This window comes from Lathamus discolor, chromosome 3 (assembly GCF_037157495.1).
Source record: "Lathamus discolor isolate bLatDis1 chromosome 3, bLatDis1.hap1, whole genome shotgun sequence".
In the NCBI taxonomy this organism is placed as follows: Eukaryota; Metazoa; Chordata; class Aves; order Psittaciformes; family Psittacidae; genus Lathamus; species Lathamus discolor.
Window position 1 is genome coordinate 118,094,299 of NC_088886.1, and position 144,179 is coordinate 118,238,477.

The 144,179-nt window shown below is 39.7% G+C and overlaps 4 protein-coding genes across 14 annotated transcripts; 2 read left to right on the forward strand and 2 right to left on the reverse strand.

The window, feature by feature from the left end:
- The first annotated feature begins 678 nt into the window (after positions 1-678).
- MCM6 (minichromosome maintenance complex component 6) lies at positions 679-13,893 on the forward strand. Of its 2 annotated transcripts, XM_065671296.1 has the most exons (17): positions 685-853; positions 1,622-1,768; positions 2,335-2,445; positions 2,940-3,189; positions 3,889-4,054; positions 4,141-4,286; positions 5,097-5,247; positions 5,916-6,057; positions 6,991-7,132; positions 7,269-7,376; positions 7,710-7,865; positions 8,921-9,049; positions 10,123-10,284; positions 11,175-11,310; positions 11,559-11,726; positions 12,637-12,776; positions 13,401-13,893. In XM_065671296.1, the coding sequence occupies exons 1-17, from the start codon at positions 753-755 to the stop codon at positions 13,512-13,514; spliced, it is 2,469 nt and encodes an 822-aa protein (XP_065527368.1). In that variant the 5' UTR covers positions 685-752; the 3' UTR covers positions 13,515-13,893. The 2 variants fall into 2 exon arrangements, with proteins under 2 accessions (XP_065527369.1, XP_065527368.1); XM_065671297.1 differs by lacking the exons at positions 11,175-11,310; positions 11,559-11,726; positions 12,637-12,776; positions 13,401-13,893 and adding an exon at positions 10,900-11,157 and having other exon boundaries at positions 679-853.
- A 100-nt stretch (positions 13,894-13,993) lies between these two features.
- LCT (lactase) lies at positions 13,994-37,425 on the forward strand. The gene is made up of 17 exons (XM_065671301.1): positions 13,994-16,759; positions 18,647-18,726; positions 20,484-20,567; positions 21,516-21,618; positions 22,203-22,278; positions 23,823-24,510; positions 24,872-25,517; positions 26,676-28,235; positions 28,533-28,801; positions 29,253-29,543; positions 30,064-30,262; positions 30,955-31,157; positions 31,510-31,619; positions 33,790-33,924; positions 34,930-35,153; positions 36,032-36,268; positions 36,994-37,425. Exons 1-17 carry the CDS (start codon positions 16,096-16,098, stop codon positions 37,200-37,202), a joined length of 5,778 nt encoding a protein of 1,925 aa, XP_065527373.1. The 5' UTR covers positions 13,994-16,095; the 3' UTR covers positions 37,203-37,425.
- On the reverse strand, positions 28,179-52,658 carry UBXN4 (UBX domain protein 4). 3 transcript variants are annotated; one of them, XR_010610829.1, is made up of 15 exons: positions 52,484-52,653; positions 47,250-47,352; positions 46,379-46,407; positions 45,392-45,510; positions 44,621-44,789; positions 44,097-44,199; positions 42,364-42,418; positions 42,045-42,209; positions 41,163-41,290; positions 40,075-40,177; positions 39,591-39,722; positions 39,040-39,248; positions 38,261-38,414; positions 33,750-33,803; positions 28,179-33,634 (listed from the first exon to the last, which is right to left on the reverse strand). XR_010610829.1 is itself a non-coding variant. In XM_065671299.1 (14 exons), the coding sequence occupies exons 1-13, from the start codon at positions 52,563-52,565 to the stop codon at positions 38,276-38,278; spliced, it is 1,536 nt and encodes a 511-aa protein (XP_065527371.1). In that variant the 5' UTR covers positions 52,566-52,653; the 3' UTR covers positions 28,179-33,634; positions 38,261-38,275. The 3 variants fall into 3 exon arrangements, 2 of the variants coding, with proteins under 2 accessions (XP_065527371.1, XP_065527372.1); XM_065671299.1 differs by lacking the exon at positions 33,750-33,803; XM_065671300.1 differs by lacking the exons at positions 28,179-33,634; positions 33,750-33,803; positions 39,040-39,248 and having other exon boundaries at positions 37,789-38,414; positions 52,484-52,658.
- A 7,856-nt stretch (positions 52,659-60,514) lies between these two features.
- Positions 60,515-114,625, reverse strand: R3HDM1 (R3H domain containing 1). 8 transcript variants are annotated; one of them, XM_065671309.1, is made up of 26 exons: positions 114,537-114,625; positions 113,486-113,695; positions 103,010-103,099; positions 97,528-97,642; positions 96,311-96,389; positions 94,817-94,876; positions 94,596-94,736; positions 91,963-92,071; positions 91,772-91,867; positions 90,559-90,596; positions 90,426-90,476; positions 90,071-90,297; positions 87,118-87,372; positions 83,541-83,695; positions 81,960-82,061; positions 78,473-78,727; positions 77,876-77,996; positions 72,863-73,017; positions 72,169-72,317; positions 69,862-69,965; positions 69,082-69,249; positions 66,017-66,186; positions 65,407-65,557; positions 63,894-63,976; positions 63,009-63,093; positions 60,515-61,961 (listed from the first exon to the last, which is right to left on the reverse strand). In XM_065671309.1, the coding sequence occupies exons 2-26, from the start codon at positions 113,654-113,656 to the stop codon at positions 61,585-61,587; spliced, it is 3,507 nt and encodes a 1,168-aa protein (XP_065527381.1). In that variant the 5' UTR covers positions 113,657-113,695; positions 114,537-114,625; the 3' UTR covers positions 60,515-61,584. The 8 variants fall into 8 exon arrangements, with proteins under 8 accessions (XP_065527381.1, XP_065527374.1, XP_065527375.1 ...); XM_065671302.1 differs by lacking the exon at positions 87,118-87,372; XM_065671303.1 differs by lacking the exon at positions 87,118-87,372 and having other exon boundaries at positions 113,486-113,677; positions 114,537-114,608.
- Between the last annotated feature and the right edge of the window lie 29,554 nt (positions 114,626-144,179).

A 144,179-nucleotide genomic window follows, 5' to 3' on the forward strand; every position in this document is an offset into this window, starting at 1 on the left:
TACCCATGAGCCTGTTACAAACAAGGAGCCATGTGTCCAAACTCGAGCCTGACCCTCACCTGGCTTAATTTGCGCCATGATTACCTGAGGCTGGTCCTTTAAAAGCTGGAGGTTCAGCCTACCCAGCGGGTCTTTATCAGCAAGATGCTGCTTAAGGCACCTCCAGCACACAGCTTAGGGGCTTCATGGCTCTGAGCCTCCTCAAGAGGGTGCTGGCTGTGCCAGTAGCTGTTAACTCCCGTTATTGTAGCTGGCCTGCTTCTCCGGGAAACTAGCAGCCTGCTCAAGTTCACTGCAGCTAAAGACTACCCTGAGACCACCACAGCAGGCACCGACATGTTTATGAGACACATTCTTCTACCTGTGGAGGTTAAAGTCCTCCACAGCACCGACAAGCTTGCAGACAAAGCTAATCAACCCCTCCAGCACGCAGTGAAAGACAAAGACACGGCTGGCAGCAGAGTGCTGACGGGCTGGTGCCTAGGCCACCCGGTGCCTCCTGCCAGCATCTACCCGCTGAGCCCTTCCCCCGCGGGCAGCGATCCACCCCCAGCGCCGTCCCGGAACAACCCCAACCCCAGCACGCCCAGCGCCTTTGGCGCGAAAAGGCCCGTCAGGGAAGGAGGAGCTAGGCCGTCGGGGCGGGGCTCGGCGGGACGGCGGTCGCCGATTGGCCGGTACAGCGGCGCACGTGGGGCGCGCTGTGGCGCGAACCGCTGTGGGGCCGGGCCGGAGCCGGAGCAGCGGTCGGGATGGACTTGGCGGCGGGGAGCGCGGGTGCGGCGCAGCAGCAGCAGCTTCGCGATGAGGTGGCCGAGAAGTGCCAGAAGTTGTTCCAGGACTTCTTAGAGGAGTGAGTGGAGCGGCTGCGCCCGGCGGAGGGCGGGCAGGGCCGGGCCGGGCCGGCAGGAGGCGGTGGGCCGCTGCGGGCCGCTAGCGCCTCAGAGGGAGCCGCCATTTGGGTGAATCTTGTCAGGGCCTGCCCCCACAACCCGCCGTGTTTCAGCTGGGGAAGCTCTCCCGTCATCTGCCCCCCGCCCCGGCTGGGACACTCCCCTCTCGTGAGGTGTGTACCTTGCAAGAGGTATAGGAGAAGAGCACGGTGCTCCCTTGGCTGGCAAAGTCCTCCCCAGAGAGGTTTTGCGGGCACTTAGTTAGGTGCGTTTGGGCCCTTCCAAAGACGTTTTGTGGCAGCCAGGTTGAAAATCCCTCTCAGGGCTCAGTTGTTACACCTTAGTACGTCTGGCTTTCCACATTTTGCTTCCCGAGGGACCCGTCAGCAGCAAACAAGGGAACTGTTGGCATCACCTTGAGGAAACAAAACCCGGTTTGCTGGTGCGGAGTCGTTAAATCATAAGTTTCTGTGGGGCGAGCCTACTGTACGGAGTGCAGCCCGGTGCGCCTGTGCTGAGCGGTTGATAGAACAGATGCAGCAAGGGGGCGGAAGAAGTATTGTTGGAAAGGCGTTTGCAAGGGACTGTGGGATGCTGTCGTTCTCTTGCACACTCCTCAATGTGTGTGATCCTTTCCCTCGCCTTCTCTCCTGAATTCAGAAGTATCTGATTGCATGTGGTTGCTGCCTGATGTGTAACTGTGAAACGCTTTCCTGAATCACTTTCAGGTTCCAGAACAGTGATGGGGAGGTCAAATACTTGCGTGATGCTGAAGAACTGATTCGACCAGAGCGGAACACTTTAGTTGTAAGCTTTGTGGATTTGGAGCAGTTCAATCAGCAGCTTTCTACCACTATTCAGGAGGAATTTTACAGGTAAGGTGTACCTGAGAGCTTAGCAATGCTGTGGTCTCCTGACATCTTTTACATGTTATATAAAAAATGAAAGGTTTGTCTGCTTCTGTATCCTGTATGTGTATACACATTTAAGATTTTTTTTTTTTTTTTTCTCTTTACTGGATCAGAACTTATTTCTCAATGGATTCCTTTCTGGAAACCCTTAGCTAACTAGGCAACTGTGTTTATGCTGATAAAGAAGTAGGTGGTCAATACAGGAATAAGGAATAAAATCTAGAACTTCTCGCTCTGAAAATGCTTTGTGAGTCAGTGGCTTATTTTGAGGATCATCTACTTAATACAAGGATAACAGCGTCATAAAATGAGACTTTAAAATGTCAGTTTTCAGACAATAAAGCAAATGACATTATTATGCAGTAATTGCATACTTAGCGTATTTAGATTGGATTTTGTGTGTTCCTACAATAATAGGGCAATAACAGCCAGAACCTGGAAATGTATGATACAAGCTTTTGGTGTAGTCTAAAGCAAAGAAGACATTTTGATAACTTCTTTAAAATTGTAACTTCTTTTCTGTATTTCAGGGTTTACCCTTATCTCTGCCGAGCAGTAAAGACTTTTGCCAGAGACCATGGAAATGTTCCTGCAAACAAGGATTTTTATATTGCATTCCAAGATCTACCTACCAGGCTCAAGTAAGATGATTACTAATTCTGAAAACTTGTACATTTTTACTAGTGAAAAAGAAGTGTCAAAACATACTGGAACTGTTTTGGTAATATAGTGTGAAATGTACAGTTGACCAATTATGAAGAATTTTCCTGATCTTGTGCAGGTTATCTTTTGGAACATTTTTTTCATTTGTGAAACATACTCAGGTACTTGCATTTGTCATATTCCTCAAACAAATGTAACTCCTTGAATTTAAACAGTAATTTAGAGTATGTTGCTGTTAAGTACCAGTGAAGTAGCTTTTGCATTGGTTTGACCTTTAGTATTAATCCAAAAGTTTATGTAAAATCATAAAATGAGGATATATTCTAGTAACCTTGCTTCTTCTGTTTGTTAAAACTGCACTTTAGTCACAGACTGAATGAAACTAGGTTGCATGTTAGTACTTGGGTAGTACCCTGGACCTAAAAAATGTCAACTCAATAATTTAATCTTTTTGAATATCTGTTTTAAACAGAATCCGAGAACTAACTTCGGCAAAAATTGGCTCACTGATGCGTATCAGTGGACAGGTGGTGCGTACCCACCCAGTCCACCCCGAGCTTGTAAGTGGAACCTTCATGTGCCTCGACTGCCAGACAGTGGTTAAAGATGTGGAACAGCAGTTTAAATACACACAGCCAAACATCTGCAGAAACCCAGTCTGTGCCAATAGGAGGAGATTCCTGCTGGACACAAACAAATCAAGATTCGTTGATTTCCAGAAGGTACAGTGGTGAGGTTGGGGGGCGATGACAAACACAAATGATGTTTCTGTGGTAGTTGAAGAGTGTTGCTTGCACTGTTACACATTGAAGACTGTTAATTTTGGTTCTGTCAATGTCAAGAAAAGACTTCAAGAGAAAGCACTGGAATTTATGCAGATAGTTTCTTTCTATGGGAGGCTTATGTTTAAGCATGGGAAATTATGACTATTATCAAACTGGTTTTGTTGTATGATGTTTATTGTCTAAGTAAACCACTGAAAAACCACGTATTCGAGCCACTGCTAGTTTCATGTTGCAGGTAACATCGTGCCTAGTTGTTTCATAGGAAAAGATGTGTCTTTTAGTATCTGCAGTGTTTTACTCTTCCCAGTTGATTTGCTCTCCAAAATCCTCAGCACTTCACATCCTGCAATAATATTTTGTGTCAGTCACATTAACCGGACTCTTCAAGTTGCTTTTCCTAGCCCTCAGAATTACCATTGTGTCCACTGTGTAGCCTCTTAAGTTTCTCCAAGGCTCCTTAGATACTGATTAGTGAAGGGATTTTTTGTTGTTTGTCTTATTGTAGGAGAAATTTCATGATTGGTGTGGATGGCAGCAGTCAAAGGCTACTTACTGTCTTTGTTAGCAGCTTAGCTTTAGAAGCATTTTCAAATTTGGTGACATTTGCTAAGTGCTTGATATTCTTTCCCTCCTGAGGTTCGCATTCAGGAGACGCAGGCCGAGCTGCCACGTGGTAGCATTCCTCGCAGTGTGGAAGTGATCTTGCGTGCAGAAGCAGTGGAGTCTGCTCAGGCAGGTGACAAATGTGACTTCACAGGATCACTGATTGTTGTGCCTGATGTGTCCCAGCTCTCAACACCAGGTTTGTTGCTACTGCTCATGACCTTGATGAGATGTTCTTCCCACTCATTCTGGGAACTGCTGTTCTGACTCCCACTCTAATGGCAGGGGTGCGTGCAGAAACCAGCTCCCGAGTCAGTGGGACAGAGGGCTATGAAGCTGAAGGTGTCCGAGGACTTCGTGCCCTTGGAGTCAGAGAGCTGTCATATAAGCTAGTCTTTCTAGCTTGTTATGTTGCACCAACAAATCCACGGGTGAGTCTGGGCAAAAAAAAAAAAAAAAAGATTTTAAAGGTATTGATGATTTATGCTGTTATGGCTTTACCTCAAATTAGGGAGTGGGAATGGGTAAAGCTAAGTACTTATGTGTACCACCTTCCTGTGCATTTGACTGTCTTTATATACTGATTAAATTTATACAGCAGGGTTTTTTTTAATTCAAATCTTTTATTGTTTGTAGCATTTTTCAAAGATGTGATTATTTGCCAACGTTATCAATGTAACAGTTCTAAAGAGGTAACTGATTTATTTATTTCTGTTCAGTTTTCATCCATTTCTGAAGCATTTGGTTTTCCTCCAGGAAATCCTGGAGGTTTGTTTTATTTTGTCATAAGGAAAACAGTGATCCTTCTTGTTCCCTCTTGTTTATCACATAACATTTTGGAATGTTACTACAGCATAATATCGATTGTGGCTGGGTTAAAATATCATGGTATGATATTTTAATCTACAATTCTGCTAGCAGCTTCACCATTACATATGATAAAACCAGTGTCTGTTATTATGTAAAAGTTTCCTTTCTCATTCTAGAGGAATGAAGGCCTTGTAAATTCCAGTTATTGAAGAATGCTTACAAAGGCAAATTTTAGCCAGAGGAAGCAGTACTGGTTTACTTGCTCTTTACTCTGTGGACAAGCGTGTCTTTTTGGTTTTCAAAGTAACTGAAGTTGCATTCTTTTGATTTTGGCCCTTAGGAAATTGTCTATTTTTAAAGGTATAAGGCAATGAGCTCTCATTTGATAGTGACCACGTTCCTACTTTGTTTGTTTGTCTCCTTTTTTTTAGTTTGGTGGAAAAGAGATCCGAGATGAAGAGCAGACTGCAGAAAGCATTAAAAACCAAATGTCTGTGAAAGAGTGGGAAAAGGTGTTTGAGATGAGCCAAGATAAGAACCTTTACCATAATCTCTGCACCAGCCTCTTCCCCACTATCCATGGTAAGAGTCCATCTGTTGCTTCTTAGAGGAAAGATGTCTCTTGTAAAAGTACGAACTCTTTTTGCTGTCTGTGTACTGCTGTTTGAGAAAACTTGACAGCTGTATGCCAACTACTACAGACTCTCTCCTCCAGCACTGGTTTTGCTAGTAAACGAGAATCTATTTCCCAAGTACTTGCTATGCTTAATCATTAAGGCCTTCAAGATACTAGTCAGAACAGTTGGTTTTGCTATTAGGTGATCTACCAGACCCTACATAAAGTTGACTGTTGGGTGTGAGCTCTATTTTATATGGGCTTCTTTCAGAAGATTTAAGGGTTCCAAATAGTTGTCTGCTCTTGTACATCTATGTATGTGTTTGCAGTTCTTTTTGGCTCAGAGCTAGTTTGAGGACTTACACTGGTTATATCTGAAAAGTTTGATCAGCTGAATTTGGTTCATATTCTGAGCCTCTGTAGCAGCAAGGAATTCAGCTGCTTTCTGAGGCATTCTGCCCTGCAGCTAAACCAAACACATAAATGCAGTTTTAGAGGATGTTTAGCAAATAGGTAAATTCTGAGCAGATGTACCCAAATGCTGTAAAATTCTAGTGGGGTGAAGTTTCTTTTAAATAGGAAGAATGTGGTGTGTTCTTTTGGGTTTTTAATTGAGTTGTCTGTTCTGGGTCAGGTAATGATGAAGTGAAACGTGGGGTCCTGCTGATGCTTTTTGGAGGCGTTCCTAAGACCACTTCAGAAGGCACTTCATTGCGTGGGGACATCAATGTTTGTGTGATTGGTGATCCAAGTACAGCCAAGAGTCAGTTTCTGAAGTAAGCATCTCATTAAAACAAAGTATTTAAACATTGTCCAGAGTGACAAGAGCTATAAATGTGAACTGTGCTTTTTCCATGTTAAGGAAAGGGAAGTAAAACATTTAAGAATATTATCCAGGAATTGTTTGGATGTCGTTGAAGTATTTGAACAGGGCTGAAGCAAACTCAAGTTCCTGCGATAATCACAAAAAATGAAGTATTAATTTCTACATTTTTTTAAATGACATTGGATGTTAAAGTACAGAATTTATTTCACATATAAAATATTGGGCAAATGAAATAATTATTTCTGCCCCCTCCTGCATTTTTTAGCTTAGTTAAAGTGGGTAGGTTTCAGCACTTCGGACAAACAGACAATTGTTAGCTCTGAAAAATAATTATGAAATAAATATGGTTTATGCTACATCTTCTAATGCTTTTTAATTGGAAATTTTATTCCATTTGTTTTGCCATGCTGTTCATTAACCTCAGCTTCATGGAGAGCAATGCAGATGTCCTTGCAGCATGCACTGCAACTCAGAAATCTAGAGGCACCACAAAAGCTGCCTTAGGCTGCTTGTGGTCAGTCTCACAGCTTCTTTCTATGAAACCATTTATTCCTTTTTGCTGATTTTTTTTTTTTTTCCTGTGAGCTGTGTTAGCTTGTGAAGTCAGCAGAAAACTTGTGGAAAATGGTCTGGATATTTTTTCTGCTGGTGTAACCACAGGTGAATAACAGACTTGGGAGAGACTGCAGGTAGATAAGGGTTAGTTTCCAAGGTTTGCTCAAACATTATTAGAGGTGAGAAGGCCTACCTAAATATTAATTGCTTTCTGAAGGAAGGAGCAAGTCATGGCCTGAGAGATTGAAAACACCTCTGTATTACAGTTGTCTTGTTTCTGCAAGTTTTAATTGGACTTTAAGTTCCTCACTGTTATTCTTCTCCTTAGGCATGTAGACGAGTTCAGTCCTCGTGCTGTATACACCAGCGGAAAAGCCTCCAGTGCTGCTGGTCTGACAGCTGCTGTTGTGAAAGATGAAGAGTCTCATGAATTTGTCATTGAAGCTGGAGCACTGATGCTGGCAGATAACGTGAGTCCAGGAACTAGGGTTCCTGCATCCTGGAGTGGTTTTGATTAACAACAGAGTGCCAGATTGTCTTAAAGATGCTTTTTTTTCCCCAAAAAACGATTGAACTGGGGTGACATTATTTCTTATTGCACTGCAGGGGGTTTGTTGCATTGATGAATTTGACAAAATGGAACTGCGGGATCAAGTAGCCATTCATGAAGCGATGGAGCAGCAGACTATATCCATTACTAAAGCAGGAGTAAAGGTAGTTTGCACTATTCCTCTGATTGCCTAGTCTGTACTAACACTGGACTGTTTGTTACATGTGCTGATCTCGCATCATCTGTCAGATTCTCATGTCAGCTGCCTCACTGTGGCAGGAGAGAGATCACTTGCCTGCAAAGTTTTTGTGTCACATACCCCAGGAAAAAAAAAGATCAGAAATGTTACTGAAAGGGATGAAAAATGTAGTAGAGGACAGGAAAAAAACAAGAAAATCTTAAAGATATTATGCTGACCTATTCAAATTGCAATGAGCTGATTTAGCAAGTGGTCACAGACATTCTCTTCTCATTTTATTCATATTTTTCATTGCCAGGCTACTCTGAATGCCAGGACCTCCATTTTGGCTGCAGCAAACCCAGTTGGTGGGCACTATGACAGATCCAAGTCACTGAAACAGAATATAAACCTGTCAGCTCCCATCATGTCTCGCTTTGATCTTTTCTTTGTTCTTGTGGATGAATGTAACGAGGTAATTTTAAGAAACTGTCAGATAGTTTATGTCAGAAAGTATCTTTGGTGGTTTCTGGTCTACCCTCACACTCAAAGCAGATCATAGGGAACAGGTTGACCTGGTGAGTTCTGAGTATTTGCAAGGATGGGGATTCTGCAGTCTCTCTAGGCTCCTTCTGCAATGTTTGACAACTCTCATGCATTTAAAAAATAACTTTTATATCTAATCAGAATTTCTCATGGTTCAGTTTGTGTCAGTTGCCTCTTGTCAGTCTGTAATTCTAAGAACAGCCTGGCTTCATCACTGTACTCACTAGTGAGGCAGTTACATTCTTTTCAAGCTGAGCAGACACAGTTTTTTCAGCCTCTCCTCATACATCAAGTGCTTCTGCCCTCTGACCATCTTGGTGCCATCTGCAGTTTTAGGTGAAGCTGATCTAATGCAAGTATCTTGCTTCTGCTTTTATTCTCTGTGTGCAAAGTTAAAAGCTGGCAGTACAAATTTGAACATGCTCTGTTGAATACAAGGATACTGCCTTTTCATTTTGTAGTGATTTGACCTGCAAACTTAACACCATTAGTAATTTTTTAAAAATCACTGGTCGCTAATATTAAGGCTGCTACCACCCGTCTATGTGGCATTTGCCTTGGGAATGCATGAGATAGAGAGGTTAATGTTGGTTCAGCACTATTCTCTCCACTGTTTTGCTCAGAGTGATTATCTAGTTGAGAAGGGACTGATGGAAGAGACAGAGTAGGCTGAAAAGGAAGAAAGCAGTTCCCACGCTGCAGAGTGCTGCTTTCTGCCTGTTCTGTGGCTAAATTGTAACCCAGGAGAGTTCCAAGAGGTTATAAATCCTGAAACTGTATTTTGTCCCTTCTCTGCTATGTTTCCTTCAATTAAAAACCTCCCTGGCATTCTCCTGAATCTTCTGGCAGAGTGTCTGGCTTCTGGGAAGGCTGTCTCTGCCATGCGGATTGCAAGTGAGGGAGGGGAATGGGAAGGAAGAATATAGCTGCTGCTTCGACATTTGGCTGACGTGAAAGTGATCTGACAGAGCAATAATATGCCAGGTTACAGATTACGCCATTGCCAGGCGCATAGTGGATCTGCATTCCAGAGTAGAAGAATCTGTTGATCGTGTCTATTCGTTAGATGATATCAGAAGGTATCTGCTGTTTGCAAGACAGTTCAAACCAAAGGTAAGTCTATTTTCCTGTATAAATTGTTCTGTATGAGGGAGATCCAAAGGAACAGTAGCATGCTTTTTTTCTGGCAAATGCAAAGACACTTAGTGTAGTGTTCTCTCAAGAAAAGAGCTCTAAACTTAGCTATTATCTAGAAACATCACATAATTCTGGAGCTATGTACTTTGGGGATTATTTTTTTAACTCCAATAATCCAGCCAGCCTAGCTGAGACTGTTTCAATCAGTAGTCTTAACTCTGGTGGCAGTTCTTAACCTCTGTCTTGAACAATTGAGGGCTTGTGTAGTAGCTTTTGCGTACTTCAAGGGCATGGGTTATTCAACACAGCCGCTGCAGAGGTTTTTGTATTTCATTGATGTATTGCTTAATGTCTTTATTTTAAAAGGGTATTGTTCCTCAATATTTGTTTGCATTCGTTGTGGTAAAATACAGAATATGGGAAACTGTTCTAAGTACAAATTTCTGTGGTCTGTCCAAATAGCAGCTTGGAGGGACTGTGTTACATTCTTCAGAAGTTCTCCTAGTATAGTTCCTCTCAAATGGAAGGAGGGGACACCCTCCCTTACAGAGTTTTGAAAACTCCCATTTCATTCCCATGTGGTGGGGAGTTTGCTTTCCAGCTGGATCTGTATATGTGCAGATAGATTCAGGCTAGGAAGTGTGTACACAAAGCAGTAGTGAGAGTTAGTATATGGAGTGTATGCTTGTATGTACATTTGCATGCAGAACGAGAGGTAAAGAAACATAGAGCAATCTAGTAGAGACAGACATGAATTATGCCCAGAAGCAAGTCAGTGGAACAGAAAAATAGAAAATATCAAAAATCTGCTGTAAAATAACTAGTGTGTCAATGTACTTACTGTAGTATCATCGTTGCTGTAATAGTTATTACAATATAATTTTAACATAGTAAGATTGTCTTTATCTATAATACGTATAGCATAGAATATTTCAGAGGAAAGCAACAGCTAGTACAAAAACATGTGGGGACTGTCAATCTAATGCAAGAAGAATAAGCTTTAATACTTTTAACATGGCAAACTGTCATACTATCTGAATGTCACAAAGATATCTAAGGAGTCCGAGGACTTTATAGTGGAGCAGTATAAACGACTGCGGCAGCGTGATGGCTCTGGAGTGACAAAGTCATCCTGGAGAATCACAGTGCGACAACTGGAAAGCATGATTCGGCTGTCTGAAGCTATGGCCCGTATGCACTGCTGTGATGAGGTACCATGATGAAAGTTTGTTTTTGATGAAAGTTTGTATAAGTGTTTATATAAATGTGGGAGCTCTGGCTGTGCTGTTTGGCTGTGGTAATGTACTTATTCAAATCCTGTGGGTGAAGAGGAGAGCTTGGATCATGTTTTCACGTGTGATGTTGTCCCACTGTGAATTTGTATGCCAGAAATCCTGGTTTTAAGGTATGTCTTGTAAAACTGAGAACTTACATATTTTTGCATTACAGTTGTATCAGCAGTCTCAGCCCTGTTACCTGTCAAATCGTGGCAAACGGGGGCTATGTGACACATGCAGTGATAGAAACTTGCTCACTGGTTGTGTAAGAAAGACACCCGTTGGGTTCTTTTTTATTAGATTCAGCTTGTATAGAAATAGATGGCTTTTAGCTTATGGCTCAGCTAGAGATGATTTTTCCAGTTTCTGTTTTTACAGTTCGGAGGAGAGTCTCATTAATTACATCTTTTTTTTTTTCTTTTTTTCTTTTTTTTTTTCATGTTGCCTCTGTTTGGACCCATTTCTTTCATGTTTCTTGCTCCACTGATCTTCCTTCAAAATGTTCTTGGCTTACGTAAAATTTTTATCAACTCTACATGATTGCTGAAGCCTGAAAGATTCATCAGGTTTCTTATTCCCTCTATAACCTTGTATGAACTCAGAGGAGTTGTAGTAGGATATAATTTGACTTGTAGAGTCAGGACCCAGGACAGCTGCTTAGGATTAATCAGGTGAAATAGGTAAAAAAATCCTTTGTCAGAGGTGAGTTTCTGGAGCTGTTGCGGGGGGGGGAAACTTTAAACACTAGCTCTTAGCCACCATGCCTGTTTAATACATGGTTGGGGTTTGTTTTTTTTTTTTTTTTTTTTTCAAATCTTACCCAGGTTCACCCGAAGCATGTGAAGGAAGCTTACAGGCTTTTAAACAAGTCCATCATTAGAGTTGAGACTCCTGACATCAATTTGGACCAAGATGATGGACAGCAAATGGAGGATCAAGAGGAGCAAGATGGAGTCAATGGTAAACTACTTGTAGAGAACTTTTTCAAAGGGAAAGGTGTTTCCAGCCTTTTACCTTTTCTGAGTATGCTTCTTTTTGGTTTCTCACCTGTTTCTCATCTAAGGACTCTTGACTTCTAACTCCCTTATTTCTTCAGCGTCCTTGTGGGTCCACTCACCTGGTTAGTCAATGCAACACTTTTCAGTGGATCAGAGTATTAAACAGTTAAAGGGTGTTACAGATTTAAACCTGAGCATGTATCCAAACAGGTGAAGCAGAGGCTCCAGCTGGGGTCAGTGGTGTAGTGAATGGGATCAATGGCCATTCTGAGGATGTGAACAAGGATGTTGCACCCAAAGCTTCTCTTAGACTGGGCTTCACTGAGTATCAGCGAATTTCTAATCTCCTGGTGCTGCACCTTAGGAAAGCAGAGGAAGGTAAGTCTTTTTTTTATCAAAAAGATGGCAGACCCTGAGTTCAGGGAGCAACTGTTACTACGTCTCATGCTGCTGCATTTGGGATTTTCACTCCTGCTGAGACCAAACTTGTCAGATCAGGTGTGAACCTGTACACATGTGGCTAAACTACATCTGATGATACAGATAAAACTCCTAGCTCTGGTTCTTCAGTCTTTTATGGAAACCCAGGAAGTCAGGTAGCATGTCAACAGAGCAGATCCAGGAAAGGATTTGTAGCGTTTACTGGTTTAACCTAACTAGAAGAGTCAGCAGCAGTGAAAATTGTAGCAAGACCTTTAATGTGTGCCAGCAGCCACAGCCTAAAATATATAGTTAACCAAATAGCTGCAATGTGCCAAATGGCTGCTTCATTCTTGAGAAAATGAAATATTTCTCTTGCAATGAGGCTGTTGTGAAATGCAGCAGTTGTCTCATATTATATACCAATGCTACAAAATTTTGGAAGGGTATGGAGACTACAGTACATGTTCAAAATGCTGAGTACATGTAGAAGGATGACTTCTTCAGCATTGTGTGACAGTGATTTTATTTTGCCCTCACTTACAGCATACTTATATGAGACCTTACAACTGCTTTTTCTTGAAGCTGAAGGCTGATGTGGTAGCTAGGCTTCTCACTTGATTTGTAAGCTACTTGGATGCATAGACCTGAAAGCTTCAATTCTCGGTCTAAATGTCTCTAATTAAACCGTAATACAACAGCCTCCTGTACAAAACATGATGTTTTAAGAAACAGAAGAAAGTTTGAACATCTTAAAAAGCATGTTTCTCTTTTCAGTGTTGTAAATGTTAACATATAAATGCTTTTCTCTTACACTTTGAATGGTATCTTACTGATGCTATGTTTATGCAAATTATTTTCTTTGCAGAAGAGGATGATTCGTCATTAAAGAAGAGTGAACTTATTAATTGGTATCTAAAGGAAATTGAATCTGAAATAGAATCTGAAGAAGAGCTAATAAATAAAAAGAAGATCATTGAGAGAGTTATTCACCGACTTACACATTATGTATGTATAGAAATGTGTGGATAATGAAAAAGGGTTTTAACTTACGTGGCGCAATGATTCATTTTTAATAGAATACTTTCCTAATTTGAGAAATATGTTTTGTGCTTTTGTGTTATTGACCGATGCAGTATAAATACCTTATTTGTTTAATACCTGCTAAAATAGAGAAAATGCTGAAGTAAGTTAGAGATATGTAAAAGTAAAAATTGAAACCACCATATTATGTCCTTGTAGAAGTGGAAGTGATATTTTTCTGTATTTTTATGGTGTTAGCTGTACATTAGGATACAGCAATACAAAAATTCATTTTATTCAATGTATGACTAAATCATGGGGGCACTAGGGAAGTTTGGAGGACAAAGTATGAAACTATAAAGTACGTCTCACTTTTAAAGACACAAACCCACTTAGATTGAAGTGTTCCCGGAAAGCATACAATATGTAAGAGTTTTCCACTGAACATAATTGTTAAGATTAGGAACCTGTTAAAGAGGGAGTTCACAATTAAAAGGGCTAAATAATTTATCAGCAAGAGCTGCTACCAGAATAAAAGGGAGACGCCTTTCCAAAAGTACAAGCAAACCTTTCTGTTCTTGTTTGAATACAAATTCTTGTCTGTCACAGGACCACATTCTGATAGAACTGTCCCAGTCAGGACTGAGAGGATCCAAAGAAGAGGAGACTTTTGATGAAGATCCGTACCTGGTTGTCAATCCAAACTATCTGCTGGAAGACTGAGGGCTGAGAACTGGATTGTAGAGCTGCCTGGTTACTTGTTGGAAAATGCATTCTTTGCTTGCAAGGGTTGCTATACTATAGCTAACATCCTCAAGTCCTATGAATGCTTTACTGTGGAGTGTGCCAGTGTGCGGTTAGTAATACGTGATTGTTCACTGACACTGAGCGTACCTGGAAAGTTTTTAAAGAAATTACACATATATTAGTTTCATTACTAATTCTGGGTTTCAGTGCCATCATCCAGATGATGAGGAGAATCACAGAGATGCTTCTGTTTTAAGCAAGAGGAATTTTGCATTGCTCTTCTTTCGTATTTAGTAGAATTTCTACACTATTGTTTTTTACTCTTTTTCTTATTAATAAAAGATCATTAAATGTCTGGAGATGTCTGGGGGTGGATTTGTTGTCACATGTGGGATTGCTATTTTCTATGCTTATGCTTTGAGGCTGAAAAAATAGTGATGTAAATGTTTAATGTCTTAAGAAAGATTACATTTCTTGGGTGACAGATGCTAGTTTTTATGAAGATTTTTCCTTCCATTAATGGGTAATGAGAAACTCTGATTACTTCTCTTTCTTTTTAGATGGACTAAAGACGTGTATGCTCATGTTGCATATGTAAAATAGAAAATTGAAAATAGCCGAGCCCAAAGCAAAGCTTAGGGTCAGGAGGTCAGAAACCCTCATCTTGATGAATATCTGAACTTGTAAGTGAATTGAAAACTGCCATCATTTGTGAGGGAAATTTAAGACTGTATTGGTAAACTTGTTTGTGGATTTTTCCGTAAGAAATTTTTACACTAAATTTCTGTTGTTATCACTTATTTGCTGTGTGGTATGTGATTATTAAATAATCTATTAAGAATTAAAAATACCTGAATATTTGTCTTAGCCTGATACCAGAACCTAAGACATGTTTTCTAATAGCATGAAAGATACCAAAGCTATATATTTTAAGTATAGGTAGTGTGAAATAACTGTTTCTGAAGCAGGTCCAGAAGTGAAGCTGGTTCCTAAGGCACTTGTCTTTTTGCTGTTAGTCTCTCCCAGCTTTGGAGAAATAGGCTTTAGTCTAACTAAGCATATCATTAAGGATAACAGTTACATTTAAGGAATGGAAAGAATCATAAATATTTGTTACCACTAACTCTGGCTGCAGTAACTTCACTATTTCTTTTTTCATAAACTGTATCTTGGCAAATGCTATATTTTGTTAAAAATCGCAGCCCACCTGCAACAACAGTTTGATGTTGTTCTGTATTGCTCATTTACTTTCAAAACAAGGACAGGAAGATGTTTGTGCTTCTTTATGAACAGGAAGATGTTTGTGCTTCATTATGTATTTCTCCCTTCCCTCCCTGCACTCTTAGTTTGATAATAAAAATTCGTCACATGGGAGAAAGTATATTTCCTGTTTCTCTTTCCCCAGTTCTATGTATGTGCTTCATAGGCTAGAAGGGGTGTTTTCTTTCTGAGTTTACGCTACTTTACTGAACAAGCAGCAGGTGGTGCTGTAAAGTTCCTGTTCAAACTTGGTATTCCAACATGGGGTGGGGGGAGAGAGTAATTCGAGAGTTGTTCAGAACACTAAGCACAACGTTTCAGCAATGTTTTTCAGCTTTTCAAGAGTTCCTAAAAAAAGAAAAGTCCAGGAATCAACCACGGTCAGAGTACACAATTACAATCCCTGTGTAAGCTATAAGATCTGCTATTTGAGTAATAGCAAATGTTTAGAGATGTTTTCTACTATAACTTAAAGATACTATTGCTTGACAGAGCAAATAAGCTGCCTAGATGATTCCAGGTAAGTTGTAGATAAAAAGCCAGTTATTAAACTTGGAGATGGAACTGACTTTTCAATACAGTTATGTAGAATTTTGTGTTTAGTTGATCTAAACATGTTCTGTATTTCGGCAACATGTTCTCAGCTCTTCAGTTATGCTGTATTTGAATGTAGAAAAGTCGAGTTATCTCTTCCCCGCAGCAGTTCAGCTAAGTGATCTACCTCAGGTATATATCTACCCTGCTGAGAGTGCATAGGTTTTCAAGGCTGAAGGAAGGAGTACTTTGGAAAGCAGTAAAATCATGTTCAAATTCCTTGATGTCATTGGAACGCACATTGTGGCTGCTGCCTGAGTTCACGTAGTACCCATTTTTCCAAGTGGGAGAGCTACCAGATCTCAGATTTCCTTTATGCACCCAAGAATTAGAGCACAACCTGCCTCTTGCGATCCTGCATTCTTTGAGCTGTGATGAAAAGCATTCTCTATTTATTTTATCTTCCCCTAAAATGGAAGCAGTATCAGCACATGTCAATTGATGTCAAGTTTAAAGGGGAACCTGAACATTTCAGAAAATGGTTTCCACATGACCTCATTCCAACTCAGTGTCTGACAGTGTTTTTTGTATTCATCCATTTGTGCATCTTTTGATTAAAGGTCCTGATTTGTTACAGTTCGTTACCATATCTAGTGTCAGCTAATTCTAGGAACATTTATCAGTGAAATAGATAATTCCAGTTAAATATTACTTGTACTGTAATATAAGTAGTGTGGGATAAGTTTCTGAAGCAGTTGCAGAAATGGAGCTGATGTGTAAAACAGTCTACTTCTTTCTGTTAATCTCTCTCAGCCTTGCGATAGATAGGAAATTTGCTCAGGATTTTATCGCCATTGCAGGACCTCTACCCAGTGAGTTTGTAAATAGATTGTATTTGCAGGACCAAGTCCTATCCAAGAAAGAGCAGGGCCCTGCTGTGGCTGAAGCCCATGGTTACCTTTGCCAGCAAGATCTTGTGGCTTCTGAGCTGCTGCAGTACTTCTCCCACCTTCATGAGATCGGGGTGACGCACTACAAAGTCTTCCTTCCATGGGCACACATTCTTCCCGCGGGGGATGCCAGGAAGCCGGATGAAGCTCAAGTGCAATGCTACCAGAAGCTGCTTGAGACCCTGGTTGCCGCAGAGCTCAGGGGAGTGGTAGTTCTGCATCACCAGCATGTCCCTGGTGCTGTGGCTGCACAGGCCATGGGTTGGAAAGCCAATGCTTTTGCTGACCTTTTTGTGGAATATGCTGAGTTCAGCTTCCGTGTTTTTGGGGACCTGGTTGACGTGTGGCTCACCTTCAGTGACCTGCCAGATGTCCTTAAAAGCCTGCCTTATGATGACCCCCAGTACCGAGCCTGGGCCCTAGCTGCAGCTCATCAAAGAGCTTACACCATCTACCATGAGAAATATGCACCAGCAAGTAAGGAGAATGGGGAGAGGGATTGTTTCTATGTGACCTTTTCACAGACATTTTGTGATGAGATTAAATGGCAACTGCTACATCCAATCTTTGTGTGAATATGCTATCAGTGGTTTCAGAATTTCTTAGAAATCCTTGAAGAGTCCTTCAAATCCTTTATGTTGATAATTGGTTTATAATTTACTGATAACTGTATTTTACTGGAAATTATTGCCAAAGTAGTTAGGGACAATATATATGTGTATGCGTGCATATTTATAGTTAATCTTTTAAGCATCAGGGGAGTTTTAAATAGCCTCCAGTTAATTTGAGCAGCAGAAACCAGTACTTCAAACCCACACGTTATAATACTTCTATATGCTTTTTCTCAGTTTTTCACAGTTGTCCATGTGCTCTTAATTTAAAGACCAGCAGATGCACCTGATTAACTGTTCATATAACAACAAATGTGGAACTGAGACTTACGAAGAACCTTTGATCCCTGCCCACTCGTCTCATTTTTAAAACCTTATTTCAATGTCATTGAATACTGGGATTGCAATTGCTACCATTTCAGCTAGGAGAGGAAGATCATGCCATCAGTCAGCAGCTGTGCTATAATCTGTGTGATGAATGCAGGCTTTTTCGTTAACACATGATGTGTTCCCAAGGAATACAGCTTTGGAGGTCCAGATCTAGCTGAAGAGTCAAGGTCAAATTCAACTATCAGCCTTCCTCCCAAAATATGGAAATCTTTGCAAATTTATTGATAAAATCCAATCAAACAAAACTGGTCATGGTTTAAAATTACATTTCTCATTTAATCAAAGGGAAGTTATTTAACTATAAAAAGTTGATTTAAAAACTTAACATGAAACACAGTTTGCTTAAAATGTTGCTTAAAATGACAATTACCTCTATTTGTAACCTAAGTTACAAATTACTTTAAAATTACTCAGATCCAGCCTTACTCTATTTTTCGTGTGTGTGTGTGTAAGATGGCAAAGTCATAATAATCAATCTGTTTTGTAGATAAGAAAGTATTTTTGTGTATTTCTTCCTGACCCCCAGAGGAAAGACTAAAAAATTCCTAAATATACCTCAAACCATGAAGAATCAAGGCACAAGAAGTCTCCTGTGAGATAGCAATAGGGTGAGGAAATCTGCAATGTCCTTTGTTTGACTTTCCTCATTGCAGATACTGGGGTTTTAAAGTAATTAAATCTTTACTGTACCTGTGTTACACAGAGCAAGAGAATTTCACCTCTCCTGTGGATGCCTGGGATATTCCAACCTGCTGTCCTCTGAGGAGTGCCTCCTTCAGGGCTGGAGTTTTTCTGTCCCAGGCAGATAACTGGTAGAGCTGGCAGTCTCATAATTTAAAATAAAAATAAATTAATTCATTTATTTTTAGTTCTTGCATTTGTCAGGAATACTTTGCAGTACAGCTCACCCTACCTGGTGGTAGCCCTAAGAAGTTGTCCAGCTTTGCTCCCACAACATGTCCCCCCAGGTTCCTCGCATCCAGCACAATGGATATAAAAAATAACCACTGTAGAACCACCTCAAAGGCGTGAAAATAAAAGATACTCCTTATAATTATGCACAGAGTGGAAGAGCACCCACTGGAGAGCTGTATTCAGATCTACCTTCCTGCAGCCAGCAGTGCTCAGATGAGCAGTCATGATAAGATTTAGTGATAAGACTCCTTGAATTCTGCCTTTGAATTCCTACCTTCTTCAAATCTCCTTTAGAATTGTAGTGGGTATCTGAAATCAGCCACCTGTGGCACTGTCTGATGTTTCACATCTTTAAAAATTTCCAACTGATTTTAAAATAATTGAATGAACTGAAGTTTTTTATTTCCCCTTATCATCTTACTAAGGGACTGCCTCTTTCTTTTTCAAGATGGAAAGCTGTCCATTGCCTTAGGAATGGGTCATGCCTTGGATAGTGCTTCATCAGAATTGCTTTCAGTTTCTCTTCAGGTAATACCTCAATGAAATTATTTCCAGAATTGTATGAATTTGATTTGATTTGACTTGGTTTTTTTATGTATGGGATCAAGTGACCTGCGGCCAATTAGAATTTTAGCAAGTTAACCAACTGACCAATTTGTTAAATTTTACTTATTTGATTAGCTCACTGATTTTAAAAATTACTTCAGCATCTTTTCTTGGGTAGTAAGCACTGATTAAGATGTATGGAGACATATTTGCTCTCATCATTGGCAATTTTAGCAGTATCCATTCTTAAATGACAAGGTGTTTGCAAAAAGTGTAGCCATCGTAATTTTCTTTGCAAGTCTACTTAAAGCACCACCAAAGGAATAAATACTTTATTTTAAATAACTGCTATTTTAAAAATCTACTTTATTATGTTAAAACACAGACTGAGCTGTGCTAAAAGTGATCTAGCTGCATGGGGATGACATGAGGAGAACATAAGCTCTACAAAGATCATGACATCCTTTCTGTAAAGACCAAACTCATTGTTTGTAGTTGTCTTCACCTGGAGGATGTTGATGTAGGATAAAGTGAACAAATGACAGCGCAGGATTTTTTCTTTTATTCACAATCCTTCAAAATTTAGTAATATGGTAAGCAATGTTCTAGGCATGCCATCGCAAGGATACAAGCGAGGTGTGGTTTGTAGGGAGAGGAAAGGTATATTACATGGGCTGACTAAACTAGAAGAAAACCTTGGACTGAAAAATAAACTGAAACCTTATCAGGTTTTTATTTTCCAACTTCATCAGTTGGCACAATTCCCTTGAACTTAATAACTGCTAGTGGGATAATGCTTGTAGTTTGGAATGGTTAAACATTTCTGCAGTGGACTTTCCCCAAATGATTATTGATAAGGCCTATCTAAATCACATACTTGCAAAGGTTTCTCTGTCTGATTAATCATAGACACTCTTACTAATTAAAAAAACCCTAAAATATTAATATTAAATTCATAAAATATATAAATATATATATAATATATAAAATATAGAATTATACATGTAGATCCTTGCAGCGCAAGCATTTGGTTGGTGCATGTTACTGGAATACAGCAATCTTTCAGCTTACTAATCACTGAAATACTGCCCTGTGTGACATTTGTAGCTGCACAGCTGTGGATTTTGTCTACCCAATAAGGTGATGCTGTTTACGTTCATCTTCACACTGGGCAGAACTTTTACATGTATTTCCATGTGCAGACATTGAGACCCTAGTTCTTAAAACAGAAGAGTATGAATAACAGAGCAAGATATCCATTATCTATTAAATAAGTACATTGTGAGGATTGCTCCTGTTAATTACACCCTTTTGAAAAATGAAGTTCTTCTCTCTGGAATTTTGTTTGCAGTCCCCAAGCTCACATGTGTTACTTCCCCACAAAGTACAGCTGTGTGATGTTCACTTCTTGACAGGAGAGAGTGGGAGGCAGGTAATCGCAGATGTACTCCTTCCTTTCTTCTGCATCCTTACTTCCCGGCTGGGGAAACTGCAGGACATTGTTCTTGATCATTAAATTCATAAAATGCTCTCAAAATTTCACTTAGCTGTTTATATTTTACTTTGTTTAGAAAGAGAGCATGCATCTTGCCATACAGTATCCAGCTTGTACTCGTCATATTGTCCAGAGCTCCCCAATAACTTTATCAGACATTTCACAATTTTATATGCTTTTAATCTAATACCTGCAAAAAATACATTTTATTTTAGGATGATTCTTTTCCTTTTCTTGTTTCCAGGATTCAGTAGACTTTCTGTCTCTCAGCCTCCAGTATGGTTGTGGAAACAAAACAGATTTCTACAAGAAATTGAATGAATTCCAGGTAACATTATGCATGGTGTTAAATTATAGCAGCAGATGACCATAAATATAAGGGGGATTTCATGTTTCTTGATGCATGTCTAAACATTCCAATCTGCTGCAAGAGGTCAGACAGCAGCTACACTAGGGTACAGCTTCATAGTGTTCGCTTGCTTCTCTGTTGTTATTCTGACTTAAAAACGGGTGTTCAAGAGTGCTGGAAAGGATCATCTTGGTCAGTACTCATTATTGATACGTTAACAACTAGAATGGCATCATGGTTTTGTCCAGGTCTGAAAAACCTCTCTCACATCGTGTTTTACAAGCTGCTAATACCTATGTACTTAGACACTATTTTATGCTAGCGTTCTGCAGTAGTGCCACCAAGCTTCATACCTCCAACTCAGTAAAGGCAGTGCTAGAAATGTTCATGAAGATGAGTTTGTGAAAGGATTAGATCACAGCAACAATGTCAGTTATAGTCTAGTACCTAATATTAAACCTGTGGTAGTTTAATGGATGAGCTGCATTCTTAATCCTTAAGACCAGAGTCATCCAGCAACTGTTCAGCAGGATGAGCAGCTACCCATGTGACTCATTCTCTTTAGGGTCCCAGCATGCTGCGGTTACTCAACCTGGAGTGCGCAATTTATGGCAATAGATTCTTACTAAGTAAGCTTCCAGAAAAAGACGTTGTTCCTTGTGCCTTTTCAATGACAGGTCAGACACTGGGTTTTGGGGGTTTACGCTTTGATTTGCATTATGCATTTTTGAACCAGAGAAAAATAATAGGTGGTAGTTAATGCTTACTCTCTTGATTTATTAATTTAACTTCAAAGAACTTTATGACCAATTGTCAGTCTTCTAAGTATTTCCTATTCTGTGTTGAAAGCAACAAATACCAAGAGCATGCTTTTACTAGCTGGCTGATGCTTGTTTTCAGACATGTCTCTGACTTCTGATTTTGCAGAATGTCTGGAAGGACACGGACATCTTGGTTTTTAGTCTGAAGCTCCTTGATTGTGGTTCCGTGGAAGAGAATCCTTTCATACCAGTAGCTGCCATTGTCACAGGTGAGTGACGTATTTTGAGGAGGAGCAGAGCTTAGTTAAAAACATCTCCATGGCAAATTATAGGGGAAATTAAAAATTGTTCAGCCCAGAACACTGCTATTAGATGAAATAACTCTGGTTTCTTTCATTGCCTTCTTGGAAAATTAAGGGTGGGTGGTGGGTAGAGAGCCAGAAGCTGGAATTTTTCTTCCCCAAAGCTCTAAATCATTTTCATCAGTCTCAGAAGTTTATATTGGATATTAGGAAAAAATTCTTCCCTGAAAGGGTTGTCAAGCTGTCGGAATAGGCTGCCCAGGGAAGTGGTGGAGTCACCATCCCTGGAGGTATTTAGATGACATGTAGATCATGGTTTAGGGACAGGGTTTAGTGGTGGACTTTGCAGTGCTAGGTTAGCAGTGGGACTTGATCTATTTTTTACATGAAATTATAAATATCTAATAGAAATTCAACATGTTTGTTCTGAGAAAAATACTAGTTATGAAAAACATCTTGTTTCTAAAGGTGTAACTGTATGTGCAAGTAGTGTCGTGCAGCCTATGGCATCTGTATTGTGACTAAGTCTGTCTTTTTTTTTTTTTTTTCAGCTATTAATAAAGAAAAGACACGTACGATTGGGTATGATGTTACTGAATTCTTGAACTTCTCATCTCATGTTTTAAGGTACAACTGTTGTCCCTTAAATCAGATGGTCTCCTCTAGAAATGTGTGTGCAGGCAGACACAACACAGTTTTAGTGGTAAAGTCATAGAATCATAGAATAGTTAGGGTTGGAAAGGACCTTAAGATCATCAAGTTCCAACCCCCCTGCCATGGGCAGGGGCACCTCACACTAAACCATGTCACCCAAGGCTCTGTCCAGCCCAACCTTGAACACTGCGAGGGATGGAGAATTCACAGCCTCCCTGGGCAACCCATTCCAGTGCCTCACCACCCTTACAGTAAAGAACTTCCTCCTTGTATCCAATATAAACTTCCCCTGTTTAAGTTTTAACCCGTTACCCCTTGTCCTATCACTACAGTCCTCAATGAAGAGTCCCTCCCAGCATCCCTATAGGCCCCCTTCAGATGCTAGAAGGCTGCTATGAGGTCTCCATGCAGCCTTCTCTTCTCCAGGCTAAACAGCCCCAACTTTCTCAGCCTGTCTTCATACAGTCCCCTGATCATCCTCGTGGCCCTCCTCTGGACTTGTTCCAACAGTTCCATGTCCTTTTCATGTTGAGGACACCAGAACTGCACACAATACTCCAAGTGAGGTCTCATGAGAGCAGAGTAGAGGGGCAGGATCACCTCCTTCGACCTGCTGGTCACACTGCTTTTGATACAGCCCTGGGCTGCAAAGTGCACACTGAAGGCGGCTCATGTTCAGTTTCTCACCAACCAACACCCCCAAATCCTTCTCTGCAGAGCCGCTCTGAATCTCTTCTTTGCCCAGCCTGTAGCTGTGCCTGGGATTGCTCCGACCCAGGTGTAGGACCTTGCACTTGTCATGGTTAAACTTCATAAGGCTGACATCAGCCCACCTCACAAACATATTAAGGTTCCTCTGGGTGGCATTCCTTCCCTCCAGTGTATCAACCAAACCACGCAGCTTGGTGTCTGCCGTTGGTTCCTGAAAGGACTGGAAAGAAATGTCTTTCTGATGAGCCCAGTCTCTTGCTATTACAAGCAATGTAATCCTCTTCCACTCTCATCCTTTGCTACCCAAATTGCACCTTCAAGCCAATAGATAAGTACTTCTCCAAGCCTTCTGCACTTTTCAAGAGGAAAATAATTAAAATTAAGTAAATAAATAAATACAACAGAGGCCTTTCTAGAGGACAAGCCAGCTGGGCCTACAGAAATGTGGGAGGTGTCATTGTCCCGTGGAAACTTGTGAGAGCTGTTGTAGCTTGTTAAGTTGCTACATACTGCAAGGGTTTTGTTTGCATCTTTGCCCTAGCTATAGTGAATTATGAGAATTTACCTGCAAGGAAATGCATTGGCTGTATAGCCCTTGAGCTGCTCTGCAGTTAGCAATTTGCACTCCACCTTCATCTAGCTGTATGGCAGTAGGTTGGACTGACCAGATGACAAAGAGACTATACCCTAAGCAGCCCATATGAGCTGAATGGGAAGCAAGCAATTCTTTTATCCTCTGTGCTTGCAAGTTCTGTGGCACTAGTATCCACCCTGGAGGTTTTAACTTATTTTCATTTTGTTTGCAGCAAAACAAATGCTCTACAGGAGGTCCAAGATGCTGTTCTTGCCCCTCTCTCCTCCTATCAAACAGTTTGGGAAATGTTTGCTAAGCAGTCTGAATTGGAGAGGGATTCTTTTCTGCAAGATGTTTTCCCAAGGGGTTTCCTCTGGGGCACGTGCACAGGTGCCTTTAACATTGAAGGAGCTTGGGCAGAGGATGGGAAAGGAGAGAGCATCTGGGATCAGTTTGGGCACACAGGTCATGTCGACATGAACCAAACAGCAGACGTGGCATGTGACAGCTACTACAAAACCAGCTATGATGTTTATCTGCTTAGGGGTCTCCATCCCCAAATGTACAAGTTTTCTGTATCCTGGCCTAGAATTTTTCCTGATGGTACCAACAAGACCATCAACTCCAAAGGTGTTGATTATTACAGCGAATTAATTAACAGGTTGCTGGACTCTAACATTGAGCCCATGGTGACTCTCTTCCACTGGGACCTCCCACAAGCTCTTCAGGTTCTTGGTGGCTGGCAGAATGACAGTATTATAGATACTTTTGTAAATTATGCAGACTTCTGCTTCTCTACTTTTGGGGATCGGGTCAAGTTCTGGATTACTTTCCATGAGCCTTGGGTTATCAGCTATGCTGGCTATGGCACCGGTGAGCATCCTCCAGGAATCACTGACCCAGGAGTAGCATCTTTCAAGGTAGGAACACAGGAATAACTGGGATACTGCAGCTGCTATTGTTGTGTTGTTTTCCTCTAATGGTTCTGTACTTTAAGCCTAATGTGGCCTTTGAGACAACTATTTGCTTGTTGGATTTATGATGCTTGCAAAAATTTGATTAGTTATGCTAGATGGTGTTATTTTTTCTATTCGGAAAGCTGGTGTTGATGGATAGCCAGATTCTTCTGTTTATTCCAAATCCACTGCGCTCTCTGGCTATGGTTGTTTTGTTAATGTTTTTTCTTTTGAATGGAGATAACATTATGTGGCATTAATCCAAATGCTTAAGAGTTCTTGTGCAAAGCAGTGTGACACATATTCCTCTGTGTTCTTTCCCCAGGTGGCTCACACAATTCTCAAGGCTCATGCCAAGGTCTGGCACTTGTACAATGACAAATACCGTTCTCAGCAGCTGGGAAAGGTGGGGCTGGTGCTGAATTCAGATTGGGCTGAACCGAAGACTCCAACCAACTCTGAGGATGTGAGGGCATCTGAGAGGTACCTGCAGTTCATGCTAGGCTGGTTTGCTCACCCTGTATTTGTTAATGGTGATTACCCAGATATCCTGAAGTCTCAGATCCAGGAAGTAAACCAGCAGTGCTCCACAGCAGTTGCACAGCTACCTTTGTTTACAGAGGAGGAGAAGTCCTGGGTGAAAGGGACTGCAGATTTTTTTGGTCTTTCCCATTACACTTCCCACCTGGTCAGTGCTGTGACTAATGGGACCTGTACACCAGACTACAAGAACATCGGGAACTTCTCCTTGCATGTAGATCCTTCTTGGCCACAGACCGCCTCTTCTTGGATCCATGTGGTCCCTTGGGGATTAAGAAGGCTGCTGAAGTTTGTGTCCCAGGAATATACAGGGTCAAAGATCCCAATTTACATAGCAGGAAATGGTATGCCGACAAAAGACTCAGGGGATCTTATTAATGACACACTGCGAGTGGATTATTTCCACCGGTACATCAATGAGGCTCTAAAAGGTATGGAGAAATCTAATATACATACATCTTTTTAATGGCAGCTAGTTTATTCTATCCCTTCCATGGTGGTTAACTTTAAAATGTCACCATTGCGCAGTGATGTAAGGTCAGCTGCCTATTTTGTATGCAGTGTGACCTCATATACTTCAGCCTATCTGGTGTCCAGATATGGAACTCTGTTAGATATGGGAGTAGGTTTTTTGTATATGTGGGTTAATGTAGCCTGGACCCTATAATCAGTCCCTCTGTGAGAACAGCGTTTATACTTCAGCTTCCGTGAAGATGATTTGCCAGTGGGCAGGATCTCACCTGTAGAGATCTCATAGGTCAGGACTGTCTTTACTGATTAAGCAGATCTAACTGACAGCATCCTGGACTATTTCAGGTTAGATTTTGTTTTAGGGAGATATTTATATCATCTCAGTCATTTTGAGCAAGGTTCAAGGTATGCTTGTGTCATTGCAAACTGTGTATCAATTGATGTAAAAATAGTATTGTTGACTGAAGTTCTAGACAGGTATAGAGATTTGAGATTTCAAATAGAGATGTGACTGATTGATACTCTCTTGGCATACACAAACCAATACTGATGGGAAGAATTCATTAAATATGCTGTATCAGATAGGTTGGTGATCAGGATACAGCATTTGATCTTCTTGATCTAGTTCTTCACATGCTGATAGAAGTGTTAAAAGAGCTACAGAAAACACAATTTAGCATTGTTATGCATCAGAAGAAGTAAAGAAGATGGATTGCATACGGGAAGTGAACTTTTCTGGATTGAGAGCTATTCAGTGCTTTTTTTGTAGGCAGTGTGAGGCTGGACTTGCCTCTGCTGCTATTAGATAGGCTGTTCTGATGAAAGAAACTCTCCTGTGCTCAGGGAAGATAGACAAGCACTAAATACACATACTGTTTCAGTTTAGCTATAGTGTTAAATGTAAAAGTGTACCATATACCTAAATTAATAGAATGTGCTTGAAAACACAGGGGGAAAGGGGTATCAGTGGCACAAATTTGGTGGGGCTTTTTGCCTAAAAGACCATTTGCAGATGTTTGGTTTAACAGTTGCCCTCGGTTGCAGTGCTTATGTTGTGCTGTGCTGTGTTCAGAAGATGAATAAATGAATAACAATGTCTTTAACTGTTCCTGTGACAGCGGTAAAACTAGATGGAGTTGATGTTCGGTCATACATGGCTCGATCCCTCATTGATGGCTTTGAAGGCCCAGTGGGGTACAGCCTAAAATTTGGGCTGCATCATGTGAATTTTGAAGATAGCAACAGACCAAGGACTCCCAAGGCATCTGCTTATTTCTATTCCAGTATTATTGAAAAAAATCGTTTCCCACCCGAAGTCTTGGACAGATTTACTACACCGGCAGTGTCTGACCTTCCTGTGCCATCCAAGTTGCCAAATTTGCCAGCATCAGAAGTTCCCTCCAAGGCAAAAGTTGTCTGGCAGAAGTTTTCATCTCAAGCGAACTTTGAAAGGGACACATACTTTTATGGGACATTCCCAGAGGACTTTTCATGGGGTGTGTCTTCTTCTGCCTACCAGATAGAGGGAGGTTGGGATGCTGATGGCAAAGGACCCAGCATTTGGGATAATTTCACCCATATCCCAGGGAATATCAAGAATAACGACACTGGAGACGTAGCTTGTGATAGCTACAACAAGGTGGAAGAAGATATCTACCTGCTGAGAGCCTTAGGGGTAAAGAACTATCATTTCTCCCTGTCCTGGTCTCGAATTTTCCCCAGCGGAAGGAATAACTCAATAAATAGCCATGGAGTTGACTACTATAACCGTCTTATTGATGGACTGGTTGCAAACAACATCATGCCAATCGTCACTCTCTACCACTGGGACCTTCCGCAAGCTCTCCAGGACATTGGTGGCTGGGAGAACAGCACGCTGATTGACCTGTTTGATAGTTTCGCAGACTTCTGTTTCCAGACCTTTGGGGACAGGGTGAAGTTCTGGATTACTCTTAATGAACCCCAAGTCATTGCATGGGTCAGCTACGGCCTTGGGACATTTCCACCCAACATCAATGACCCTGGCAGTGCTCCCTACAGGGTTGCCCACATCTTACTGAAAGCTCATGCCAGGGTCTACCACACATACGATGACAAATACAGAGCAAGTCAGGGAGGGGTCATTACTTTGTGTCCCAACATTGAGTGGGTTGAGCCGAAGACACCAAGCGACCCTAGGGACATAGAAGCTGCAGACAGGCACCTGCAGTTCCTGGTGGGGTGGTTTACACACCCGATTTTCAAAAATGGGGACTACCCCGAGGTCATGAAGTGGAAAGTTGGGAACAGGAGTGAGCTCCAGAACCTGCCATCATCTCGCCTACCAGTTTTCACAGCAGAGGAGCGCGAATACATCAGGGGCACAGCAGATGTGTTCTGCTTCAACACCTACACCTCCAAAATTGTAACCCATGCAGTGACCCGGTTGAGGCCCTTCTCTTATGAGTATGACCAGGAAGTCTCAACAAGTGTTGACAGCTCCTGGCCTTCCTCTGCTATTTCTGACCAGCGGGCTGTGGCTTGGGGGCTGAGGAGGCTACTGAACTGGATCAAAGAAGAATATGAAAATCCCCCAATATATATAATTGAGAACGGGGTGGGGGTAAAGACCACATCAGATGTTGATGACAATACCAGGATATTTTACTACAAAACATACATTGATGAAACTTTAAAAGGTACCTGTGTTTGCTATTGTTCTGTTGGTGTTGTGTATGTAATCTCCTCTCTAGATTCCTCCTTACTTCATTCCTCTGAAGAGTAGTTTTAAAAAGTGGTTGATGTCAGCCTTCAAGTATTCTGAACATGAGATGTTTCTTTTTCTGATCTCCTTTGCATGTCTGTTAATGATCTTAGTTGATGAGTGCCAGCTTTATGAAGCTAGAAGATGGATATGCTTGCATGTGAATTCCATGTAGTTCGTTTAATGTATGATTATACCACTGATGCTTTTCCATTTGTTTCTGATCTTTCAGCTTACCATTTGGATAATGTGAATCTGAGAGGATATAATGCTTGGTCTTTTATGGATGACTTTGAATGGCTGAATGGTTATGATCCAAAATTCGGATTGCACCAGGTTGACTTTGACAATCCCAGCAGGCCAAGAACCCCAAAGCGCTCTGCTGTGTACTATGCAGAAATCATCCGCAATAATGGTATCCCAATGCCAAAAGAAGATGAGTTTTTATATGGAGAGTTTCCAAAGAACTTTTGGTGGAGTGTAGCAACTTCAGCGTATCAGGTTAGGAAACGGAGATGGAGTTTTAAACTGTCTGTGGACAGTTAATTCATTTTGTATGAGACACCTACAGCTTTTTGAACATTAAGTTTTACTGCAGTTGAGGGTTAATGTAGCAACTGCTGTAAAAGGGAGGAACTTGGAGATGTTTATAGGGCATAATTATACCACAGAAATTGAGACAGCAGCATGGACTTCAGAAGAGGCAGCCAACATGAAGCAGCAGGTGAACTGAAACAATGCCTGGTCTGTGACATTGTGCTTTGCTAATGCGTCTTGCCTTGAGGCCCAAGAGGTCTTACTAGTTTGATACAGCAAAACCATTGCTATTTTTAGTCTTGCTGATAAGTCAAAATACTGTGTAATGCTGCAAAGACTAGCAGGCTGAATTCTTTGCTGGGCCAAGACCTGTATTTGGAGTTTACTGACAATATTCCCCTATCTTCTACTACAGGTTGAGGGAGGGTGGAGAGAAGATGGGAAAGGACTAAGTATTTGGGATCAGTTTTCTCACACTCCCTTGAAAATCAGCAATGGTCACAATGGAGATGTAGCTTGTGACAGCTACCACAAAATTGAGGAGGATGTGGAAATGCTGAAAAGCCTCAAGGTGTCTCACTACCGCTTTTCAATCTCCTGGTCCCGCGTTCTCCCAGATGGGACCACCAGATACATCAATGAAATGGGACTGAACTACTATGAAAGGCTTATTGATGCTCTTCTGGCAGCTAACATCATGCCTCAGGTAACTGAAAATGGAACTTTCAAGTAACTAAAAGACGGCAAAACCCAAGTCTGATGCTTAGAGCACATGCATGTGTTTCCATCCATCCCTCAGATAATGCCTTAGCAAACCTGCGCCTTCATGGCCGTGCTCTAGACTGGTGCAATGGATGTACCAAGCCGCAGAGGTGTTCCATTGGATTGTATTTCATCAGAGACTTGGTGCAGGCACAGCTGTTCTTTACTGACACATTCTTGTGATCACAAGGTTGTGGTGGGTTTTGGTAAAGGCTTTTCTTCACCATCAGGCAGTCCTTAGAGTTCAAGTAATTTCCCCACATCCTCAAGAAACTGAAAAACTGGCAAGAACATATTTTATTTGAGTGCATGAGTGATCACTGGAAACTCAAACACCATTAGGAGCAGGTAGCTGCAGATCAAAGCGCAGTTTATTTATGTTCATATGAGGCTAGATTGCTGTGCTTATTTCAGAAAGTAAGAGTGACTGGTTGAGTCCTTTCTCTTGCTGTCTTTCCCTTCAGGTAACTATCTACCACTGGGACCTCCCACAGGCACTGCAGAACGTTGGTGGGTGGGAGAATGATACCATAGTTCAGAGGTTTAAGGAATATGCTGAGCTCCTTTTCCAGAGACTGGGAGATAAAGTGAAATTTTGGATAACCCTCAATGAACCCTACAACACTGCATATTTTGGTTATGGTGTTGGAACAGCTGCTCCAGGTAAGACCACTGGGCATAACCTCAGAGCCTTCACAGCACTGTAGGCACAGCTGTTTTATGCTGCCACAGAGTAGACATGAGGGACTTGCAAAGGCAGAGCAAGAAAGACGGTGTGGTAGGGGGATACATGGGTCTGCTGTGGTGTGGTGAAGAGGTCCTGCTTTCACTTTGCCTGTCACCTCCTAGACCCATCTTCCTTCCACTCCTCTAATCCAGTGCTCCTCTGAAACATCCAGATTACACTTGCTGCCTGGAGCAGACCCATTTTCAGACCAGCCCCAGGGACTGTGGAAAAGGGTTAGGGCTGGAAGAAAGTGAAGCTTGGCTGTAGGGTAGAAGGATGTGGAGGGACAGGAGCTGGCCTGAAAACACAGCTGTCCGCTCTCCATACTGGCAGCGTGTTGCCAGGGCTGGCAGCCTTGCATGGGCAGAGAGCTGAACCAGCCCATGTCCCACTGCAGGGGGAGGAAGGGGCAATGCGGTGTCCTGCACAACTGCAGCTGCATCTTCAGCTGTCTCTACTGGAACAGTGATTTCATCCCAGGGCTGGGCCCAAGGGCACCAGGGGCTGCACATTTACTTGTTTACTAGTGCGCAGTTCTGGCTGTCCTGGGCGTTGTGCTGACCTGAGAAGCAGCCAATGAGAGGGCCGGGAACTGCTGCTCCACCACCTTTGCTGCCTCTGTCTGCAGGCATTTCCATTCGACCAGGGCGAGCTCCCTACGTGGTGGGGCACAACTTAATAAAGGCCCATGCGGAAGTCTGGCACCTCTACAATGAGACCTACCGGGCAAAGCAAGGAGGTTTAATCTCTATCACCATCAACTCTGACTGGGCAGAACCAAGGAACCCACACAACCAGGAAGACATCAGTGCTGCCAAACGATTCTTGCAGGTACAGACACCTGGTCACAGCTCTTCCTGCTGTCCTGGGTTTGTTCATGGTGACACTCCATCTGTGGGTGCTGCAGATACCCAGAAACCAGGTTAGCCTCTTACTGGAAGAAAAGGGTGAGCCAAAGGCATCACTGCAACGTATCATCCTCTTCTAGTGGCCAGTAGAGTTGCAACAGAAATGAGACAAAATATGGTTGGAGTCACAAAGGCTTATTAAATTTACTGCCATTAAATGGGCATCCCTGGGTATCTCTATGTGTCTGTCCATTATAAGTTCTAAAGCAGCACATGAAAGAGAAACCCCTTGTTTTGATACATAATTTATTATTCTTCCTTGTTTCCTGGCTTAGTTTTTATTAGGTTGGTTTGCTCATCCCATTTTCAAAACTGGTGATTATAACGAAGTGATGAAAACAAGGATTCGGGAACGCAGCCTGGCTCAAGGTCTGAGCCAGTCCCGGTAAGAGCTCAGGCACACACCTGCTTCTGTTTCACCCGCTGTACTGAAACCTGCATTATTGGTAGATGGGCTGAATTTCAATGATTCTATTGCAGTATTACTAACTTACAACTAACTTATTGTATCCTCACAGAAAAACTAGTGTGCATTTTTCCTGTTCCTTGTCTTTACCTCCCTTGCAAACTAAATTTACTAATTGTCCTGGGTTCAGCAGTAGCAGTCATTTTTCTCCTTAGTAGCCGGTGCAGTGCTGTGTGTTTGACTTTCAGCCTGGGAACAGTGCTGATAACACCGATGTTTTTAGTTACTGCTCAAATGTTTGGTCTGACCAAGGACTTTCTGAGTCTCATGCTCTGCCAGGGATGAGGGGAAGCCAGGAGGAAGCAGAGACAGGACACCTGACCCAAACTAACCAAAGAGGTATTCCATACCACAGCACGTCATGCCCAGTATATAAACTGGGGGCAGTTACCCAGAAGCCCCAGATCACTGCTCAGGTCAGGCTGGGTATCAGTTGGCGGGTGGTGAGCGGTTGCATTCTCTTCCCTTGTTATTTCCCTTACCATTATTATCATTGGTGGCAGCAGCAGTGGTTTGTGTTATACCTTAGTTACTGGACTGTTCTTCTCTCAGCCTGTGGGAGTTACAGTCTTTCGATTCTCCTCCCCATCCCTCTGAGAGCAGGGGTAGGAAGAAGAGGGGAGTGAGTGAGCAGCTGTGTGGTTCTGAGTTACCGGCTGGGCTTAACCCATGACACTAACATAACCTATCCAATAAGTTGGCAGCTCAGAGTGATGTAGGAAATGCTCTGCATTAGACACAGTGCTTTACCTGATGACTGTGGTAAATGTGTTTTAACTTTTCTTAAAATTATGTACTGAATTTGAGCACTGAGAACTCATTGGTCCCTCTAAATTATGTTTCTTATTTTGCAATCCCATGAATTATTCTTAACTTTATTGTGGTAGTAGTGGCCCATCGTGAATGTTTTTTCTTTTCTCTCTCTTTCAAGGCACACACAATTAAAGTACTTTTTTCTCTTAACATCAATAGCAATTTAATGGGGTATATTAGATCTGGGCTATTCCTGATCACTCATTTGTGCAAATGGGAATGACCACTTGTTTTGAAATGAGGGAGATGGTGGAAGAGTCAGCATGTGCTCTGCAGCAAAGGCGGGTCTCTTCAAGATTTGAGTTACGCTTTTGTATATGCCTAAAACACTTGCATTCTTGGGCACTTTCTTAGACATGCTATTTCTTCTCTGGTGGTTGCTGCCATTAATAACAGAACAAAGTCACGTGCGTTGATTTATGAGGCAACGTGCGCAAGCATCTCAATCTTCCAGAAGAATTATGGTACCTTGCCTTTTGCTTGTGGTGCTGGTACCAGGGATACCAGCATTACATGAGGTGTGTTCAGTGTGGATCTCAGAAAGCTCACAAGTTTTGTTTCCTGTGCAGAAGCTAGAGTTTATGAGACACCACTGTATTAGCCTCTGCCACAACCTACCAAGTGCTACTACTGCCACACAGAGAAGAGCTCCTCTTGTAGCAGACGCCTGTTCCCCTGCTGCTGGGGAGCACATGTTAGCAGAGGTGCCTGGCTGTATCTTCAGTATACACAAGCAGCAGTACAATGTTTTGATGGGCTCATGACAGCTCCCCTGAGCAGGGACAGGACCCCCTGGATGTCACTGGCTGCTAGCAGACACTGTTTAATGCTTACTTCTGTCAGAGCTAGTTGTGCTTTTGCAGGATAGTGGGCTTGAGACTGGTCACTTGTGAACACTGCAGCTCTCGGTCTCCATAGGGGTTTGTGACAAACTCCATAGGTGAGCATGTGACAATCAAAATTATTATCACCATTTCCTCCCATTTCCACACTCCTTACTGGGCAAACACTGTTTCTTGTCTTATAAAGCAGGATATTGGTCAAACTTCTTGTGTGATCTTGAGCAGGACTTCTAGCCATCAGGTGTCTCTTTTCTGGTCAGGGAAAGGTCTGTTCTTCCTCTGAAAAACATCAGAGCAGGCAGCATGAACTGCATAGTCTAGCAAAAGCTGAGTTTATACAACAGCACTGGGAAGGGGTAGAAGCAAAAGAAGGGGAAATCCTGAGAAGACATACAGTTTGAGGGGTTTATGCGTTTCTCTGTTTTCTATTGCAGGCTTCCAGAATTTACTGAAAGTGAAAAGCAAAGAATTAAAGGCACATATGACTACTTTGGCCTGAATCATTATACTACAGTATTAACATACAACATGAACTATCCTGCTGGCGTTCTGTCGTATGACTCTGACAGGTAAGATAAGCATGTAAATTATTGGTCAAGTAAAATATGCACATCTGGAGCCTGGGCCAACTGATCAGTGTAAACTATTAGCACATAGTGCTGTGAGACAGGTATTTCAACCAATACTAATAAAAACATCCACGAACAGTACATGTGGTACTGTTATTTTCACAAAAGGCCAGCAACAGCCTGTTTTACAGACCTGATGATAAATATGAATGCTAAAAACAGGACAAAGAACATTAGAGGATCCACTAAAGGAAGGAATCTGCACTTGTGAGTCTCCCAGTGGTTTGGGATCCGTTGTCAACCATATTTATCATGTTTCCTGCCCCCAATCTACAGTTTGATTATCCTGGGTTATGGATACTGCTCCATTTGCTGTTAAACAGTCATTAGTTCACCACAGCAGATAAAAATATAAGTTCAAAGCCTAAACGGCTACGTCACTTCATAGTTAAATATACATAAGTCAAGGTATTTATTTAGGTAACAATTTCTTTTCCCAGCTTAAAACAGGAGCTCACTAGTTTTTCCTATGAGAATTGAGGTAATGCTGGGACAACATGGGCTGTTTTCTGAAACCTTTCCATAGAGAATAAATGAAATAATTATACCTTCTCTTTGCTGCTGAATCCCCACTCCTGTGGTTTAGCCCATAGTAGGACACTGGGCTCAGTTTTAAATTCCTGTACGTAGCTGTAAACAGCAATTTTGTGTGCTCAAAAACTGCATTATACACACTACAAAGATCTGGAGCTAACATCACATCCTCAGCCATAGCTGGTTTAAGCAGAATACCATTGTGAAGCAAAGTATCAAAAGTGTTGTCTAGAGGCCTGGGAGCTCCAGCACCACCATCACCTGCTGTCACAGCCTAACCAGCTTGCTACCGTGTCCGCTCTTGGTTCGGTGTTCTACAGAGCTCTGCTTCTCAGCCCGGCAGCAAAGAGGTGCCAGGCACAGTGGCAGGCACTTGGGACTGGTCCCTTGATCAGCGTGTCCTCTTTGCAGGGGTGTAGCTTCAGTAACAGACCGCAGCTGGCTGAACTCGGGTTCCTTCTGGCTAAAGGTGACACCCTTTGGTTTCCGAAAGCTCCTGAGATGGATAAAGGAAGAGTACAACAATCCTCCTATTTATGTGACTGAAAATGGGATCTCAGAAAGGGGAGCCTCAGACTTCAATGACACTTGGCGAACACATTACTATCGGAGCTACATTAACGAAGCACTGAAAGGTGAGAATGACTGTTTAAATCTGATCATCCAAATCTCTAGAGAGCAGCAGTGTCTTGCTGCAAGACTGATGTGTATAAAACAAGTTGTGAAGAGCTGAAACACCACTGCTATTACCCCTGCAAGTTGCACACTCACACGGGTTTACTCTTTATCTGCTTCTGAGAGCCTTTGGGTTTAGCAGCAACGGCCCATGGATAGCCAGGACACTGCAGGGAAAAGGTCTAAGGGAAGAACAAACCCTGGGTTCAGAAGGGTAACTGCAGCTTTGTTGCATAGCTGCATCTGGCAAGAGAAGATGCTACTATTACTTGAGGAATACCTATTTTGATTTCTAGCTTGACTAGTACTGTGTCTAGAAATTTCAACTTTTTTTAAACAAACAAACCCAAACTGTTTTCAGTTACAGCACTGTTCATACAACACTGGAGAGGGGCTTTTCTAACATACTGGGTGCTGCCAGCCAGATATTCAGAATGGGGTCATTTACTGTGGTTGAGCAGCAAGGCCCCACAAGCACTTAAAGCAATACTTGTACGCTGATGGCTTTTCTCCTTTGTTCCTAAGCTTTTGTTTATTGGACAAAAGCTTTGAGTTTTAGAGCAGGCAAAAGCAGTCTACAGCACTGGTAACTACCCTGGTTGCTTGTTAGGTCAGCTGCCAAGTTATGGCTATCTCAAATCAGCTGAGAAGCAACACAAGAGGTGGGAATGGGGCGACAGTGAAACCAATGATGCCAAAACAGTAATAACCCCACTGTGCTTGGCACCCTGGTGCTGTGTAGTGTCCTGAACCATCTTCATATCACTGCTGGTCTGGTGGTGACATCTCCAGTCACTTGGCTGCACAACCAATCTCTTCTTTCTGGTTCTGGTAACAGCCATTGTGCTTGATGGTGTTGACTTACGAGGCTACACCGCATGGACACTGATGGACAACTTCGAGTGGGCAGTGGGCTTTGATGAGAAATTTGGGTTCTACCACGTGAATTTCACAGACCCTGACTTGCCACGGCGCCCCAAGGCCTCTGCCAGGTACTACTCACAGATCATAAACTGCAATGGGTTTCCAGACCCAGCAGCTGGCCCACATCCTTGTCTGGAACTGGAGCCTGAAGGTAAGCGACACAGCAGAAATTGTGCTTTTTCTGTTTTGTATGTGCATCTGATTCCAATCCCAAAAGATTTCCATAATCTAAGGTCTTTACAAAACCACTTTTTTCTGCAGTATTCTTTCTAAGGGCTCTAGTGGTGCACTGACTGATCACGGGTTTTGTTGTGACTGAAGACATTCACATGGAATTATGGCGCTTTTGTATGCCAAACCAAACAAATGACTAAAATTTTGCGTGATAGCTCCTCAAGGCATGCAGCAAAACAAGTTACTCCATTCCACTTTCCTCTGATTAACAAATTGCCCAAGATGTTTTCCAAATCACACACATTCAGTATTCCCACACCATGTTTTCCAAGCAATTTTGAATATTTTATGTCAGTCAGTGTTTTGGGTAAGCCTTTGGAAATACTGTTTCGTCATTTACATTTTTCTGAACTAGAGGTGTGCACCAAACAACAAGCACTGTTAACATGGGCTTTTGGGGATAACCATGGCTGCTGAAGAACACTCACCTCTCCTGGAGTATTGACACCTGCACTCTTGGCCCCAGCTATGCCTTTACTCTGAGCTAGAACTGCGTCAGTCCCTGATCCACACTATTATGGCCATGGCCCCAGCACTGAGCCTGCCTGTAGAAGCAGGAAGTGGCCATGCACGTACACACATGCATGAAGGAGCTCACCCAGGCTGCGTACTAACACCTTCTCATTGTTTTCCCATGGACAGTGCCACCAACAGACATCACACCAGGACCAGCTGCCAGTGTGCGCTTCTTGGGATTAGAGTTAACGTCACAGAGAGCAGAAATAGCACTGTATGTGCTTTTTGCCCTTTTGGGAGTTGGAGCATTGGCCTTGGCTCTTTTTGCATATAGGTATGGGAAGTTATCTAAAAGATCCCGTAAAAGATCACATCTGGAACTTAGTAAACTGTAAAGCTGCCACTTACTAAAGTGCTTCGCTTTTTATTGAAAGCCTATAGCATGAGGGGAAGAAACCTAGTGATTGTACTGCAGCAACTGTGATTTGCCCTAGAGACAGCTCCCCATCATTTTGTTGTTTGCTTATCATCTTCAAAATACAAAAATAAAATGTAAGTGGCCCCAATACTGTGCCTTCATATTTGAACAGTGTGGGATAATTAGATTTCCTTTAACTAGGGATGTGAAGCTGCATAGAGCACCTGTAATATTTAGGTCTCTAACACAGAGATGCACAGCACATGGTACAGCAGAGAGAAGGTGATGACCATTCCTCCAAAATAGCAGCTACCAGGCCCTTGTTTTGCAGCCCTATGCAAATTTTCCATTTTACCAGAAAAAGACCCATCTTTTCTCTTCCTGTACCACCAAACCCCATTTCAGATCTGTCTGATGAGATTTTAATATGAACAACTCCCAGGTAAGGTCATTTCAACCAGAACAAGAGGAGTTCCATTCTATTTTCAATTTCAATGTACGATCCTAACTGCTTGCTTCCTTGTGACACAAGTACTTCTGAGGAACTTTGCAAGGGAAGACAGTTATGTTTTCTGGAAAATAGTTTATTGAGTGCTTGGGAATTAAAAACTACAAGGTTTTGCTTGCAGTTGCAGAAGCAAGAACAAGGTTAAATTAGTTATCTGATTTACTACCTATAGTGCTTTTGAAACCCTCATTTTAATCAGTCAGTACCATGACCTTTATATTAATATCTGGCCCTTAAATTTATGCAGCAGAATATTTATAGATTAAAAAGTGCCTTTCTATGGCAGTAGGATAACGATTATGAAAGCTGATGGAGATTCTCAGTCTTTCCGGCTTCTTGCTTCTAGGCCTCAGCTACATCCACTCAATTTTTCTGACTTAGGTGACTTTATTCTGTACTCCACTGCAGGAGTAAGAATGAAGGAACTCAGTCAGGGTAAAATTAGCCCCACTTGACCTGAAGCTTTAGTTGACTTAGATCAAATAAGGGGAGAGAGGAAAAATAACCCTAAACCAGACAGTGATTACCGCAGTTGCTCAAAACTACATCTGTTGTGTAGAATTTCCGTTCCAAGTATTGTTTTCATCTTCTCCATCATCTTGAGTCCTCAGTCTATATATTTTTCCTTCTTTTTTGAAGTCTTCCCCCCGCTTTTCCAATACTCGTTTCCTGACTGCTTGCCTAGAGTACAAATGACAATGAGGTTTGACAGTTTCATTGGTAGTAATTACACAAGAGAAGTAAATGCAATAAACAAAAATCATGCACCCTCCCTTCCCTGGAAAGTACCTGTCACTGAAGTGCTAGGTGGCTGCTTCACGTGAAACAGCCCAGCAAACCAAACTACCAAAGCAAACCCTGAACTGTCAAAATCAACCTTCATTTGCTCGAGTTTCTTTACAACCATACTATAACAATTCAACATCCAATTGTCATATTTTTATCTTCCAAACGCTATCAGCTGGAGACATTTGTCATTGCAGCTGAATTCCCTATTCATAAATGAACGCAAGGCAATGCTTTTTCTACTCTCTAATTGGAAATCGAAGCAAACAATATGGAGCTTGCTTAATTACACACATAAAAGCCAAGAAATCCTGGCTGGAGGTGCCATGCAGTTTACCAGACACCAGGTTATCCCTTTTAAGCAAGTGCAAGGGTGGTGACCAGAAACTATAAGGAGAGGGCAGCAGTTAAAAGACAGGTACAATTTAGTGAGACAGACACAGTTTAGTTCCCCACTGCACTATGGGAACGACTCCAGCAAGCAGTTTGAGAAATAGCCGCCTTTGACAGTTTTGATTACCTGCTTTGCTCAATGCTGCTGGATGCTGAAGGATTGGGATGGTCTGGCTGATGAGCTGATCTCACAGCAGACTGTGAAGGGGGTGGACTTGTAAACAGGAAGTTGCTAATAAATCTCCAAACCGCTATGAGGGGATAAAGTATTGTGCCCAAGAACTTCCAGAGATCACCGCCTGACGCCTGAACCACAGAAGTAGCAGGTCTTCCCGCCTGGTCACCAACACATAAAGCAATCTTGTCAGATATTAAAATCGTGTTCTTGTAGACAAGAGTATTTCATCCCTAACTTAAGACGCAGCACAGCAAACACAAGAGAACTCCTTTGGTTACACATTAGAAAAATATCTATGCCAGTGCTTATCTGCTTCAGAAAAAGTCCTCCTCCAATTTAGTTCTAACAAAAATTAAAAGTAATCTTGCAATCTGTCTTAGACACAGAAAACACCAAAATTCAAGCCAGATATTATCATGGCCAACCATAAGCAAATATACAGCTCAGTACTGCTGCTTGTAAGAAAATAAGAATCAAACAAACCAAAGGCCAACACCTACCGGCAGCAACACAACTGAAGCACTGGGTGCTAACTCTAGTTCCAGTAATGTCTTTCCGTAATCTTCTTTGGTAAACTCCCTTCTGGGAAACATTGTCGCCAGTGAAAAACTGCCATAAGCATTACCAACCGTCTGTGGAAACAAAGAAATCTTTATGACAGTTCACTTTCAAACAATTGCAGATCTGCCAGTTGAGTTACCTTACCAAGAGCTGTACATCAAACTTGTCTTCATATAGAACAGTATATCAAACTTGTCTTCATACAGAGCAATGACGGATTTTTCACATCCTGCCATCTTACTAACAATATGCTGCAGTGATACAAAGGCAGCTGGTGGCACTAGAGAAGGCTGCTACCAAAACCCCCTTCAAATAAATAAAAAAGGAAAGCAGCAGATGACAATTCCACCACAACCAACAACTAGCTGATGCTACACCAAGTTGTAACCAGCATGTAGCTGAGAAAACAAAGCACCAGTTTACCTGTGCAGCAAACTGCCTTGCTTCTTCTAGCCGTGCTTCAGATGGGAACTGGTTAGTAAAGGAAGATCCATCTGGAAGGCGGAACTGAATCCTGGCTATTGCACTGCAAAACACATATCGGAGACAGTCAGCAAATGAAGAGTTACAGACTGCAGCTCCAGAGGCTTTAGCTTGGTAGTACAGACGTGTGGAAGAGACAGACAGCCATCCTGCTTATGGCAGTACAGATGAGTTAAGTTTGGATCCACAGTTGATAACTACCTGTTTGTATCTCACAATTAATTTCCTCTGTTTTTTATCAGAGTCCAAGGCCCATCACCATCCAAACAAAGTATTTACAATCATCATACCAAAAAATGAGAAAGTTAACAAAATACAAGCCATCTTTTGTTCGTGCAGTCTGTATTACTTTTGATCCTTTATTTCAAGAGGTTCTACTGTGAGGGCACATATGTTTAGGCTGCCTTGGTAAGTAATTCTATACTCAACTTGCTATGGCCCATCATTATTGTTTAGGTTTCAACAAAACCCATGCTTGCTCTCTGTTCTGGGGCAGAACTAGACTCATAGTGGCTCCACAACTCTGCGTAAGGTCTCTTCTAATAGGTTAGAATATTTCTTAAATCAGCAGTGTTGGGCAAAGCAGGAGGCAGCTCTGACACAAACAGCTGTAAATCCAAGCCAAGCGTACACACAGCCATGGTTGGCACCATGCGCCCCAACGCACTTCTGACATTATCTCTTCTGTCTAGTCATCATCTACCACATTCCCATCACACCTAGTTTCCCACTGAGCCCCATTATACCTGGTAGTTACATCAAAGATCAGATAGAAAAACGTCTAACTAAAATTAACACACAAGGAAACTGGCTAGTGCGACATTATTAGGGTTGAAGGATGAAAAGAGAACAGAATATTCATGTAAACAGCTACAAATAAATATTATAAAAGAAAGTCAATTTTTTATGTCACTAGTTAAAACAGTGCAACATGGCATCCATAAGAGATTAGAACGTATATGAAATCTCTTTAAGTTTCTTTACTTCTTTTCCCCAAAACATACACTTCAGTCTCTACAGCAACTCACCTTCGCTCCTTTTGAGCTGCTTCTTTCCTGGCCTCTATTTCAGCTCGACTAGCCTGAAGAGCTGCTGCTTTTGCAGCTTCTGCTTCTTCCTTTGATTTTGCAAAGCGAGCTGCTCTCTCAGCACGATCCTGTGAAAGGACCAAACAAAAACCTTAACTTTTAGAAGAAACTGTTCAAGTTCGTTAAAACAGAGAGCTAGGAACTGTCATCAGCACCTAACTACACAGACATAAGCAGGCCATGCGGAGAAAAGACAGCAGTGCTGCAAAGAATCGTCCATTGCCAAACTGCACAATCTCGTGCCATTAGCCAAGATGACACTTGACATTAGCCAAGATGAGACTTTTCAGTGAGTCACTGTTCCTGGATTATCTTCCCATGCAAGTTCAACGGACAGTGCAGATAAAGGGAAACGTCATACGACGAGTTACATAATTACAATTCCAACTGTTCTAGGCCAAAACCTCATAAGAGGGATTTAATTTATTACATCCATATATACATATACACATATATACAAACTTAGAAAATAATCCTCCCCACCATTCTGAGATCAGTGTTCTGCTGCATGTTCCACCATTAAATATTTCCTGTGATTCTGTTCTAGAACCATGCTTAAACTGCAATTATCTCAAGTAATATAGACAGAAAAGTTGGTATGTTCATTCAGATGGACGAATATGAAAGCAGAAATTTCATTTTATACATGAGAAATGCTAAATAAGCCTCAAACACATAAATGGCTATGATACAAAGCCACAGGGCTCCAACCAGAAAAATGGACAGTTTCATCAAATGAGAAAATTTATCAGCTTAGTACACTGGTGGCTGTTGCGAGAGAGAGAAGCAGCAACAAGCTATCTTCCAAAATAAAAAATTTACCATTGCAATCTGTTGTCTTATACGCTCTCTCGCAGCCCTGTCTTCTGCCTTTTCTCTGTTCCTTTCCTCTAACATACGTTTTGTCAATTCTTCTTCCTGTCGCCTTTTGTACTCCAACATTTCTTTACCAGTTTTTCTCCGCTCAATTTCTTTCTTAATTTCTTTCTGAATAAACAACAGAGACATTAGAATTAGACCACAAAACTGCCTCAGACAAGAGTAAGATGAGACTGAACTACACTAGTTTAAAAAGGAATTAAGCATTTACTCAAACAAGGGTATAAGAAAAACAGCAAGTGGCTTTACACTTTCGTTTTACCTGTTCTTCTTCTTTCCTTTTCTCTTCTCGTCTTTCTTCAAGCTTTTTTGTTATTCTAGATTTAAAAATAAGTGAAAATTCTTAAAATTGCAGTATCTTATTAACATTTTAAAATGTTAATAAAGCATTTGCAGAGAACAACAGAAAACACAAAAATGAACATGGACTGTAACATGGTGCTAATACCTAGTGTAACAGTAAGGATTCATTCACATGCCAGTGTACCATCCATAAGAAGCTGAGTTGGTGATCACCAGATCACCACCTAGTTTCCAACTTTTAATAAATTCTAATGTATTCCTTCTGTCTTCCACTCTATGAAGGAAGAATCTTAAATATTCTTACTGTTGAACCAACTTGTAAAACATACAATAAGCAAATACTACTTATGATCTGTGGTAACAGAAACACTAAATGCTTCTCTCTTCTTAGCTATTTAAGCCATCTGGTTTCTTCTGCACATCACTTCCTAAAATGGAAAGCAAGTAATACATACTGTTGACACAGTTGCGCATGCATCTGTCTTATCTATCCAGAAAGGCCCCTTAGAATAAGGACTGACTTAAACTATAGCAATTTACAACATATTTTAAGTCTGGGGAAAGGTCAGGGATGACGAAACAAGACGATAAGTCAGCTAATCAGAGAAATTTTGTTTGTATGGTAGCTGGTGTGCTTTTTTAAAAAGAAAATGGTAATTACCAGAGAGCTTTGCCTCATTTTTCCCCTAAAAGAAATGCTGTAGATATATGCAAATATGGCATAATTTAAGATTAATGCAGATTTTAGAAAGGAACTTTGGCATTTATATTAATAGAGTCCATTTTCTTCTTAGTTGTAAGTAAAAAATTGTACTTATTGTCTAAATGTAAGAGTGACAGAGCACTGGAACAGGTTGCCCAGGGGGGTTGTGGAGTCTCCTACACTGGAGATATTCAAGGCCCGCCTGGACAAGTTCCTGTGTGATGTACTGTAGGTTACCCTGCTCTTGCAGGGGGGTTGGACTAGATGATCTTTTGAGGTCCCTTCCAACCCTTGGGATTCTGTGATTCTGTGAAATTAAGCGTGAAAAAGTTTTAAAATAAGGATTATTTATACTGCTAAACCAATTTAAGTATATGTTAATGGGTTTAGATAGGATATTACAAATAGTGTCAGTTTTACAGATGCTGAAAAACAAGTTTATACACAAGGTCTTTAAAAGTCTATTCAAAACCAATCAATTTAATGAACAAACTATGTACCAAACTGGATGTTTCTGGTCACTATACTTCAAAATACCAGAACTAGCATTGCTCATCTGACCTCATTACTGTTCACTGATCAAAAAAAGTCTCAGAATAGGATTCCTCTGGCTTTTTCAAAATCCCAGACTATAAGCAGTAATGAAATAGGCAAGAAAAAATAAATCAGATCTCTGTACATCTCTCTACAAAACATAGGTTAGCACTTTGTTATGCCTGTTTCAGGTGCTTTCAGTTCAACGTTCTCAGTCCTTCAAATACTTGCAGCAAGCGCATTGCCTGTATTGAAGTTATTTTAAAGGTGAACATTTATAGATTTCCGTATTACCTCTTTATTTCAGAGTATGTGAAAAATTAGAGTAATTTAAAAGGTGGTTTTGTATCAACCCTAGTATTGTCACAGACTTCTAAAGAAAACTAGAGCCACATAAATGTGGGATAACAGAATAAGCACCTTACAATACATCAGGAAGTCTGCAAAAGACTTACCTTTCTACTTTGAGTGCAAGATCATTCACAGGCTGAGCTTCACTCACTTGCTCATCTGAAGAATTAGTTGCTTCCTGGCTTGTTTGATCTGAATTTGCTCCATCTTCAAGCGATTTCCACGAAAGTGATGTGCAAGAACAAAAAGGGAAAAAAAATAATAAAAATTTCTTAATATAAAGTATTAAGCAACTTGGACATCTCAAGGAGATAAGAGGTTCTGCTATTCAGACTTTCCTACCCCCCACTAACAACTTGGTTTCGGGTTACTAACTTTTTCCACTGAATCCTTTCTCAAGAAAGTGTACACAGTTTTTGTTGTGTTATAAACCATGGCTTTCTCTCTCATTAAAACTGATCAGAATGACAAGTTACCCTTCCCTCTAGACTCGCAAGAAGCATTTTGGAATACCCATGTTTTTCCTTAACAATTCCACTCAATATATTCCCTTCATAGACTATAATAAAAGAACTTACAAAAAAGATTTCAAAAGCAAATTAGCTATAGTTTGGGTAAAAATACTAACCGTTACTAGCAGAAGGTCTCATTGTCTCAGATGTGACAGACTCAGGGGAGTCACAAAACTCTGCTGCTCTGGATTGCGTGTTTTCTGGAGCACCATCAGATTGAGAAGAGGGACAGGGAACAGAAGAATGACTTCCATTTTCCAAAGACTGCCCTTTTACTGTGTGCATCTAAGAAATTGGGGGGGGGGGAAAGCAACACTATGAAATTGTGAATGTTTTCCACCGATTCAAAGGCCAAGACTTAACTATTTTTAGAGTATCGGTCCTATTTAGAACTAAAATTATCACATATTGTTGAGTATGATGCAAGCATGCATTTAATATTTTTTCCTAATTTTAGTCTTACACTTGAAATCAAACTGGTAACATGATTTACATTTATATATATACATAATATATATACATATACATAGCATAACTTTATAAATCCACATTACAAAACAGTATTACAAAACCATGTGTGAACTGAAAGAGTAATCAGTACGTTGTTCCAGTTTAGAGTTCCTGACGTATTTCTTCAATGCTGTAGGTGTTACACAGATGACCTAAAACAATCTGTGAAACAAAACAACATAGCACTTCCACATGGTGCTTTCAAACCTCTTCAATTAGTGTACTGAATTTAAGTTTGCAGGTTTTGCTATTGGCAGGATATAGAACCAGTAATCTGTACTTCCCCAAAGCACATGTGAAGGGCCAGAGACATATATCTGGAGCCTGTGAGCACGCCCAACTCAGTCTGAAAGATGCAGTCTGTTAGCAAGTGTTACCTGTTTAACTTTATGGATTCTTGTGACAAGCTCTTCAACTGAAATGCTGCCAGCAATTACTTCCAAAGGGATTCCATTGTCTCCTATAAAAAAACTGGATGGAACGCACACTACAGGATCTGCACACCAACAGTTAAGGGCAACAAACGACAAAACTTTATAAAGTGACTTTAAAAGGAAAAGCAAAAGTCTGTCTTACAGAAGCATCTATCCTACTATTTTACCTCCACCTGGTCACCAGTTGTCAGTACCAAGGGAGGAAGAAAAAGGACACTAAGAAAAATGCTGGAAAACTTTACATAAACTGACTGGTATTTCTTCTTTTCTTTGTAATGGTTTAAGCCAAAATATTTTTCTCCAACACAAACATATCCCACAACTGCTTACGTTTTGACTTGGAAGATTCTGTTTTAGTGCAAGACATCTTATGTAGACAATAATTCTTTACATCATTAAGAAAATCCAGTTAAGGTACTGAATTCCCTTTCTCAGTATCAAACACGATTCCTGAGCTACATGCAGCAACCTGCTTAAGATAAGCAGACATTCACCTAACTTCATACCTGTGTATCTGATAGAACCCAGTCCGCTACCTGGTATCTGATAGAACCCAGTCCACTACCTGTTCTTTGTACTCTTTAATTCTGAACTCCAGCTAACAATTTATACATTGCTTGTTTTCTAATGCTGATTGGTAATACCAAAGGGTTAATGTGTTTACATAAAGCTTTGGATAATCTTCTATTTGGAGAATTACATAGGCTTAACATTAAAACCCCCCCAACTTGCTTACTTTCTCTAAGAACTGACAGGAAACTGAATGCATAGATGGTATTTTTAAGTACACAGCTTATTGCCTATTTTTGTGCTGTAAGAAGTGGTTTTAATATCATTGCTTGTAAATACTTGTCTCAAGAACAGTATTAACTTGTAAAGAGCAATTATCTATAATCATAATGTAGCATCTAAATTGATCTCAAAGGATACAAATTTGAGAAAACTGCAGGCATGCTTCACTGTTTAAAAGAAAAGATTCATTTATGAGGAGCAATCACTTCGCAACAACTTCAGATTAAGTCTTTCATCATAAAAATAACTGTCCTACTACCACACACAAAACTATTTAAATACTTGAGAGAACACTAAAACCAAATTTGCATTGCATCTTCTCATTAACACTTTGCATAAGTGTTCACATGGTGACAATTCCTGGTTATCACAGTTGACTACATAAGACAGCACTAAGAAGCAATTCAGGAAGAAGTATCTGGTCTATGTACTGCAAATAATACAGTAAGTCTAAGAAAATGTCTGTAGAGCATTTGGCAAATGTCAATGCACTTCCTGCACATGGACTGGAATGCTTAAATGTAACAAAAAATAGCTCAGTAATTTACTCAGGAACTTCAATGCTTCTCCATTCTATGTGTTACAGTAGAGACAAACATTTTCTCTAGGGCTTTACAGATTTTTCTCTTTCTGAATTCCTGAGTTTTAAAATCCATTATATAACTTGGGCAATCAAGAACCGCCTCAAGAGTACTCCCATTTTGATTCTAGCTTTTTTACATAACTTTTGTGTCTCTTCCTGTTGCAAAAAGACAACCTCAAGCATTCTCTTACTGGTACTGAAATACAGTCCAAAATATACAATGAATATTCTGCAGAACACAACAGTAAATTTTGAAATTTGGGATCTTCTTAGGTTCTTGGGGCTCCAGGAGTACTGAATTCACATATGCTCTGGAACCTTTTATTTAGACTACCTCCAAATAAGGCTGAGGACTTCAAAAGCCTCTTACTCCCATCATCATCAATGAAAGACTCTGCAAGAGACAAAACTAGGAGAGGATCAAACCTTTTGGTGTCAATCTTAATAGCAACAAAACCATCTGAGGCAGCTTCAGTCACCTTCTCGTCTTCCCACCTTGCAGCCATCTCAGTAGACTGTTCATCCTCACCTGCAAGATAGAGCACACATGTGAAGCTAAGGCCACCACAAATTACTGGTTTTGGTTCTAGCTTTGCTTCAACTGCTTAAATCATCTTTGAAAGACAATTATTTTCAAATCAGTTGGTTGGGGTTTTTTTATATAACCTGGAACCAATTCACTCCAGCTGACTGACCTCACTAATAGGCCCAAACCCTAAATTACCAAAAATCGTTCAAAGCCAGCACGTACGGAACTTTTGCAGTAATTCAACTACGTGGTGAGCTGGTCCAAGGGAGCAGAAGCAACTGGACCACACACACAGAACAGTGACAGAGGAACTGGAGATGATGGCAAGTCCAAAGATTGGCTTGACTGCATCGTCTCATTTCACAACTACCAAAGGACCTCATTTTCATGTTACAGCGAGTATGCTTATGCTTTAGCATTTTGCTTCAGATTACTCATGATCATAATATGCAAGGACATCCCATGGCACAGAGGGAACCACTGCTTCTCCCCAGCATTAAGCTTGACCTGCTAACATGCTAAAACTAATGGCTTACCTCTCATTATATATTTAATTACAGCTGCTAGTAGGTAAAACTGTATTTCTTGCTTCTTGTAAGTACATAATTCAGCACAAGATTTTACAGTTCAATAGTCTTTAAAAAACTCCCCAAAACAAGCAGCAAAACCAAACAAACAAATAACAAACCAAAACCATTTGAGGATTATTTGTAACTTGGCGTTCTATTCCAGTTCCTAACATGAACAGTAGCAGTACGAGGGTAGGAAAAGGAGTGAGGAGCACAGAGTATCAAGAATAACAGGAGAGGAGGTACTTAAGAAATGAAATGTGAAAAGATGCTCTGAGGCCACGGATTCAGGAGTGTTATTTTAATCAGATGAAACACATCAATCATATGTTTATCTTCCAAAGCACCAGTTCAGTAAGGGTGCAGGTTAGTGAATATTCTTATAATTAACCATCTTTCAACACTAAACTGGCCTGCAATCCTTACTTTATCTTCAATCTGTATTAATTCCTAGCAGCTTGGAATGAACTGTACTCTTGCAGAATTTGAGTCACAAGTATAGTAGTCCATTATTCAATAACAACAAACCATTTGTTTGTTTCATCCCAGTTGCCATTTCACACAGTATTTTTCTCTTATTATAAATCAGGAGTCACACATGCAGTCCCCTGGTAAAGCACTGCTGCCTTAAGGCCATGACTGGCCACAATGCTTCTCAGAGAGATGCGTATCAGAAATACACCAATTTTGCAAAAGTGCTTTACTATCATATGCATTGATTTTCCCTGGAAGTACTAGAGCAAGTAAGAAAGTATTGATCTCTACTACTACTATTCTAATAAGTAAGTAAGTATCTAGGATATTTTATGTAGGAACCTTTGCTCTGCCTTCAAGTGCAATACTTCCATCTGTGGTCAAAGGATGCAGCTGTTCCACCAAGAGTGGTTGGGCCTCCTCCACCATTTCCACATTGATCACAGACAGCTGCTTCACTACACATGTTTTCAAGAGGACATGTGCTCATCAGATTAGGCTACTAAAAATATCTAAATACCTGCCGAACACTAAATTCTCCATACAAACAACTGCTGCAGAAGAATGCTGGAAGACACAAACAGTTCAGAGACTGTTCACAGTACAGAGATGTTATCCATGATTGAAAATGCTGACAACTCACATTTTATAAAGCTCTGTGCCATGAAGCAGTTTAATATTGTGACTGCCCACAGAATACTTGCTTATTCTCATACACCTTTTTGTTTTGATAACCCTTTCTCATCTGGGAATTAAGGTTCATTTATTACAGTTTTGTAGTAGTAATTGTATCCCAAAATGACCACTGTCAGGTCACAGGAAAAGCAGCAAAGTCAACAGGTCAAGCTGAACAGAACCTGACAAAATTCGTAATTCTGCTAAACACTGAGTGATCACAACTGCCTCAGAATTCTAGTTCCCAAGAGTCTCAATTTCTTATGTTTCTCAAACAAAAGCATCACTTTAGCAGAAAGACCTGTACACAATTCACAGTCATACTCCTTATCTCTTAAATTTGGTAAGGTAAATTTAGATATCCCAGGAATTCAGCAGGATCTTTAATATACAATTGCATCACCAGAATTTGTCGTGAAGGTTTTAAAAACGGAGCCAAAAATGTTAGGATTATAGCTGCAAACAAAAATGTTAAATAAAAAACCTGGTTGAACAATATGCAATTGTAGTCACAAACACCACCTCACTGTTAAGATAAATAGACACATTATTCCTTGCTTGACTGGAAAATACTCTAGAATCAGAAAAATACCCCAGGTTTTAATTTCCTAATGTCTGTTTAGCCAAGTGTAGTGAAGAGGGACTGACAGAGGGCAGTAAAAACCACACATTATTCAATAATTTGTCAAGTCTGTATCTAATAGCTACCCTCCACTGTGGCCACCCTCAAATTACAGTTCATTTACATTTTCTGTTTCGCTATTTAATTATTGTCCCCATATACATTACTGGACAAAGTATACAAAACAAAAACACTGAGCACTTCCAAAAGCATGTTTTCCTGCTCAGAAAGCTGCCTTCAAATGCATGTCTCCAATGTCTGTGGGCAAGTGTGTAGTGCAGGGACTCAAAGTTACTAACAACTGTGCAGTGTTAAACACGGATCTACCCAAACAACAAACCCCATCACTGCTGGCATAAAAATAGACTCTTCTTTCAGCACTCAGCATCCTTCAGACACACCTGCTTCCACACAGTGAGAAAGTGTGTTCTCAGGCTTCCCAATTCCCTTTCCTGGCAGGCATACCAGAACTGCTTGGTGGCCGGCTCCATCACAGCCCAGCTGCCCTGACTCCACTGTTCCTGGGGCAGATCAGAATTTGTCAGAACTCTCCAACTCTCTCATTTTGGAGATATGGCCATTCAGAGTAACACTCTCCCTTTTCCAGAGCTCATAAGATCAAACAAAACAAAACTAATCCTTACAGCATACCACATCATCAGAACTAGGTTACATTCCTGCAACCATAAATTTACCTCTATGTATCTACATATCCCTACATCCACCTAGTCAACATCAACATCTAAAAGAAAAGGCCGGGTTTGTGTACAGTATTACTTTGATAAAAGATACTGGAAATAAAGTGCACTTCTCAACCCCTGAAACATACGTATCAAGTTCAAAATACTCATAGGTATTGAATTACTACTAAAAAAAATCTTTGTGGTGGGTTGACTCTGGCTGGATTCCCAGTGCTCACCAAAGCTGCTCTATCACTGCCCTCCTCAGCTGGACAGGGGGGAGAAGATACAACAAAAAGCTGTGGACCAGGGGAAGGACTTGGAGAGGTCACTCACCAGTTGTTGCCATGGGCAAAACAGACTTGGCTTGGGGAAATTATTTAATTTATTACCAATCCAATCAGAGCAGGATCATGAGAAATAAAAAACAAACCTTAAACCACCTTCCCCCCACCCCCTCCCTTCTTCCTGGGCTCAACTTCACTCCTGATTTTCTCCCCCTCCTCTCCCACAGTGGTGCAGAGAGACAGGGAATGGGGGTTGTGGTCAGTTCATCACACCTTGTCTCTGCCGCTCCGTCCTCCTCAGGGGAGGACTCTTCACACTCTTCCCCTGCTCCAGCATGGGGTCTCTCCCGCAGAAGACAGTCCTCCATGGACTTCTCCAACATGAGTCCTTCCCACAGGCTGCAGTTCTTCATGAACTGCTCTAGCACTGGGTACCTTCCATGGGGTGCATCCTTCAGGAATAGACTGCTCCAGCACAGGTACCCAAGGAAGTTTCTTGTTTACCACATAGCTTTCCATTTAATTTATGCAACATGCTATAATCATTTTATTACTGACTGAAGGCAGAGAGCTATCAGGTACACACTACAGATAAACACAATGAAGCGTGTTTATTAAGAAGGAAAATTCAAAAATCCAATGGTAAAAAGCTTTCACACCTCAGCACCCACCTGACATCATGATTCATGGGCTGTAAAGAGCCGTCTTAAAGCCTGCACATACTACCCCAGCCTATACACCATAACATGGCTTGAGACGATCTTGATTTCCAATGCTTACTATCCAGCAAAAAAATACATTTCTCCAAGTATAAAGAGAGCTGTGTCAACAAAGGAACTTAACTACACTTTACTTTCCCGTTCATATCCCCTTTGGGAGTGAACTTTTCCTTGAAGCCAAGTGAATCCCATGGTTCACTAATTCCTCAGGGAAAAACACCGGCCACACATTTAGAGTGGGTGGTTTTTTTTCATGAGGGGTCTGAAAAACTTCAAGCCACGAGCACTTAAAAGTAACAACTCAAGAAACAGCATACACAGGTACATAAAAACACAAGAAGAAAGTTAAAAAGCCTGTCTAATGTCCCTCCTTCCCTATCCTCATTTTTCCAAGCAGAAAGGCAACAGACACAAAGACAATGTGAGTTTCTACAGCTTTCAAATACCATTCATTTACAAAACAAGCACTATAGGTAATCCAAAAGAAAAAGGACACTGCACAAACAGCTGAGTAAGTTCCAGCAAGTAAGAGCTGAATGCAGGTTTATGCAAGGGTATAACAAAGGGAAATGCGGAACATGGGAGCGACTAATTCCACTGCCCCAGAGTGGTGTGTAAAGCCACACGCGCTACAAGGGCACGGCTGGAGAAGGCGCTGGGGCACCTCCACGGCGGGCCACGCACAGCCGGGCCGGGCCGGGCAGGAGGGCTCGTCCTGACACAGCAGAAATCGCAGCTCAGGGGGAGGCGGGGAAGCAACAGCTGGCGAAGGCGCTGCGGAGCCTCACGCAAGCTCCGCCCGGAGGCGAGCGGACATGCAGCGCCGGCTGACAGGGCCGCGGCCGGCTGACAGGGCCTTCCCCGCGGGGAAAGTTGAGGGACGCGATACAGGGCAGCGTACGGGACGGAACAGGGCTCGGCTCGGGCGGCACCGCAGCCGGGGCCGTCCCGGCCGCCCGCAGGGACGGCTCCGCAGCCCAGAGGCGAGCCTGAGCGGCGGTTGATCCCGATCCCGATCCCGATCCCCCCCGGACCCGACTGTGCCAATGCGGAAGCGTGCAGGAGCCGGCGCCCGGCACCACTGCCGGCCGCAGCCGGGCCATACCTGACACGAACACGACGAAAACCGAGCTCCGCTGCTTGGCGGCGGCGATGGCGGCCGGGATGGACCCTCCAAACCACATCATGGTGCCGCCGGCCACGGCCACCCCGAGTCGCCGCCAGGCGCATGCGCAGCCACCCCACCAACGGCTGGCTGCGCGCGTGCGCTGGCGGCCGCGACCCGGCGTCCCCGTCAGATTGGCGCCTGCGCGCTGCGCTCGCCCGCCCTGGAGCACGCCGTAGGTGCGGCAGGTTCGCCGCGGCTGGTCGCCATTTTGGCGAGTCTTCCCTCGCGCGGCCCCAGCGCCGAGGCGCTGCCGGCCCTGAGCCGTGTCCCTCCGCGAAATGGCGGAGGCGGGGTCGGGTCGGCTGCGGGGAGAACGGGGTCTGCACAGCGCAGTGCCTGTGAGGGGAGGGCTGCACAGTTAACCTGGCACCAGCGTCACCCTGGGAAGGTCAGCAGTGTGACAGTGGGGAAGAATGATGGGGAAGGTAACTGTGTGGCAGCAGTCCATGCTAGCTACGCCAAAAACTAGAGCGTGGTGTGCACAGGCCTTCGTGAGAGGCCAGGACTGATGCGAGGAATAGTAATGGACTAAGGAACGAGTTAAGAGTTTTCTTCAAACTATACATTGTCTTAACTTAGACTGGGGAACAGGTATGTTCTTCTCCTTGCCAGTTAACCTATAACCCAGAATAGAATAGGTAGCCGAACCACATTATTTAAAACAGAGACCTTTTTCCCTCAAGAAGATGAATGTCTGACAGGAATTTGTTTCAACTAGTTTCTATAAGACTTGAGGTTGCCAGCTGGGGAAACTGTGCCGAGGGTGAAAAGGGCACTGTGAGGAAGACCGCTTACTTCATCTTGAAGACCCCTGCCCACAGCCATCGGCGGGCAGTGTGCAAGCGCCAAAAGGGAGGAGTCCTACGATAATGAGTACCTAAACTAATTCTGGTATCCCTGCCGAACTCTCGGGAGCCTAATGAATATGTATGTTTGTGTATAACAAGTATCCACCTTGTTGAGCTCTCAGTGTGCCGGTTAGGAGCAGCGATCCCCCTCGCACTCTGTGTCTCAGTAAACATACCTGCTTCATAACTGTGAGTTAATGAAGTTCTGTCCCATAAAGCAGGACACCCTCCACGCTCCCTGGTGAGTCAGGCTGTGTGAGGGACTGTGACGAGGACAGTGCAGCGTTCACAGCACAACCTCAGCAGGGACACAGCCTGCAGAGGCACACAGCCTCTTTTAGAATCATGAGACAGCTTGTGCCTAGGCAGCAGTGAAGGCCAACAGCATCCTGGCCTGTATCAGCAACAGTGTGGCCAGGAGGGCCGGGGCAGTGATCATGCTCCTGTACTCAATATGACAAACACATACATGGATTTGCTTTCACAAACCATAGGTGTTGCTATGTGGATATAACTGAGTTCACAATAACAGGAACAAAGCTCTCTAAAGACACAAGGTTAGACAAGAAGTTGAAAATGGCCAGAACTCTTGAGCAAAATGGAGTCACATAGCAAAAGAATTTGTAAAGGTAAAAGAAAGGTGGGGGGGAATGGACTTGATATGGGGAAAGCTGATGCCTGTGCAAACATAGGGTTAAAGTACTTTTAGCTTAACTTAGGTAGAAGATAAAGAAGAGTGTTTGTGTTGCAAGTCTGTGGTGAGATAACAGGATTTAGTGGCCCCACTAAACACGAGTGAATTATTTCTTCCCGTCCTTCTACTTATCAGTGCCTCCCGAATATCTGCTAGCTTTGGATACTTCTTGTCTATATGTCCAGTTTTCCTTGCAATAAATTTCGTACAAAGGTCATACTGTTCTAAAACTATCAGAAAATTATAGAGATGGCTGGTGTCAGCTAGTTTTGTGATTCCTGGGGCATCCGGCTGTGCCAAAGGTGAAAAGTACACCGTGAGGAAGACTGCTTACTTTATCTTGAAGACCCCTGCCCACATGAGGAAGACTGCTTACTTCATCCTCAAGACCCCTGCCCACGACCACCGGAGAGCAGTGCGCAGGCGCCAAGAGGAGGAGACTTATGATAATAAGTTCCTGGAGCTAGTTACAATATTCCCCGCCTATACGCAGGAATTATGAATATGTATATGGCTAAGGCAATAGTGAAAGTATATAAACTTGTAATGAGGGCTAATCAGTGCGCCTCTGGCTACAGTCACATGCCCAGCGCTGTTGCTTTATTGACTTTGTCCCTCAATAAAACCTTGTTATCTCGATTAGAGAATGTGGAGATGGACGACACGGACTCTGGCGGGGTATAAGCCAAAGACCTTTATTGCTTCACTAACAGGATTTTTATCCTATCGTCCTACAAGCGTGTCGTCAGAAACGCCCTGAGAGGGTACTGCCTTGTGTTCACGTGCTTCTACTGCTATGCCGATTGGTTCAATGCTACTGTCCACGCTCTCCTTCAGTCACCAGCCAAGTTCCTTCCCTCCACCACAAGCCCCCTCCTCTCCTGCCCTCCTCCACTTCAAGGACAAAAGGCCAGCTCATCAAGGTTAAACCTGCTTTGGCCCTAGTACTGTCCCACAAGAGGAGTGAGCTCGAATTTCACACTCAGCACTAATGAGACTGCACCTTGAATCCTGTGTTCAGTTCTGGGCCCCTCTCTACATGGAGGACATTGAGGCGATGGAGTGGGTACAGAGAAGGGCGACAAAGGTGGTGAGGGGTCTGGAGAATAAGTACATTTCACAGTAATGAGGCCAGGACAATTTCTTTCAGGTGCTCTGATGATAACATTTTGGGAAGTATGCTGCACTGGAGCTTTTTCTGAAACAGATCTGTGACTGTGTATTCTGGGGAACTACTGAAGTAGATACTGTCAAACATCCGAAGGCCAAAAAATGCCCAGTTTCGACCTGGAAAGCTTTTCACTGTTGTATTTTGTGAGACCTGGAGATTAATTAGAACTAGGTCACTGGATAATGACAACTGAAAAACCTACAAAGGTATAGAAAAAGAGACAAATCAATGGTAACAATATACAGAAATTATTTTACCCCTTAAAATGCAGCATATAGAAAATGTGTCACAGTAACCCTCCTCACTGGGTAAGCTTTGCATACACATACCATGCTTCTGCATGTTTCTTAAAGAAGTAACCATCAGAACACTACAGCTTTTCTGCCAAGATGGTATTTTTTGTATGTTTTCTTTCTTTGTGGTACAAAACAGATTTAAGAACAGTGGATGTTACGAAATTAAACTATAAATCTTTTGTAGATGAACAAAGAATGCCTGTTCTGCATGTGCACATAGAGGAACTGCTTTTTTGTTGGTTGGTTGTTTGTCGGTTAGTTACCAAGTAATTTTGGAAAATCAAATGTAACAGATCATTTGGGGTAGAAGCAGTCCCTTTTGCAGCCAGCTTCTAGCGTGCCTTCCACCTCTATTGCAGCTGTGTCTGAAAAATCTCACTACAGTCAGCACGGTGTATTATCTTCAGTCCTTGGCCTAATTCATCTTCTCAGTTAACCGGGGCATGGGAACTGAACTAAGAATAAACCTTACTGTTAAGCATTATCCACAGCAGCACAGTTTATAATTTATACCAGTTTTAAAGGCATACAGCTATCAGCAACATACAGATTTCTCTAGATAGCTCTTTGCTTTACAGCACTAGTCTTATCTGACAGTCAAGTTTCTCTTCAGAAATGCACAGACAGTTCATTATAGTTGCATGCATCCCATAGAACGACCAGGCTCGTGTGCTTTACCAGCGAGACTGAAAAATGGAGAAAGCTGCAAACACAAACGTGTTTGTGCCCTGGACCAAATTTCACTGTTTAATCATCAATTCAGCAAGATCCATTTTCAACATGACAAATTTTGACAAACGGCAAACATCACGGAAACATCAAAGAGCTACAAACAGGATAAAAAACCCCTTAAGGGGCTGCCAAAGAGAGTCAGGAACCCTTATTAAGGGGCTGCCAGAGTCAGGTCTAAACTCCAGCCCTGTGAGCCTCAGCACACAAGGCAGACATTTAACTTAAGAGGAGGCTCATACACATTGTAATAAGAACATGATTGCCTACATTTTCAAGTCAGCCAAGAAGCAACTTAATTTACACTGGATCTTGCATCTGAAGTTTGCAGATGTGAATAGTGACGTTGGTTGCAGGTTCCAGAATAAGAGAACTTAAAGGGACTTAATTTTCAGAATGTTCTGGAAATAAGGCCATTTTAAAGGTTCTGGTCTACACCCAAGAAATAAGGCTTCCAAAATGAAGTCCTGTTGACATTGTGCACTTTATGTTTATACTTGCTGACATTACTGGCCCCAAATACCCAAACCCAAAACATTTTAAATGTGAATCAAAGAGTGGACATCAAAGAGTGGCAGCACATCAGCCTTTGTGAAGGCTGAGCTGTAGAAACATTGAAGGGAATTTAAGTCCTTTCTCAGCTGGAAATTCATAAAAATTCCAGCTATGATAATCTTTTATCACCTGTAGCTTTGAAGTGGTTTGACCAGTTTTCTCCAAAGCTTCATATAAACATTCTTTCCCTCAGGGCTAAATACAGGAAATTATAGCCTGCACCAATTTGCTAGGGAAAAAGTACCCTGGAGCTGAAATAGCTACTGATAAAAGAAGTTAGTTACTATTTTAATTAAGATTCCCTTTCAGACATCCAAACAATTTAGGACAAGATCAACTCAGAACAAGTCAGCTGTGAAGTTTTAAGGCACAAATGAGTGTTCTAGCATGATAATATATTTATTCCCCCTTGAGAAGGAAATGTCTTGCTTTACTAGGTAGGAAATGGGCATGGAGCTGCTTGAATAACCCAAGACAAAAAAGGTCTTACTGTGAAAGGCATGTTGCATATTGAAGAATCTTGCGTGATTTCATTAAGCTAAGCAATTCTTCTCATGCTTTGACAAAACTGCACTCACATCTACTTAGGGCTGTCCTGTTCCACCTGGATCCTGAATCATAATGGGTGTTCTGTAGAGGGCCAGGATGGTTGCAGATCAGAACACCCAAACACTAGTCTTCAGTACACTGCAGGGCTAGATTGATTTCTTCATAAGTGTTCCACTACTCTTCTTTGTGTGTCATCTTCTAAGTGTGTGTAAGTCATAGAAAAGTATTTCAGATTACAGCAGGTTAAATTTGCTCAGGGAGATGTTTTGGATAAGGTGCAAGATGCCCATTACCAAGGTTTCACTTCATCCAGTCGTACTGGACATGACATAGTTTGGCAGCCATGTGGAAGCTACAAATGGATTCTCTGGTGTGCCTCTGATCTACCTGAACCTGACCTCAGGTCTATGTAGTTTTGAGTGTTCCCAGAGTATGAAGCATAAATGTCTTTTCTTAATTTTGACTTACCATTTTCACTGTAGTATCACAAATAGCATTGAATGTTCACAGTGCAGGGGTGCATTTTACACAGTAATATAACTGTATTAATTAAAAATTGAAATCAAGAAATAGCAGCCCTTGGTGTAGGAGGTAATAGTTAAGATTTGTTCAGCTTTTCTGGTTATTCTTCCAGTGCTTTTTCCTCAGCTTTACAGGTTAGATATGTTCCCAACCAAATTAAACGTATCAGATCACTGCAGTTTCCCACTTAATTCCTCTTGCCACTATTCCCTTTAAAAACGGCTTTAATGTTCAACCACTAAAGCACTAAAGATTGATTGAGAACACTTACTTACACTGGTTTTACATATGTCTATTTCATGCCATAAAGCACTTTTATTTGCTTTCTAGAACATGATCCAAATCTATGGAACAAATCTTGTTGCAGGGTTTTTGTACAGTTCCTAAAGCTTGTGTGTTATACGGAACCAGAAGGGGCAGAAGTGTAAAAGCCAGGAAGGTACAAACAGCCTCGGTTAGGTGAGCTTACGCCATGTTTGCTTACTAAAGACAGTGTGAAATGGCACAAAATCAGGAATGAATAAGACTGTGAAGCAGAAGTATTTGGACTGTGTGCCCTCTGTAGACATCAGAGGCCCTTGACACTTACAAAGTCATCTCAGTTGTATCTGTGTGGCTTGTATCAGCATGTCCAGATTGAAAAAAAAAAAAAGTCACTGCTACCATTTAACATGAAAGGAAATGTACTCAGAAAGGGTGACTTGCCTGTAGTAATTGTAGGTATCAGATTCAGGATTAGACTACAACTGGCTTATTATGTTCTAATTCTTATTTGTAGCGCTGTTCACACTCATGTTTGCAACATACTCGATAAGAGTTCAGTATTTGTTGGGCCTTGCTCCTCATCAGCGGATCCCTCTCCTCTTTCTGTTTGGATTGCTTGTGTTCTCCATGCTTACCTCTCTCATTACACTTTCTTCTCTTTGGTTATTGCAGATGAAGTTTACCAAATGAAGCAAGTCAGGCAGCATCCTTAGGAAATGGTTTTATTTGATGTTGGATTTAGTTCTTAGGTTATTTCAAAAAAGTATATGGAAGCTCTCAGCTATTGTTTGCTCTTCTACATCTGTGAAAACTCCTGTCCCCGAACGTGTTAGCCACAGGAGGCAGCTACCTCTCTGGGCTGAGACACCTATCAGTACAGACCTTTAATCTGTTAACCGCTTTTACGGGGTTAGAACTGTAATCCTAAACTAGCACAGGAAAGCAGGAGGCAGTGATAGACCCTCTGTTAGCTACATTATCTTTCTGCTGTTCAGAGGAGGGAATACTGTAATCTGCATAAGATGGGTTCTTACCATCTTTGGGTCTGGGTGCAGTAAATGACAGCAGTCCAACCTGAGGAGGAAATATATCCCCTTATTCAAGTAGTATATTCAGTAAAGTAGTAGCATAAGAACTCAAATGCCGAGAAGCACCATCCTTTTACAAGAGTAGATAGCGATAAGGAGATTTTGTCTTTTAGTTAGGGGCTTGAATCTGAACAACTTCCCCTCTGTTTTAGGGGAGTGTGAGTTTACCTTTAGTCTTGTAAATACCTGCTGGTACAGCATTTTGCAGAATCAAGTCCAAAATACCTGTTTTATTATGCTACATTATTCCCAGACAGGTCAGTTTTCATCCAAGTACTTTGATTCATGAAATGATTTAAGAATTTAGCACACATAGGGCTGACTGTTCTTGCCACTTCGTGTTTGGTTGCTCAGGGACAAGATTTTTTATGTAAAAGATGAAAATTCATGCTGGTTTAGGCACCTACATTCTTTACTTTTCCTCTGTAAAATATGTTTTTAAACATATTTTTAAACATTTAAGCATAACATTTACCTTAAGTTTCAGCCTGGAGAAGAGAAGGCTGCGTGGGGACCTCATAGCAGCCTTCCAGTACCTGAAGGGAGCCTATAGGGATGCTGGGGACGGACTCTTCGTCAGGGACTGTAGTGACAGGACAAGGGGTAACGGGTTAAAACTTAAGCAGAGGAAGTTTAAATTGGATATAAGGAGGAAATTCTTTCCTGTTAGGGTGGTGGAACACCCAGTTAGGGACACTGGAATTGGTTGCCCAGGGAGGTTGTGAGTGCTCCATCCCTGGCGGTGTTCAAGGCCAGGTTGGATGAAGCCTTGTGTTGGATGGTTTAGTGTGAGGTGTCCCTGCCCATGGCAGGGGGGTTGGAACTAGATGATCTTGAGGTCCTTTCCAACCCTAACTATTCTATGATTCTATGATTCCAAGTTTCCACTTACAGGAGCTACAAACGCATCTTTTACAGAGCAACAGCCTTAAGAAGAGAAGTAGTTGCTCGTCTACACAGCAAATTTGTGCCTGTGCTAAAAGTAAAAAACCAGGAGCAGTCCCTTATGATGTCTTATCAGTTCCTCCCACTTTTTACTCATACAGGGAAACATCTAAAAATGATGATGGGCAGGATAACGTAAATGAATGCATCAAGAGAAGGAACAGCAGTAGTGGTTCTTTGAGAAGCTCTAGTATTTGTGTTGGTTTTAAATTGTTATCTCACATTTGAAGGGATACAGACCATTAACATGCGCTCATTCCCGTTTCAGAAGGCTCCTAGAAGTTTAAACAAGTGAACGGGAAAAGTCTGTGTTTGTAAACATTTATTTTCTTGAACTGGAAAAGGCTTGCATCAGCGTATTTTGTACAGCCTTGCAAATTACACAAATTGAAAAAAGTTTGTTTCATTTATGTGCAATGAATCTTTAATGTCCAGTGAGCATCTGCAAATGATGAAAACTTAAACCATTAAAAAGGTTTCCAGCACTTATCAAACACAGTTATCTTAGCATGAAAAGGAAGAGAAAGATATCCATACCGGTGGGAACACAAAGTGCAAACATTTTGTCACTTGTGAAGATACGTTTTAGTTTCTTCACACTTTTGCTAAAAAGAAGAAATATTAAAATGTGATTCAGTGAACATTCTTTTTAACCTATTCATATTCCCATTTAAATAATTATTAAACTTGCTGGATCAGCAGTGAATCCTTCGAGGGCACAACCTACTTGTAATTTCTTTTGACATTGCTTGAATGAATCTCAAAAGAAAATGACCATCTATGGAGTTAGTTGCTAAAATTATATATAGATCTTTTTTCTTGGGGCTGGGGGGTGGGGGTAGGAACCCCAAACAAAACCACAAGGGACAAAGAACAGGTTAACTTGAAGATTTGGGATAATTTGCTAGAAAAATGAGTGTAAGTCCTTGAAAATGGTTCTCTTTTCCCCTCCACCAATCCTCAGGTTCCTGCCTTGGAATGGACAGCTGTGTGCCAGTGTGAAAAGGGATTATAAAATACAAATCTGAATATGGATTTTTATGAATGTTTGCTGTACAATAGAACTTTGGATCTGATACAAGAATTCAAAAATATAAAACAAAACTACTATAAAAGTAGGGGGCATTTCAACAGCATTCCTTGTAGAAAGCTGCCTGTCTCCAAAATGATTCTTTGCTATTGTTTGGAATTAACTCTGTATTTTTTTTTTCTTCATCTTGCTGGATCAGTGGGTTATTTATTCTTTAATGGCTAATGTCATATGACAGAACATCCCAGGAGTCTCTATGAAGAGAACAGAAGCCCCATGACATCAAGCCAATCAATGGAGAGGAGGACATGGATGTAGTAAAGGCTGAGTGTCCACTGATGTAACTGCTACTGAGAACTAGCCCTTTCCAGAACATGAGAGTCGTAGTGCTTCTTGCTTGTTCTCAGCCTGAACTTACTCACTGAGGTACTACTTTGTTTCTTCAATGCATTCTGAGCAGCTGACATTGTAGGGAACGTAGCTAGAACCGTGTATGTGGAAGCCAAGTCACTAGATTTGGATGACTCCGCATTCACACTACTGTCTCCGCTGCCACAGTAACGACGATGGTGCTGCTGCTGCTGCTGCTGCGCTTGTAGACACTGCGAATCCCTTAGCCACCGAATCTTGGCACCAACTTTAAAAAGTTCTCCAAATAGTTTTTCCGCTTCCATGCGAGTTATGCCTTCTGGCAGTTCAGTAATTTCTAGAACTTTTCCCACAACTGAAACAGGAAAAACATTCAGTCTAAATTGGTCATTGTACTTAATGATACAACAAACACAATGGAAAATGAGTTATTTCATACTTGTATCTCCAGATGGCTGACACAAATACACAGACATTCCAGTTCTGGTATTCTGGAGAGCCTTTTGCTTTCACATTTAGCACTGCTTACAGTTACAAGCATACAAATAAAAGCTAAGAATACAAAGAGGGCCCTCAAAAGAAAGGGAGTGGAAAAATGATCACCTAGTTTTGCAGCAGGTTTGGAAATTCACTACAGCATCTCACTGGCTTTGCCTGTTACTGCTTCACACATCACCCACCATGCTAACAAACTAGTCTGTCTGCTCTCAAAAAATCCTCTCCCGTCAGTTGTTAGAAAATGCCGATTTATCCGTAACTTTCTGCAGTGTTGACAATAGGTAACACCTGCAACACAATTATTTCCAGTAAAGATACGAAGATAGATGAGGTCACATTTTATTTGGATGACATCTTTACCAACTCCAAGGAGCTAATCTGTAGATTTCCCAATACATCCTCCAAATCCATATGCTTATTTGTATTAGAAGAAAAGAAAGAAAAAAAGTGAGAAAATGAAAAAGAAGGAAAAAAAAGGAAAAGCAAAAATAAAGGAAAAAAAAAAGGCACAAACTATTTTGTGGTTTATGTTTGATTTCATATGTCAGGCAAGTGAAAGGAAGCAGGGCCATGTATATTTAATATAACTACTTAATGTAACAAAACAGAACTTACATCCAGTAAATGGACCAACTTGCTTTTTGTTTTAGTACTGTCCAGTCCTGATCTTCTCTGGTCTTTCTCCAGGCGTCATAACTACACTTTTCTCATTTAACCTCCCTCTTCCCCTCTCTCCAAATCAAGACTTCCTCTCCAGCCTTATGTTTCCAGTGTTTGCCATGTCCATGTCTGTGCAATTACTCTTCATTCTGTCCCTTTTCTCACCTGTGCTTTCCTTGTTACATTCCCAGCCCATCACCATAATCCATTTTTCTGGAGAACTGTGTCAATCAGAATTCTATACCTGGTTCTCCTGCACCAAGATCTGTTGAAGCAGCCTTCTTTGCTGGTTTCTTTCCCCTGTTTCCATGTCTGTTTCCAGGCTGACACTGGAAAGATTGACATAAATGATGTACTTTAATGACAAAGCACCAGGTTAGCTCAGTGAAAAACGGTGAAGAGGAATTTCTGAAAAATAACCTGTGCTACCGTGGTACAGGAAAGATTTTAATAACCGGTTTTAGGCTTGGAGTTTAGCAATCCTGCAGTGAGGTACATTCAGTCCTTGGCTTTAGAAGAAAGGAAGGAAATGGAGGAGGAAAAAAAATCACCATAAATCTTCTTGGAAGAATGCACCTTCCCCTCCTTCCCCACCCCAGTCCATCACACCTCCGGGCTGATCTTGGGTAGAACTGAGCAAGGTTGAGTTAGGGAGTCTGTGTCTGTCCCAAAAGTTAAGGAGATGGCAAAACTTTTTAGCTTTGCAAACACTATCATTTTAGGTTTTTCTTGTAAGAAACAAACACACTCTTTGCTTAGGAATACTTACGTACAGGTTTTGTTTTGTTTTGTTGCTACTCAGATGAAAGAAAATCCTTTTAGCAAACGTTCTCTCTCTGATTTGTGAAACTGCTGGCAAAGTGCAGTTATAATCCATCTAAATAATCCATAATCTACACTGTGCCTAAAGCTAAATTTCAGGAAAATGCTTCTCACTTTCTTTAATATACTACAAACAAGAAGAATGGGAAGTATCAACACGAAACAGAACCATTATTGGAAAACAAGCACTTTCCACTCAATTACTCTGCTAATGCAATAATGTATTCCCCATTCATTGTGGTTATAACGGCAGTCCTGATCCCCACCCCCAGCCTCAGTGTTGCCAGGAGATTGTTCTCTGTAATACCTGTTCACTTGTTACTTGTCCTCGTAATAAAGATGGCGGATTGTATTGCAGGGGTTGGCCAAGCAATGGGTATCGGGCATCTCCTTTGAGAGAAAGATAATTAGAAGGGTTTTTCTGTTGCATGCTATTTTCTTCCAAGTTCCTCTTACGACATAGTTCTTACACATAAGAGAAAGCAGAATAATTATGCACAAAATAGAGTATTTGGCTAGGCTAACAAAACAAGGTTTGGCGTGATTACGTGAATCTGAGTCAGTCACATACTGTTCAGAAGATGAAAAGGCACAAGCTTTCTAGCATGTACGGATTACACTGAAAAACACACTAAAAGTTTTTCTTCATTGTCTTATCTAAATCCTCTTATTTCAAAATGAGCTTAGTAAGGCTAAAGCTACTCTCAGTATACTAATGTAATCATTTTCATGGTTATATTAGAGCCAGGTACATCTTCACATTCCTATCTGCTCCAATGATTCACATGAACAATGGAATAGAAGCTTTTAGTAGTCACAGAAGATTCAGAAAGTTGAGAGGTATGCTTTACAACAGGCAGCCTGGAAGATTTACATCACTGGAATACAAAGCAACGACAAAGACTACAAAGCAGATAAGGACAGATGAATTAAGGTTTCCTTTGTGAATAAGCAATAAATACAGAACTTTCACTAAGTTTTGTTTTGAAGTAAATGTTTCTGTAAAAGCCCCATTAATTTTGAGCTTTGGAACCACACAAGGAAATATTTGCCCCTGACGAAGTTTTCTGCTTGCATAAGTTTTTTAAATGTTATCACCTATCATATCTCAATGAAAACTCCCCATTTTCTGGTTTTCTCTTAACATGGCAGCAGAGGACTGAAATTCTACAGGGAATTTTTTCTGTCTTTGGGTGGGTACTATCTGAAATACTAACTGAAGCAGCAGCAGTACTGACTAGAGGCTCTAGTCCATCATGCTGGTTATTCTACAGAGGAATGAAGAATTCTCGCTTATGCAGTGGCTTGATGCAATACAGCATCAACCAGTATGCAAGCCTGGCGGAACATTCAGTCTCTCAACATCACATTTCTGTATCACTCCCCTCAAAAGATACTATGTTCACCTAATGTATTAAGGTCAGTTAGTCAAACAATAGCTTTCTGATATTGTGTGTTGTTCTTGATTGATGGTTAAAACTTAAAGCCAAATTATATCAAAACTTTATTCATAATTTCATGCTGAAATTGGAATTTCACTTAAGAAAGCTAATGGGTTATAAAAGCTCTCATAACAAGATGATCAAAAGCTGTTGGAAATACAGGGAATGGTATCTGTGTAGAGAGAGGTGAAATTTTACATAATGCTTTAATGGATAATTCTGATGATCCTGCTCCAATACTATTAGTACCAAAGTGAGCTATGGTTTATCAGAAAATCCTCATATAACCTGTATTTGAAAACATTCAAGTAAAAACAAAACAAAACAAACCCAACAACAAAACAAACATACACACATTTTAATTAAGTAAAATTATACCTTGTCCAGGGACAAAAGGTCTAGAAAACTGGGGCACAATAGAAAGAGGTGTTAATGTGGGACGGATGTTCTTCATGTTTGACAGCTGAACTGGTGCTGGTGATTGGGCCGGTGAGGTGACAGGACTACCTAGTTGAGGACTATGCTGCAACTGGAATAAACAGCAAGTCAGTGTTTTAAACAATCTAAACACCTACAGCACTCAATGACTGCAGTCAGGTTAAAATCACTAATAGTTAAACTCTTAAGTATTGTCAGAGAAGATATTTATTCCCATAAAAGAACTTTCGAGAAAATATTCAAATGTTCAAACTTAGACAGGGGAAGTTTAGACTGGATATAAAGAAGAAATTCTTTACTGTGAGGGTGGTAAGGCACTGGAAGGGGTTGCCCAAGGAAGTTGTGAATGCTCCATCCCTGGCGGTGTTCAAGGCCAGGTTGGACAGAGCCTTGGGTGAGATGGTTTAGTGCAAGGTGTCCCTGCCCATGGCAGGGGGGTTGGAACTTGATGATCTTAAGGTCCTTTCCAACCCTAACTATTCTATGATTCTACGATTCTATAATATGCAAATTTTAAGTCATCCTGGAAAACAAAACAAAACCATCATACCTGTGCAGCACTGTCTAAAGTGCTAAGTTCTGTGGACTTCTGCCCCCTTTGATGATCACAGTAGTATTTATTCTGTTTCCATGGTGGAGGTGAATGGTTCCGAGGCTGAGGATTGTTAGGTATATTTAGCTGCATCATTACTACTCCTCCACCTGGTGGTGGTGCTACTGCTACAAAGACAAGAAATAAGTAGGATACAGTTAGTTCATACTTTTCAATTGTAATTTTGGCAGAACAGATGTGAATTTAAAAAAGCAAAATACCATGAAACCAATGAAACTCATTATTGAGACTGTTTTTTAAAGAATTTATTCTATTTAATAGTAATTGGAAGTATTTAACATTCACTGTAGCTGCTGCCAGAGCAATGACTTGAAGAACATGTGATATTAAGCATAAATATTCTCTATTTAAAAATAGAAGTCACCTAATTAGTTTTACATTATATATGGCAACACTGACTCAAACTGTTTTCTCTGATTGGATGGCACACATTGGAAAGACATGGCATCAATCTGTAGTCTGAGGCCAAACTTCCTTCAGTTACAAGTGTATATAGGAAAGTTTTTCTGAGCAAGAGACTGCAAACAGATCCCCACATCCTGTACCACTGTGAGTCTTGTGGCTACAGAAACACCAAAGTCATGGGAGAACACCTAAACAGGCAACGCTGTTCTGTAACATTTTACATGAGGGGTTGTGATGAGAGGCTGCCTGAGAGGAGCCATCTTCCCACTTTGACCTGGTGCTGTGTCAGGTAATTTATGTAACATCCTATTTACTTGTAAATGGTTGTTAGCAATTTCCTTCTCTGCTATACCCACTATTTACAGCATTTCTCGGAAACCACGATTAAACACATGCTTTAAATATAATTTAATCATCCACCTTTACAGAGGGAGTCTACACTGCTCTCCATTTACCACCAACATCGTAGCATCAGTTAAGGGCAGTCAGATACAGCTTATAAAATGCATTCACCTTGCTTTTTTTTTTTTTTATTTGATTTTGAATGGGCTGTTTTCACTACCTTGGGGCTCCACAAAAAGCAACAGACTCCTTCGAGAAGCAAACCAAACAGTGTAGAATAATGAACTCATTAAGAGTACATTAGCTTTGTAAATTGTATCCTGAAATATTTACTATCTTGATACTTAAGACTAGCAATGTTTTGACATCTGTACTTTCCTTTGAATGGCAAAAAGTTCTACCCATGTGTTCCAGACTGAAATGGAAGCATCAGATATCTGGCTAAGTTTAAGGGAAGGTGTAAATGGAAGAATCCCTGATCGAGCCACATTGCAAATATTTCTGTTTTGTTACATGGCAAAATAAAATATGACTCTGTTTATGGATGTCTTCTACATAATGAGAATAATATAGAACACAATAGCTTCCAAGTGGCAAAGCCACAAACATATGTAATCCCTGTATGTAAACCTGAGACATACCAAACATCTATATACACATACATTAAAAAAAAAACTGGTTTCATGTTAATATTTTATGCATGCATTTCTAATCATTATTAATTATACTGGTTTACATCTTACTGGTTTATACTCTCTCAGTATTTTATTCTGCAGCACTCTAGCATACTCTTTTGAATTATCTCTGAGAACTGCGCACCCAATAAAACCATGCTTTTCTTTCAAAACCACCTACAGCACCATTTATAAACAAGTACCACAATCTGAAAATGCTGTTTAAACTGCAACAGAAAGCTTTCTACATCCAGAAAAAAAAGTTCGTACTACTACTTCTAGTTCCACAGCATTTCAGTAAATTAAAATAAATGCAAATCTCTTCCTAAAGAAGCATCCCAACAAAATAAAGTGTCATAGAATCCCTAAGTCAGTTTGCAGACACTATCTCCTGTCAAAACCTAGAAGGGAAACACAGCAGAAACCTTTGAAAGGTTTCCCAGATTTACAGTCTGGCTTTCCCATACGAAACGAAACACAACTCTGCTGCATATCAGCATATGTCCTCATCTCAGTGGGTTTGATTTATCATCTCAGTATCGCTTACTGAAAAGCATGCTTTTCTTTGTTCTCTCAAAATTTGTTCTCCCTCTGTTTTAAAGGGCTTCCCTCTTCCCCAAACCTCTTTATATCAGAGTTTAGCAGGTATGAGCAAAGCCTTCGGCTTCCTAAACCCAGCACTTCCAGGATAGATTAGGAGCATAGAAGAACAAACTAGTGTGGGACCAATTTTAGGCACCCTGAAATGAGAGTCTTCCAGAATTAAATCCAAGCAAACTTGAAGCAAAATGGGAACAAAACCAAACCTGCCCATGAACTCTAATACACTGCTAATCCAGCTGTCTTGCCACTTAACTGCATGTTGTTTATTAATAAAGAGGGTCTAAAAATATCTTAAGATAAATGTTTGTTAGAAACACCACGTGTAGGTCACTGACCTGGGGTTGTTTAATCTGTTGCTTGCTTGCAAAATACTGAGGTAGCAGTATTTGAGATTACCCCTTTCAGGCAACGAAATCTCTAACATACCAAATTCCCTATTAGGAAAATACGGACTGTACCACTATGATCACAGGATTGTTCTGTAACCTCTTGTTTGGAAGCTAACCTGAGTGCTCTTAATTTCCTAACCCATCTATAAATTTTTACAGCTGGAAATTCAGAGGTTTTAAGTGTTTGGATATTAACACTTATAAACATTTCATGAATATGACAAAGCTCTGTGTCACCACTGTTTTCACATACCACTGAGGCTGCTATTTATACACCTTTAGAAATTACCCAAACATTTTGTAGATCTAAACATTCCAAACCCGATTTAAATGCTTCTAAGTGACACTTATCTGCTGAAGGCTACCTCCAGGCTGCCTTCATGAAGTTGGCTATTGTTTCAATTAAGTTCCACGCTATCATTTTAAAAGTTACAATAATAGCAATTCAGCTGAAGAATTATAAAAGAAGTATTTGCAGAGATGGTATTGAAGTTGCAGTTGTTCTAGCAGTTAGCCATGAAATCAATCTGATAACTTACAACAGATTTCCAGACAGAATGGCTTAGATTAAAATCCCAATATAATATACCTTTTATTGGCTGCATGATGGAAAGACCAGTGGGCGAACTTTTATATGATGAGGGTGGAGACACTATGCTGTAGTGCACAATGGGAGCAGCCTGTTGCGGCTTTGACTTTGATGAAGGTGGCAATAATGTAGGAGGTGATGGCTTCTGACTTGAATGGTTGCTATAAACTATGAAAGCAAAAGCAGTAAATAAGGCTACCATAAGAACAAAACCAAAATGCCCAACACAGCTTTGGGGTATTTAATTTAGCTTTTCAGCAGGTCAAAAAGCTACCTCTCCTCTATCCAAATGCAGAACACACAGTTTTCACCCTCTCCTCAGGAATTCTTAAGAAAATCGCTGCTCCTATCCCATTAAGTGAAATACAAAATGCTTCTTGAGTAGAAGAGCCTAGCATGCTGCTTCCAAAATGTACCTTGCTCATTCTATCAAATGTAAACCCAAATCTCAAAATTTCCAGACCCTTGTAGCTATTCAGGAAAACATGGAAGTCATTCTGCTGACTATGTATAGTTCCCCTGTCTGTCCCAACTCCCAAGCATTCAAGGTGTTTCGATGTACACTGCTGAATTCTAAGCAACTTGAGAGCTTTCAATGATAAACAAATTGAGATGTCAAGTCAACTGCTTCCAATATGACTTCAAAAATGGAACACAGGAGGAAACATGATACAGTTGTTAATTCTAAATCAAACCCTTAATAGCAAATACCAAGTCACCCAGCGTATTAATAGCTACACGTTTTCAAAGTCTTTCAACAAAAAACTTTATTCCCCCAACCTGCACACTGCTGTCCTTGAAGCTGCTGTGAGTTGCATGGTGATGATGTTCTAGGAAACTGTATCTGCTCTGATCCAGGAGGCTGCAAATATCCTACTGATGAACTGTAATAGTAATAATAAAAAAAGGAATAATAGGCATTTGTGCTACACATTTATTTAATAATGACTGCATTTGCTGTCTAGATTGAGATGTTAATTTTATAATCAGTAATATTCCCACCTACCGCCAAATCCACTCATTCTTCAGAAACCTGAATTTTCACATCTCTTCCTTGGCAAAAAGCCTATGCCAGCACACATTGAGAGGATCTACTAATTCACCTATTTTGATACACCATTTTTGTATCAGTATTGCTATATGGGTATAAAGACATGCAGAACAATAATAAAACAACAATTTGTTGTCTTGCCCAGTTAGCCAGAATTAGGTCTCAAGTTAAATGATCACCACAGAACCTGCTATGAGGATTCTGGATGGAGCTGGAGCCTGGTCCCATACAGCTGAGACAGCTTGTTCAGGACACCAAAGGAGCACACTTCTGCTTCAGTATAAAGTAACGCTGCTTAAAGAGATGATTGCCTTTCTGTGGCTTTTCCAAACAAGGCATGGGAGAGACCACCTTTCATTTGTAATATGTAGGAAAAGGATAATTTTCAAAGTTTGTATATGCCAGGTATTTTTTAGGGCGTTCACAGGAATTCACCAGGTAAGTAATAGATATGGGCAAGTTCTATCATACCACTAACTGATCATAACTGCCAGAGCCAGATTATGAGGTTGGTGGACCATAATCAGCATGGTGCCTATAGAATTTTGTACTGTAGATAAAGTAAACATTTAGAGGGAATGAGGAAAAAAAATATTACTTCAAATTGTGGAAAAGAGTTAGGTGTATTCCTGTTGGATTTAACATTTTAACCTACACTGTCACAAGAAGTTTGTTCCATCCTTTGTGCCACAGTTCAGTTACATAATATTAAAGACTCACATCCACTAAAGCAGGCAAAACTCAGTGAAAACTTAACCAAGGTTTGTATCTGCATGGGATATGTGCTCTCACACAGCTGCTCCTCTGTCTACTGATTACAGCTTTCAGTAGTGACCTGAAGGTGAGAGACTACCCAGTTCCTGCAGAACAGTACTCTGCCTTCCTTGCCAAAGTACTGCAACATAACCATTATGATAAAAGCAAGATGCTGTCATTAGTTGCTAGTCTGCTCTTAATTCCTAACAAATGTTTCCCTGTTCAAAATAGAGGGGCATTTAAATGATGCAAAAGATGATCAAGTACCAGAACTTACTTCAAAAAAAGTCTGGGATTATGCCTACCTATGACTTCATTGAACGTCAAGTATAACTACAGAAGAAAAGAATAAAAACCTTCAGACACAAAAGAATTCAGGTTTCAGTGGATGAAGCCATGCATTGATAACACAAATACTATTTATGTCTCTGCACTCACAGAAAGATGAAGCAAGCTTCATACTGTTGCTGCTTGTTTAAAAGCTGCAGGAAAGTTATTTTTAAACAATGCACATAATTAAAAAAAATAAAAATTTGTAGTAAGCATTAGCTATAATGAATTCCTGCCCATCTGTTCCCTCACAGGTACTCGGATTGTGCGGGGGACACAGCTGCATACACAGGGAGATCTGTACATGTAGACCAGGACACCAAGACAGGTAAAAAAAAGGGACAAAACAAAACCCCAGCAGTTACTTATCAAACAGAAGCTGAGCACACGAAAAAGTTCCTACACTTGTTTCATAGCCAGCTTTATGCCAGCAGTCCTCGCTAGCAACAGAGGAAGTACATTAAGTCCTGGAAGAAGGGAGGGGTGCGGGGGAGGTGTTTTAAGGTTAGGTTTTCTTTCTCAGTATCTTGCTCTGATTTGATTTCATAATAAATTAATTTCTCCAAGTCGAGTCTGGTTTGCCCATGGCAATAACTGGTGAGCGGTCTCTCCCTGTCCATATCTCAAACCACAGCCTTTTGTTTTATCTTCTCTCCCCCGTCCAGCTGAAGAGGGCAGTGATAGAGTGGCTTTGGTGGGCACTCAGCATCCAGCCAGTCAATCCTCCACAGGAAACAACTTTTCCTGACTAACATGCATGTCCCAATTAAGGCAGTACTGGTTATTTTAGTTAATTGCATAAGAGCAAAACTAAATAGGTAATAGAGTGTCCATAAGTCTGCCTTTACAATGCCTTTTAATACAGGGAATACTATAGTGTAATAACTGTTAGTTATTAGCAGGCAATTAAGCCTATTTTCTGAGAAATCAAATAGCCAAGTTAAACTCACCTTAAATTATTCTGTTGACCTGATGGAATGACACTATAGTAAACTGGCATTCCTGTTGTGGGCAATCCTTGACTTGACTGACTGGGAATTATAACAGGCTGTTGATATGTCTGCTGGGGCACTGCTTGGGAACCTTGAGGCACCGAAACCTACAATTGAGAACACATTAACATTTTCTTCTGCAGACAGTGCTTTTTGCTGCCTCCTGTCCACCACCTAGTTTATATAAGAATTAAACAAACGAAAAACCAAACCAAAGCCAGAAACTGAAACATCTGCTGGAGCTCTCTAAATCCAGACTAGCGATTACAGTAGTTGAAATGATAGTGCTTTATTAAAGACAAATAATGTTATCTTCTTTCCCCAGAAACTAAGTGTTGATTCTGAGGGACACCATCAACCAACAAAAGAGATCTTCGGTACAACAGAAAGCAGGGTGGTGGGGATGGAAATCATTCTTCGCCATCCTCCGAATCGCAATTAACACAGCACTTGGTTCTTAACAGGACTAGAACTTGCACACTCGCAAGAGATTTTCTTCTCACTTCAGTTGTGGCGTGTTCTGTTTGTTTGGTTCTGTCAGCTCTGACACCTACTTGCAGCTTTCTACCACTGACAAAGCAAAGCACTTGAAAAAAAAAAAAAAGAATTACTCAAACACACAGAAGAGTGATTAGAAAGTTAAATGACCCACCTGGTAAGATGGCACTGAAGGATATGGAACAATCACACCTTGAATTTGATTCCCAACGCTGTTGTGTTGGCCACTGACTAGATTTTGATTCTGAGACTGCTGAACTCCAACTAAACCCTGGTAGTTTTGCTGCTGGTTGGGCAGGATCTGGTAACCTGAAATTATACATTTAAATCTTACTATGAAATAATGATCGTATTTTATACACAGTTGCTTATGTGAAAAGCTATGTGTAGCTTTTTCCAATGGCTTTTTAAATCTGGCTTATCATGCATATAAAAAGAAGCCAACATTAACGGATTTACTCATTTGGATCCTGTATGAAACATTGTACATACTATCTGCAATGCTGCCTTCACATGCTTGCAATGTGTATTTACATTCTACGTGAGTTACATGCATTAACACCTAGATTTCATACGTGAAAGTTGAATGCATTTGAGAAAAGCATGCTAGGTAATACCAAAACCAACAAATTGTCTATTAGGATGAACAAGGATTAGGATGAACAAGGCCATTCTAGGAACTTTATAGTTTTGAAATTCTAGTAATGCTAAATTCTCCCAGTACATCAGGTGCCCTATGGGTAAGAGCATCTTGACTATGATTCAAAATAGAATTGCACTTCAACACAATTTGTGTAAGGCATGTGTGCAAATATTTTGTGGAAAGGCACTTCCTACTGAAATCCGTAATGCTGAAAACAACTGGCAATTTAGAAAAATCTTCCATGTAAAAGGCATGTTTGTGAAAGCCATTTTATATTCAGAGTTATCTTGGGGAAAAAAAGATTTTCATGTTTATTCTTCTACAGTGCCTCTACAACTATTTATTACTGTTTAAACTGCTATCCTTCAAAAATGGCCTAAAAAAAGTTAAAATCCCCCAAACTCCCCCAAAAACCGAACAAAAAAAAAAACAACCCCTCAAACCAAGCATGCTGGATGGGGCTTTGAGCAACCTGGTCTAGTGGAAGGTGTCCCCGCCCATGGCAGAGGGTTGGAACTGAATGATCTTTATGTTCCCTTCCAACCTAAGCCATTCTGAGTGCCCCCCCCCCGCCCCAAGCATATAGTAGACAATTGCTACCATGATCAAACACATGCAGAACACAAGTAAAATTCCTTCTGTCACATTCTGTTATACAGGTATGCACTACTTACCACATCAGCCAAAACCCATAACTACCAGTGTTTCTGAGACAAAGCCAGTTACTGCTCCAGAATAACAGAACTGGGCCTGTCAAGATGCACTGACAGCACTAAGAGTCTGTTTTTGAATTGGACACATTCACATTCTACTGACCTTGACATTCCCCGTGCTCCCTACCTGGGTGCGGATCTATAATACAGCAAATCTAACTGCAAAAACTCACTTGGATTTTTTCTTTTTTTAAAACTGTGTTTAAGATATGGTGTGTTCTATTTTGAAAATCAGTTAACACAAAACACATTTTTGTAAACAAACCCCAGCAGCATTCATTGATGGCATACATACAGGGTACAATGAACATTGTGAATTAACAGTCTCAGCTGGCTGTCTTTATAGAAATAGCAACAATGAAGACTTAAAAGACTGTTAATATAATCAAATATTGTTTCCGAATATGAAAGGGAAGAAGGTTCAATTTGTTAAAACCAAGAGAGATATTCATTAGAAACACACACCACACTATAAATATTTTCAGAGTACTAAAAAGAACAGTGCATGCTTCAACTGGGAATACTAATTAGAATTTCTAAGAACTCTTCAGTTTGAACTACGCACAAAAATCCACGTCATCTGTAATAAAAAGCTTTGCTACAAACTGATCTATGGCCCCTAAAATGCAGCAGAATGTGAAGCTGCAGTAGATGACATCCGATCAATACCGTTGCAGCCTAAACCCCTCATTTCCCAGAAATTGCAATGTAGCTGTGAATATTTTTCAGCTGTTTCTGGCACTTCCAGAGACAGACATGATCAATTTTGCAAGCAGAGAGAACTGGAACAATATAAACTGCCTGCCAAGAAGGTTCCCCACAGCGTTCCAAAGAATGCTCCATTTTTAGCTTCACAATTTCACCTCTGCCTAGAGAGCGGCCTGACAGAACTGCAGCACTCAGCAGAAAACCCACACCTGCCATAGCAGATTGTCTCATTACACAGAAAAAGCTGAAACAGGAGATAAAAGAAGTGTGTTTCTTAATATTTACACAATTAAAGAGAAATCACTGTTCACAGAAGTTCACTTACTGAATATAGAAATGCATTTTCTGAAGAACACATTAAGAGTGAGAAACAGCCTTTATTTGAGAACAGAAATGCAAGTACAATCACTTGGTTGACAAGCTGTGAGTGTAGCTTGACTACAACTAGTGCAACTACAGCTGTTATTACAACTGTAATAGTTTTATCACTGGCTGTTGTGAAGCAGAAGCCAGCTGTACATCAGCTGATGTTCTTACAGTAATTGTAGTTCAGACAAGATTTTTAATGAGGCTGTAGTTAGGACTCATGGTAACTGGACCTTCATTATCACGGCAACCAGAAATGCCTTTTTCTGAAGGAGAGTTTTCTTCTCCCAGTATCTTTTGGGCAACCAAAGCATTCTTATTAAAAGTTAACCCTCCCCCTGCCCAGATATTTCACCTGAAACCCCTTTAAAAAGGAAGCCAGGAAGCAGCTGAAAAAGAGACCGGTTCACTGTGAGAAATGTAAACCTCTCAGACAGTGTTACGGCCCCGAATCCAACAGCTCATAAATAAAGTCAGGCCAGTCCATAATATTAAACCCCAAAGTGGCTTCAGTTGCCACGCTCTCAGAAGTGGTTATCTTTTAGCTTAATTGGTGTTCGGAGAGTTGTTTCATAGTTAGTGACCAGTGTGTAAGATGAATAAACCCATGGCTTTTATGTAATGCATGATTTGTTAATTCTTATTTTTGACCATACACCTTGCTGTATTAGCCAAGGAACCGTCTTTTCTCTCTAAAACAGATGTTGCCAATAAGCATCAACCATTTTGGATGTAGCTTTGTGTCAACCTAATATAAATATTTACTATTTAAAATAAATATACAAAAGAGAATTTCAAAATACACTATCTCATGTACAGTTCACAGATCAGAAAACATGACGTGGAACCTTCCACTGCAAGAATGCCCATTCAAATTTGTCTATAAAGCAGTAACTGAGAGCCAGCAATGGCTAGACAGCAATTTGGAGATAGCAGTTGCTCATAAAATACTTCTCTCTACCACTAATGCTAGTAAATACTAAATAATCAAACAAGATTGAATGGAATTATTGGCTGGACCATCCCTTCACTACTAAAATGTAATCCTTTGATGTCAAAACAGTAGAGTCTGCACAGCTTTCTTACTTTATTTCTTCTAGGATACAGAGGGAGATTTTCACTCTTGATGCTTTTCATCCTGTCCACATTACAGGCAGTGAAATTCAGTTAAAATGTAAAGAGCAAAAAACATACAAGAAAGAAATTAACAGCAACTGATTCCTCGCTTTGCATCTTGGTGCTGATGCCCCACACCCCATGCTTTCACCTTCACATTGGTTTCGTTAGCTCCATATGTACACTGGAGGTTCTCTCTGATGTAAATAGTATGTGTGCTATTTGCTAGGGTGTAAATGGGGAAGTAACCCCAGCTGAGCCTCAGACTTTCTGCTACTAGGTAGTCTAGGTATTAAAAATTCAGAGGGAGGAAAGCAGGCAGTATAATACAGCTGGATAATCTTTAACACCAGTGGACAGAACAAATTACAAAAAAAAGAGTAATTTGTTTTCCTTCAAAAAACGGTTAACGTACTTTCACTTCTGTAGAGCGAGAAGCAGTGATATATTTTGCAGTAAGCAGGTACTAACAGTATTTTAAAGTGATCTGACAACCCTACCACAAGTGGGCATCACATTTTGATGATTCTGCAGTGAAATAATCCCTTGTACATTTGTGAACTGGACCATAATTAGCAACTTCAAGCATCACTGCTATTGGAGCACTTCCTAGAACTGCAGAAGAGGGAGCCATCCCTCTCACAGGCTACTCAATAGAACAGCTATAAAGAAATCCAGTTAAACTTGGTAAAAGCTGATCTTTCATCCTGTTTCTGCAGAGCAACACAGGAGCAGGGCAAGAAATTAAAAAATTCTTCTTTCTGAAGGAAACTTGAAAGGACACCAAGTCTAACATACTCAACTAAGACATGTTATAAAAGCCATATTTTTAAGGATCTCTGCCTTCAAGCATCACCAGTTACTGCTGAAAGTTTTGACTGTGAGTCAGAAGTAAATCTGTTTCAGGAACTTCTCTTACTGGGGAGGTCACAATGATAATTTTAAGTACAGATTATCAGAATGATGGTAGCTACAGTTACAGTTTGTAAGGAAAGGACAATAGGAAAGAAAGATGACAAAAATACAGCTTGGTAAAATCCCTAGAAAGGTAACTCAGAAACAACTGTAAAATCTTCAGTAAAAATAGGAGGAGCAGAAAACTAGTTCTAACCACCTAAGTCTCATAATATATTCTATTCAATACCCAGATACCTTTAATCATAGGGCAGGAAAGACAAATTAAAACTGTTGTCACTAGTATCTTCTGCACAGTGCTCTTTTCATGCCACAACATCTAAAATTAGTATCTTTTGTTTACATCTTTCTGTTAAGCTACATATCTACAATGTTACATCATTTAAAGGTACTAATTCATCCAACTGTGCAAGTTACTAAAAAGTTAATTACTAGGTTACAAGTTTTTGAATTACTCAGTTCTAAACTTAAAAAAAATGACCCTATAACTGAAGTTACAGCACTAGCCACTCACAGTCATGGCTTATATCTCAAGTTTCGTGAACAACCAACTCAGGTTTTTCCACCTTAGGTTGGTTACATTTTATATCCCATATCTGAACTTCTGCTTTATCTAAAATTTTACAGCAAAATAAGTTTAACAAGCAAAACCAGGAGAAAACACACATGACACGTTCCAATGAAATGCTGAAAGAGTTCAACAAACCTGTCTGCTGTCCTGGCTGCGCCAATGGTTGGTTTTGCTGCGTGTTGTAATGGACAGAAACAGGTCGGTATTGTTGACTGGAGTGTGGATACTGATTGGGGGTACAATAACAAGCTGGCATCTAAAACGAAACAACAGATAAACAGATTAACTGCCTGCAAGCTTATAGAAGGCAGGCATCTAAACACAAAACCAATCACATGATAAAAGACACAAGACTTACTAAAAGGTGTGACTAATGTTGCACAGTTTAGCAATTAGAAATACTAGATAAATTTCCTCTTTAACAGTTGACTTCTGCTTTCACTGTAGAAGTGACAATTCCCAATTTCCATAGACACATCTAGAAAACTATGCAGAACATAGTTTTATGCAGTTTTATAACATAGTTTTACCAGTCAGACGTAAAACAGGAAAACCTCAGTGATTGTTGCTCCTCAAGCACATAAGCTAGAAAAAAACCCCTCAACCCCAGAATAAATGCATACAGCTGCAATGTAACAGGGAGCCCCACACCATATGAAAAGCTCATTAATAAAAGAGCATGATCCATTTTTAAACACAGCTTTTGGGAGGATGGAAATAGGGCCACTGTACCTGTGGCACAGGTTGCTGCATATATCCCTGCTGTGGGAGTACTTGCTGGTTGGCAGGGTGGCTAGATGTTGAGTAGCCTGGAGCAGAAACTGGCTGGCCAGAGGGTGGTGGAGCAGCTGCAATGATATAACCAGACTGCTGTGGGGGCTGGAGGACTACAGTGGACTGGAACATAGCAGTATGAGGTTCAGCTGGATCTGTGGGTGGCTGGCGGGCAAGACTCATATGGCTGAATTGTGATCCTAGGTTGTCTTGCTGTAATAGGTAAAAAGAAAAGAGGAATTACATTCATAGATGTACATTCATTTTTCTTTTCAGGAGTGTAAGTTAATGAGGCTCTAATCCTGAGTAACAAGGTACGTTCCTCTAACTTGGTATTATGCTGCATGCAAGGATTAATTTTTTTTATAGCCTGAAATCAAGTAATTGCTCTGAGAAATGTGTTCTGGTGGTTACCTACTATCTATATTTTATTAACATCTGAAACTATGATAATGACTGCCCCAAGCACTGCAGGAGTCCTGTGAAATTTGAACCATCTATTACTTTAGCCCCAAGCTCATTTTCTTTACAAGCAATTCAGCATCAAATTATCAACATCCTGGTAACAGGAAGTGATCACTAGTATTGTAATGCTGTACTAAACAAGATTTGGTTCATACTTCAAAAGTGGACTCTCCAAACATGGAGAAACACCAAAGAACACTTGATCCTCTCTTAGATCATCCTGAAGAAGAGAGGAGTTAATCAAGAGTAAGTGTAAGCTCTTTTAATGGTTAGCTACATTCACATTTTATGGTGAAATTTTATAGTTGCAGGCTATTCTTAATTACAACTGGAAATATGAATTTGCACCTGAAAGTTTATTTAGAATATCTTTACGGCTTAAAAAGACCCATTTTCATTAGATCAACAATCTAACTTTGCCTTTTGCATTTCATTCTTTAATGATGCTTATTAATGCAACTATAATGCTTTTTCTACACTGGATTTTACATTCTGCTTTTTATAATACCTAGTTTATAGAGGAGATACTGATATTTAATTGTGAGTTACCATCTGCTCTAAAATCTCCACAGGATAAACCCAAATAATACACATTTATTTCTGTTACACTACAAACAATAGTAAATTCTGATCTGGTCAGTTTGTGCTACAGTGATATGCACAGTACGAGCATAATTAACCACTAAAATAGGGTATTGCCAATAAATGGGTACGGCAAACTTCCCTGGCACCAGCTACAGTTGTGTTTAGATAATGAACCAAGACCATCAGTCCTTTAACTATAATACTTAAGTTACCATTAGCAGGAATAAATTTTTGAAACTGCCAGGACACTTAGTATCTGAACCCATCTCCTGAATGTGAAATGCTCCAAAATTATAATGATCCCGGAAAGAGTTTCATTCTCTGCTTTAACCTGTTAATGACTGTGAATCACAGCAGATACACCTGAATTAGCTGCTACTAACAGCAATTCAGTCATATGCTAAACTCACACAGGAAGGTCACACTGGCTAATTAAACATTCCCATTTCATTGCTAAGACAGTAAGAGTTATACTGACTGCAGTCCACAGATACTCAAACTCTAATATGAGAAATAACATTGCTAATAAAAAAAACACACCCTCCACAACATGAAGTTCCTTTTAGAATTGTGAACCTGAAGTACAGATAACAGTTACAGTATAGTTTTAATTATATGCGGGCTATTGAATTCAGAGAAATATCTAGCATTAGAAGACATTTCTGATTAATGTTGTAAGTAACAACAAAATAGAAACTCTGAATGCATACTAAAATATCTACTGGATAACACTGTGGTGGGTTAACCTTGGCTGTCCCCTAGGTGCCCACCAAGTCCCTCTTCACACCCCCATCATTAGCAGTACAGAGGAGGAAAGTAAGATGAAAAGCTCACAAGCCAAGAAAAGGACAGGGAGATTGCTCACCAATTACCATCACAGGCAAACAGACCTGACTTGAGGAAGATTAATTTAATTTATTGCAAACTGGTAAGAGAGCAGGATAGTGAGAAATGTAAAATAAAACCAGCTTCCCCCAGTCTCCCTGCTTCTTCCCAGGCTCATTTTCACTCCCAACTCTTCTACCTCCTCCTCCGAGTGTCACAGGGGGATGGTGATTGTGATTAGTTCGTAACACTTCACCTCTGCTGCTCCTTCCCTTCTCAGAGTCTTCCCCTCCCACAGGAGATAAGCCTTCCATGGACCTCCCCAACATGAGTCCTTCCCACAGCCTACAGTTCTTTATGAACTGCTCCAGGGTGGATCCCCCATGGGGTCACAAGTCCTGCAGCAAACCTGCTCCAGTGCAGGCTCCTCTCTCCATAGGGCCACAGGTCCTTCCAAGAGCCTGCTCCAGTGTGGGCTTCCCATGGGGTCACAGCCTCCTTTGGGCATGCCCCTGCTTTGGGCTGCATGTGGAGATCTGCTCCACAGTGGAACTCCATGGGCTGCAGGGGACAGCCTACCTCACAGGCTGCAGGGGAATCTCTGCTCTGGTGCCTGGAGCACTTCCTCCCTTTCCTCCTTCTGACCTTGGTGTCTGCAGAGCTGTTTCTCATTCTTTTTTCCTCTCACACCTGCTGCACAGCATTTTTCACCTTTTCAGAAATACATTATCACACAGATGCCACTGGTGTCAATAGCTGACTCAGCTCTGGGCAGTGAAGGGTTTTGGAGCTGCTTGAAATTGGCTCTGTCTGACACAGGGGCATCTCCTGCTCTTTCCTTGCGCCATCCCCTGTGCTACCAAAACCTTGCCACACAAATGTATTCATTAGAGCATGAGAACAGCCTGGAGAGTTGGGAAAGCCTCAACTTTTGACCTGGACTCTAGTTGAGATTCTGCCTTGGATGACTCTTCTCATTTACTAGGTTTCAGTTTCAATTTTTTTTATATATAGGTTTTTTTTTTTTCTGTTTTGGGTTTTAAACACAAAAGACTAAGATATTTAATTTCCAGCTTCTGTTTATGAAACAAGGGATGCTAGTGAGGTAGGAGGGTTGAAAGTTCTGGCAAAGAGGATAGAAAAAGGTAACCTCAAAAAAACCCCCAGAAGAGCCGACCCCTCAAAATGTATTAATGTTCAGCAGAAGAAAGAGTAGACAAAGAAGCAACAGGAAAGGATGGAAAGAAGTTAACCAGAGACATAAAAAGGTACTGACTGGCTAACAAAACAATAGTATTTGAAAGCTGTTCCTTTGCCAAGGAAAATAATATATATCTAAATACAGAGATATATAGATACAGCCCTATTGGTATGATTTTCTGCTGAACTTGAAGTAAACACATTAAAAACCTCAGGAACTATTTTCCCCTTCTTAGTACCATTTCACTGTGATTGAAAAGGTAGCCAGTCATTACACTCGTGTCACACACCATTACAAACAACCAAGCAAAGGTCAGCATCCACTTAAGATTAACCCATGCAAGGAGGAGATGATCAGAAGATGTAATACCACAGAATATTGCTGTGTAGAGCAGACTGGCAGGAGCGGGGGTGGATAAGAGACTGCTGAGTACTGAACAGGCTGGGAAGAAGGCTGCAGAGGCCGCATAGGCTGAAGAAAGAACAGGTTTATAAACATGGTTAACATCAGAGTAAGAGAAGGGAAAACAAAGTTGAAGTCTTTTGTAATAGAAAAAAGCAACTATGCTCCATTATGAGACAGGGAATGGATAAATCTTTCTTTCTTTAAGCTCAAGACTGCACAGAATTAAGACTGAAGTAATTTTCAATATCCCAGTCTCACAGCAGAAATAAATTTGCTTTTTGTACATTATATTAATCATAAGCCAGCAAGTTGCTTCTATAAAACGTTTACTGTTACTTTTAGAGGTTTTTTTAATTTATTTATAAAACTACACATGCATTCTTAAATACAAGTTGTTTCAAAGCATCTAAATGGAGAATGAATTTATTACTAACCACAGATTATAACATATTACTTTCACTTATTCAACAATACTATTTGCTCTAGACTGCGGTCATTTGAACATCAGAGAGGTATGACTGCTAATTATAATTTCTAATATTTCAGGCAGGTTCAACTCCAGTATCCATGGAGAAGAACAGTGTAGTACTAGTCTCCTATTTAATCATTTGCAAGAACCACGGAAGTAGTTGTGAAGAAAACTGCAAATACCACATATCCCACAAACTAGACAGGGAGAAGGAGCACAAATGAGCCTTTTTCAAAACAGAATATCTCTGCTGTGGCATACACAGAAGATTAAGTCAGGGTTAAATGAATAAAGGTTTAGATGAAGCTCTAGAAATAACTTTCATAGTTTAAGAACGATGAACATTTGAGAACAATTTGAAAATACCACTGGACACTATAGCTTGGTGCCTGAAATAGCAGCTGTGAAAAGAAGTTGAAACCTCCTTTCCCTCCCCATATGCACTCTTTGCTTTTCTTCTTCAAGGGCTGTGGTCACCTTTAATCTGGCTGATTCTGCTCAATTCCTCTTGTATAAAATGAGAATAAAATATATCCCGTATTTCAGCATGCAGTTTTGTGAGCAGAGTGAACCAAACCACTACTAAAGAAGTGTTCCCATTCCATCAGTCCCAAGCTACCTCTTTTGTGCCATGACTACTGCTTGTGCAGTACAGCCCAGAAATTCACCTGGCTGAAAAATAATCTTAAGACAATAACAAAGTTTTCAGTTGGATTAACTTGCTTCCCAGATTGCTGACTACATTACTGTTAATGTCAGGATAAGCACACAGTCTGATTACTGATAAAGGCATAGCCTCTTTCCCACAGCAACCTAGGTATGGTATGTTCTTGATACCAGTACACTTTCATGCTGAAATATCTTCTACGTTTTTAAGAAAAGACTGCCTCTACCCCATTACTAGCAGAATGGATAGTTCTGAGGCCTAGGGGGAAAAAGTCCAGTTACCCATATCTGCATAGCTCTTACTTCTCAATATACACTTCAACGGAACAAATCTATTGATCCCTTGTCATCAGACAGCAATGTGACAGTATCAGTCATCAATATAAGTATCATGTATTTGACATGTGCACCTGTGAGAGGATGTGATTTGCTGCTGGCTGTTGCTGAGGTGGTGCAGGAAGAGGTGGCTGTTGTGGAGGTCCAGGCACTTGGGTCCTAACAGGTTGCTGAGGCATAGGAGGATTGTACACAACTGGAGTGCCATCGGGATTCAGGAATGGCTGACCTGAAAAGGTGAAAGAGAACAAACACAACCAAATGACAGCCAGATGCATCATCTAAGTCTGAAGAAAACAAAAACAAATGTATTTACGAGGCAAAATAATAATAAATTTTGAAAATAAGTGATGTCAAACTGGTTTACATGACAGATTCATGCCAAACCCCCATAACTACATTTATAACAGGAATGACTAAGCAAGCCTCATTTGACAAACTACAGGCAGTGAAAACCCAAAACATGTAAGGTAAACAAAGATAACCCAGTCTTTACTTTGTGAACACAGATAAATATTTGTTGTATCCTGCTTGTTTTGAAAACTCATCTTTAATTAAGTGGATTGAAAAGGGCAGGAGTAATAAAGGAAAATCCTACTAAAAATACTATTGTAAGTACCTTTTAAAAGGCAATTAAATGAATCTCCTTTAATCAGTTTGAACACAAATCAGAACAGAGGAGAGCTTAAAGCCAAATCTTTTAAAACTGTATATACACGTATATACCTTTATATAAGCAGTAGCTGCAACAGTATTTCCCTAAATGCTAATGAGATTACTGTCAAAGGATTCACATACCCTATTCATAGATGAATTGGCTTTCAGCTTTCAAACTAAATAGTGTAGTATTAGTCTCCTATTTAATCATCTGCATTTTCAATATTACAGCAGTGGGCTAATGAAAAAGAATTAAAAAATAAACTACTTCAAAGTAAATTATAAACAAATAGTGATTGGTGCCTGAGTTGGGAAAAACAAATCAAAGGAACAAGAAATTAGCTCACAAGGGCCTGTGTCTAGCTGCTTAATTACATGTGTCTGGCATTGGTTTATTTTGATACTTAAGGTCCAAAACTGATATAAATTTTTTTCTCTTCTGATACAAATATTTTCTTGTCTGAGATTCTTTCCAGAAAGGTATAGACTGAGACTAAAGCCTTTACACCCTAGCCAGGGTCCTGTTAAAGTAGTGCTCCTCCAGACTTCATTACCCCATCATATTTAAGTAAGACTGGCCAACATTAAAGTGTAAACTTGCTGCAGAGAGGACTGAGGCAATTAATGCAAGAGGTAGACAGGAAGCATGAACTGATTTGCAAAAGGAAGCTACATATATTATGCAGCTGGACTGCAGGCAATCAAGCTATATTCAATTTAGCTTAATAGATTTCTCTTTAATGCTCAAGAATTGGCAATGTTCACAAAAACAGGGAGTCAGACTTTATTTCCTTCTACTGCTTTCTGGTAACCATGGGTTCTTAACTTGTTTCCTGTAGTGGCTGAATAAGAACTCTTTTCCTAATTATCACCTTCAACTACTAAGAACAACTCTGTTGACATAAGGTCATGAGATCCTGTCGGAAATACTGAGAAACTAGTTATGTTTTTTGAACTCTGACTGTCATCTGGAACAATAAAGCCAGATGAACAGTTACAGAACATTATTATTCGATTACATTTTAAGTGAACTATTTATCTGAACCTAGATATTCCCGATGCTGGAAGTGTACCTTCTACTAGACATTCCAGACTCTCATTAGACTTTAACATAATATTCTGTTATGAAATACTATTAATGAGTGTTTTAAATACATTAAAATATTGATAAAATGTAGTTAGAATCACAATTTGAAAACTAAGCTAATTTTAATCAATATGAAAGACAGTCAAGTCTACAGTTCTGCTGCCTCTTCCAAGGGGGGTGCAAGTACAAGATGCTTTCAGATTAAAAACTTTCATAACCACATTAGTTTCTCTGCCCTTCCCTGTTGCTATGTGGAAGTCCCACCAATGTAACAGGGAAAATGACCAACAGTACAGGAGGAAGAAAGGGAAACTGATCACATGCAAAACATTGACAAGCACATAATTGAAATGAAGATGACTCAAATCCCACTACTTTTTAAATGGCAAAACTTCACCATGTTTTACATGAAACCACCTTCAAGCTGATGGTGTCATTTCAGTGCTCGCAGTATCTGTTTTGCCATACAGTAACTGAAGATTTTAGCATAGTCATATTATGAAAAGTGAGAGCCAACATTCTTCATATTTAACGTATAGTCTAGTGTATCCAAACATTAAACCTTTTTTCTTCTAGCAGAACTTGTTCACTAATGATCATATTTGTCTTCAGATGCTCAACACGCAATGGGAAATTCACATACAAGATGTACAACTATCATTGTAATTAGAAAATTGAAATCAGTAGTGCTGTTGTCCAGCACCTAGATCTAAGATGGCAGATACATCCTCCTGCAAATCCAATGGCTATCTACAAAAATTAGAAGCTACAGCTAGTCATTTGTTGCCATTTTTTAGCAGGTCTGGCTTAAACTGTTCCATTTATACAGTAAGTTATTTAAGAGAAACCTTAGGCACCATATCAATACGCAGAATCATTAATTAAAAAACCGTATCAAATGCTGGATACAACAGCAATTAATTTATATTAAGGAAAAGATAACTTTATTTCAAAGTTAAACCTTTCAGTTATAGAAGAGAAATAATTTAATAACTCTTCATTTTAATAACCCCAATGAGAAAAATCTAGTTTAAAACATCACTTGCAATTATATTCAAACATTATTAATAAATTCCATCTACAGAATGAAGGAAAAAATATCCAGAAGTATTTTCTTTTCCACAAGCAAACCAAATCTTTGCACTAAAATTAAAATATAATAATTTTACACAGATAATGCATTACATAAAAGGTAAGTCAATATTTTAATTTCTCAACTTCTATAATAAAGTAAAAGTTTGGCCAGAGAATGCTAACTAGTTATTTAATCCAGACAAGTGGTTACACATCTCTCTGCATCTACATTGTGAAGTACCAATTTCCTACAACTTAGTAGGAATAACAGTACTGGCCAATTACACTAAGTTTTGAACTGATAAGCAGAAGCTCAGAAATAGCATGGAATCGCACACTTACTTCTTTCACTTGTTTTAAATCAGTGTTATGTGCATAAAGACACAAGAGTATGTTGTGACAAAAAAAAAAACAACCCACACAGGATAAATTCTTTTAAGTCAATATGAAGAATATTTTAGGCTCTCTCCCTCCCTGAAACTGTTTATAGTAGCACTGGGAAAGACTCTTCCCTTTCCCAGAAAAACAGATGAAACGATTTAAGTTGTTCCATGTTCTGGATAATAAATCACAAGATTTTCAGATTTTGTCCAAGTCACTTATTAAAATTTTAATTTTAAGTTAAACTCTAGTAGAGAGAAATCAAGTGAGTTTACTTATTCCTTTGATCCTAGAGTCATGCTTTCTTTCAAATTAAGTGCACTGAACAAACACAACCACAGAAAAGAGGAAAAAAAGAAAGGACAACACTGATGTTCAGTCTTATGTAAACACTCGTGCATTTTTCTCCAAGATCTCAATTGAAACAAAAACATCCACAAGCATGTACCAACCTGTTTGAGGGTTGATCAGAATACTGCCAGGCGGTATGCCTGCCGCTTCCAAGGGAAGCAAAAAGAAGCTAGTGCTAGTAGGTGCCACTTGCCCGCTTATGCCACCATCAAAGGAAAGAGAGTTACTAGTGCTGACAGTTGGATAGACGGCAGGCGTGCCATGAGAAGGCTGGCTTAGAGCTGGCACTGGAAGAGGCTGCTGGGTGTGAGAAAGAGAACCCGTGGATGACCCTACACTACTAGAAGACTCTGAACCTAGGAAAGGAGTAATGAGAAATTGTTTTTACCTAGAGACAGAAACATCACACTCACTTAAAATATATACTTGTAAATGCTTACCCTTAAAGCTCAGCATTAAGTACATTATTAAACAGTGGCCTTTTCACTGAACTCCCCCTTCACCTCCCCGTAATACCATTACAAGACTCCTTCTGTGAACCAAGGGTCAGTTCAGCACTGCTTTGCACTGTAGTGAGGCTTTCGTATTTAGCTCAGTTTTTCTGGACAGAAAACACATGCCTGTACATATGCACATGCTGATGTTCAGTCCATCCACAACTCATTTAAGTGTTTGGTCAATTATTTCAAAATGGTGCATGCACATGTATCAACTGGATACACTGAAGCAATGAACACACATCACACAACTGCTGCATAGGTGCCAGCTGTGGGGTAATGTAGATGCCATGGGTCCAGTGTCCCTTCAGACACGCTAGCTAAATTCACATGCTCTGTAGACACAGACAGCATGCAAACAATGACCATTTCCTTTTTACTACGAGATGTCAGAGATCTTCTCTGACTCACATGCTGGACCAATTGCAATATATTAACAAAGCTCAAACTACTTCTTTTTCCTCCTCTGACAATTTTCAGACTGAGATCAAGAATACAACCGAAAAAAGTCATGGTAACTGGTAGCTTTAACCTAAGCTTATGCAACAATTCAAAATTTAGAAGGAGTATGAAATAGCTGATTGAAAGCAATAAGCATTTTATAGATATGAACAGCTATAAACACTGCAAGGCAGTGGAAAACCAGACCCCGAGCTTTCTGAAAGCCAGTGCATGCAGCTAAAAGCAATATTCCAAAAGTCCAGTATGGACAGGTGCATAGAATTGCACTGTTCCTAGATTACTGTATACCTAGCATCTCTAAGCATACAGTTTATCATTCTTTTTATTAAGTCTGTGCTATACTTGTGGTACTTGGAAACCGAACATAGCTGTTTAAATTTAAGGACTCTTCATTAACAGCCTCTTTACAATCTAGAAGAGGAAGCAAGACTCAGAAAGGGCTGCAACAAAATTTATCTACTGTCTGAAGCAGCACTGCAGCCCTTGATAAAGATTTCTAATTGTAACTCATTTACTTATGTATATGAACATGTAGTACAGCTTGAAGCATTTGCTGATGCTGACTACTAACCTTTTTTCTGCTTCTAGACGAAGTGAAATACAAGGGTATTAATTGTAAACTGAGCAAAAATAGCACATCCCAGCTCTGAAAAACAGTCTTCACCTGACCAGGGTTAATTTGATTTGTTTACAAGTGTATCCACTTCCAGATTATGTAGAGAAATGAGGCTGAAGCCATAATTAAAGCCAATTATATCTTGCATCAAAATGAACAAACAAAACCAACCTCAACATGCAAAATCACCACAACCTGTAACTGCAGTGAAGCAACCACCAAAGACAGGCATTCTGAACTCTGAATGTTAACCCTCAGAATGCCAAAATAAAGTTTCCAGTGGAATTTTAAGAATCCATTTATGTTCTTGCAACTTAGAAAACAAATATTTCTAAGAATGTATTGACTATTTAGACTATTCTCAGGTTGTAGTTTCCTTTCAAGCTATGCCAAATAGCATTACTACATTGCTAAATGAAATAAGTCTATATGATGGCACAATTCTACAGTATATGCAGAAGTACCTTGGAATGCATTTTTTAAAAATACAATTCTACAAAGGATAAACAGAATTTATAACTGGTTTGCTGCATTAAGACGCACAAGTGTGGTGACAGACATATAAGGCAATGTTGGTTTAAGGGAAAGCAGAAAGTGTTAACATATCCTTATCAGAAACAAGTTGTATAAAGAAGATCACAGCCAAGATTAACACAGGCAAGCAGTAATATTCTGCTTTTTCACAGTTCAAGTTCTGAAGCAGTGCATCTGTAACCCACCCATGTATTTACAAGCCTCAAAATTCTCCACAACCAAGATTATCTATTAGATCAAACAGCATTGGCATTTAGAATACAAATAGTTACTAAATTTCATATTTTTAGAGATTTTGATTTGACGTTAATTATAAGTTAACACACTTTTGAAACCCAGACTCTTACATTTTCCCCCATCATTTCCGAATCTTAAAGACTACACTTTGACCACTGATCTGATTTTTCAGCAATCTAAAAATTATGATTTTTAGCTATATTCATTTCAATTTAAACAATGGCACTGAAACACAATAAATAAAACTATAAATTGACAGGCTTTAATACTGTTTATTCCTAGCTAGCAGGGTAGCAGCACACTGTTTCCTAAGACTGCACAATGCAGCTTTGCCACACTGAAGCCAAAGAGCTGAGTTGTAATTTTTTATTCAGCATAGAGTACTTATATTGATAAAGGTTTTCATATCCTTTGTATGAGTTGAAATGCATTTAGCTTAAAGCCATCTATAATGTACTTTACAATTCTTCTTCCAAAGTCAGAAGATTTCATTTAGTTTATTACCTGAATTTTAGGCCTTTGAGGCAGTTAGCTAGGTCTGCAGTCATTCTTACATATGCAGCCCCCACTAAATTCAGAGGGAGTTGTATGCATGGAGCACCTATGAGACTGAGGCCTCTACATATGTACACATCTGCAATACGCATCAAGTATCAAACCATCAGGTACTTCACTGCTATGTAACTATTTGTACAGATTTTATTATACCTGTCTTAGACAGCCTGCCTGTGCTTTTGCTGCTTCCAGAGCTATCTCCTCTTGTCAGAACTGATATCCCACTGAAGCTGCTGGCTTTCGTTACAGCTGGCTTCAGATTGCGGATGGAGCTATCAGAGTCGGTGCTGCTCCAGGGACGGGGTTCACAATACTTCAGATCATTCTCAGTACTGCTTTGATGGCTGTTGGCTGATCTCCCTGATGTTTCCTTATTGATTCTGTAAGTTATAAACTAAACTTTTAGCACAAGCATCAATTGCAAAATAAGGGAAAAGAAAAAAAAAAAAGGTGAAATGCATGCAGAATACTTTGGAATTTATTTTTTTTTAAAGAAAGCATCAAATACCTAAGTATCTGTCGTCTTTGTTGTGTACTATTAGTTTCTTCCTCCTGGATTCTGTTGACATTTTAATAAGACAGCTTAATATTTATTAAGAAAATAGGAAAACAAAACAGAATTAAACTGCAAATTTTCTTACCTTTTATCAGTGAAATAATTCTCTTGGGAACACAGGGACTGAGGGGCAAAGAAGTGTAGAAATTAATATGAATGTCATCTAGAACCCCTACTACATCGCAGTAACAAAACATGCTGCAATACAGAGTCTTCTGTATTAGACAGGGACTTTTATAGCATCCTCTTTATATTAAGCTGCCTGAAAACTTAAACCTCTTTACTGGATAACTTCCGTGTTATAGGGGAAAAAAAAGCAATATAAAAAGGCTCATCTGCAGGAAATAAAAAGTTGGCATTAGAATAGTTACAGTGCTGATTATTGTGTTTATATCAGTATTTTACTGAAGTTACAATTCTTCCATTTGGCCTTCACTGCCTTATGTCACTTCCAACTGATGTGTGACTTCATGTGCCGGTTAGCACCACCTGAGTTGCCTTGGCTTTTGATCGAAACATGAAGAAGAACATGATCCTGGCTACTGTACTGAATTCTTTGGGTACAGGTACACATATGCTAAAAAAGCAGACAGAATATACCATCAAAAAGGCTATTATTAAATTCAATTATGTTGTCCTTGACTGTGACTTCCAACATTTGGTACAAAGCTTCTAAGGGTACAATATCTGCCAAATGAGAATGCAAAAGGAAAAGGTAATTTTGTATCCAAAGTCCATTCTTTTTGCTCATAACTACAGTGAACACGCAAAGACTTTTGGAATGTAACTGCATACAGCAGATTAGCCTATCTGAGCTCGTTACTCTTTCTTCAGAACAAGAATCTGGCTTTGGGTGTACAAGAGCTACATGTAAGTGTCAAAAAAGAGTGGATTATTAGAAGTAATACTTATTTTTTAAGACATTTTTTCAGTTTTGCTCAATATGATTAAAAATAACGAGTACTTGTGACTGAATTATATTTTACAATGTTGTCCTGCTTGCTAACTCCAGTCAAGAGAGACTAGGCTTCCAGAATCCTGATTGAAATTTCACATATGGGAACTCAAATAATTTTACTGTGACCAGTCATAAGATGTGTTTGATATAGACACAAGTGAGAAAAAAACCCAATATTTTGGGGTTTGGTTTTTTTTGTGCATTGTGGGTTTTTTTGTTGTTGTTGGTGGTGGTTTGTTTGTTTGTTTCCTGGAAATAAGTATTTTTTAACAAAAAACACGTATGTGTGTGTGTGTGAAGTACTGATAGAAAACACTAGAAGATTTTCTTTGATACATACATCTTGTGCAAATATTCTTTCTCTAGCCCTCTGATATTCTTCTTCACGTTCTTCTATGGATTTACTTCTTCTGTCGTCTTTTAATCGTATTCTCATCTAAATTAAGTGATACAGTGTCACCTTCTACAGGAAAATAGTATAAATGCAGTCAAATACAGCAAGTGGAAAGGAATAATCCATATGTATTTTACCTGGTTGTCATCTTTGTCTAAACTAGAGTTATCTCTTTTAAGGATGTACCGCTTCTGGAAATCATCGCTCTTCTCATCTTTTATATGCTCACAAAACTTTTGGTCAGGTCTGTGAAAAGTGGTTAGAAAGAAAAGATTTATGGTTTTGTCAACACACTATGCACAGTGGAACAAACTGAAATATACCCAAGATTAATGTTAACTATACTTAATATTCTAAGTGAAGTGATAGATTTGGTTGTCCAGGCAATGGGAACGGTACCAAAACTGTAAGAAGATGTATGCCCCTGACAAGTCCTGTTCCTGAGGCTTAACAAACCTGCTTTTAAAATCTCTTCCTCCTTCAAAGCTTTTGCTTCAATTTCCAATTAAGATGGCAAGCAAACCACATGCCCTTGGGGAACCAGAAGTGCTCTCAAATCCAGACTGGTGCCATGCAATGGATATTGGGCATGCATGGAAGTGAAGATAGGTGTTTTCTGCTACAGCTGTAATACCTCAGAATTCATTTCAAAGGAAAACAGAAGATAGAGGAGAAAGCATTGAAACTTGCAAACTTATATAACAGAATTAAGTAGAAATAAGCAAGAGAAGAACAACAGTATAATGCAGGCACAAGATCGCAGTAAGAGGATGAAGCAACAGATTTTATATGATTGGATATTTTATCTACTCTGTCAAAGAAAATGAGATATTTTGCAAAGTCTTGTTATTACAAATAAGATACCAAGTACCTAGACAATAAGACTACTACTATTGAAAGAGAAGCTCTCAGACAAGCAAGAAATATTTCTCCAATAAAAAACAAGCCATACATATATTATGTTTCTTTATTCATTTTTTCCCAGAACATCTGTATAGAATCAGGAGGACTTTTTCTATACAACAGTCAACCCTAACTATTAGTTACTGGATGCCCAAACATAATTAGCAGGCATTTCAGAGAACCTTTAGACTGTCTTACCTCTTTCTTTTAAAGGTCCCTGAATTTACTGCCCTGCAATCACCAACTTCCCACTCCACTGAGACGTCCCAGTATGCACTGGGTTGCTGATGTCAGTAACATCACTGATCGGTGATGGAGCCGGGAATCTGCCTATGAGGAAAAGGTAAGTTTGGGTTTATTCAACATGGAGCAGATCTCCAAGGTTTTCTTTCCAAATTCTTATTTTATATCCAAAGTGATTTAAAATAAGAATACTGAAAACATTAAGAATCTTAATGTCTGCAGGTTAGATGAAATGCCTGCTAATTAGTAACTACACCTACTGGGGGCTTCCAGAGGCCACAGGCTATTTAAATACAGCTGAGGAAAAAAAAAAAAAAGAAAAAATATAAACAGGACATAAAAATTAAGAAATTATCTTTTAATAGCTCTTAAAGTACTTCCACACTTGAAGTGCTAGACTGAAGCTTCAGTCTAGAGATGCTGGTAAAGGCATTGAAATGTATGGCTTTGTAAGTCAATTTAGACAGAAAATGCATAGCCAAAGCAAAAACACATACACGAATATGGAAGTTATTTAACAAATGTTTAGGTTCTATATATTTTACTAGAAACTTCCAAGGAGAAAACTGTTCACTTAGCTAAAACTTCAGTGTGGCATAGTATTTCAGTTTTACTGACTCTATAAGTAGAGTGGGTAGTAAGATTTTTTTTTTCCCCAAAGCTATGGAGAATGCACATCAGAACTGGGATAAGGATGTAGGCACTGTAAGCTCTTGTTTTCAGGAGATCAGATCATAGAGTACTTAAAAAACCTAAACATTCCATGACAAAAATGGTGTCAGACAAACGTTTGAAGCTAAAATTAGAAATTAGGTGGCATAAACATACCGACACAATAGTCCTTTGTTTTTCTGAGAAAGAATGAGAACATAGAGCAAGTACAGAGGACAGAGGGAACAGCCAGGTCCTACGAATGAAAAGGTCAACTACACATGGGTTTTGGACTTGCTGTGACCCCAATTACACTTTTTTTGTAATATGGATTTGCCTAGTGGTTTCTTCAAGAATTCTCCAGCCCTCCATGCCATGACTTGTTATCCTGGTTGACACTTCAACTAATGGGATGTCTGTCTTCCCTGCTACCTTAATTTGTTAGGCCATGTGAGAACTGTAAGCAACATTATTCCAACAAAAGACTTCAATGTCTGAATTTTCCGAGTAAATTTTTACTGTACAAAAACTGAGTCGTGCAAGTCTTGCCTCCTCCTTTCATCAAATCGGAAATAACTGTTTTAAGTTAAGGGTTCGTTCTGCTTTCCATATGAAACAAAGAATGTACTTTGTAAGTTTTACTGGCATAAATCTTTAAACAAATAAATAGTTGATATAAACCTGTACTTCATGGAAACAAAACTAACAACGAGTCTCTGAGAAAAGCAACAAAAATTCTTAATTTACAGATAACATCCTTTCTTCCCCCCCCCCAAAAGTTTAAACATGGAACAGATGATGTTACATAACACTGGAATATGAAAAGTAGAGCTCCTTCAACTCCCTTTCCTTGATGGATGGTTTTCAGTGAGCAGATAAGACCTCCGCTGCTACAGATGCAGCATCATTGCAGAATGCATCTTAGAGGTTAAATCTAAGCATCAGAAAGTTTTTTCAAGACTTCTACACTTACATTCTTGTATTGCTAGTTTTATTTACTATGACTGACTTTCCACTCTGGTCCACGTTGTGCTCTAATCCAAAGTAAGCAGCTACCCTGTGCAACAGCATTCTATGGTAAGATGTCATTGGGGGAAACTTTTTTCTTGGAACTCTGGAAGAAAGGAATAGGAGTTTTATGAAATAAACAGGAATACTCTTGAATTTTTTTTCCTATCAAAGTACAGTACTTACTCATTATTACCAATGAAATCTAAAATTTCCTGTTCTAATTTCAGCAGCGTCATTCTGTCCCTGAAAATAAAAAACACAGCAACGCACATGAGACACTCCAGTAACCACAGCTGTATTCATCTAAGAATACACAGATAAGGTCTATAATCAAGGGATGATGGTAAATGCAAATAGGACCATCAAATGCAGTATTTTTAGGAGTATTAATTTTTCAAAAGCTATACTGTACTGAACTCACATAGTGAAACATGCTGTTCTCAGAATACAAAAATCCTCCAAGGGAATCTCTGCCCAGTAGGCTCAAAAGAACATTGAGAAGAAAGACTCAAGAAGAAGAACAAGTAGTAACCAGGTGGGTTCTTGTTGGTTATCGTGGGTAGTAAGAGCCCTGAACTAGCCCTTGGATTGTGAAGCATATAGTGGAATAACTGAGACAGAGTAGGAGAGTACTGGTAACAGGAGGCACTGTTATGACATTTCCTACAACATACCAACAACCAAGTACTTAAAAGCTGGCACACGCTGCAATGTGATGAGGTGACAGAGATGAACGCGAGTCTTAGAAATGTTTATGCCAGTTCCAACAAGTCATTAACATGCAAAGAAATTAACTGCTGCAGAGTTTATAAGCTTCCCAATTAGTGTGTCTGAAAGCCCGCTGCAGCCCTTCACCTACAGTTCCTTATTTTCATTGGGATGCTTTATGACTCCAAAAAAGAACACAAGAGCCACGCAGAGATCTGTGCTTTCAACTTTTACTCTACAGGACAAAATTATGTTGGTCCCTTATTACAGCTCATTTAACATTTTTTGCCAATAAGACATAATCACAATCACATTGACAATTATAACTATAACATTAATGAGTAACAAGTAGAAGTGGGATAGCTTTTGTGACAGAAGCACAAGTCCACTGAGTTAACTTCTTGCCTTGTATGTATAATAGCCATGGATTTAGCATGAAATCCCATTGAAGAAAAAAACCAAACGAGTTAGCCGGCAACATCAACACAACAGAACTACGTCAACTCTGTTGCTAACAAATGATGGGCTTCAATTAGGTCAGATTTGGTTTCTGATGTGACGATGTATATCTTTAACTATGGTTATGTGGTACAGCCTAAAAAGAAAACCCCCTTTGTCTGTAAATTCAGTGCAAGACAGATTAAAGTCAGAGAAGGCAGTCTGGTCTCTAAGCTAGAAGTTTTAGAGACACAGTCTTACAGTCCCTTCAGGAAGATAGCTGCACACAGACAGAATTTATTATTTGCCTGTTCAACATTAAAAGCACTTAAACCATTTCAGTGTCCTGAACCCCTGTTCAGGTAACACACAGATTACAGTGGATTGGTGTTTCAGAGAGCCTGCGCAACATCCTAAACAACTGACATGTATGGTAAACATTTTTGGGGGGGGGGGGGGGAGGGAACAAGACAAAACCCACCAGGCAACAAGAAGAAAGAAAACCAGAAAGTTGACATAACTCATACTTACCTGGGATTGTTTTTTAACGTATTTACTAAAAATTCATGAAGATCTATACCAGTGGAATCTGTATACTCTTGGCTGGAATCTAAGCGTGAGGGGGACAAGAGCGAAATTACAATTTGAGAAAACACTTTTTTTTCCAATTATTGGTGAACATACTATTTATGGATCAACATTATATAACTATTAGGCAAACTATTCCCAAAATTAAACAACTACAGTTTCCAGGGACAAGGCAAAAAGGAAAAAACAAAACAGAAAACCCAACATCACTCCTCCATCCCCTAATTCAAGTGTAATACAGAAGCAAAAGCTTCAGTAACATTGCCAATCTATTAACAAATTGCTATATTTTGAAGCAGTATATCACTTTGAGTCACCTGATGTCCATCAACCTTACAAGTTTTCTCAAAATCCTACATTGCACTGCTGTATACACTTCTGCAGACCAGCAGCTGATCTACTGGACTGCTGGATGTTGCCCAAAGAAATACTGTAATTCAGAATGTAACAATTTAACTTTCAAAATGGTACTTTGTATTACTAAAAATCCTTTTCTGTTGGGCACTGCTTTCACAACATAATGTGTAGAGGTTTCCAGAAAGAAGTCTCACAACCTTCTGCTTCCTTTCTGGTTTCAGTGAAACAAAGTATTCAAAGTTACATTCAGTTCTTTGAAATCTGTCACTGAAAGAAATGATTTAACACCAAATCCTTCCTTACATAACATTTGTCATTTCTACTTAATGTTGTTCACCGTTGCTCCAAAATTTTATATAAAAACAATAATAAAAAATAATTCTAGATACTATCCAAAGAAAAACAAACAAAAAGTGCAAAGACAGTTGCCATTCTCAAGTCTCACAATCTTGTAACAAAGTCTAAGAATAAGATCTTAACTTCTACTGACTAGTAAAGTCAGTTTTCCAAAGAACACTTGGACCCAGCTGGGGCAACACAATAGTTTTTATGATGCTCACCATAGCTAAACAGGTGAGAAAGCAAAAATATTTGCTAGGGTACATATGTTTGATGAAGCCCTGAAAACACTGTATTCTCTGGGACCAATTCCTTCTCCAGCTCAAAACTCTCTGATCTATTTGCTGCATTTGCTAAAAGAAAACGCAGCGTTTATGCAATGATGACCTGGAAGCAAATTGTATTTTCTTTAAATATTCTTTACCTACATGATACATGTAAAAGCACAATGACAGATAGCAAACCTCTTGATAACATTTTTCTGGACAGTTTATCACTGGATTTTTCCTTTTCTGTTTCATCTTTTGCAGGTTTTTCTTCTTTTTCAAAAGACTGTGACAACTGGATCTGAATTTTCTCCTGTCAAAAGTAAAAATCAGTCATCCTGGGAATTATTTCAAGCAATACCTGCAGGGGAACTGTTTTCTACTTTACTACCTGAAAAATAAAGTAACATGGAAAATAACTACCTTTATATTCTTTCTGATCCCACATGTACTTTATGTGACCACAAAATTTAATTAACCAGTAAATCAAAAACTACAGAGAACGCACAGAAAGTACAATACACATTTCACACTTTACACACATTTCTAGGCCCTGAATGCTAGTTAAAAATTAATCCAAAGCATCTTATTTGACACAGATGAAAATATTCCAGGTTTTCAGATGTATAAATTTTATACAGCTTCTAAATTTTTAAGTATTTTATCATCCATGATGCTTCCCCCCCGCCATTCTTCATAGTTCTTGACTCTGAAAGTATTTTTCAAGTTTCAACTTGGTTTATACCAAGAAAAAAATAAAGCTTCAATCTAAGACAAACCAGCATTCCCAGATCCACAAAACAGGGAAATATTTGCAGTACAATATATCAAAGCAGAATTTGCAAACCTTGCTGTCATCAAGGCTTAGATTCCTAACTTTCTGTGTATTTGGATAGAGTAGCTTTATGTGTAATCATCTCAAAATCTATGTTTTCATACAAGTAAGTAAACTATGATAAAACCTCTTTCCCAAACAAAGCAAAAAGAGCTTCCCTTTGAAATTATAGCAATATAGTAGTCCCTTAAAGAACAGAAAACTGTAATTTGTCTTTCATGCCTCTACTCCAACAAAATTGTCAGTGAAGGGTCTAATATATTTCCAACAGCAAAACCAGAGAAGAATGGGGGCTGAAAATGGAGACACCATGTGACTGAAGGACTCCAAGCAGGGGAGTGGCGAAGTCCTGTAAAAGCTAGACTCCCCCATTACTTTTACCTTTAGCTCCCTCAAATATCAGCTTTGCTCCCCCAGATGCCAACTGACTTGATGCTGTAACCCTCCTACCTTCAGAACATCTGATCCTTCCCAGCCCCTAAAAGCTGCTCCTCATCCATTCCTGCCTTTTCTGTCCTGCACCTAATCCTTTCCCATGCAAGTCCTCACTCTTTGTTCAAACCCATTCTTACCTGTACCCAGGCACCTCATGTGTCATTCCACAGACTTGATCTCACTTGTGTAAGCTGGCCAGAGTTAAATATAGTCAGGATTCTCCAAGGCTAAAGACAGTTTCATATGCAAAAATCCTTGCACATCCTGCAGTAATGCTCCTCCCTGCCCTAACACACCAAAATGCTACCTTGGTCCTTTCACAGCTGGGCAGTGGGAACTCTATACCAATGAAGTTGTTAAAAACCACTTTTAATATGTGATTTTTGAATAATAACTCTCGCTTTCATTGTGATTTTCCCCTACATTAAATGTTCTAATTAAACTTAGCAAATTCATGAACACCCTCCAAAACAGCAGACCAAAAAAACCACACCTCCAAAAAAATCACACCTCAAAAACAGTGTGAAGACTTCTCAGCTCTTATGAGATGATCTATAACCAAGTCTGATAAAAACCATTACCAATCATTAATAATGAACTCCTCTGTATAATTCTTTCCTAGTCTTAAGAATTCTCTTGAATATAAACCTTAGAGTCCAAACCAAATCTTTGCATCCCTCAGATCATGAACCTGAATATAATTCAAATGAGCAATTTGTCACTGCAAACTGCATTGCACCTACTGTTCACCAAGTAGATGCACAACAGTTATTTGAAAAAGAAATATGTCTTTACGTCTTTAAGAATATTTTTCTGACTTTCATTCACCAATATGCTATTTTCCATTTTACAGTACTCAACAAAACTATCAGTAAGTTTAGGAAATTTTTATAGTCCAATTTTCCTTAATGAGAAAAATGACTGACTACATATCCTAAACTCATCCGAGGTAAATGCATACAGCAATAGTTTCGTCAAAGGATTTCAGCAAGTAATCATTTTCCTACTTCTTTTCTCAACAAGAGCTAAAAAAGGAATAGCCATCTGAACAGCCAGTTTTTCTACTACCACCAATTCTGCTTCAAAGTGTGATACAACAGAACTGTACACCAAAGGGCATTTTTTTGTGATTTCATGCTATAAAAACTGTAGCATCTAATTAAATATGACCTACTTGACTGGAAAGCTGCTGAAAAATCTTTTAACTTTATTCCCTTAAAATTCTTTTAATACCACTCTGTTTGTTGTGGTTCTCTGCTGACATAATGATTTAATCACCTCTCTGAAGCCCTCACTGTCGCAGAAGAAATTGTCACCATATCCTTATTAAACAAGAAAAAGCCAAACAAAAAGCAAAACTGCCCCCAAACTACCAAAATCCGGCAAATTCCTCCAGCTTAAAACACTTGAGAAAAAGGTAAGAATTAGGAAACATTAAAGAGTATTACTCAAAGGCCCTATGTCCTGGGGCCTTGGCTTTTTACCAGTAATCTCTAAAATTAACAACTTGAATTTACGCAAGTCAGTATAACCTAACCCTGGTCTACAGACCCTGGTCTTTTCCCGCACTCACCCTCCTTTGGGTTTATTTTGTGAAAGAAGTAGTTAAACCTTTTGAAGATTTATTTACTTGTTACCCATAATAACAACTGTCATTCACATAAACACAGCCCTTCCTTAAAAACCGATGAAATGGACCATCTTTTGTTAATGTTCATACTTCGCATCAAGAGTATATGGAATCAGAACAACCCCAGCAGCTAATATTTAGACAAAAGACAGCAAAAGAATAAAGAGTTAGTGTAGTTACAAAGATAAAAGATCATATAAATCAGCTAGCTCTTCCTCCTGCAATAAACCAACTAGCTTGTAACTTTCACAGCATCTTTCAGGAAAGGGCTGCCAGTGCTTTTTAACAATTAAGGGTGAAAAATTTGTGAGCTTTTATCTAGGTTTCTCAGTAAGAAACTGTATCTTTCTGCATACTGCAATTGCTCAAGAAAATATAAACAAGTATATCAGAAAATAAATTATTCTGCTTGAGACAATTCCTCTGGTCTGTCAACCTCTTCCATTATAGCCGATATAGAGAAGCAGCCAGCAGTGCTTGCTAAGTGACTTCTACACCTGCATGTGCCTAGGAGTTTTACCTTGCTAAGAGCTGCTGCAGACACTCATGTGGGAGGGGTGACTGATAAACTGTCACATGCAAGACTATAGAGTTACCCCCAAATTTACACTACTATCTAGTTTAGTAAGTGTATTTTTCTAGGGAACACTTACTAATCACTAAAAATTGGGATTCTTCAAGTATTATCATCAGCCATTATCCTGAACTTTATTTTTTCTACCTCTTAAAATCCACTTTGAGTATTAACACAAAACTGGAAGCCATTTTTCACTTGCAGTCACTGATACAACAGAGCAGTGACTTTTCCAGCAAGGGGAAGCAATCACAGAGGTTATTTTCATGCTGCCAGTGAGGGCTGTGCAAGACAACCTCTCACTTCACCTGCCCACTGGACCTTCCACATGTCCCAAGCACAATTAATGCACACACATCATGCTTCTCAGTGTGGGGCTCAAAGCAGCCAGCAGTCAATGCATGTTTACAGAAGAAATCTTCCACACCATTCCCATGGATTTGCTGGTAGAGAAAGCAAAACAGGTGAAGAAATTGCCTGTAGAAGTTGTTAGAGAGGGTCATGTAAGACCTGTGCCCCACAGGATGCACACTACAGCATCAGGACTTGTAAGAAATTCCAACTTCTAACTCTCCTCTTCACCAATGCATTTCTCCATCCTACAAGGAAGAATTAAATCTGTTCTCTCAAACATTTGCACAGTTATTGGGATTTGTAAGCCTTCTTTTTTCTAGATTAGTATTTTTGAAGGAAAAAAAAAATCACACCTAGATCTAATTTTGTTTCTTAATATACAGTCTGGTTTATGGTATTGATTTTGTGCAAACTTAGATTATCACATAAGTCATTTCATTCTGTAGAACTAGCCTTTACATCTCTTTTACAACTGCAATAATTCCTTCCAACAAGGACCTTGCAGTACGCAGCTAAGGATAGATTCTCAGAGGACACGGTAACGAATGCCACCTGCAGAGAATGAGTATTACTAATGTCTGATCTTAAACCATTAAATACATGGTGTTGTATAGTGCTGGAGATTTTTAAAATCCTAACATTTCTTATGTTTGAAATACACAGTAGATGAACTGCCTGAACAAAACAGGATTCTCTTCCTGCAGTTACAGTGTCTGAAAAAGTTAAACCCTACTGCTTCAGACTAAACAACTAAGCCTGAACTAGATCTCTGTCAGTTTTGTTAATCTTATGCGAAACATTACAATAGGGTTGTAAGCAATTTTAAATAACATTAGCTTTTCTGTTGTCCTTTAATCTCTTACTCTGTAGCCTCTAACATAAAACTTAGATTTTCAGTAAATTAGCAGGCCCAATTTCAGAATTTTTCTACTCAACTCTTCAAATACTGGTATATTAGTAAGGAACTACAAAAAATGTTATTTTATCAGTTTTCCCCAAATAAAATGTGTTTTTTTTTAGCAAGATTTTAATTACGTTGACCAGAACCAACATGCATTCTCATCCTCCCTCCCTTCCCAACACTGAACTACCAGTCCCACAGCAAATGCCCCTCACATCCTGATATTCTACTGGTTCTTTCTGCTTGTTAACAATAGTGAGGCTTTGCACAGAAAGACATTTTAGAAGCTCTTCAGATATTAGCTGAATAAGTCAACATCGTTTATGAGTAAGCCACTAAGAACCATTTCAGTTTTGTTAGGAGTGAAAAATAGAACAGAATTTTGATGCCTCTCATTCATACATAGAACTAAACCCAGTAATAGTATTTTGCTCTAAAATGCAGACTGGTATGAAGGTTTTGTTTTAAATTCTCCAAATATTTTTACATACTTTGTCCAGCATCTAGGAACTTCAAGTGTGCTGTATCAGCTTAACAGATTAGTCTTCAGCCATACTTCAGGCATGTGTTAACAGAACTACTAGCAAGTATGGCTAATATGCAGGAATTCAGTTAAAACACCAGAACTTATAATTATTTAAATTTTCTAAATACCAAAAGCTGATAAATTATGCTGAATATTAGTAACTTTTTGTCTGATGACACACTGCAGTTTAAGACTGCCTCAAGTGCACTGTAACACTATAAAGTTAAAATAACAAACCCCTCTTCCTATTCCCCGAAAAACAAAGCAGCAAATTCTTCATCTGGCATTATCATCTCTACTAAAGCTGTATTAAAAAAAAAGTTAAACTCATATGGTGTATGAATATTTAAAGAGTACCCAAAAGGTTTTCTTTTGAACAATGTTACTTCAAATTGTTTCAGAAACTTCAGTAGCGCGATTTTTACCTGGAGGTCCTGTGATATTTCAGCTGTAGGAGGTGGTGGATATTCTTCACATACAGCAAGGCTCCGAACTAACTTTAACTTTGTGTTTGACTAAAGGAAAGTATGCAAAATTAAAACCTATGGCTTATAAAAAACTATATAAATATACCATAAGCCATTATTTTTCCATTCACCTTACGTAAAACAAAATGGCTGAAAACAGCATTTTTAATATTTTCAAAAGAATAAGTAATTTCCTCTAGGACAAAACTACCCAAGCAACTGAAGCTTTTGACAGCAATGTCAGCACAATAGAGCACATCTAATGAAAAGTAAATAAAATCTTTGGGAAACTGTTTCTCTCCATAACAATAAAAGCCACCAAAAATATAAAGGCAAACCACAAAAGCAGACAACTAGGCAAGACAAAATTCCAACAGAATAAAACAAAGCTTTGATGCCAAAAAATAAAACTAAAGGCACTTTTCACAAAGTAACAAAGCTTCATCAAGCATGAAGGGCTTCCTCACAGCATGCCAGCACACAAGTCTACTGTACCTTCGACCTTTTTGCTGTCTGTCCAAAAGACTGCATTGGCCGCTGAATGACAGGCACAACAGAAAAGGTTTATATTAAACTTAATAGTATAGTTTCATTAATGCAAAAGTCTGTATAAGAGAAAACTTTAACAGTTACTACTAACATGATGGTCAAATCTGTTAGGAATCTGAAGGCAACAGCAGGTGCTTTTGGCTGACAGATTATACTGTCTTTCAATTTCATCGTGCTCATCCTCAATTTCTCTTCTTCATTTATCAACAATAAATATTACAGGAATTTAACAAGAAACAAGCATTATTCTTGTTCAGCAAGACCCAAGCAGTTTACTCTTTCTGCCAGCTCCTACATTTTAAATTCCCATGTCCTAATTTCCTAATGACATGACTTTTTATTTACTATCCCTGAAACCTACCTGGAAAAATAACAGGCAGGGAGGTGAAAGAAGGCAAAAAGAAAAAGGCATTGCCTTTACCAGGGAGCAGATGATGACCTATCTTAAGAAGGTTAAAACATATAGATAAAATTTACTAAATCCTCTGTGACAGTTACACAGGAGCAGAAACATAGTGGCATAACACAGTTTAAGCACTGTTTTCACTGTGGAACTGGTGGATAGAAAAGCCTTTAACAGAGCTGTTTTACTGAGCACAGGCCTAATGTTTGTGAAGAAAAAGTAGCATTGGTAAAACACTTTCAAATCTTCTTTAATGGACAGTATTTCCTCCTTTCTGAAAGGGGTATCCTTTCAGAAAGAAACTAACAAAAACTCCATTTGAAAACTCCATGATGAGTCCTCCATGCCCTAGGCTCAAAGGAGCAGATGTCTATCTAGTACCTTAATTTCTTAGCAGGATGCACATATTGCTGAACAGAACTAACCTACAGCACAGGGTTCTAACCATGTAAAGGCAGAAGTGTTATTTCTCTGATTTTCCTCAAGTGCCAAATGTCTTTCTGGGGATGTTGCACCAGCTTAGGTGAAGAGCAGAAGAAGGGGAGCGCATTTAAGTACGTAACAGGATTTTAAATAGCAGCACTAAAAGCTAACAAAACTCATCATTAGTTTTTAAAGGAAGCTTGCTGAGATTCTGAGCAGCAAAGACAGTTCAAATGTTTTCACACCTGGAACTCTGAGACTTTGAGTTTTGCTGTTAACCTGCAAAATAAAATACTTTTTCCTTTCCATTAGCTATACCGAAAGCGTATACTGCATGTTGAAAGCTGGCACTCTGCATATCCCTGGCAAAGTTTCTGTTATACCAAGCTACTAAATTTTCAAGAACTGGATGATTTCCCAGCCCTGTATCAATTACTCCAGCATCAATTACCTTAGGTGGATTCAAATCAAGTAGTGTAAACATAAAATCAAATTAGCACTGCCACTGGAGTCCTCAGTTCACTGTCAGAACAACGTGAAAAATAATCTACATTTGGCAAAAAACTAGCCAAACAGACTTTCTACTACATTAACCAGAAGTTTACACGTAAGCTACTGCTAATTAACTGGATAAGACATATATTTCATTTTTTTAAGAGTGATTAAAAGAAAACAACACCCACAACAGAGAAGAGATTGCTGCTGGGAAGAGGAACCATGTCATAACTAAATTTAATTAAGATCTGTAAGAAACACATACCTCCCTCTCAGCTTACTGAATTAAAAGTCTCAAGAATTCACTAAAGCCAAAACTTAAGTATGCTTGCTCATGCCAGATAAAGTGAAGCAAATGCCTCAAAATTTGAGCTATTGAAACTGAAATTATCTAGTATCACACCTGAATTCTTTATAAAAATATTTAATGTGGTTTTCAGATTTCAATCACAATAAGACAAGTTTCATGGTATGGTCCTTTAAGTGTTTTGTGTGTTGTATCTCATCTTCCATTTTGCTTGCAGAATTACAGTTGTGTTTTATCCTGTGTTCAGCAGTAGCAGTCATTTTTCTCCTTCTTAGTAGCTGGTGCAGTGCTGTGTGTTAGACTTTCAGCCTGCAAACAGCACTGATAACACCGATGTTTTTAGCTGCAGCTTAGTAATGTTTACTCTGATCAAGGACTTTCTGAGTCTCATGCTCTGCCAGGAAGGAGGGGAAGCCGGGAGGAAGCAGAGACAGGACACGTGATCCAAACTAACCAAAGAGGTTTCCATACCACAGCACGTCATGCCCACTATATAAACTGGGGAAGTTACCCAGAAGGCCAGACTGCCGCTCCGGTTGGGCTGGGTATCGGTCGGTGAGTGATGAGTGGTTGTATTCTCTTCCCTTGTTATTTCCCTTATAATTATTATTATTGGTGGTAGCAGCAGTGGTTTGTGTTATACCGTAGTTACTGGACTGTTCTTATCTCAACCCTTAGGAGTTACAGTCTTTCAATTCTCCTCCCCATCCCTCCAGGAGTAGGGGAACAAGGATGGGCAGGGGGAGTAAGTGAGCGGCCGTCTGCTTCTGAGTTACCGGCTGGGCTTAAACCATGACAGCTCTTTTTGGCACCCAATGTGGGGCACAAAGGGTTGAGATAACAACAGATTTGACCAGAGTGTGTCTAACTGTATTTGTGATAAGCATTCATTGGTTTGGATTAACACTCACTGGTCACAATGTTGATTTATTGTCTCTCAAAGTTGTTGCTCTTGATCTTGGAGTTTCAGTATGTTGTACCTTACTTACAGCTGGTATTTGCTGTTTTAGTGTTTATCAGCTGGGAGTCCTGGGCTAATATTCTTGTTTTGCTGCATTTTATGGCAATGACTTGTATTACAATAGGCTCATTGATAATGAAACTGGTCTGGCTTGTGTTCCCAGTGTGGTCATCAACTCTATACTTTGGGAGGTATATAATGGAAGTATTTAGAAATTGTGCATCTTTCTTTTTCCTTTCCTCGAGGGGTTAACCTATGGAGAAGATATTCCCTCACACCTTCTGCTCCCACACCAGACTATATACAGTGGGAGTAGATTCTGGAGGAGTTAAAGATCCTGAATATCCTTTCAATGCCCTTGAAAGCATCCTGCTCCTCTTGCTGGGAACCAGCTAGTTGCTGCGTATGCTCTCTATGTTTTGCCATAGATTTTTTTTTGTTTAGTCACGAGTGGCAGGGTTTGTGGGATAGCATGGGCAAGTATCTACGTCAGTGGGCCCCTCCAGTGCTTTGGAAGCATCACTGATGGAAGGCAGCTGTATGGAGTCCCCTGTAACAAGTTGGAAACTGCTGAAGGAGAGGGTGAATCAAGTCAGTTTGCCCAGGTGAAAGCCATCCAGCTGGCCTTGGACATTGCTGAATGAGAAAAGTGGCCAGTACTTTATCTCTACACTGACTCATGGATGGTGGCAAATGCCCTGTGGGAGTGGCTGCAGCAACAGAAGCAAAGCAACTGGCAACGCAGAGGTAAATCCATCTGGGCTGCTGCACTGTGGCAAGATATCACTGCCAGGGTGCAGAATCTGGTGGTGAAGGTACGCCATGTAGCTGCCCATGTACCCAAGAGTCGGGCCACTGAGGAACACCAGAACAACCAACAAGTGGATAAAGCTGCTAAGACTGAAGTGGCTTAGACAGACTTAGATTGGCAACATAAGGGTAATTTTTTTTAGCCTAGTGGGCCCAATGACACCTCAGGCCATCAAGGCAGAGATGTAACATACAGATGGGTTCATGATGGAGGGGTGGACTTAACAATTGACACTATTGTCCAGGTTATTCATGACTGTGAAACATGTGCTGCAGTTAAGCAAGCCAAGCGGTTAAAGCCTCTCTGGTATGGAGGACGATGGCTGAAGTACACATATGAGGTGGCCGGGCAGATTGGTTATATCACACTCCCACCAACCCGCCAAGGCAAGTGCCATGTGCTTACCATGGTGGAAGCAACCACCAGACGGCTGGAAACACACGCTGTGCCCCACGCTACTGCCCGGAACACTATCCTGGGCCTTGAGAAACAGATTTTGTGGTGACAAGGCACCCCAGGGAGAATTGAGTCAGACAATAGTGCTCATTTCCAGAACAACCTTATAGACTCTTGGGCCAAAGAGCATGGCACTGAGCGGGTATATCACATCCCCTACCATGCACCAGCCTCTGGGAAAATCGAACGGTACAATGGGCTGTTAAAAACTACACTGAGAGCAATGGGTGGTGGGACTTTCAAACACTGGGATACACACGAAAAGCCACTGGCTTGGTCAACACCAGAGGATCTGCCAACAGGGCTGGCCCAGCCCAGTCGGAACTTTTACATACTGTAGAAGGGGACAAAGTTCCTGTGGTGCACATAAAGAACTTGCTGGGGAAGACAGTCTGGGTTATTCCTGCTTCAGGTAAAGGCAAACCCACTCATGGGATTGCTTTTGATCAGGGACCCAGATATACTTGGTAGGTAATGCGGGAGGATGGGAAAGTCCAATGTATACCTCAAGGGGATTTGATTTTAGGGCAAAACAGCCAATGAACTCGATTGTATGCTGTTGCCTGCTATGTAGCACTTTTATAGCCCACCAACTAGATGCCTTCAGGTCACCAGCGACTGGCACGGACTTCCCTCTAACCATCATCCCAACAAAGAATGAACTTTAACAAAACAAGACAAGCTCAGCAGTGACCAGACAAGTTCTGCAGTGTCATCAGCAGGCAACAATCCAAAACTGCACACAGTCTCTCCTGCTCTGAAAGACTGTTACAAGAGATGGAGCCTGACATCATGGACTGTATGAATTGAGCAGCTGTATAGGGACTGGTAGATGGACTAAGGAAGAGACAGGACACCTGACCCAAACTAGCCAAAGAGGTATTCCATACCACAACATGTCATACCCAGTATATAAACTGGGGGAGTTACCCAGAAGGCCAGATCACCGCTCGGGTTGGGCTGGGTATCAGTTGGCAGGTGGTGAGTGGTCGTATTCTCTTCCCTTATTATTTCCCTTACCATTATTACCATTCAGTGTGAGGTGTCCCTGCCCATGGCAGGGGGGTTGGAACTAGATGATCTTGAGGTCCTTTCCGACCCTAACTATTCCATGATTCTATGATTATTATTGATGGTAGCAGCAGTGGTTTGTGTTATACCTTAGCTACTGCACTGTTCTTATCTCAACCCGCGGTCTCTCGATTCTCCTCCCTATCCCTCTGGGAGTGGGGGGAGGAAGAAGGGCGAGGGGAGTGAGCGAGCAGCTGCCTGGTTCAGAGTTACTGGCTGGGCTTAAACCATGCCATGTTTCCAAGTTAGAGAACTAACCCAACACAAATATCATCCCACCCATCATAATCAGAGTAGTTATCTAAAAACAACTGCCTTGTAAAGCAATACTTCGATAGATGTGGATTCCTTGCTTTCCTGCATAATTTTAAGGATGTTAAAACCTGAAATACAAGCCCCACCCCTCCACCCCCCCATCCAGGTGTAACTGTGAGGAATAAGCACCACACACTTGACAGGTAAGCAGCACTGGAATAAATCTGGTGTGGCTGGCTTGGAGGGACAGCTAATATGAAAAAATGTATACAATCGAAGGCCTGTGCCAGGAAATACAAAACAGGAAGACCTGTACTATCTACAATAAGCACTCCCAAAAAGCTTGAAGATGAGTGGGCACATTTCCGTTCTCAGGCAAAACCATTCTTACTGAAGATAACTACATTTCTACTGGAATTCCAGGACAACAGGTAGTCAATCCATGTTGTAGATGTTAATGCACATTCTCCCTTCTTTTCAGGTCCGTGAATTTAAGTTCTGTCCTAATTTCTCTGTATTTAGTATGTTTTGCTCCTACAGAGTTCATGTTCCCAATTTGTGAAAAATAACTTATAGCAATTTTAGAATATGTAATCCTCTGTAAATGAAAATCAACCAATTTCTTCACACTTGCAGGTCTTAGACTTCTACTGACTTGAGAAAACTGTGTGTTAATGGAAGCAAGATTAAAAATGAATTTACACCCCATTTAAAGTCATTATGGGTGTGATTTCAAGACAGTGTTCTAACGCAACAATTTTTATGAGGAAAATTAACAGGATTTTTATTAATAAAACCCAACAACAAAACCCCAAAGCCAAACCCACAACAAAATACACCCCCTCCCCCCCCAAAAACACAATCCCAAAACCACACAACTTTTAAGACCAACTAGCATGCTTCATCTCTAATTAAATAAAAAAAAGGGAATTAAGAGTCTAACAAATACATATAATCGCATATATCCAGGCTTACAGTAGGGGTATCAGTCTATTTGTTCCTAATTACCTCCACAGATCACAAATTAAATACAAAGTAAAGGTCTGGTGCTGTTGCATGCCCTCCTCTGTCATCACTATGCTGTCTAAACAATTTGGATAAAAACAGGTCGGGCACAGGATGGCAAACTTAGAAGTGTGAAAGGTTCTTTGAGAAGGTACTATATAAATTTCTGAAGTACTGTTTGGACATTTCAGAGGACAGGCAAGACATAACAGTCTCATATTTTTGAGACAAAGACCAGTAAATCCTGACAAGACCAAAACAGCTGGGGAAAGGCTTCAGAGAACTCAAGCTGTGGAAGACAGAGAGAAAACAAAGGTTTGTGCTAGTATGGTGGGAATAAAGTTGTAGAAAGAGAAGTGTCTAGCTGCCATGTAAAAAACTTAATTCACCCAAAGGACAGGGATATCTGCTTTATTAGCATAAATCCAAGACAGAATTCTACTCGCTTCATAAAACATTTACCCTACCCATATCATAGAGTGCATGAATACAACTCCATGTACCAGCCTCCACCCTTCCATTAGGCCTTTTTTGCTGCTGGTATTTTGGTTTTGCTCTTCACAGCTAGCAAACTCTTTTCCTGATATGTAATAATATACAGCTGTCTTTCTCTCAGTCTTTTACTGCCTTGGCAATCGTTATCCCAAAGACCTTGTACCTGCTCACTAACAGTTATTTTTCAGTGCAGAGATGACAGTATTTAAGACTAATAGTCTTTCCCTCAACCCCATGCATGAACTGTAGAATAAGAACAAACCTCCTTTTCTGGATTACACATAAGCCAATGTGCGTTGTTATGGAGATTTTAAATATTTTTTTAGTTAAAAAACAAAACCAAAAACCCACAAACAAAAACATACAAAAAAACCACCCACAGACCAAAACCTTTCTAATAATGAGTAAAAGGCACTATCCAGTAAGATAAATCTGTGCTCTTTTTTTTTTTTTCCCCAGTATTTCCTGACACCATGCCAAGTGCAAGGTCCTACACCTGGCTCAGAGCAATCCCAGGCACAGCTACAGGTTGGGCAAAGAAGAGATTCAGAGCAGCCCTGCAGAGAAGGACTTGGGGGTGTTGGTCAATGAGAAACAAAAGAATAAAACTCCAATAAGCTTCTTATAATCTCCTCTAACATTTCTCTGCAAATTCTTTGCTCTTTGTCCTCACCTCTACAGTAACATTTAACCTGCACGTAATGAATAGTAGTACACCCAGTGAAATTTCACTAGCCAAACTATGTAATCGTCAGTTAGTTAAAATGCTTGCTGACTACTCTATTCTCAGACACTTTTTTTCTACTATGGATAGGCCAAAATTTGTTTCATATTTCAGCATAAAACATGTTTTTCAATGAAAAAACCTTGAATATGACATACTTATTTGCACTAACAGCTACCACAGCACAAGTGACTGACTTCGGTTGTTGCAGAGGGCGTAGCAAAGTTCCACCTTGTAACTGTCATCCCAGTACTCTGGAAATCAGCATCTTCAGCCTACAAATTTTGGTTTTAATTACACTACTTGTGTAAAAGCAACGTTCTGATTCTGATGGAGAGTCCTGGAAGCAACACTAATGCAAACACTAAACGTAGAAGACAGTAAAGCTATCTCTACCAAACAGCCTTCATTACACAGGTGTTCAGTTCATCTTGCATATTGTAGGTAGTTATTCCAGCTATCAGCTGTTACTCCTGTACAAGAACAAAACCAAGCAACCAATCCTCTTCCCAAACCCCAGAGCCAGTGACATCATTTCATTTCTCTAAACTAGGTCTAACTATACAACAACATTTGTTTGCAAGAAGGCAGATTTGCCACTTGGGTCTCAACAGACATTTCCATGCTAAAATCCACTCAATGAGATTTCTTGAATGAGAAAGTGTGAATGAGATTTTTCCAAGTTACTGAACTATATGAAAATAAACAAACCTTAAATTAATTTTTAAGGCTCACTACTAGAATATTTCATTGATTAAAGAAAATACCAGTTCAGCTATAACATCTACCAGTATTTCTCGTATGTTACGGGAGAATTATTTCATTTTAAGGATTTATTTTTTTCATAAAATTATCTTTTTACACAGATGCCAGCCTTAATAAAGCCAGCAGATATTAAAGTGTAAAACTCTACTGTTATTACAGTGGTCTACAAGATTTATTTGGAAGCAATTTAACATAGCAGATACAGCTTACTTCACTCAATGGAATACTGAATTGTTACTCTTGAATAAAACTATTCCCAGAAGAAGCCTTTACACAGTTCTTAATAACAAGAATCTAATAAAGTACTGTCATGTTTTTGTAACCCAGAAGAGAATACTGCCATACCCCATATCCCAGTCGGGATTTTTATCAGAAAATTGTTTATTGCTAACCCACAGACACAAAATTCCTTTAGAAAACTACTTTTTGTCAAACACAAGCTTCTGTTTTCTCTTAGAAATATGACCCATTTTTGCAGTTGTGCCAGAAAGTTTCAGTTGTTTTCATTAACTCCTCATCTAAGACACCTGCAGTCTTCAATGATCAAGTGGGCAGTCTCTGACAAGGAGTTAGCTAGTTTGTCCTATGTGAAAGAGACCCATCTGTCAGGACTCTTGAGCATAAATGCTAAATGCGCAACTAAATCTTAGAGATATCAAATCTGCTGCCATAAATTCTTAACCCACCCTTATTGGTGTGTTCTCCTTTAACAAGGTCCTTTCCAAGCCAAACCATTCTATGATCCTATGAACAAAGACATTTCCATCCTCTGCACCCTGCCTCCTTCTCACTTGAGATTTCCACACCACAATTTCTTTATAGGTCCATCTACCACCTCACAAAGGTCATTTATTTATATGCATGAGCTCTTCAGTACATGCATAAAGACTGCCTAAACTTTCCTACTTAAATTGTCAAGCAGTGAAGAATGGAGGAAAACAATGTACAGGGAGTACTAGCTAGTAGCCAAGATGAGATGATACCTCACCAGCTCACTATGCCACTGATGTAGGTAGGAAGAGGCTGGACCCTCTACTGGTGGCCAGAGCAGGACCCAAACCTTCTGGCTCAGGAACTCCACTGACTTGATTCCTGACACCTGGGAATTTGGATTACCTACATCTGATTACTTTAACCTTATGCTGGATAGCTTTGCTGTAAAAGTTACACCTGAGCCACCTGTAAGATGCACATGGCTCAAGAGCCATAGACTGGTCACCCCTGCTCAGCATAGACATGATGAGCTGTGCTGTAGTGCTTTGTTCATACAAGCAGCACTCAGCATTTCAGTGTTTTGATCATACCACACTATTACTATATAGAGTATTATTAGTACAGTCCAGTCTCTTAAACTCAGTCAAGACACAGCAACAGCAGAAGGTGCTTGAATGCCAAATTTTTCCCTTGTTCTGCTGCAAAGACTCAACTTTACATGTGCACCCAGGAGAGCATCTATATGGACAGATTATCTGCTTTACATGAGAACTGCCCATCTACTTCAATCAAAAATTCCCAACTCTCATATCTACAGAGAAGTGGTGCAAAGGAGAAGAGAGGGAACAATAATCATTCAACTTGTTTCCCCAACACAAGTCAAGTATTCCTGACCTGTACCAAAGAAATACATAAGGAGAATCATGAAAACGGAGAAGAACAAAACACAGACTCATTTAACATGAATCACTAGTGAAAAATAAAGTGAAAAGCTTCTTACCGGCATATTATTTTTGCTATCAGGACAATTTTCATCCTTTTCTGCCTGAATCTGCTCCTGACTTCCTGATTTTATAAGGTCTTCAATTGGGTCTGTATCTTTAAATTCAGCTTCTGAACCCTTCATTGCATCAGTTTCATCTTTTACAGTAAGAGTATCAGACATCCTCATTAGAAAAGGTTATTTTAAAATCTACAAGAAACACGGAACCTTTAGGACAAAGAAAAAGAAGGATCACTGACTAATTCTGAATTAATTAAAACAAAGCATATCTGAACAGTACCCAGAATAAACACGATTTTGCTGCAAACAGGATTCCCCTCTCTGTTATGATATATTTTCCTGCCTTGTGATCATCTCTTATCAAGAGGCTTCTAACAACAGACATCTATGCAAAGGAGAACTAAATGCTACACTATAGGATAACACTCACAGATTCTCCCTTCCATATTTTAAAATAAACACCTGAACATTCCGGTACTCTAAATCAAACTAAGCTCCAACAGAAACAAGAGAAGCTTTTCTCATCTGAAAGGTAATTACATACAGATTTTTAAAGTAAACATATGAATCCTAATGCACCAAGTGTGCAAACATTCATAAATTTAATTAAAACTTTTAAGGTTCCTAGTTGCCAGGTAACCACAGGATAAGTTCCAAATGCAGGAACTATCCTACCTACTAGATGTAGCAGAACTAGTCATAATGAAATTAAGCACGCCCCCAAGAGCAACAAAGAAGAAAGAAAGAGACAGCTTTGGTAATTAGGATAATAACAACCATCTTCAGTAATTATAATTCAAAATAATAATTTTTAAAACTGTATAAAGATAACTAATGGTTAAAGTTACAACAGAACTACTCCAAATTTTCCCTAAAAAAAAAAAAAAAAAGAAATAAAACTTTTCATCATTATTCAGTGTAAAACCAAGAATTTTTCACTTCTTAAAATAAAAACAGTAAGATCTAAATCCTTAAAAGTCCTTCACAGAAAACAAGTAACAATCAAATAACATTATGGAAAAGTCTAAGTAAGTATCTGATGTAGTACCTGATATGTCCTACAATTTGGGGATTGTGGTCTCCCACAAAAATAAAATAAAATAATCCAAAGTTCCTTTTCACAGTTGTCAACCAAGATGTCAGTTGTAATGAACCATCTGGAATCTGGCAGGAGGAGTCCCATGTCCTTATCCCCAGTGTAGAGTCCTGGACAGAACTGTGTTGGCTTGAATCAGCAAGAGCATCCCTTTTGAATGCCTAAAAATCAACAAAGGAAAATACATGATATTTTCATTTGGGGTGAGATGGGAGAGGGAACATGATGACACCTAAACCCAGTCACTTCAAGAAAACAAAAGCATGGAAGAAATAAGCATTTTTCATATTTATTCATTCTACTTGCTCTCTCTAGCAGTAGTAGTATTTTTCATCAGACTTACAAGACACTTTGGTATTACAGAGCTAACAAGTAGTCAAAATAACCATTTTGTTGGCATTCCTAGTGAAACTGTTTCTATAAACAAGCGGGTATCTTCCAGCAGTCTGAAAAGACAGTTTGAAATATGCAGCCAAGCAGGTGTGTAGGAATAACAGGCCATGAAAGCTCACTGATTCCTGTTAACATAAAAGCTTTTTTGTCATGGTTCATAAGCTACAAGCACAATGCATAATCCATATTTTATGTAACTTGAATTACAGAAAACAATTTTGTTTTATTCAACAAAATAACCACCCTTGAATGAGGATTTTCAAATTTCTGCAAAACTGACAATGTTCCATCTTCCCTTCTCAGATTTGCCCTTCTGAGAAATAAGTAGTATCACCACCCAAAGAAAGCATGCATTTGAAGTGGTAGGCAACAACAGACATCTAATAGCAAACGATATGTAACTCTGAGGAGAGCACCTCATCATGCTGAACTACTCCCTCAGTACAACTGAGAAGACTGTGATGGCATGAAACAGCAGCAGAATGGCCCACAGACTTCCAGGTTTCCTGCAGGCAAGACTGAAGCCTGGCTACAATTAGTCTTCTACATTTGAAGAAACATACAGGTTGATAAGACATATAGACATTGTGACTTAATAAACCTTGCTGCAAAGGAGTACGAAAAAGAAAGATAAAAGATGCGCTGTGATTCAGGCCTGTAAAGACCCTAATCGCTGAAATGATTACACATAAAAAAACTAAACAGGAAACAAAAAGGTGCAGAAATGCAACAAAGGACACAGTATTGTTTCTTCCAGATAATCCAGACAGTTATGTAAGATTTATGAAAAAGCTCAGATTTACCTTTACTGTAAGTAAGATGTGAACAGAGATGCTGTTTGATTTTGTTGACTAATATACAATTAGTGTTGTATTTAGGTATATGTTAGAAGAGATCACAGGTTAAAGACAAAACACTTATGCCCACTTGCAAATATAATTTCTGAAATTAAATATAATTTAATTGCTGTTCCCTACACAAGCCACAAATGTATTAACTGCAGTCAACATTTTGAAGTGGCTTTGCTTTAATTCTATCAAATTCACTAAGAGCTCCTGTCCCTTTGCAAGGCCATTTTAAAAAAATGAATGTTCACAAAACTCACGCTGCAAATGCAATTTCCTTGCCTATGCCAATCCAGAAAAACTGATGCACAGGAATAAAGCCCTTATACTTCCTACAACAACCTAACTGCAAATAAGCCTATACATGTTACAGATTTTTCACCTGCTGATAGATTTAAAGCCTGGAGATTTTGTGCAATGTAACCTACAGTAAGTAGGACAGAACTGAGAAGCTGTGCAGTTTCGATTAAAAAAAAATAATAAAAAAAAAATATTATTTTATAGAACACAGCTATTTTGAATCAACCAGAATCACTATCAGCCAGCACATAAGTAAATGACAAACCCTGTGCTTCAGCTTAACAGCAAAACACACATAATAAAGATATATCTTTTGTTTACCTGATTCACTGAAATTGGTACAGCAACCTTGAGTTTGTGACCAACAACAGTGAGTTACTAGTAGCTGGATAACATTCCATCTCTGCAGTTTCCGTAAATTCAGACAATTTTCATAACTGAGATAATCTCGTTCTAGTTCTTTAATCCAATCTGTGAAAGTTTAGAAATACTTCAGGAATTTTATGTGCTGCACACTGAAGGGGAGGGGGCAGATCCAGTCCATACTTATGAATCCCACCTCTTTCATCTCCCCATATATTTGGGTATTAATTTCCTGTCCCCCATACAGGATGGGAAAAAGGAAAAGAAAGCAAGAAGGCAGACCTTACGAGTCACTCTACTGTTTGGATAGAAAAAGGGCTCTAGTAAGCAAACTGATTACATTGATTTATACCAAATCCCAACACTGGCCATACACTGCATGGCATTATAAACCAATATAGGTTGGCAAATTTTAATAAGAGGCATGATACTTCTGCCCCCAAAATATCCAAACAGTTGAAAGGACTAAACATTAGGGACAGAGCATCACCTGGTTTTGCATGCAAAAAACAAAAAACAAACAAACAAAAAAAATCAAACAGCTAGCAACAGGTCTCATGAAAGAAGACTTTCAATTTTAGTTTTGTTTGGGTTCTTCTTTTTTTTTTTTTTAAAGTAACAACAATAGGTACCTACTTTAACAGACAGTAAGGACAAGGACTTGTATGCAAGAGTGGAAGATAACATGTGATATTTATCTTCTTTAACCTTCAGGATTGCCATCCCCATCTAAACACTTATTGTTGAAATATATGTTCTCCACCTTCTTTATCGTATTGGTAACACTATATTACCACCATTAATCCTAAATTCTATTGATTTTCTCTCTGAAAAGTGGTAACTACTTTGTCTAGGCAACTATTCTGAATCAACTATTCAGAGGGGAAAATTATTATCAGCTGTAAGATAGAAGTCCAGTACTACATAGGATCATAGAATGGTTTGGGTTGGAAAGGACATCAAGATCATCTAGTTCCAACCCCCCTGCCATGGGAAGGGATGCCTCACACTAAACCATGTCACCAAAGGCTCTGTCCAACCTAATCTTGAACACTGCCAGGATTGAAGCATTTAACACTTCTTTGGGCAACCCATTCCAGTGCCTTACTGCTCTCACAGTGAAGAACTTCTTCCTTAGACTAGTCTGAACTTCCCCTGTTTAAGTTTAAACCCATTACCCCTTGTTCTATCGCTACAGCCCCTGATGAATAGTCCCTCTCCAGCATCGTTGTAGGCCTCCTTCAGATATTGGAAGGCTGCTATGAGGTCACCATGCAGCCATCTCTTCTTCACGCTGAAAAGCCCCAACTTTCTTAGCCTGTCTTAGCATATGTCTATAGTCATATACGTCTCAGTGAGAAGATGATAAAACTGTCAATGATGTGCTCTTACTGCTTTCTTTTGCATAACCTAGAGGACAAGTGATAAAAAAAGACTACATCTAGCAAAGCCATTCCTGAGTTTTATGACAGAAACCTCTCTAATCATGACACATGGAAAACATTGGATCCTTTGTTTCAGGTTCCAACATGAAAACCATCATGTGCAGACCTGCTAAATTGACTTGTAATGAGTGAGGGTATTTCTGGGAGCAGTATTTACTCAACTTAATTCAATTTCCCTAATAGGCATCAAGACTTCCATCTCGTTCTCCTTGGCACTGCTGATAGACATAGGAAGCTTTGCTCTGTCCATGATAGAAGAAATTCGTTCTTTTTCTTTTAAAAGCAAGGTAAAACACAAAAGGTGATCTTTTTGTTCTTCACTGAAGTTATTGCCAATATCATTGTTGTCAAAAGACCACAGGAACAGCTCTCAAAATAACTGGTATCAATCAAATTCAGGACAAAACACTGAAGGTACATTTTTTCACCCCGGCCTTCTAATTCAACACACAAAGTGAATACACTGCCAGTGCAAAGGTAATTTGAAAACTTGTAAACAAGCTTTTAGTCACCAGATATTTCAACAGAAATCTTGCACAGGTCTAAAGAGTATCCCTTGTTGTGGACAATATCCACCTACCTATTTTTTAGTATGATTGTCAGGTTAGGTTACCCTATAACCTGACAGTCAAAAATCAGTCACTGCTGAATTCCCAGTGAAGCTTGCTACAAGTCATTCAGAGATCTCCAGACTGTATGCAGCAACTTATCCTAGCTCTCAACATTTGCTCCAGTCAAACATAAAGCTTTAGTTCTCTTCAGAAGTTGCTTTACTATCCAAAAGACCTGTTTATGCATGTACACATGCCCAGAGCATGTGCTACTGCCCTACAGCAGTAGGTTATTTTCTGTACTATTTATGCTGTATTCCATTAAACTGAGAAGAATCAATGTTGGGTTTACTTACTTCTGCTCTCTTTGAAGCAGGATTAAGGATAATCTTCCCAGAGAGGAAATATCAGGAAGGGAAAAAAAATGCATAAAAGATGCTCTGCGCTAAACAACAATTACCTTTACTACAGAAGACTAGACTCGTATTACCCCCATCAGAAGCTGTACTGCCTACTTCAGGGGAATATACAAATTCACCTGTTTTTGTTTGGGAGAGCTGAGCATTGTATAGGATCTATGTGAATTCAAGAACTCTGTTATAAAAGTAGCTGTATGAGGAAGGAAAAAAAAAACAAACCACCAAAAAACCCCAAACCAGAAAACACCACCACAACAAAATCCAAACCAACAAACACTGGCCTCTCACTATAATTTATACAGCAGCATTGTGCAGCACCTCCTTCCACAGCACAAGTGGAAGAAATAATCCATGAGTACAGCAAAGTCTCTGTGAACAGCCTTGCCTTACCCCCAGCATATTATGGATACAGCCTTCATTAGATGTGGAAGCCTTTTTTTTTTTTTGTTTTTAATAGGTCAGGATCTTCCCTAGAAAAACAGATCTTTGGAGTTTCTTATCTAAAAGACTTGCCACAACAAGAGCTTATTTTTCACCTTAATTATTTTGGACAACATTTAAACAATATAAACGTATTTATATTAGCATCATAACCTCAGGGTTCCTGTGATGAGAACAAACATGAACTCTCCCAACCAACCAACACCACTCATAAAAAGTTACATATGTTTCTTTGTTAGGATGAAAGGGGAAAATGTTTATGCCTTAAGCAGAAAGATACAGATCAAAAATACCTAATTCTTACATTAACAAAAACTATGGGTATAATTAAAAGATAATTATTGCATCCAGCTACTGCTTAGCTCTTGAGGACCACTACCCACACACAGTTCTCAGAAATAATTAATTTTGGCAAGTTACATCAATGCCTCAGACAGCTAAATCAACAGGGTACTCACTGCTGTCAAAGAGGGGAGATTTTGCTTCTTCTCCCTGTAGCCTCTGCACCATGCTTTCAAAGTATGGTTCCACCTCTACCTCCGTATCAGCTCTGCTGTTTGCTAAACTTCTTCATTGTGTGATTCAACAATAAGTGACAGAGAACCATAAAGCTCTTTTGCTAGAGTAGCTTTTGCTGGGCTGCTGAGCCTATGGCAGTGCACAGGAAATGTATATGAACACTAGCCAGCGTGAAGAAAGCCACAAGAGCAACAGAGAAACAGTTGCACCTCCATCTTTTTGCAGTGGTGACTTCTATACCTGCTCTGCCTATGTAGTCCATTAACGACACTCTTCAACAGCACCAGCCTAACTAAAATAAAGCTACGTGAAGGTACAGATTAATACTTTGGGAAGGGATGTAGAGGGAAATACATCTCTATTAACTGAGAGCCTGTAGATGAATCCCGAGACAAAAGATGGACAACCTGACAGGCACCTATAACTGGAAGAGATCAGACTCTTCTGGGAAATTTTCCTTAGGGCAGGGAAGAGAAAAGGACTGGAGCAAACTATCTTAGGGGATAAAGGAGAGGAAGGGAAAAGGAAAAACAAAACACTCTCCCCAACCCTAGAAATCCTAACTTGGACAGCAAGGGAGGATTCCAGAGGGAGCAACAATTCTCCATTTACCAGAAGACATTTGCAGACTTTCTTGAGAAAACTCCCCCTCAAAGGAAATTCAGAAGACAGAAGGAAAATCCCATAACTGTGAACCTAACAAAGGCTCTCAAAGGTATATTCTAGTTCATCTTGCTGCACAGGTTATACAAAGTAACCCACTCTTATTTTTCTGTCATGTCCCTGTATCAGAGGTACTACTGCATCAGAAGTTGGCAGAGCAAGAGTTATGTTTACACCTCTATGACTCCAACTTGGCCTGATGTCTAAGCTCACACAGACCTCCACTGACAGCATACACCAAGATGGGGCTTCGCGCTTGTGTGACCAAGGCACCATCATACCATCTTCTACCCACTGACTTTGGTGCAAAGACAAATGCCTTAAGAGAGGATTAAAAGGCAGAAAGAGACATTGCCTTAAAGCACAGCAACAAGATTCAAAAAAATATACGTCAAACATCTACTTCAAACCTATTCACACTTTAGATAAGTAGTTTACCAGCTCTGTATTATTGGTACAAGAATGCTGTATATCAGAAGAAAAAAAAATTAAACTTGCCCTCACCTTGTAAATTCATGGCACTTATGCACATTCTTTACTGAGAAGTTTCGCATAGTATAATCTCTCAAACAATTTAAAAAAACAATAATGCCCTTCTATCACACTCAGGCTATAAGCTAGCGCACTATCATTGTTCATAAGGTAGACAGGCTTTTAAAGAGGACACTTTTCACAGTACAGGCATGTGAGAAGCCAAGACATACTATAAGTAACTATCCCTCTCCCCTTCTTTTGTTTTAAATTCTGAGCAATAATCTATGGCCTCTTTAATCCTGCCTCACCTTCTCCTGTGAGCCCACTACTGAATGCAATAGAAATGTTTGGCTGACAAAGAGTATCAGAACTCCTTCAGGAATACAGTTGTGTACAGAAGAAATTTAACAACCAGCAAGACTACAGGGATCTTTATTCTACGTGTCGATAGGAAACTACACTACTGAAGTACTTATGGAGCTTGGCACTGTACAATGACTCTTCAGAGTAGTCTTAGCACTGGCTCTGCAGGAGGGTCAGCTGCTCCATTATGCATAGAGCACTGTCATTCTCTTATTAGATCTCTTCTTGGAGTTCAATTTGGACTTTTAGGATATGAATAATCAGAGCAAAGTACACCAAAGGAAGTAACCACCTTTTTCATTTGCCATGAGGAAACCAGACACTCCTCAGGATTTAACTCCTGCTACAATGCAACATGACAAAGGGTTCTGCTAAGGCGCTTCCAGCTTGTTGTTAAATCTAGTAGGCTTGAGACATTTTTATTTCTGTATGCTGCCAAAATATGCACTTTTAATTAACCCCCCCTAAAAAAAACCAACCCCAAAATACCCCCCAAAACAAACCAAAAAAACAAACCAAAAACACTGCACACCACCACACCAAAAAAAACCACAACAAAACCCCAAAAAAACCCCAACCATAAAATTTAACCATTTCAGGAAAAGGAAGGGGTTAGCACGCTAGGATACTCCCCAAGAAAAAAAACACACAACAAAATACAACAAACGTTGTTTTGACTAGGGAAACTATACAACACAAAGAACAAAAGTTCTCCTGACAGACAAGCCACATGTTTCAACAGATGAAGGGTTTCTGATGAAACTACAATTCTAGCATTGAACATTCTGTGCTGGATGAAAACCGACTTGGCTAGCATATGCTTATTGTTGTAAAACACAATTCAGTGGCTAGTCCACTCTCCTTAGGGTAACTAAAATAATCTTAAAATGGTTTACACACTATTTAAAGTTGTAGCTCCATTAGGATGTGTTCTCACTTTTTTTTTTTTTGGTAGCTGAGGAGGTAAAGAAAATAATTTCTGAAACAGACCTCAAAGCATGTAGCTAAAATCCATTTTTTTCTGTCATTGTCTCACTGGGAAGCATCTGAACAATGTAACGTACACTGGCAGACAAAAGCCATTTGAGCCTGATCGCTATTATAGCATTAACCTTTCAAAAATGTCATACCTCAGAAACAGCAAAGCATTAGGTTAGTGGAAAGTACATGTGCTGAACGGCTAGGTCCTTCCTCCCCCCAAGGAAGATGTCTGTCTAAAGGCATGAGGAAAGAACTATTTTAAAATAGTTTTCCCCATGTCTTTAAAACACTTATGAAACACAACATGACATATATTTAGATTTTGCTAGCATAGTTTTGTTGTCTTGGGAGGTGAAAAATGAATGCCCTTCTCACATGACATTGCTGTACCAGCAAAAGCTCTGTAGAAACAGCTATGCTGACAGAAGATTCTGTTGGCTTAGCTTACATCATTCAGAGAAAAGTAACCGACAGCAGAAAAACTCCTCCCGTCTCTTAAGCCGTTTCTGTGCCAGGAGCCTTACAGCAGACGTACATACAGTTCTGTATTCCTGTCCCCACACCAGCACCTTCCTCCAACTTCAAGTCATTTAATCTTTCAAGCAATCCTCAACTCTTCCCTTTCTTTCCTTATTTTGTTTATATTGCATGTCCAGCCATCCTCCTTTATCAGCTCCTTTTGCCATCTTGCATATTTTTTTCCGTAACTTTTTTCACTCATTTTCAGCTATATATTTAGAAAGCCTCTGACAATTCCATGAAACACACTACGTAATACCACACTGCACACATAATACTGTTGTGTATCTATTTAATACCTTTAGGTCAGAGTCATTCAGATGAAGGAATCAAAACCCAAAATCCACTGTTTCAAACTATCAAATATAAATGGTCAGTCTTCTTAGACAACAACTGGATCATTCCCTGAAGCTGTATTTCTAGCGTTAAGGCCTCAAAATGGAATAGAAAGAGAGTCACAACATGCTTTTCTTTTCCCATGTCTGTTGGAAATAAAATGATTTGTTTATGAAAAAAAACCAACCACTTTTTCTCTTTATGATGTTATCAATGCTTATGAGATGTCAAAGAGGTTTTACAGCACAATAAGTAGCCTGAGCTATTTCTTAAAAAAAAAAAAAAAAACCCAAAAAAGCAAAAAAACCCCACCCCCCAAAAAAAAACCAACAAAAAAAGCCCAAATCAAGCCAAGAAAACCCTCACCAACCCAAAATAATAATAAAAAAAAACTTGTTTCATAATACCAAACTGTAAACTAATGAAGGTTATGTTCAAAAGTCTTTTTGGCTCAACACTGATTAAAATATCAGAAACAACATAGAAGAATACATATTTTCAGTTCAGATGCAGTAAAATAAAAAAATTAATTTGCTGCTCAAAACAATAAACAGAAAATACGCATATCAAATAAAGCACATGCCATGTACATGACCTCAGATGATACAGTAGCAAACTAAAATCTCAAAACAGTCAAAGCTTGATTCTCCCAGCCATTTTAAGTAAATACATTGAAGCTTTACTTCTGACTATTTTGAGTGGATATCCTTCAAATAGCACCTTTCTTAAAAAATAAAATTCTTAATTTCATTTAGAAAACAGCCACTCAGAACTGCACACAGCAACTAACAAGTTTTAATACAGAATTCAGGTTTTATTCTTAAATAAGTTTACATTTTTCCATTGGTAGTTCCATTAATAACAACAGGAAAAAAGGGGACTCTAAAACACACACAGATTTCACCAGCAGATAGTAGGAACAGACTTCTAGAGTTCAGACCGGATTAAAGATTCTGCTTAGGGCCCCAGACATTCAAGATTATGAAATGGGATTGGTTTTCTAAAAAGTTATTAAGGAAAAGCTTCAAACAGAACAGGCATTTTCTTTCCCTCTTACACCAAGAATCACTAACTTGGTGAATTGCCCTACCATTATAATCTCTCCCTGCATAGAGTAAAATAAAGATAAAACATACCAAAGCAAACAAGAGAAACACAACAAGACATTTTACAGGGCACTACCAGTACTCTTCACCTTTGAAATTTTTTTCATTGCTTCACAAAATACTACATCACATCAACAAGATGCATACATACATTACTGGCAGCTTAAAAATCTGTTGATTATAAACATCATGTAAAACAAATCAGCATTTAAAAACTGTCTACCTAACAAACATTAACCCTTTAGCAGTGTATTTTTGCCCAGTTTATAGAAAAGCTATAGTAGTCCTGATGTCTGCTTTGATAGTGCAGAAACTTGAAAAGAATTTAAATTACCACTGATCTTCATAGAATCAAGTGCCATGGCTTTTAACAGCCACCCAGAATTACTTGTTATCTCAACATAAGATTTGGTCCCCAATACAAAAAACAGTCATCAACACTCCGCATAGGAAAAAACATTTTTATGTAGCCTACTGTAAATTATTTTGTTATTTTGATTCAAAATCTATTTTTCAGTTCAAAACTCACCTTTATAAAAAAAAAAATTAAAAAATCTCCATTATAGTTCCTCATTAGAACGGAGATAACAGTAACACTTCAAGAAATAAAATAATAGATATTTCCTGCATTTTTGCCACCTATGGGAAACTGCCTTGTTTTAGCAGAGATATTTATAATGGTTTTCCAGTCCTAGCACAATTACAATATTCAGTAAATAAAAATTTGAAAGAAAGCCATTATTAAACGAGCTGGTATAAGAAAAAGTCTTTCTAAAGTCAATGTTTAAAGAAAGAAGAGATTATGCTAAGCTGTTAATTGCTTAGGCCTAAAAATGGCTTTGTGGAAAAAAAAAAAAAAAAGAAAACCGAATGCAAACTGTAGCTTATCTGCAGACATTTTAGCCTTCTCCTCTCAGACAGTGATTAAATACCCTATTTCAGAACTCACCTACCTGCATCATATTGGCATTTTGCTTCATTATGCCGTTACTGAAGATGTGCTTTCCATAATACCTCATACGAGGCTCTGCATGTGCCCTTAGATAGCGTACTGCGCAGACATGCTTAGATCATCACTTAATATCCAGAGGTCCCTGCTGAAGCAGTCTGTTGTGGCACTTGCTGAAGCCTCTGAGACGATAGAAAAATGGGTGCCGAGCTGTCAGTGACACCCAACCAGTCCCTATGCTCAGGCACCAAAATGCGCAGAGCCTATGCTGAGCTCCTTATTAGCGATTCACAAGTAACTGATGAAAAAGCATTCTAAAGCTGTGAATGTGGTCTAAAATGGCTGTACAGATTTTAATCACTTTCACCATTAACAGGCTACTCTCAAAATGAAAGTTCATACCACTCTAAAAGAAATTTTGATGCAACACAAGTAGGACAAAACCATTTGTATTATAAAGATTTCCTTTCTGTACTGATTTCCTTTCTAAACATTTGTATTTTTTCAGTTTGGCATTGTGAATACAACTTAAAAAACCATCAGCAAGTTAGCACACAGTGCCAGCAGATAAGCGCAGTTGTCATCGGCAGTATGAATGCCATGATAATTTTTTGGACTGACACATAACCGCCACCAGAACCCAAATAAGGAAGAAAAACACTCTCTGAGCTGAGAGTATTTAAAAAAAAAATAAAAAAAATCCAGTTACGCTAATTATCATACTTCCAAAATCAGTATCTAGACCAGGGGCCAGCAATTTTCTTGCTTGCGAGAAACTGTTACCACTACCCCATCTGTAACATTACCAGTGCTCAGTAGTACTACTGCAGAATAATAATCCCCCTTTTGTGCTTCTCCAGGGACCACTCTGAAGAATTCTGCATATCAAGTCAGGGTGGAAGGCAAATGGAGTAGTATTTTTAACCTGGGGGCACCAGCAAAGGGAGACGCAATCTTGAGAAGCTGTAATTCCTGACCAACAGGAAATCAGGATCCTGCATTTTTTAACTGACAAGGTTAAAAAGCATAATAATATACAGACAAGTATATATACTTATATATACACACACACACATGCACAATTACACATTGCTGTAATATAACAAGCATAGGAAATAATAAATAACAAAGATCATTAGAATATTTAGATATTTTTATAAACAATATATATATATGCACATTTTTATAAAACAGTATACATATAAATACATTTTGGCACTGAGACTGCTGCAGTCTGCAACAGATCTACATCTTTCTCTTCTGCTACCTCTGTGCTTCATCTTTAAAGCCTCCACACCTACTGGCTGCAAATGGCAGTGACATGTGCTCCACACATCTCGGCTGTCATCCCTGACCAGCAAGATCACACAATACTTTAAAGAAAAATAAACAGAACAACCCAAACAAGTATGCCATTTCCTCTGGCTGATGACAACAGCTCTTGGAATATCTATTCTTTTTCTTGTTTGTGGCGGATTCAATGTTAACTGCTACCTTTCCCTCTTCACTACTCAACAGTTACACATACACAAGCCAGCTATTCCTGTCATTCTACACTAGGCTATGGCTACAGGTTTGCAGACAACAGTTGTTTTGATCTAGGCAACAGCACATTTCACACCTGTAGCCCGATCAATGCACCTGATAAGCTCCCAAAAGACAAGTCTATGAGGACTCTAAGAAAATACATATGAAAGGTATAGCTGGGAGGCCAGTGACATTTTCACACAGGTTTTATACCTCTTCTTTCCTCCGGTCTGCAATGGGAACATTTTTTGTCACAGTAAACACTTTGGCAAAATGTTACAGAAAAAACCCTTTTTTTTTTTTTTTTTAATTTTTTAAAATCATATAAAGAATTCCATACAGGTGAACAACTGTGTGCACAAGCATAGCAGGGGCTGTACTCTGAATGCTGCCAAAGAGAATGGTTTTTCATTTTTGAACACATTATACAGATTACATCAATGTCAGAATAATCACTTAAGTAGTCTTCTTGTACTTGGAAAAGATGTGCATGTATGTATCTGACTACTGTTACAGTCAGATTTGGTACTGCCATACATCACAGCAGAGAACCTAGAAGTATTTTTTTTTACTCAGTACGATCAGCAACAAGGTGCAGCTAACTCCGAACAGAAAATAAAGCAGTACCCGAGGGAAAAAGAGAACTGTTACACTCTGCAACGTCCCTTAGAAATTTTTTGTTGATTTTCCTAAAGCTGACACACTCACATATTCTAAAAAGTCATGAACATATGAAAATATACTTCTTGGCTTTTATTAGCTTCTGAATCTCCTATCCTGGAAACTGTCATCTTACAGGAGATGATACACTGTTCTGGGTTTATTTTCTCATAAGCAAAACAAAACCTTCCCCCAACCCCCAATTTATTGGTCTGCTCTAACTGATGGATAAAAAAAATGGGAACAACAATTATGTTCACCCCTTCCAATAGCTAGAAGCTTATCCTTCAGCATGAGCTTAAAAAGGGGGGGGGAAGGAAGCCTCCAGTGAATTCCATGAGGCATTTCAACATAATCCCCACCTTCTAGCTGTCCAGATTCTATTAGACAACATTCTTCCTTTCCAGGAATTTGCTGTTCCTCATTATTTCCAGTAGAAGAGAGTCTCTAATACCTTTCCCTCCTGGAAAAGGTCAGACCACATATCTAATTGAAAATTGCTATTAAAAAAATTTAATAATAAAATGGAAAAAGTAGAGGCTGTAAGCAAAGAACAAAGCAGCCTGGTATATACTACTATACCTAGCCTATGTGCACTAATGCTACGGGCTCCAGTCATGACATCAAATGGGTGTCAGAACTATGCAATAAACTTAATCTTAATACTTCTGAGTTACCATTTCTGTAACAGGGCTTCTATAAACTGCATTTTTGTTGACAGCAATCAATAATTAAAAATAGACTCTTAGAAAAAAAAATAAAAAAATTTGTGCTGTGTCCCAGGCCAATTAAGTCTGTTGTCTGCATCTTTAAATCTGCAGAATTTAATTTGATATATCCATTTTTGTTTTAAAGACATACCATGAGGCTATCAGTAAAATTAGACAATAAATACAGTATTCAATTAATCTTTCTGCAGTAAGCTCTCAAAAGCTGCACTCTTACTAGAAGGTGCCTCTTTTGCATATTAAATTCAAAAGGGGAAAGAACACACACATTTTGTTTCTGTAATTTTTAAATGGGTGAAGCAAAATATTAACACCTACATTAAGTAAGTGCAAACTACAAAGACTTAGGATCTTTTCTACTCCAAGATTGTAGTAAGAGTGCATTTGAATACTTTCTAATGAAGTTTGTACAAGCTGTTGTAATTCACTCTCCTTCCAATAAGGTTATCTTCTTCCCTTCAGTTGTTCCTGTTCCATACAGAATGGTACAGCAAAGGTGTAGGTTTTAGTGGTGGATTTCATGAAAGTGGGAAATGGGAAAGGACTGCTGAATTGAGGGGAAGGAAGAAAAAAAAAACCAAAACCAAACAAAACCACAAAACACAAAGAAGTAAAAAATAGAGCAAACTAACAATCTAAGGTGGAAGACACAAAAATGTGCATCTAGTTATTATAATTACCATTAGACAATCTTACAATCCCTTCTCAAGAAGGCTTTTCTACACCGCAAACACAAGAAAACCATCAATTCTTACAACCAATGTTTTCCCTATGAGATAATAAAGTAATTTTAGCTTTAATATTAAAATAGTCTCCGGGGCTTCTGTGCTTAGTATTAAATAGGAAAAGAAGATTTTGACAGGAAACAATGCCTGAAATATTGCTGCCTAGGAAATGTACTGCATAAATGCTCCTGTAATGTTGTGTCTACAGTTCTATGAATGCCTACATATAGAGACTATGCCAAATGCAACTATGTGTAAATGACCACGGAAATAACATGTTAACATATATGAGATAGGAAAATAATTTGAACTAAATAATCTTGGAGCAGATTCTCCTGGAAGGCATGCTAAGGCACACGAAAAACAACAAGGTGCTTGGTGACAGCCAGCATGGCTTCACTAAGGCAAAATCCTGCCTGATCAATTTGCTGGCCTCCTATGATGGGGCTACAAAACTGATGGACAGGGGTAGAGCAGTTGACAAGCAGTTGGACTTGTGCAAAGCGTTCAACACTGCCCCACGTGACATCCTTGTCTCTAAATTGGAGAGATATCAATTTGATAGATGGACCACTCGGCGGATAAAGAACTGGATGGATGGCCGCACGCAAAGAGCTGTGGTCAATGGCTCAATGTCCAGCTGGAGACCAGTAATGAGTGGTGTCACCCAGGGATCAGTGTTGGAAGCGGTCTTCTTTAACATCTTCATCGCTGACATGGACAGTGGGATTGAGTGTGCCCTCAGCAAGTTTGACACCAAACTGTGTGGTTCAGTTCATAGGCTGCAGTGAAGGAATGCCATCCAGAGGGACCTTGACACGCTTGTGAGGTGGGCTGATGCCAACCTCATGAAGCTCAACCATGACAAGTGCAAGGTCCTACACCTGCGTCAGAGCAATCCCAGGCGCAGGTACAGGTTGGGCAGAGAAGAGATTCAGAGCAGCCCTGTGGAGAAGGACTTGGGGGTGCTGGTCAAGGAGAAAATGAACATGAGCCAGCTTCAGTGTGCGCTCGCAGCCCAGAAAGCCAACTGTATCCTGGGCTGCATCAAAAGGAGCGTGACCAGCAGGTCGAAGGACCTGCCCCTCTACTCTGCTCTGCTCTTGTGAGACCTCACCTGGAGTATTGTGTGCAGCTCTGGTGTCCTCAACATAAAAAAACCATGGAACTGCTGGAACAAGTCCAGAGGAGGGCCACAAGGATGTTCAGGGGGCTGGAGCAGCTCCCGTATGAAGACAGGCTGAGAAAGTTGGGGCTGGTCAGCCTGGAGAAGAGAAGGCTGCGTGGAGACCTCACAGCAGCATTCCAGTATCTGAAGGGGGCCTATAAGGATGCTGGGGAGGGACTCTTTATTAGGGACTGTAGTGATAGGACAAGGGGTAACAGGTTAAAACTTAAACAGGGGAAGTTTAGATTGGACATGAAGCAGAAGATCTTTACTGTAAGGGTGTTGAGGCACTGTAGTGGGTTGCCCAAGGAAGTTTTGAATGCTCCATCCCTGGTGGTTTTAAAGGCCAGCTTGGACAGAGCCTTGGGTGACATGGTTTAGTGTGAGGTGTCCCTGCCCATGGCAGGGGGGTTGGAACTAGGTGATCTTAAGGTCCTTTCCAGCCCTAAGTATTCTATGGCTCTATGGCAAATACTGTAAAAACTATGCTTTAACATTTCTCTTAAACAAGACAAGACACGGAATTAATATGCCTAAGGTAAGTAAAAACTTGTACCCCAGAAACAGCAGTTTGCACACTTAGTGCTGGTTTACAATTGCATTAGCAACTCTGACTTAGCTGATTTTCAACTTCAAACATGCACAAATTCTCTCTTATCAAACACACCCAATATATTTGCTGGAATACTATCTAACAGAATAGGCATTATAAGGTCAGAAACAGATATGCAAATACAAAGTTTCAATTACATTTAAATTTCAAAGCAATACCACATATCAGGCATACAAGAGAGACGGTCAAGACATAAATGAAAACCAGTCTAGAAACCAATCGCATGCTTGCTAAAGGAGGAAGATTCTAAGCTTGAAGAAAAAGTAAAACATAGGAAACAGCCACAACCACTCCAAAACCATTCTCCTGACAGAACAACATCCTCTATGATATCTGTACTAGAACTTCAAAACAACAAAGTGATTGCAGAAATTAATAATTTTACATTCTTTTAACTCGTAACAGGATTACATGACTCTTTAAGTGGCCAAAGTGCATCATCAAGTGCCCTCAAACCAGTATGTGACTCACAGAATAGTGGAGACTGGACTATCCTAAATTAAATTTTCTTTAAAACTGGGAGTATGGATACAGACAGAAATTCAGACTGATTAAAAAAGAAAAAGAAAACCCAACAAATCATGATCTGTTACGTAGGACATACTTGGGAAGCAGGTGTTACTGATTATATGATATCAAACCACTTGAGGCAGAAGGGCCCTATATTCTCCACAAACAACTCACAGGAAGATTTACTGGCCAGTATATTTTCATGGCAGAAAAGGCAGGACATAACCTCCTGGAGGAGGAAGCACACAGTTAACAAACTGAAATGTTCTAACTAACAACAGCCTTTCCTTTTAGAGGAAAAGGCAAAGGAAGAAACTTAGTTCTTTGAAGACTCAAAGAACACGCTAAAAAGCAAGCCTCTGAACCAAAAGACACTTAAAAAACCTGAGAAGCAAAAATCTTAAAAAGGCTAGGATGGGATACCTTGAAGTAAACTACTTATCACAATTCCAAAATGAAGTTTATCTATAAACCTAAAGGAAGTGAAACAGATTTTCTCAGTTACATGAGAAACAGAGACACTTAGCAGTATAACATTTGGCCCTTTTACATAAACTTCGCAGAAGTACCACATGAAGCCATCTTCAGATCACATGGAGCCTCATCCCCTTGACTGATTCCAAGTTTGTCTCTTCTGAACTGTTAATGTCTTAAAGATGCTTCTGTTCAATCAAATGCTTATCACTGCCTTTAAGAGAAATTATATAACTGGTCATGAATGCATATTCTGCATTTAGCTCATATAATCTCCCTATAAAAACCCATCACTTCCAAGAAAGCACTTCAATTTCATTACTGTGCACCATAAGCACAGTTTAGACAGTATAGCAATGAAGCTAGAATAAACACATCTTTCTCTGGTGATTTTATTTTTGGTTCAAGAAGTGAAATATATCCTCATTCTTACCAGTAAAATGAAACAATTTTGCTACTGTTTAGAAACTAGTCACCAGTTAGCTACGGTTGCTAGATAATGACCAAGTGTTGTCCACATCTAAATACAGCAGACTAAGCTAAAGCCCAAAATTTAAGCAACCCCAAAATACTGACTGAGGAAAACTAGTCTTTTAAGACTAAATGCAATTACATTTCAAATGCCTTCTGCACAATGGGTATCAAATGAGAAAGCATCTGTCTGATAGATCCATTTACAGGACTGACTGCTGAAAGACTAGTTTATTGTTACTTTAAAAGTCTAGAGTAACAGCATAAAAACAAGCTGAAAAAAATACCTCTAGCATTCACAGAATTCAAGATCAAAAAATCTCTAATACTAATTATAGCAGTCTACTAGAAAAATATCAAACATATCCCTGGGTATAAGTAAACTTTTGGTGTTACACGGAGTACAGAAATTCTAAATAATTAATTCACATGACTAGGTTTTCAAAGAAAAAACAAACGGGAAACAACACACATACAAAAAAACCCCAAACCAAAACACACAAAAACCAGCCCAATCTTTGGTATCACTCAAAATCAATATTAGGTACTGCTAAGAATGTGGAAGGTACATTTTGTGGACCAGGTAAAGGTACAGAAGCAGCTAAAGAGCTCTCTCCAGTTCTTCCCCTCTTGAACCAGGCAACTCAAATAATTTATTTTTTTTTTTCCCCTCGAGAACTGATGAAGACTTTGCATATAGCAAGTTCTACAAAAAGACGATCCTACTGTTACTGACACAGTCATTCATTTCATTAGTTATGGTCCTTAAAATAATGTTTAGCCAAGCAAAGAAAAACCCAAACCACAAACAAACCCCAAACCTTTTTCTTTTCCTATAGAAAGCACATTAGAACACATTTTAAAAGGCCATGTTTCATTTTCTAAGAGGTAGATAATTGTGCTACATGAGGGGGAAAGAAACCCAACAAACTACCAGGAGAAGCTCTAGCCTATCTCCATAATCTGGAATAAGAACCATTCAGATTACATTCAGCTACAGACTGATTTTTGAGATATAGAGAAAACACTGCTGCTTAATAAACTAAACAAAGTATGGCCTCTGCAGTTTAAGCAAACAACTGAGAACTGCCTCATGCTAAACAAAGGAGTGAATGTATCACAAAGCCAGACTTAAGATCAATTACTTTCTTTTGTCAGATACATGTTTTACCGCTATAGTCTCTGTCCTTCCATCCCAGTTGTTTCTATTAGTGAACACTCATTCACTGTTACTTCTAAAAAATGGGTCTATAACGTTTTCAAGACCTTCACATTTTCTCCACAAACAACCTAACCTACTTTATTGTTAATAAAAGAAAAAAAATTAAAGGAATTGTAAATTTAGTCTCAAGATGATGAATTCATGCAAACCTAATGAATACACTGCGTCTAGTTTTGCATTATCTTGATACTCTTTTTCCCCAACTGTAGTTTAAACTCAGACTGTTCTAGACATTTTTTATTTTGTACAGTCTCATCCAAATGCCAGGCACAAAATTAAGCTACTCACTTGCAGCCTGGAGTTTAAGGTCATCCTAACTGTGTGAAAGCAAAAAAATGCAATATCCTCTCAGCCACGAGGTTCCTTGTGTTTGAGTTTTGGTTTTATGTTTTTTTGGTTTGTTTTGGGTTTTTTTACTGAGAAGCAACAGCCTGAATGAAAAATAGCATCTCTGACAAATTTCCTCTGGGCTTTCCCATGAGTGACCCAGACTAAGTGGACTGACATAATGGGCCAGTTATATGGAGGTCCGAGAAGCTGAACAGAACATTTAACAACCACAGTATCTGCTTTAAGTACCAACACCAGGAAAAAAGTTGTGTCATCTCACTGAATGTGTTTTTCCATTTTTCTCCTTCCCCCCCAGTAAAACCTGGCCTCCATAAGGTATGTGATATGCAAATGATCATTCTTTAGAAAGTATTGATTTTGAAACCATGCTGTCCAAAACCCATGAGCAATTCCTAAAGCTGTCACACTAGGCAGGAGAAAGGAATGCTGAGGGTTTCAAAATCAACTTGTTTTGATAAAGACACTATCAAGAAACCAATGCTAGCTTTTGATTTTTTGCTGGAATAGACACAATGACCAGCAGTTTTGTCACCACAGGAAAGAGAATAGAGAATGATAAGAAACTGTTTATATCAAAACAGGGTTATTTTCTACAAAGGGACAGTTGAGAGAGAAGTTCCCAAACAAAAATGCCTACCCCCGAAATAACAAAAACCCCAAAAATAAACCTTCTCTCATGTTTGTAAAATTTCACATTTGGGTAGCACAACAAATTGTATTATCATCCCAAAGAATTCTAAACAATTATGAACAAGGGAACAGGGCTTCAGTGCCAGCTGCCTAAAGGCAAGAATAGGCAGGAAAGGAGGAGACTTCAGCTAGAATCATAATGAACAATTTAGCTGTAATCCCACATCTCACTTTTTTCAGTTGTTACTTGTCCTTATGCACAACTTAATATTTACTGTGTTGCTAGTTATCAGGTGCCTAGATTAAAGACACTTAAGATGACTATGAGCCAAACCCAGACAGTTCTTGAAAATAATATTACTTCAGCCTTCTCAAAAGCCTGTGATTTGTCAGAAGTCCTTTTGTTCCATATTCTATCTCTTAAAACATTGCAAACATCTAACTCTTAAAACATTGCAAACTGGTAGTAATGGCTACCAGCATGCTTTCATGTCACAAAGCACACACAAAGAAAACCCCTTAAAAAACAACCCCAAAAACACAAAACTTCTCATCAATTCCACTCATCAAGTACTTCAGAGGCAAAAGACTAAGGAATGCCTTAGAGTAAACCAAGTGAGTTATAACAGTATTTTTCTAGACTGAAGTTTGACTACAGCTTAACTTAGAAGAAGTCTTTCTTACTCTACAAAACTCAGAATCTGAAAATCAGGTTAAGTAAGACAAGAGTAACAAGTTTCCTCAGTGCAGGTATGTTTTACCTTCCACCCATACAGAAAGGAATGAGTAACTGTAAGCTTGAAGCAAACAAATGACAATAAAACATGGAAGAAGGACCCAAACCACATAGAAAAGGGGCTAGGGAAAGGGTTGCAGCTTTTCTCTCAATTCACAACAACAGAGAAGATTTGAGAAGTTAGATATTTTTAATGTTGCTTTTCCAACTTATCTTTTTTAGGAAAAAAAATAAAAATACAGATGATCAGCTTTGCTCTTCAATTTTGTTCCACAACATTGCTTGTGAGATATCTTGTGAGATAAATATGTTCAACCTAAACCAGTGAGAGCTTAAGTTGTGAGAGACTTTCGTTTGCTGTGACATTAGCTGTTTCTAGGACTTTGTTAAAGCCACCCCTATTCCTGCCCCAAATCAGCCAGTGTCAACTTCATAAGCACAAATACAGATTTTTCTGAATCCCTGAGTGTTTAAGGTTAAACAATATCTGACTTCTCATGTAAAAGTCAAAGGAAAAGGGAAAAAGGAAGGAAGAAAGAGACAGCAGAGAAAGAGAGGGAGCCTAAGAACATCAGGATTTGACCTGCAGTTTTTACTTCCTTGCATATCTGTACAGTCAAGCATCTCTACTCAGATAATACCATGACATTATCAGATCCTAAAGGGACTTTAAAGCAAACCAACATCACATTCAAGATCTGTGACTAGTTTAAAACAAAGGGGGGGATAAAATCAAAGAGAATAATTTTCAATTAATGCCACATAAAAGGAGATTTTAATGTTTTTAAACAACTAGGGCTGGGACCTGGAGTTGCCCCTTGAGATGAGCCTGGATAGTGGGCTTTGCCAGATAAACAAAAGCTTTTTCATAGATACCATACTAATTTTTAGAATGTTGCTAGGGCAACAGCAGACTGTATCAAGAATTTCTGAATAATGAGCAGGTGGCAATATAGGAAGATCTTAAGACTCCTAACTGAATTATTCATACATACTCCTGAAGAATGAGATTCATAAAAGCAACAGCCTTATTCCATCACCACAAATGGAAATACTATATACCTTGTCTATAACATTTATTAAAGTTTTAAATGTGCATCTTTTGTTTTAACATGATGTGTGAGGCAAGATAACAAGTCTGAACAGAAAAGACCCACGCCTCTAGCATAAAGAGACATAAGCAATTACTTTGCATAAAATACTGCAACACAATCTAGAAAAATATTTTTTCTAAGCTAAAGCTGAACCTAATTTTTCTCCAATATTCATATTTTACTGATTCAACAATAATTCTGGAGGGACAAGAACAAATCTTGGCAGTTATGAAGTAAGACCCAGACTAAAATTGAGAAGAACTAGAGGCACTTAATCCATCACGTACATCCAGAACAGTAATTTTGCCACATAAAAAAAAACACTATGGGGGAAGACTTATGCACAGTTCAGAGATAGTCTATAATTGCACTCAAAAAGCAATGGCAGCAAGACTTCACAAGACTTTTGTTAATTTAACACTTTCAACTCTGGTAAGTCAATACACTACTAAAACTTCAGAACTAACAAATTCCTTCATTTGGCTTTCCAACAAAGTCTCTGATCAGTTGGTCAGCAACGATTAGAGTATCTGGACAAGGCCAGATTAACATTTCAAATAACTGCTTTAAATGGTTATTAATTTATTCTAGGACTGAACTTATCCTAGGACTGAACTACTCCTTCCCTATGAGTCCACTAAGAAGCTGTAGTGAGATATGCAAAAAAACCTACCATAAACAAACAAAACCACACAAACCAAAAAACACCACCCAAAAATCCACAAAAAAACCAAAACCCAACACGAAACACCCCAAACAAGCCTGCCCCACCTTTTGATGGTTTCTGTCAGAGATGTCATATCTCCATTTTAAACACCCATAGTAAAACCTGTAGTCATTTTAAGCAACATTCCTTATTTCTGGAGATTTACATAGTCTATGTATTGAGATTTAACTTCATATTCCACAAGATGACTGTGTATTTTGTTAGAAACTACAAGCTAAAAAGCTGACATCAAAAAATGTTGCAAAAGCAGAGTGAAAGCTGGATAATGTAATAATTTGGTATTCTTTTGATAAATACTCTTCAATTCTCCATTAAATCACTCAGTACAAGAAAGACACTGAGGTGCTGGAGTGTGTTCAGAGAAGGGCAATGAAGCTGGGGAAGAGTCTAGAGAACAAGTCTTATGGGGAAGAGCTGAGGCTGTTTAGCCCAGAGCAAAGGAGGGTCAGAAGAGAACCGCTCTCTGTAACTACCTGAAAGGAGGTTATAGTGAGGTGGGGGTCAGTCACTTCAAGAAGCAATACAACAGAGGAAATGGCCTCAAGATGTGCCAGGGGAGGTATAGACTGGATATCAGGAAAAATTTCTTCCCTGAAAGAGTTATCAAACACTGGAACAGGCTGCCACCCTTCGCAGTCACTTTTCCCTCTGCCTTAGGGAATCTTTAGTGAAGGTAAATTCCATAGGTATTTTGGAAAAGATTTTTTTAGTAATCTGCACACTTAACACTGTCAAATAAGACAGAAAATTTGTCAGTGTCTTCCATATCTATTATTGTATCTGTGTGCTTTACATCTGTATAAGGAAATTAGGATAATCAGGCTGTTCTTGTTATATCCAGTCCTGGATTGTTGTAGCGTGAGGCTGTATCACAGTCCCTGTTATGGATTTGCTATAAAGTAAAGCCTTTTGGCCATGGAAACGTAGGATTATAATAATTGTTAATAGCTATTCTGTTAATTCTTAATAATCCTTTGCCTGAATATTCTCATTACACGAATAAGATTCTTAAGGATTGACTTAGTCAGTGGAAGAGCAGCTTTAAAGTCTGCTGTCTGTAAACCATCTCCTTTCCTCGTGTCATGTTTGGTATCACAGAGAAATGACTAGCACTGACCTGGTGTGGTCACACTTTCTAAGTCTATTAGGCAGTGCTAGGCTAACGGTTGGACCTGATCCTAAAGGTCATTTCCAACCTAAATGATTCTATGATTTACTAAGTGCAATTGTTTCAGTTTAGTCAATTTTCAATTTACGTGCATTAATTTCAGGACAAGTCCTGGAACAAGTTACACATTAAATTGCCTTGTCATCATATGTGACAGCTGTACAGATCTGAAACTCCCCCGACAGCTAGAACTAGTTTTTAAACTCAAGTTCATCCAGTGAAATCTCACAACAGTAAGTTGACATACGGTCACATTCTACCAGCAAAGCCTTCATTGTCAGCAAAGCTTCTTGAATGAAGTTATTACTAAACTAGTTTTCTGGGGAATCCACAATTCAAGAGTGTTAGTGGAGACAGTCTAACTTGCATAAGATTAAAGAATCTGACTCTTGCACCTAATCTTCCTGCATTGTTTATAAATGAGCTACTGTCCTCTGCAGCAGCTTCAGTCTAAATGGGTCTTAGATCCACTGCTAAGCAGTTCCCTGCATTGCAGCTGAATCTTGCAAATTCCTTTGTTCAGCTCTGTGGTCTAAGGGAGGTCAGGAGACAATTGCCTCTCCAATAGGAGGGCCTCATCAAACAGCTGTGAAAGCATGATTTTATACCTCTATATTGAAAATCCTGCTAACAAAGGAAGTAGAGTAAATACAGCATCTTGCTACTTCCTAATGAACACTTCTGAAAGCACATGTAAGAAGAACAGCAGCTTAATTGTCTGGACCCAAGCAGAAGGGAGAGCCAACTCTGAAAAAACCCACAAAACATTTTCTGCCACCTTGGTCCTCATACCTTGCAAAGTTATTTCATTTTCTTAAGTTGGGGGTTCAGTCAAGGATGCAATGCTAACATTTATGGTACAATTACTGAAACGAGGCTACATATTAAGCTTATCACTGTATCACTCTTTAGAGGGGAGGAAGAAAAAAAGTAAACTTAGGGAAGATTATTCTTATAGCATGATGGATTTTTTAAGAAAGGGTATGAGCATAGGACAAACACTGCCACCAGTAACTATACTCTGGAAGGATCCAGATGAGAAACTAACACAGTGCATTAGAACCTTGTGAATTTAAATGTTTTCTGGAAAACTAGTTTAGAGAAGTTTAAAACCATGAGGGAAATGAAAAATAAGCACCACTGTTTTCTTCAAAAATATCTCAAAGATTTCATTACCAAGTCACTGCAAATTTGACAGAAGAGAAAACAACACAGCCTCAAAATGCAAATACCAAATGCACCTTTCGCTACCTGAACACAAGCACACACACTCAAGTCTGGTGGCAGAAAGGTTCTGAAAGCTTAAAAAACAGGAAAAAGAAACATGCCGAAAATCCAATTTTTCATGTGTTAAGGGTGTTTACTTCCAACCTGCATTATGCTTTGCCTAACATACTTAGGAAGTGTGACCACACCAGGTCAGCGCTAGTCATTTCTCTGTGATACCAAACATGACACGAGGAAAGGAGATGGTTTACAGACAGCAGACTTTAAAGCTGCTCTTCCACTGACTAAGTCAATCCTTAAGAATCTTATTCGTGTAATGAGAATATTCAAGCAAAGGATTATTAAGAATTAACAGAACAGCTATTAATAATTATTATAATCCTACGTTTCCATGGCCAAAAGGCTTTACTTTATAGCAAATCCATAACAGGGACTGTGATATAGCCTCACGCTACAACAATCCAGGACTGGATATAACAAGAACAGCCTGATTATCCTAATTTCTTTCTACAGATATAAAGCACACAGATACAAAGCACACAAATACAATAATAGATATGGAAGACATTGACAAATTTTCTGTCTTATTTGACAGTGTTAAGTGTGCAGATTACTTAAAGAATCTTCTCCAAAATACCTATGGAACTTGCCTTCACTACCGATGCCCCAAGGCAGAGGGAAAAGAGGCTGGGAAGGGTGGAGAGCCGTTTAAAATGAATAACCATAAATATAGCCAGATGAATAAAAGCAGAGGAAGCGAACAAACAACCCACCCATAAAAAAAAACAAAACACACAAACAAACAGAAAAAAAATCAACAGGCCAAAACCAGACTGAACAGCCAAAAAGGCAAGCTTTAGAAGTCAGAAGCACGAGTTATGAGTCTGAGACAGAACTTGCTACCAAAATGTTCATTATCCATATAAACAGGAAAAGAACAAGAACACACAAAAAAACCTATGGCGCATCTGATACTGAATTTGAAAGAGTACATCCAAAGGAAAACCAAAATTCACAATGTATATGCTGAAGACAGCATACCCACTAAACACAAAAAAATTATAAAAACTGTCTCACAAGATCTGAAGTCCCAAAGCAGAGATTCTCCTGCAACAGTACAAAATACATTCGATGTTAGAATGTCAAGCACAGAACTAAACATTAGGAAAAAAAGAACAGTATGTTTGGCTTTTGAACAGCTTTTAAAGGAAAGAATGAATCGAAGGCACGAAAGTTAACGGAAAACGAGTTGACAGGAAAACGTGTAACAGACTGCACCAAACAGCTCTATTTAATAGAGTAGTATTTCTTAGGAATTGATATAGTAGAAACAATGAAGATAAATAACAATTATTTTAGCAATTAAAAGGCTTACTAACAAAAGGTATTATTACTAGGAGTAGATTAAGAGTGGACAAATAGGTAAGGCAGTGAGGGCAAAATGGGTAAGTGGGTTAGCAATGGAGCTTTGTTTCATTTCAGTCCTACTACATGAGACATAATGCTAATTTCTTCGGATCCAAGCATAGAGTACCACCAGGAGAAGGAAAAAAAGTCATCTTAAGGATACTGGTAACAGTACTGATTGTTACCAATGACAGAAATTCTTTAATGCAATAGTCATCCAGTAGAAGCAAGATAGAAGATAAGTAAATCAACCTAAGCTGAGTATCAATTCTGTGACAAAACTCAGAATGCAGTGTAGGCTTGAGAAAGGTAAATGCACTAAGATGTACCTACCATTCAAGTTATTCTCAGAAAAGCTACAGAAGCATAAATGCCCTGACGAGAGAGGGCCCCAAGACTGTTGGTTGATACACAAGGATCAACTACTGCAAGCTCAGGAGTGTTGCATCCCAACTAGAAGGAAGTGCAGCAGGAGGGCCAAGAGACCTCCTTGGAGGGATAAGGAGCTGCTGAGGAAACTTCAAAGGAAAAAGGAGGCTTATAAAAGGTGGAAGCAAGGACAAGCAGCCTGGGAAGAATACAGGGATGCTGTCCAGGAAGCTAGGGACCCAGTTAGGAAAGCTAAGGCCCAGTTAGAATTAAACTTGGCTAGGGATGTGAAAGATAACAGGAAGGGATTCTATAATTACACTGCAAATAAAAGACAGACTAGGGACAACGTGAGCCCTCTCCAGAAGCTATCAGGAGAACTGGCCACCCTGGATTTGGAGAAGGCTGAGGTTCTTAATGACTTCTTTGCCTCAGTCTTCACTGCAAATGCTCTGACTACAACACCCAAGACTTGGAAGGCAGACGCAGGAACTGTGAGAATGAAGATCTTAGGCTCACTATAGAAGAGGATCTGGTTCAAGACCATCTTAAGAACCTGAACATACACAAGTCCATGGGAACTGATGAAATCCATCCACGGGTCCTGAAGGAGCTGGCAAACAAAGTTGCTAAGCCACTGTTCATCATATTTGAAAACTCATGGCAGTCAAGTGAAGTTCCTGATGACTCGAAAGAGGGAAATATAACCCCCATTTTCAAGAAGGGGAAAATGGATGACCCAGGGAATTACAGAGCAGTCAGTCTCACCTCCGTGCCTGGCAAAATCCTGGAGTAGATTCTCCTGGAAGGCATGCTAAGGCACACGAAAAACAACAAGGTGCTTGGTGACAGCCAGCATGGCTTCACTAAGGCAAAATCCTGCCTGATCAATTTGCTGGCCTCCTATGATGGGGCTACAAAACTGATGGACAGGGGTAGAGCAGTTGACAAGCAGTTGGACTTGTGCAAAGCATTCAGCACTGCCCCACATGACATCCTTGTCTCTAAATTGGAGAGACATCAATTTGATAGACGGACCACTCGGCGGATAAAGAACTGGATGGATGGCCGCACGCAAAGAGCTGTGGTCAATGGCTCAATGTCCAGCTGGAGACCAGTAATGAGTGGTGTCACCCAGGGATCAGTGTTGGAAGCGGTCTTCTTTAACATCTTCATCGCTGACATGGACAGTGGGATTGAGTGTGCCCTCAGCAAGTTTGCCAATGACACCAAACTGTGTGGTTCAGTTCATAGGCTGCAGTGAAGGAATGCCATCCAGAGGGACCTTGACACGCTTGTGAGGTGGGCTGATGCCAACCTCATGAAGCTCAACCATGACCAAGTGCAAGGTCCTGCACCTGCGTCAGAGCAATCCCAGGCGCAGGTACAGGTTGGGCAGAGAAGAGATTCAGAGCAGCCCTGTGGAGAAGGACTTGGGGGTGCTGGTCAAGGAGAAAATGAACATGAGCCAGCTTCAGTGTGCGCTCGCAGCCCAGAAAGCCAACTGTATCCTGGGCTGCATCAAAAGGAGCGTGACCAGCAGGTCGAAGGAGGTGATCCTGCCCCTCTACTCTGCTCTTGTGAGACCTCACCTGGAGTATTGTGTGCAGCTCTGGTGTCCTCAACATAAAAAAGACATGGAACTGCTGGAACAAGTCCAGAGGAGGGCCACAAGGATGTTCAGGGGGCTGGAGCAGCTCCTGTATGAAGACAGGCTGAGAAAGTTGGGGCTGGTCAGCCTGGAGAAGAGAAGGCTGCGTGGAGACCTCACAGCAGCATTCCAGTATCTGAAGGGGGCCTATAGGGATGCTGGGGAGGGAGTCTTTATTAGGGACTGTAGTGACAGGACAAGGGGTAACGAGTTAAAACTTAAACAGGGGAAGTTTAGATTGGATATAAGCAAGAAGTTCTTCAAGGGTGTTGAGGAATTGGAATTGGTTGCCCAAGGAAGTTTTGAATGCTCCATCACTGGTAGTGCTCAAGGCCAGGTTGGACAGAGCCTTTGGTGACATGGTTTAGTGTGAGGTGTCCCTGCCCATGGCAGGGGCTTTGGAACTAGATGATCTTAAGGTCCTTTCCAACCCAAACTATTCTATGATCTTACAGGAAAGATGGTATTTGCACTTGTACAAAAAACATCACTTCATTCTAAAAACAAGATAGCTGAAAAAGAAACTGAAAAAGACATCTAGCTTGTTCAAAACACAGACTGAACAGGACAGGTGTTTATTAGATGGCACATGCGGCTGTAGCAGGCAACAGGTGGGTAGGAGAGCTACTTAAGCTGGGAGAAAATGTTGCCACAAAACCCTGTGTCTGTAAGTCTGCCACAGTCGGCCACGCTGGAGACCAGCAGACATCACAGAACCAGAATTTACAACTGACAGAACCAGAATTTACAACTGATATTCAGCAGGAAAGAAATTTAATTAGCATTAAGATAAAGTTGGACACAGTTATGGAAGGATTATTTCCTGTAATAAGAAGGGACTGGACTAAATGAGTCTCTCCTTTCAGTCTTAAGGCACATTCACGCAGTGCTCAGTGCATAAAGTTACCTACTTGTCCACAAACATTCCGTTATTTTACTGATAATTACTTCTATTTAATACCAAAGTACCTGGATGACTTAGAGTCAGTGGGAACCAACTGAAATTTTTTTGTGCATACAACTTTACTTTTCATTAGCCTCACAAGGGTTAGCAAGAATTTTTCTTTAAAATTAAGAGAAACTGGACAAAGTCTGCTTACTTGTAATTTATTTCTAAAAAGTTCATATTTAAAATAAATTTTATATCCTCCAACATTTTCTACAGAAGTCTATCTCACTTCCATAACATCAAACATGTGAGAGAATCCATCTTCTTTATAGTGGTTATGCCTACATTTAATCTACATATATATGGTACATAGGCAGTCTGAATTCCAACGTAGCTTATAAGTTTTATAATCACTGCCATTATAGCCATGTTAACTGCAGCATATCCAGACATGAAAATATGGACACAGAAAACAACCAAGACTGCAAACACAAGAGTTCCAAAGTTAGTAAGTTATGAGCAGTATTAAAGCTGAATTCCTGTTAACTTAATGCATGAGGACTTTCTTACTTGTCATATCA

Excerpts from the sequence above, each read along its gene's own strand:
- R3HDM1 (XM_065671309.1), bottom strand. The coding sequence starts at position 113,656 with ATGAGGATGTCTGATACTCTTACTGTAAAAGATGAAACTGATGCAATG. Across the intron at positions 91,868-91,962 it reads TAGACAAAGATGACAACCAG|ATGAGAATACGATTAAAAGA; the intron begins GTAAAATACATA and ends CACTTAATTTAG. Across the intron at positions 72,318-72,862 it reads CTTCAGTGCCATCTTACCAG|GTTTCGGTGCCTCAAGGTTC; the intron begins GTGGGTCATTTA and ends TCTCAATTGTAG.
- LCT (XM_065671301.1), top strand. The coding sequence starts at position 16,096 with ATGGAGCTGATGTGTAAAACAGTCTACTTCTTTCTGTTAATCTCTCTC. Across the intron at positions 20,568-21,515 it reads AGAAATTGAATGAATTCCAG|AATGTCTGGAAGGACACGGA; the intron begins GTAACATTATGC and ends CTGATTTTGCAG. Across the intron at positions 31,158-31,509 it reads CTGCCAAACGATTCTTGCAG|TTTTTATTAGGTTGGTTTGC; the intron begins GTACAGACACCT and ends TTCCTGGCTTAG.
- MCM6 (XM_065671296.1), top strand. The coding sequence starts at position 753 with ATGGACTTGGCGGCGGGGAGCGCGGGTGCGGCGCAGCAGCAGCAGCTT. Across the intron at positions 5,248-5,915 it reads CCTCTTCCCCACTATCCATG|GTAATGATGAAGTGAAACGT; the intron begins GTAAGAGTCCAT and ends GTTCTGGGTCAG. Across the intron at positions 7,377-7,709 it reads TTACTAAAGCAGGAGTAAAG|GCTACTCTGAATGCCAGGAC; the intron begins GTAGTTTGCACT and ends TTTCATTGCCAG.
- UBXN4 (XM_065671299.1), bottom strand. The coding sequence starts at position 52,565 with ATGATGTGGTTTGGAGGGTCCATCCCGGCCGCCATCGCCGCCGCCAAG. Across the intron at positions 47,353-52,483 it reads TTTCGTCGTGTTCGTGTCAG|GTGAGGATGAACAGTCTACT; the intron begins GTATGGCCCGGC and ends TCTATCTTGCAG. Across the intron at positions 46,408-47,249 it reads ATTAAGATTGACACCAAAAG|TGAAGCATGCCTGCAGTTTT; the intron begins GTTTGATCCTCT and ends TCTTTTAAACAG.